Raw genomic sequence first — 108,156 nt, 5'->3', positions numbered from 1 at the left:
TGAATGGTGGTCTTACACCAGGGCGATACTGGTAGTATCTTCCACTCTGAAACGTGCCGCAAATATACTTTATATTATTTTAATTAATTAATTTTTAATTAATTAATTGTGAAATAACACAAATCAATCAAATAAAATTTATTTGCGCACGCCGGGTTCGAACCCGCGACCTTCGGATCTGTAGTCAAAAGCGTATACCACTAGACCACGCCGGCCGTCGATTGTTTACCAGTGTTGACGTATTTTGACAGCTGCTTCAATTGACCTAGCTTTAACAATCATAATACTAGAAAATCAAACTAAAAAAGTGGTTAACTCGTCTAATCAGGAGAGTGCGCGTTGGGACAGTGAATTTTTTATCCCACAAATTATCTCGCTAAGGCGGAATACTCGTCATTATTCTGGTGTTTGTACCACAAAATACAACTCAGTGCAAAAGTGACTCGATCATTATATAAACACAAAAAACCTATCCCAAAGGCGTTTTTAGCGTCACAAAGGCTCTGCCATCTCTCATACAAGAAACAAGCATTGTGTCGTTTTTTTCTCTTGTGTGAAACTTTGAAATCAACTACCTTAATGAATACACTATGCTCCATCTGTAAAAAAAACATTGACACCCCGTCAGACTTCATCTCATGTTGTATCTGCGACGATAACTACCACTTCATTTGTGCCGATTTTTTTAATTTTTTTTTATAGTGAATACCTCACAAGAGTCCCAACTGCTCCCGTCTGGAGCCAGTGAGACTAGGGCATCCCCAATTGGGGGATGTTGTGAGGCTGAAGGTAAGTGGGAAGGGAAAGAGGAAGGTGGGGAAGTACCTGGCTATTCAGATCTAGTCACTAAACACGGCTAAAGCCATTGGGAGCAACGTTTCAATTCTGAATGGTGGTCTTACACCAGGGCGATACTGGTAGTATCTTCCACTCTGGAACGTGCCACAAATATACTACATATTATTTTAATTAATTAATTGTGAAATAACACAAATTAATCAAATAAAATATCCGATATCGCAGAGACCTCACGGCGAGGAACTAAGATTTTACAGTGGCGCTGCAAACTTTGCACAAAAACACAAAAAAACTCAAAAAAAAATACGTCTGAAAAAAATCTAGAACTGACATCTATCGAGAAACCTAATAAACAACCATCATCAACACCAAAATCTACAATTGCCGCCTCATCATACGCCAGTGTGAACTTACCACCAACAACCACAGATGGCTCTAGTAAACTGACAATCGATCTATTTTTAACTGAATTCGCAAATTTCAAAGACTCAGTTAATGAATCTGTTGGAAAAAAATACGATGCAATCCTGCTCCAAAATAATGAAATATTAAAAACCATTCAAAACATATCTCAACAGCAAGAAGATTTAAAATATCGAATAAATAATTTGGAAAAACTACATGAACAAGTAAACTCAGCCTTAAATTCAAGACTTGAGGACTTAGAAAAAAAAAGCGAAAAAAATAAAGAAAATGAAATAAAAATTTGTCTCTTGATAGAACGAAATGAAGACCTAGAAAAAAGAATAATAGCGATCGAGATTGACCAAGAAAACAGGAACAGACGATTTAACAATACTTGTTTGGAACTTCGAGGGCTTCCAGAATTCAAAGAGGAAACATCACAAACCTTAAAAGACATTATATTCAACACCAGTAAAATAGTAGACTGCCAACTAAATACAAATGATATTTACAATATATATAGAGTATCACAAAGAAACAAAAATATTCCTCCAACAGTTAAACCTAGGTCAGTGGTAATTAATTTTAATTCAATACCGTTAAAAGAGGAGCTCCTTAATGCTATAAAAAAATATAACAGGTCTTGCGAAAAGATTGGGGACAAACTAAACACGGGAACAATCGGATTGTCTGGCCCCATTACACCCATATACGTCTCAGAACTCCTCACGTCTAAAGGCAAACGGCTTTGGTATCTAGCTCGCCAACGTGCGACTGAATGTAAATATAGGTACGTCTGGACAAAAGCAGGTCTAATCTACATGAAAAAAGATGACTCTTCTCGACCTATATTAATAGACTCAGAACAAGCTATACCGAAGCTCTGACTACCTGCTCTTTATTCTAATTATCGTGATAAAACTACTGACTACCGCTTTATATCGCCATTTCATACTCTATTACATAACAGCACTATATTATATGAACACCTAGGTTTTTGCATAACTCCAATTTGTACTGGAATAATTTTAATCCTAATTTTAATTTTAACTTTAATTTTAATCTTTATTCTCTCTAGAATGGTAACTACACTTATTATAAGATTATTATTTGATTTATTAGTAATATTACTAATAATTCGGCAAAAGAAAACTCTAATCAACATATTTTATATAACCCAGATATTACTTATTGTTCATACTTATACTACTTTTTACTGTCTTTTGAAAGAGAAAATGCCACACACTAACTACAAACGTTATTTATTTCCTGGATTTTATTTCAGATATTATTTCTTACTCAGATATATTTTATTTTTCCTAACTACATCATTTTGTTTACAGTTTTGTCGGTACATATTTCGTACTACAAGTATTTATATGATAATAAAATACTGTTTTAAAACTTTACCCAGAAAACAACAATTAATTTTTGAATTCTAATGGTAATAAACGATCTTCAACATGAAATCGATAGTATCTTAGTTCCAAATACTGAAATAATTTTTGAAAACATTAACGAAATTGTGCAATTTAATTGGGAATCCAATAGGATTAATATTGTTCATCAAAATATTCGAACGATGGAAAACTTGGATGATTTTCTTATATTTTTGGAAGAAATAAAAGCTGTGGTAAAGTTCCATGTACTAATTCTCACTGAATGCAGGTTAAATGATTCATACATAGCCAAACAAATTTCAGGCTATAACGAATACCATACAACATCGCATATTAACCAAAATAGCGGAGTAGTAGTATATATCGACAACACATTACATTCCTTAGTACAAGAAATAAACATAAATCAGTGTAATTGTTTAAAAATCAACATTAATCAGAATTTAGGTATCCTAGCTTTCTACCGATCACCATCGTTCAATGACATCCAAGATTTCCTGGAAAATCTTATTGGTGAGTTAAAAAAAACTAAGGATTATGCACAATATGTACTGATCGGGGACATGAATATTAATACTATAGGAGAAGTATTGCATAGGCAGTCCGACGACTACTTATGTGCTATGGCTGAAAGTAACTTTATTTCCAATATTAATTCTCCAACGAGGGTACAAGGTAGCTCAAGCTCATGTTTGGATCATACATATACCAGAAATATATCAAATTCAAATGCATTTGTAATACATAATACAATCACTGATCATTACACCACTGCAATCAGTATCCCAAACTCAACACCAAAAAAACATAAAATTAATCACAAACAGATTATCGATTATGAGGCTTTATTAAATGATCTTAATAATAAAAATTGGGAATATGTTTATAAAGAGACTGAAGTTAACAATGCTCTAAACTATTTTATTAATGAAATCAATACATTCATAACAAAACACACAATAACTAAACGCATACCATATAGTAAAATACATCTCACACCATGGATTACCAACGGCATTGTTAAATCTATACACAAAATAAATCACCTTCATAAAATAGCTAAACGAGACCCATTGAACGATACTAAACAGCAAAACTATTACCGATACCGTAATATTTGCAAAACCGTTATTCGCAAATGCAAAGAGCGTTATCATAAATTCTTACTTGATAAGGATAATTCCAGCAAAAACATGTGGAATGTTGTCAGAGACATAACTAAAAGTAAAAGAAATACCAATGCATCTGTAACTGAATAAAATACCGGAAATTTGATTAAAACTGACAATCAATCAATTGCATGTCATACTAATCAATATTTTGCATCCGTTGGATCAAATCTAGCAAAAAAAAAATTATTAGAAACCCAGAAAACGGAAGACTCTTTAGCATCGACAATTGAAACAAAGGAACAATCTTTTTCATTTAATATTAAACCAACTACTGTAGAAGAGGTCTTAAAAATAATCAACAGCCTTAATACTACACATGCAAAGGGTCCAGATAGTCTAAATACACAAATACTAAAAAAAAATAAAAATCAGATTTCTGCTCCGCTATCATATATTTAAAACTTAAGTTTTGCATCAGGAATATTTCCTGATCACTTCAAAAAATCAATAATTGTCCCAATTCACAAAAGTGGACCTAAATCTCTTGTAGAAAACTATAGGCCAATATCACTATTAAGCGCGATATCCAAAGTCATTGAAAAGCTTTTCAAAACTAGGTTAAACGAATATGTGGAGAAACATAACATTCTAAGTCCTAACCAATACGGCTTTCGGTCGGGTAAGGGAACGGATGATGCCATCGCATGTCTCACTGAAACTTTTGCAGGGAATATGAACCGTGGCAAGAAAACTATTGCCCTTTTCCTGGACCTGGCCAAGGCATTTAACACAATATCTCATAAAATTCTTTTACAGAGACTTAGAAATATAGGAATAAAGGGAAAAGCTTTTCAATGGATAGAAAGTTATATATCTAATGGATTTCAACAAACCAGAATTAACAAGGCTATTAGCACTTCACTAAAATACACTTTTGGGGTACCACAAGGAAGTACACTTGGGCCCCTTCTCTTTATTATATACATAAACGAACTTTGTAACCAACACATTGGTGGTAAAATTATCACGTTCGCTGACGATACAGTTATTTTGTTTGAAGGAGATGATTGGAAAGAAACACACCACCTTGCGAACACAGGTATAAACAGAGTAAAACAGTGGCTGGACAGTAATTTGCTTACACTAAACATACAAAAAACAAAATATCTCACATTTAGCGCTACCCTTGCAGGTCAACCCAAAACACCTCATCACCTCACAATACATAATATTAAGTGTAGCCTTGGAAATAATAACCATACTTGTAAATGCGAAACCCTTTAATGTGTTAAATCTATTAAATATTTAGGTAAAATAGTGGATAACCATCTTAAATGGAAACAACAAATCGAAAACACAGCTAATAAAGTGCGCAAACTTATTTATATATTTATAGCATTGCGGGAAATTATAAAAACTCAAGACATTAAAAAATATACTACGGGCTCTGTAACTCCGTCATAACCTACGGTTGCATTGGATGGGGTGGAACAGGATTTATTTATTTATTTATTATTGGATAATTTGTATAGCGCCGCTTTTGTGAGATATCACCTCAGGGGCGCTTTACATTTGATGCAGGTATTACAGAAAATATAAATATTACAAAAATAGAGTGAAGTTAAGTTAAGTAAAATGAAGTAAAGGAACAGGTGACACGAAGATAGAAGATGGAGATTAACAATATTATACCCGCTACTGATGGCACAGAAATCCATTCTACGCGTCATTATGAAGAAACCCTTCAGATACTCGAGCGACGCTTTCTTCAAGGAGTTTAATGTGCTTGATGTTCGACAGTGTCACATAAAAAATAACAATCTGCGTCCACAAAAATAAAAACAAAACGATAACAGTCGATCATAATCATCAAACCAGAAGTAAGAGCAGAAACGACCTTTCTATTCCAACTAGCAATACTGCGGCTTATCAAAAATTTTTCTCATACCTGGGACCAAAAATATACAACAAAATCCCCTCTCAATTTAAACTGTGTGAATTATCAGCCTTCGGTACTAAAATAACAAAATGGTTATTAGACTTAGGTAGGACAGATTCAGAAAAATTATTAAAAAACGTAGTCTGAGTTGATTTCTTCGATTTTGTATTTTGTATTTACCTAAAAAATATTTTTTTTATTTTTCTTTCTTACATTGATATATTATATTTTAATTTTATATTGTACATGTACCTTTCTGGATTTTATTGTTTATTACTGCTAAATTGTATTTTCCTAAAAAAATATTTTCTTTCTATTTTTCTTTCTTACATTTATATGTTATATTTTAATTTTATTTTATATTTTACATGTACCTACCTGGAATTATGTACACGCAACCTGCCAATTTGACTGTCCAAAAACGGGAAACTTCCTAGTTGGACAGTCAAAGCTTCCTTTTATATTTGTATATCTTGTATGTAATAAATGTAATAATAATAAATAAATAAAAATAAAATAAATAAATAAATATGTGGCTATGGAAGATTATACTACAGCTACTGCCGGCTACATTCCAGAGTGGAAGACGTGACTGGTAACCCCATGGGGAAAGGCGAACATTCAGGAAAGTATCTTCTAATCTATTTACAATTTGGTACTGCCACCCCGGAAACCATTTATTGGATAACTACACCTCTGCCATAGGTCACCCCAAGTGGTTTGGTGACTTAGCGTGGGTTCATGGGGTGAGGTTTGCTCGGGTCTTGGCGGTGGATGTGTCCTCCAGCTACGTGGAAGGCCGGAGAGACAGGTTGAGGGAAACCTTGTGACCTTTCCGGCAGAACTCTTTTGGAACATCGTCTTGCACCGCAGTGGGAGGGATGGATTCATACGTCCGTCACTCCTGGACCCACAGACCTCGGTTTCCTACCCACCCCTCAAACCTTATCCTTCCCAAAACTTCCTCTCCTTCCCTTCCTTTAAAAGACCCTCCACACAGCATCTTCAAAGATGACATAGGTCTGAGGGAAAATATTTTCCTCGGGGCTTCCTGTGTGGAGCTATTGTTAAACAAACAAAAAAAAATGGCTCAGTAACATAACTAGTTCTGAATATTTCAAATAATTGAGGTTAATGAGGGCGTACTGTATAGGGCCCGCAAATACTTTAATAGTACACAACTGCTAACCCTGTACAAATCACAAGTGCGCCCCACGGTTGGATTTGGCAGCCCGAAAATACCTGAAAAAACCCTCGACTCTGTGCAGAAAATCTGTGCAGGTCTGTTTGATAGATTCTCCCATCTTAAAAAAACGGATTGCAATCTTTAGAGCATATGCTTGTTCTACCGGTATTTCTATGGAAGATGCTCCGAGGAACTAGCATCATTAATCCGTTCAGCACCGGAGCATAGTCGGGAAACACGCCAAATGCATACCCAACATATGTACACGGTTAACATTACTCGCATGAGAACGGGTCGTTTCTACGGCTCGTTTCTGTGTTCAACGGCTCGGCTGTGGATATCTTATCTATCTGTCTATATTATGATAATTTTGTATCCTGATCATTTGTTATCCTGACTAAGAAACCATTGGTTTCGAAACATGTCAATCCTATTTGATTTAAATAGTTGTGTATACAAAGTATTTTAATTATTTTTTAACTGATTCTCAATATACGGGCCCATGTAAAGTGGGATTATTTTCACAATGTCTACATTTCTGTCGGTAGAGTGTCCGACTCCTGATTGTACGATACAAAATTTCAGCCCTTTGACTTTTAATTAATCGCTCAGATGGCTCAGTCTGTTTTGGGAGTTCCGCGCGTTCGTAGCGGCGCTGCAAGCAACTATTTTTTAAAACTTTTCGCGCTGCTAACATTGAATTTTACGACCATGTATCCCCAAGAAACAGAAGACAGCGTATTGCAAAACATAGTGAAAATAGTTTATTATTCCGGGTACAAATTAATACAAAGGAATAGACAGAGACATTATGGACCTCCTCCAAATTGGATCGGCCCGCCTCCGACGGGCTGCGAAGTCTTCATGGGAAAACTTCCCAGAGACCTTTATGAAGACGAACTTATTCCGGTTTTCGAGGAAGTTGGAACGATCTACGAGCTGCGACGGATGATGGATTTTTCTGGATTTAACAGGGGATTTGGATTCGTGCGTTACACCAACGAACAGGACGCCTGGAAAGCGGTAGAAATGTTGAACAATTGCAGAATTCGACCTAGTAATGCTATCGTGGTAGCAAAATCTTTCGATAATAACCGCCTCTTCGTTAGTGGGCTGCCATTAGACGCAAGTAAAGAAGAAATCTTGAAAGAATTTAGTAAGCTTGTGTCTGGTCTAGTTGATGTGATGATGTATCCTCTCATGCATAACCCTTTACATAACCGAGGGTACGTCTTTCTGCATTTTGATAGTCATCGTTCAGCAGCTTTGGCCCGAAGGGCTCTCATACCTGGTCCTCTGACATCCTTTGGAGACAAGCTGGTGGTAGACTGGGCCGAACCGGAACCCATCGTCGGAAATAATATCATGAAGCAGGTAAGAACCAATAGGTTATATTGTATTTTTTTACATTTTTGTTGTTTTCCAATCTAAATTTTCTAGTTGTACAATCGTAAAATCCTAACTTAATATCATTTTCGTGTATGTTCGATGTAGATCTTTGGTACTTTTATTGGTAAATTTTCCGAACAATATTATAAATACGACCAAATTATCTAAATAACACTTCGTTTCAACGTAATTAGTACAATTTTGGCTTTATGTTTGAGATAGAAAATTGGTTATTATTATTCGTAGGTAGTACGAATATTTTAAAGTAAGTACCTTTGTTTTCTAATATGCACCGCCGTTTTTTTTGTTGAGTTTGTGATTGCACCTTCAGGTGAAAATCCCAAAACTGCATTGTGTCATGATCATCATTTTGATTATTATTGTGCAATACTTTTCAATTGTTCTCACTGCGTTTATATTTTAGTTCAAGTATTTATTTTTTTTATATTTTTATTTATTTTATAAAATACTGTTTTATTATTCAAATTTACATAGTAAGAACATATTTCAATAAAAATTAACATGTTTACCTTTACAAGAGTCTAAAATTCGTGTGTAAAGGGAAAAAAAACTTTTCATACATATTTATTTATTTATTATTATAACACCCCCTAATGGGCTTTTACACACTACAAAGTTTAATAGTAGAGTATCACAGTTATTATAGATTCTACAAAATTAAAACAATAAAGGAAACATAATACAACGAAAAAAGAAAAAATATTAAATGTTACAACAAAAGCATATAATAAAATAAGATACATTAGTAAAAATGATAAGAAGTCTCACATAAATAGATATTCAAAATAAAAATTTATATATTGCGGAAATTATAGATGTCTATTTGTGTATCGATCTATAAAAGAATTGAAATAAACAATATTTATATTGATTATTTTTAAGATGAAATATATCTCCAAGATCAGAGTATTTATTTCCGAGACTGTGAAGTCTTGGAATTGGGGAATTGAAGTCTTGAATTTGGGGAAAAAACACAGTGACTATTCAACACACTTTTAAAAAGTGATATAAAGTCATTAAAAACGATGAAATTTTTTCTTCACGGGTGTTGTTACTCTTGTGCAATCATAAAAAGGCGAACAGACCATAATGTTACATTGATATACTCAAATTTCCGGTCGGTGGCGTCGTTAGTGTATATTTTGTGGTTATAAAAAATTATTGACAAAAATTATAGAAAATTTTGTTTTTTAATTCCTCTTTTGGCCACCTGCAAAGTTAAGTATGTCATTCTGTGCCGTTGATAGAACTGTTGTCACCTCTCCCTCTTAAATGAATCTAATAAATAATAACAATAGAACTAGAGTATAATAGTCAGCCACACGGAGTGAATCTTGAATAAAAATGATTGATTTTGTTTCATTTCTTTGTCATTTAGGTAAAGATTTTGTTCGTCCGAAACGTATCCGCCAGAGCAACGGAAAACGACATATTGATAACTTTTAGCAGATACATCGATCCATTCACTATCGAACGAATTAAAAAGGTTGAAGATTTTGCCTTTGTTCATTTTATCACCAGACAAGATGCTGAAAAAGCATTGCGATTGTTGAAATGCTGCACTTTGGACGGGTTCAAGTTAGAACTGAAATGGGCTAGACCTGTCGACAAGATATATACTAAGAATATACGCAGAGAAAGCAAAAATGGTTGTTTTTCGGTAGAGTTAAAAAATCCTCACCAGATATATGAAAAACAGGATTTGAAGCCTGTGAATTTGAGTATCAATAATTTAGGCATAATTGGTCAAATGCCAGAAAATAGTAATAATGTTTATGCAAAATCTGCCCCCGATGTACTTGATGACTACTGCAAAAGGTTAGTTTTTTTCTAATTTATTATTTAAACATATATTTTTTTATTACATAATATAATAATTATACATGTGTCCTGGGGTAAAGTGCACAAATCTTGGGAGGTAATTCTACATTGATGGTAGAAGTAAAAAATATAAATAACTTTTATTCAATAATACTTTACTCCCAGACACCCTGAATACGAGCTGAAGTTCTCTGCTTTGTCCCGGGACTTACACAATAGTTTTTCGAAATCAGACCTTTTTCCATAGGAGAATATTTATTTTCCCATAAAAAACAATTCAACTTTTTTTAAATATTTTTTATTTACCTAAAAACTACCTTTAGATGTTGGAATTTCGAAAAAAGTAATGTCGACAAGATCTTCGTGTGATATTGACCTAGAAAGGTTTTTGATACTCTTAACAATCGGCGTCACAACACCCCGACGGGAACAACCCCTTATTTAAACCGGTAAGAATACCCAGCAAGAAAAAACCCAACAAACAGAATACAGCGTATTGCAAAACATAGTGAAAATAGTTAATAAATCCGGGTACGAATTAATACAAAGAAATGGACAGAGATATTATGGACCTCCTCCGAATTGGATCGGCCGATGTAAGTTCCCGGCGACGTGGAATTATCAGCGTTTTCTGGAGTTGGCATGTAACTTGAGACCTTACGTGTCACATTTTCGTGACTAGATTCCAATTACTCGTTTATACGATTGAATCCCATGTGATTTAAATTCTAAATGTTTACACGTGCTTTAATATTTTGTGTGCTTAGTTCTTAGAAAAAATATAGGCATAACCAAAGCTAAAGCGGTGAATAAAATGTTTTTTGTAAAATTTTTATATTTGAAATTAAATATATACATTCTATTATTTTAATTCATAAAAGTTTTTATGTGTTAGTTTATAAAAGTTTTGCTAAATACACAAATGTAATATTTAACTATTTTATGATAATTTTATTATATAGGTTTATAATACGGCACTTTGTACCTCTTAGCGTCTGCAAATAACCGGAACTATTGGATCATTTCGAGTTACTAGATCATTTAACACTTACTCAATCATCGACAAATCGAGATTTATATACCATTTTAATCGTCTCGGCGAGACGAGATCAGTGGCATTTTCAACTCAATTTGATTTGACAAGTACGATTATCGTGAGCAATAGATATGATCCTATATGCGATTTTATCCCAGATATTCAACGTCACTTTGTTAATTGTTTCTATCGTGTATTAAACTAACTCCATTGATATCAACAAGCGACGTTGCCGTCGTTATTTGTGTCAAACGCAGGTGTACAAATAATTTTATAAAGTAATGAAATATTTTAACAATTGTATGCCAAAATAGCCTCTAAAGTAATATTATTTAGAGCTCATTATCGTACGACATTGCGTATTAGTCTAAACAATATTCGAAAGGAACTATAAGGCTCAAGAATTGTGTGCAAAATCTAAAGTAATATTATTAAGAGCCCATTATCGAATGATGTTGTGTGCTAGCCAAAGCTGGTTTGTTTGTATTGGTACATCTGAAGCTAGCTTCAGTTTAGTTTACGGGAATACATGAATGACTTGCTACTGGCTAATTTATAATATTAAATATTACCGTTATTCATGTGTAAAACTCGGTTGACTGGTTGGTTTGTTCTTGCTTTTTGTCAGATAGTATATTTACTTACAATATGTCACAGAGGAGAGTTGATAAAATCTTTCAGCTTTGCGAAATGGATTTTAAATACGGTAAGCTATTACATATTTCTAAATAATAACCTAAATTGTAAAATATAGAAATTAACAATTTTAATCTATGCTTATCAAATGAGTACAGAATAATTACCGTATTTTATTATATAGGTCATGATTTTTTTCTTTCTTTTTTGAGAACCCAAGCAGTAAAATTATTACTCTGCCTACCCCTGCGCGGAAACGGCGTGATGGTTAGTTAGTTAGTTAGATAATAATCTGAAATATTACAGAGCTACCTTAGCTTGTAGTAAATTGTTATAGGTAATATCAGAAATGCTGCTAATTAATATTCCCTTGCAAATGCGTAATAAGTCTGTTATTTTGTCATTATATTAGGATAGGTTTCACAATCAATACGTAACATATAATTTGATTATTATATGGTCAGAGGTGCGGCCCAGGAAGCCGAAGGTCCTAGGTGCGAGTCCCAGATGTGACCGTATCTTTTCTGTTTCAGATTTTAGATTGAGTGATGCTAATATTGTCTTCATTTAATTAAATAATTTAATTTAATTATAATTATTTTACAAGCAATAATTATTCGCCTGAAACACTCATCCGAATTGAAAAAAACTCCTGATAAAAGATACATGATGCCAACGGGACTCGAACCCGTGTCCCCTCGATTTCCGGTCGACAGCTCTGACCACTGATCTATGGCGGCTTATCGCTTATCCGCGAAATAATTCAATATATACTAGTGTTTCATTAAAAATTACTGCTTGTTTATATTTTGAGGTTTTACTAATTAAGTTTAAAGAAAGCTTATAAATGTATTGTTCTTTTTTAGATATGAAAATTTCCAACGCCGATGATGAGCAACATCATTTAGAGAAGCAGGAGGCAATCGAAGTGTCATCGACTACAACTCGAAGCACTATTTCTACTAGTAAAGGAGCACGAGTGCATGACCGTAAAAACTCATGTCCTTATTGTACTAAACTGGTAACGAACTTCACACGTCACTTCACGTTCACTTGAGACCATGATTCCTATCACTATTGTATTAGCACCCAACATCCCTTAGAGGCAGAAGTTATTGAATACAATAAAATTTTGGATACTGATCTGCGAGAAAGAAAAAGAAAGCGAGAATTGATTTCAAGGCAAATAAGAAACATAGTTAATTATCTTTATAATCAGAACGTTATTAGTAAACCAGATGGAATATTTATACCGTATCGCCGTCCAAGGAAGACTGTGGATGCTAAAATCATCTTCTATATTACTATGCCCAGACAATTCTGAAATTTGAGAATCTTTGAGAACTCAAATATTTCCTGTATTTCAAAATGATAATATTGCAAAAATAGCAATGTCTGACCCATTAATATGTTTATATGGGTCTTTATTATTAAGTAATCACACGGAACACCATTTGAAGACACATATAACATCGAAGATGAGAGATTTAGCCAAGCTGTATATAGTTATTATAGAACAGAAACCTTCAATTTCAACCTTTAATTTAGCGTTTGACCCTGTGCATTTTGATGTTTTTATTAAAACCGTACAGATAAATAGTGGTTACGATGAAATTACAGGTTCTGTAAAAATTCCTAGCATGCCTCAACGACTTTGTACGGCTATAAAAGATTGTGCTGATATCTTTATTCGTCGAACAATACAGAATTCTACGCTAACCACTTCATCGAAAGAAATTTAAAAAAATAAATTGTCTGATTTTAAAACGGTCTTAAATCATTCTTGGAAGTTAGAAATATCTACCAATGCTGAAAAATCAAGAAAAAAACAAATAAGTTTGAAATCTGATGTTATGCCTTCAACTATCGATCTTAAAAAAAATGTGCGACGAAGTTATGAAACTAGAACTGAATATAGCACAACGATTTGAAAATGAAAAATCTTATGCGGTCTATGAAGAACTTTGTAAAACAAAAATTGCTCATATTATAATATTTAATAGGAGAATAGCTGGTGAGGTAGCGAGAGCACCGTTGGAAAATTATATAGCCGGCCAACATGAAAAACAAGATATTCCTAAAGAAATTATGGAAATCATGAGTTCTGAGGAAAAAAATGCTATAAATGCTTTAAACTGCTTCCATATTCCAGGAAAAAGAGGAAGAACAGTTGCAATTCTTCTTCGAGATCAAATGAAAAAAAATATAGACACTCTATTTGCATACCGACATTTAGTTGGAATTTCAAATGAAAACAAATACTTATTTCCAAAAGCAGCAGGTGAACCTTATTTCTGTGGTACGCAAATTCTAAGAGACCTAAGAAGTAAGTTTTCCCTCATAAATCCGGATCATATGACTTCAACTGGGCAACCATGAGCCAAGTAGCTGGAAAAAATAATGCATATGTGAATGCATTGTCCCATTTCTTAGGGCATACACCAGGTACAAATAAGGGCAATTATATGATACCCCACCTGGCCCTCGAGAAAGGTAAAGTTGGCTTGAATTTACTACAATTAGCTGAAGGAAAAAAAGGTTTTTTTTGAAAACTTTGAAAATTACTTTGTCGAAGGAAGAGATCCAGGCGCTGGAAAAATTAACGAAATTAAAAGAGAAAGGGGAATCTTATCAACACGATCGTGGAAACTGATAAATACATTAATAAATAATCATCGTGTGAAGAAATTGCACTTACCTAAAGAACTGCAGAGAAAAAGAGATTTCTACTTGCAAGATGCTTAACGAATGCTCGAACGACTCCAGTAACATACGTTATGAGCCAACGTCATGAAACGTAAAGTCATGCGATTCAGTTGGTGCCAAGTAAAGTAGCTATTGACTCGTTACTCGTTGTATCTATGAGTTTTTTTTCAGTCTGATAAAGATTTGGTATGCATATTATTTTAAATAATTAATTAGTTGAAAATGAATGCAATTTTTTTTTTTAATATGATTTATTTCTATAATTTGTTAAACTCTGATAATGTCAGTTTTGTATAACGTATTGTATATAATTTTAAACTGCAATTATGTAAAAATCATTACTTAATTAGTTTTTAAGTTTGTTTTAGTTCTGTAGAATTTCCTAATGAAAGTTTTTTAGAATGTCTGAAAATAAATAAATGAAAATGTGAATTTTTCCAAATTTGTTTTTTATTTTACCAAACAATGAATTTGTGCAAAATTTTATTAAAACACAAGACTTGTGCAATATTCATGGCAACATATTGTTTTTTTTTTTTTTTACAGTATTACCGCACAAGAGTCCCAACTGCTCCCGTCTGGAGCCAGTGAGACTATGGCATCCCCAATTGGGGTATGTTGTGAGGCTGAGGGTATTGGGGAGGGAAGGGAGATGGGGAAGAGGAAGGTGGGGAAGTACCTGGCTATTCAGATCTGGTCACCAAACACGGCTAAAGCCATTTCAAGCAACGTTTCAATTCTGAATGGTGGTCTTACACCAGGGCGATACTGGTAGTATCTTCCACTCTGGAACGTGCCGCAAATATACTTTATATTATTTTAATTAATTAATTGTGAAATAACACAAATCAATCAAATAAAATTTATTTGCGCACGCCGGGTTCGAACCCGCGACCTTCGGATCTGTAGTCAAAAGCGTATACCACTAGACCACGCCGGCCGTCGATTGTTTACCAGTGTTGACGTATTTTGACAGCTGCTTCAATTGACCTAGCTTTAACAATCATAATACTAGAAAATCAAACTAAAAAAGTGGTTAACTCGTCTAATCAGGAGAGTGCGCGTTGGGACAGTGAATTTTTTATCCCACAAATTATCTCGCTAAGGCGGAATACTCGTCATTATTCTGGTGTTTGTACCACAAAATACAACTCAGTGCAAAAGTGACTCGATCATTATATAAACACAAAAAACCTATCCCAAAGGCGTTTTTAGCGTCACAAAGGCTCTGCCATCTCTCATACAAGAAACAAGCATTGTGTCGTTTTTTTCTCTTGTGTGAAACTTTGAAATCAACTACCTTAATGAATACACTATGCTCCATCTGTAAAAAAAACATTGACACCCCGTCAGACTTCATCTCATGTTGTATCTGCGACGATAACTACCACTTTATTTGTGCCGATTTTTTTATTTTTTTTTTATAGTGAATACCTCACAAGAGTCCCAACTGCTCCCGTCTGGAGCCAGTGAGACTAGGGCATCCCCAATTGGGGGATGTTGTGAGGCTGAAGGTAAGTGGGAAGGGAAAGAGGAAGGTGGGGAAGTACCTGTCTATTCAGATCTAGTCACTAAACACGGCTAAAGCCATTGGGAGCAACGTTTCAATTCTGAATGGTGGTCTTACACCAGGGCGATACTGGTAGTATCTTCCACTCTGGAACGTGCCACAAATATACTACATATTATTTTAATTAATTAATTGTGAAATAACACAAATTAATCAAATAAAATATCCGATATCGCAGAGACCTCACGGCGAGGAACTAAGATTTTACAGTGGCGCTGCAAACTTTGCACAAAAACACAAAAAAACTCAAAAAAAAATACGTCTGAAAAAAATCTAGAACTGACATCTATCGAGAAACCTAATAAACAACCATCATCAACACCAAAATCTACAATTGCCGCCTCATCATACGCCAGTGTGAACTTACCACCAACAACCACAGATGGCTCTAGTAAACTGACAATCGATCTATTTTTAACTGAATTCGCAAATTTCAAAGACTCAGTTAATGAATCTGTTGGAAAAAAATACGATGCAATCCTGCTCCAAAATAATGAAATATTAAAAACCATTCAAAACATATCTCAACAGCAAGAAGATTTAAAATATCGAATAAATAATTTGGAAAAACTACATGAACAAATAAACTCAGCCTTAAATTCAAGACTTGAGGACTTAGAAAAAAAAAGCGAAAAAAATAAAGAAAATGAAATAAAAATTTGTCTCTTGATAGAACGAAATGAAGACCTAGAAAAAAGAATAATAGCGATCGAGATTGACCAAGAAAACAGGAACAGACGATTTAACAATACTTGTTTGGAACTTCGAGGGCTTCCAGAATTCAAAGAGGAAACATCACAAACCTTAAAAGACATTATATTCAACACCAGTAAAATAGTAGACTGCCAACTAAATACAAATGATATTTACAATATATATAGAGTATCACAAAGAAACAAAAATATTCCTCCAACAGTTAAACCTAGGTCAGTGGTAATTAATTTTAATTCAATACCGTTAAAAGAGGAGCTCCTTAATGCTATAAAAAAATATAACAGGTCTTGCGAAAAGATTGGGGACAAACTAAACACGGGAACAATCGGATTGTCTGGCCCCATTACACCCATATACGTCTCAGAACTCCTCACGTCTAAAGGCAAACGGCTTTGGTATCTAGCTCGCCAACGTGCGACTGAATGTAAATATAGGTACGTCTGGACAAAAGCAGGTCTAATCTACATGAAAAAAGATGACTCTTCTCGACCTATATTAATAGACTCAGAACAAGCTATACCGAAGCTCTGACTACCTGCTCTTTATTCTAATTATCGTGATAAAACTACTGACTACCGCTTTATATCGCCATTTCATACTCTATTACATAACAGCACTATATTATATGAACACCTAGGTTTTTGCATAACTCCAATTTGTACTGGAATAATTTTAATCCTAATTTTAATTTTAACTTTAATTTTAATCTTTATTATCTCTAGAATGGTAACTACACTTATTATAAGATTATTATTTGATTTATTAGTAATATTACTAATAATTCGGCAAAAGAAAACTCTAATCAACATATTTTATATAACCCAGATATTACTTATTGTTCATACTTATACTACTTTTTACTGTCTTTTGAAAGAGAAAATGCCACACACTAACTACATACGTTATTTATTTCCTGGATTTTATTTCAGATATTATTTCTTACTCAGATATATTTTATTTTTCCTAACTACATCATTTTGTTTACAGTTTTGTCGCTACATATTTCGTACTACAAGTATTTATATGATAATAAAATACTGTTTTAAAACTTTACCCAGAAAACAACAATTAATTTTTGAATTCTAATGGTAATAAACGATCTTCAACATGAAATCGATAGTATCTTAGTTCCAAATACTGAAATAATTTTTGAAAACATTAACGAAATTGTGCAATTTAATTGGGAATCCAATAGGATTAATATTGTTCATCAAAATATTCGAACGATGGAAAACTTGGATGATTTTCTTATATTTTTGGAAGAAATAAAAGCTGTGGTAAAGTTCCATGTACTAATTCTCACTGAATGCAGGTTAAATGATTCATACATAGCCAAACAAATTTCAGGCTATAACGAATACCATACAACATCGCATATTAACCAAAATAGCGGAGTAGTAGTATATATCGACAACACATTAAATTCCTTAGTACAAGAAATAAACATAAATCAGTGTAATTGTTTAAAAATCAACATTAATCAGAATTTAGGTATCCTAGCTTTCTACCGATCACCATCGTTCAATGACATCCAAGATTTCCTGGAAAATCTTATTGGTGAGTTAAAAAAAACTAAGGATTATGCACAATATGTACTGATCGGGGACATGAATATTAATACTATAGGAGAAGTATTGCATAGGCAGTCCGACGACTACTTATGTGCTATGGCTGAAAGTAACTTTATTTCCAATATTAATTCTCCAACGAGGGTACAAGGTAGCTCAAGCTCATGTTTGGATCATACATATACCAGAAATATATCAAATTCAAATGCATTTGTAATACATAATACAATCACTGATCATTACACCACTGCAATCAGTATCCCAAACTCAACACCAAAAAAACATAAAATTAATCACAAACAGATTATCGATTATGAGGCTTTATTAAATGATCTTAATAATAAAAATTGGGAATATGTTTATAAAGAGACTGAAGTTAACAATGCTCTAAACTATTTTATTAATGAAATCAATACATTCATAACAAAACACACAATAACTAAACGCATTCCATATAGTAATCTCACACCATGGATTACCAACGGCATTGTTAAATCTATACACAAAAGAAATCACCTTCATAAAATAGCTAAACGAGACCCATTGAACGATACTAAACAGCAAAACTATTACCGATACCGTAATATTTGCAAAACCGTTATTCGCAAATGCAAAGAGCGTTATCATAAATTCTTACTTGATAAGGATAATTCCAGCAAAAACATGTGGAATGTTGTCAGAGACATAACTAAAAGTAAAAGAAATACCAATGCATCTGTAACTGAATAAAATACCGGAAATTTGATTAAAACTGACAATCAATCAATTGCATGTCATACTAATCAATATTTTGCATCCGTTGGATCAAATCTAGCAAAAAAAAAATTATTAGAAACCCAGAAAACGGAAGACTCTTTAGCATCGACAATTGAAACAAAGGAACAATCTTTTTCATTTAATATTAAACCAACTACTGTAGAAGAGGTCTTAAAAATAATCAACAGCCTTAATACTACACATGCAAAGGGTCCAGATAGTCTAAATACACAAATACTAAAAAAAAATAAAAATCAGATTTCTGCTCCGCTATCATATATTTAAAACTTAAGTTTTGCATCAGGAATATTTCCTGATCACTTCAAAAAATCAATAATTGTCCCAATTCACAAAAGTGGACCTAAATCTCTTGTAGAAAACTATAGGCCAATATCACTATTAAGCGCGATATCCAAAGTCATTGAAAAGCTTTTCAAAACTAGGTTAAACGAATATGTGGAGAAACATAACATTCTAAGTCCTAACCAATACGGCTTTCGGTCGGGTAAGGGAACGGATGATGCCATCGCATGTCTCACTGAAACTATTGCAGGGAATATGAACCGTGGCAAGAAAACTATTGCCCTTTTCCTGGACCTGGCCAAGGCATTTAACACAATATCTCATAAAATTCTTTTACAGAGACTTAGAAATATAGGAATAAAGGGAAAAGCTTTTCAATGGATAGAAAGTTATATATCTAATGGATTTCAACAAACCAGAATTAACAAGGCTATTAGCACTTCACTAAAATACACTTTTGGGGTACCAAAAGGAAGTACACTTGGGCCCCTTCTCTTTATTATATACATAAACGAACTTTGTAACCAACACATTGGTGGTAAAATTATCACGTTCGCTGACGATACAGTTATTTTGTTTGAAGGAGATGATTGGAAAGAAACACACCACCTTGCGAACACAGGTATAAACAGAGTAAAACAGTGGCTGGACAGTAATTTGCTTACACTAAACATACAAAAAACAAAATATCTCACATTTAGCGCTACCCTTGCAGGTCAACCCAAAACACCTCATCACCTCACAATACATAATATTAAGTGTAGCCTTGGAAATAATAACCATACTTGTAAATGCGAAACCCTTGAATGTGTTAAATCTATTAAATATTTAGGTATAATAGTGGATAACCATCTTAAATGGAAACAACAAATCGAAAACACAGCTAATAAAGTGCGCAAACTTATTTATATATTTATAGCATTGCGGGAAATTATAAAAACTCAAGACATTAAAAAAATATACTACGGGCTCTGTAACTCCGTCATAACCTACGGTTGCATTGGATGGGGTGGAACAGGATTTATTTATTTATTTATTTATTTATTATTGGATAATTTGTATAGCGCCGCTTTTGTGAGATATCACCTCAGGGGCGCTTTACATTTGATGCAGGTATTACAGAAAATATAAATATTACAAAAATAGAGTGAAGTTAAGTTAAGTAAAATGAAGTAAAGGAACAGGTGACACGAAGATAGAAGATGGAGATTAACAATATTATACCCGCTACTGATGGCACAGAAATCCATTCTACGCGTCATTATGAAGAAACCCTTCAGATACTCGAGCGACGCTTTCTTCAAGGAGTTTAATGTGCTTGATGTTCGACAGTGTCACATAAAAAATAACAATCTGCGTCCACAAAAATAAAAACAAAACGATAACAGTCGATCATAATCATCAAACCAGAAGTAAGAGCAGAAACGACCTTTCTATTCCAACTAGCAATACTGCGGCTTATCAAAAATTTTTCTCATACCTGGGACCAAAAATATACAACAAAATCCCCTCTCAATTTAAACTGTGTGAATTATCAGCCTTCGGTACTAAAATAACAAAATGGTTATTAGACTTAGGTAGGACAGATTCAGAAAAATTATTAAAAAACGTAGTCTGAGTTGATTTCTTCGATTTTGTATTTTGTATTTACCTAAAAAATATTTTTTTTATTTTTCTTTCTTACATTGATATATTATATTTTAATTTTATATTGTACATGTACCTTTCTGGATTTTATTGTTTATTACTGCTAAATTGTATTTTCCTAAAAAAATATTTTCTTTCTATTTTTCTTTCTTACATTTATATGTTATATTTTAATTTTATTTTATATTTTACATGTACCTACCTGGAATTATGTACACGCAACCTGCCAATTTGACTGTCCAAAAACGGGAAACTTCCTAGTTGGACAGTCAAAGCTTCCTTTTATATTTGTATATCTTGTATGTAATAAATGTAATAATAATAAATAAATAAAAATAAAATAAATAAATAAATATGTGGCTATGGAAGATTATACTACAGCTACTGCCGGCTACATTCCAGAGTGGAAGACGTGACTGGTAACCCCATGGGGAAAGGCGAACATTCAGGAAAGTATCTTCTAATCTATTTACAATTTGGTACTGCCACCCCGGGAACCATTTATTGGATAACTACACCTCTGCCATAGGTCACCCCAAGTGGTTTGGTGACTTAGCGTGGGTTCATGGGGTGAGGTTTGCTCGGGTTTTGGCGGTGGATGTGTCCTCCAGCTACGTGGAAGGCCGGAGAGACAGGTTGAGGGAAACCTTGTGACCTTTCCGGCAGAACTCTTTTGGAACATCGTCTTGCACCGCAGTGGGAGGGATGGATTCATACGTCCGTCACTCCTGGACCCACAGACCTCGGTTTCCTACCCACCCCTCAAACCTTATCCTTCCCAAAACTTCCTCTCCTTCCCTTCCTTTAAAAGACCCTCCACACAGCATCTTCAAAGATGACATAGGTCTGAGGGAAAATATTTTCCTCGGGGCTTCCTGTGTGGAGCTATTGTTAAACAAACAAAAAAAAATGGCTCAGTAACATAACTAGTTCTGAATATTTCAAATAATTGAGGTTAATGAGGGCGTACTGTATAGGGCCCGCAAATACTTTAATAGTACACAACTGCTAACCCTGTACAAATCACAAGTGCGCCCCACGGTTGGATTTGGCAGCCCGAAAATACCTGAAAAAACCCTCGACTCTGTGCAGAAAATCTGTGCAGGTCTGTTTGATAGATTCTCCCATCTTAAAAAAACGGATTGCAATCTTTAGAGCATATGCTTGTTCTACCGGTATTTCTATGGAAGATGCTCCGAGGAACTAGCATCATTAATCCGTTCAGCACCGGAGCATAGTCGGGAAACACGCCAAATGCATACCCAACATATGTACACGGTTAACATTACTCGCATGAGAACGGGTCGTTTCTACGGCTCGTTTCTGTGTTCAACGGCTCGGCTGTGGATATCTTATCTATCTGTCTATATTATGATAATTTTGTATCCTGATCATTTGTTATCCTGACTAAGAAACCATTGGTTTCGAAACATGTCAATCCTATTTGATTTAAATAGTTGTGTATACAAAGTATTTTAATTATTTTTTAACTGATTCTCAATATACGGGCCCATGTAAAGTGGGATTATTTTCACAATGTCTACATTTCTGTCGGTAGAGTGTCCGACTCCTGATTGTACGATACAAAATTTCAGCCCTTTGACTTTTAATTAATCGCTCAGATGGCTCAGTCTGTTTTGGGAGTTCCGCGCGTTCGTAGCGGCGCTGCAAGCAACTATTTTTTAAAACTTTTCGCGCTGCTAACATTGAATTTTACGACCATGTATCCCCAAGAAACAGAAGACAGCGTATTGCAAAACATAGTGAAAATAGTTTATTATTCCGGGTACAAATTAATACAAAGGAATAGACAGAGACATTATGGACCTCCTCCAAATTGGATCGGCCCGCCTCCGACGGGCTGCGAAGTCTTCATGGGAAAACTTCCCAGAGACCTTTATGAAGACGAACTTATTCCGGTTTTCGAGGAAGTTGGAACGATCTACGAGCTGCGACGGATGATGGATTTTTCTGGATTTAACAGGGGATTTGGATTCGTGCGTTACACCAACGAACAGGACGCCTGGAAAGCGGTAGAAATGTTGAACAATTGCAGAATTCGACCTAGTAATGCTATCGTGGTAGCAAAATCTTTCGATAATAACCGCCTCTTCGTTAGTGGGCTGCCATTAGACGCAAGTAAAGAAGAAATCTTGAAAGAATTTAGTAAGCTTGTGTCTGGTCTAGTTGATGTGATGATGTATCCTCTCATGCATAACCCTTTACATAACCGAGGGTACGTCTTTCTGCATTTTGATAGTCATCGTTCAGCAGCTTTGGCCCGAAGGGCTCTCATACCTGGTCCTCTGACATCCTTTGGAGACAAGCTGGTGGTAGACTGGGCCGAACCGGAACCCATCGTCGGAAATAATATCATGAAGCAGGTAAGAACCAATAGGTTATATTGTATTTTTTTACATTTTTGTTGTTTTCCAATCTAAATTTTCTAGTTGTACAATCGTAAAATCCTAACTTAATATCATTTTCGTGTATGTTCGATGTAGATCTTTGGTACTTTTATTGGTAAATTTTCCGAACAATATTATAAATACGACCAAATTATCTAAATAACACTTCGTTTCAACGTAATTAGTACAATTTTGGCTTTATGTTTGAGATAGAAAATTGGTTATTATTATTCGTAGGTAGTACGAATATTTTAAAGTAAGTACCTTTGTTTTCTAATATGCACCGCCGTTTTTTTTGTTGAGTTTGTGATTGCACCTTCAGGTGAAAATCCCAAAACTGCATTGTGTCATGATCATCATTTTGATTATTATTGTGCAATACTTTTCAATTGTTCTCACTGCGTTTATATTTTAGTTCAAGTATTTATTTTTTTTATATTTTTATTTATTTTATAAAATACTGTTTTATTATTCAAATTTACATAGTAAGAACATATTTCAATAAAAATTAACATGTTTACCTTTACAAGAGTCTAAAATTCGTGTGTAAAGGGAAAAAAAACTTTTCATACATATTTATTTATTTATTATTATAACACCCCCTAATGGGCTTTTACACACTACAAAGTTTAATAGTAGAGTATCACAGTTATTATAGATTCTACAAAATTAAAACAATAAAGGAAACATAATACAACGAAAAAAGAAAAAATATTAAATGTTACAACAAAAGCATATAATAAAATAAGATACATTAGTAAAAATGATAAGAAGTCTCACATAAATATATATTCAAAATAAAAATATATATATTGCGGAAATTATAGATGTCTATTTGTGTATCGATCTATAAAAGAATTGAAATAAACAATATTTATATTGATTATTTTTAAGATGAAATATATCTCCAAGATCAGAGTATTTATTTCCGAGACTGTGAAGTCTTGGAATTGGGGAATTGAAGTCTTGAATTTGGGGAAAAAACACAGTGACTATTCAACACACTTTTAAAAAGTGATATAAAGTCATTAAAAACGATGAAATTTTTTCTTCACGGGTGTTGTTACTCTTGTGCAATCATAAAAAGGCGAACAGACCATAATGTTACATTGATATACTCAAATTTCCGGTCGGTGGCGTCTGTGATGTTTTGGACACTCACATAAAATAAACGAAACGAACGTGCTCAAAAAAAATTTTTGTTTAGACAACGACGGGAGATTTATGGACAGACAGGCCTGGAGTAAACACATTCACACGGGACAGGGCGCAGGGACGGGCAGTCGAGGCTTGAACTTGGGTGCATTGACAGCCCCGAGAAATGGATACAAATCAGAAGTGTTGTTTGAAATTACAGTTAATTATTGAATTCAAATGGTATTAGAGAATATAGTGGAATTTTGAACTAAAGTGAAATATTATTGAACCGGTTTTTGTGTGAAGTGAAAGTGGTTGGACTCAGTGAGAAAACAATTAATAATAATGACAATAAGGAACAATCGGATAATTTGTAGAGCGCCGTTTTGTAAAAACCCACCTCAGGGGCGCCAGGTGTTGTGCAATCGCGATTGTGTTATAAAGTTGTGTTGATTTAAACGTGATTTCGTATACAGTTCGAACTAGATTGCTTGTCTTAAAAACATGAAAATAATAAAAATAATGATCGCGTTTTTAAAACAGAGTGAATGTACTTAAAGGCAGGAAGTGTTTAATCGGGCTAAGTTATTGATTTGGCGAGATGGCATTCTATCCACGGAGACCGAAAACCAGAGAATCAAATAGATTATTAACTGTGGGTTCGAATCCTAACAGATTAGGGAGGTACAATTTTATTTACAGGAATATTTAATTACCCTTTTATAAGCGTAGGGAGGAGGTCGAAAATTAAAGTGATTTAGCTATATAGTGTAACCAGGTAAGCTTCACGCTGAGAATGAGAGGTGGCTAACTGGGTGAGTTTTTATATTATTTATTAAATTTCAGAGGACCTTTTTAAAAGACGGATACAACCGAGGTACAGGAACTAAGTTTACGACACCTGCCGCCCAAATAATGTTATCATTAACAGGGATGTGCTAGGCGAACCGTCGATCAGCTGTGAGCGAGAGACGAGTCAACGACCTTTTCATATATAGGACAAGACGCAGGTACAGTCAGTCAAAGGGGAAGTTTTGCTAGCGTATGCCGTCCCGAATTGAAAGCGATCGGATGCAACCAGACGGAACAAAATGAAAACTTTTCTTCTGTTATTTGACTTTCTAATTTAATACTTTTCATCTATTGTTTGACTTTCTAAGTTACGAATTGGGATGCACGAAAACAAATCTAAAGTCGAAAGAGGGAGATGGTAATCTCCGAAATAAAACTACCAACCGAACAACTTTTCTCAACAGGTATCTTTCGAGAGGTAGGCAGCCTCTTTAAATTAAATGCAAAACATCAAACCAATTATCCGTTTATACCTTACCTGAGAGGATAGGTATTCAGTAGAAGTTACCCATACCTAATACACGAGGATGCTAGTAACCTCATAAAATAAATACTGGAACCAAATATTAAAATACAGACAGTCCTCATCCTAAATTTGGCATTTCGAGTAGACCTTACATATATCTCACATGATAATTGGCTGAATGGGTAGGCACACAACCTATCGTTAATAAGCAGGCAAAATGTCGATAAGATCGTCGTGTGTTACCTATGTATTGACCTAGAAAGGGATGTAAATCCCCGACGACGTGGGAGTTACAACGTTTTCTAGAGGTGGCACGTAACTTAGGACCTTACGTGTCACATTTTCGCGACTAGATTCGTGATAAAGGGATGTTATGGTTTTCCCCTTCTACACTCAGTAAAGTAGTTTATCCTGGAGGTGTTTGAGATTGGGGCAATTCTGAAATTGGTGAAGAGACCTGGTTTTCTTTATTCTGGCGTGAAGGTTGCCGATTTGGAACAAGGGGAGACCCGACCGGTTGTGATATCCAGACACGCAGATATCGATTGCCTTGTTCGAATTATCATCCATCAGTTTTGTTTGGTAAGAGGAGGAGTCAATCTTAGCTTGAAAAAAAATTCATTTCCTTTCCTCTCCTTCCCCTCCCAAAATATATACATGGATGGCGCCGACAACTAACACTATAAACTTATCGTATGTCTATCACATATATAAAATCTAACACTTTATTATATTCACATTACCCTACGATAGGTAGAATCGAGTAGCTAGTGGGGGGGGGAGCAGGCGACTTAGAAGATAAGGTTTATAAAATGGTTTTAAAACACAGCGGTAATGGATTCAACTCACTCTATCTCAAAAGAACCAAGGGATACCACACATACATAAATAACTAGGTTTCTAAACCGAGAAACAAAAACCCAACACAACGTTCGGTGAAGCCTTTTTATACTGAACCGTCACGTGAAATGAGTGCGTTCAAGGTCGTACGTCACGTAGACAAACTAGGATGTACACACTTGAAGGGGTGTGAAATAAAGAAAAGACGGCAGGGAGGACCTTCCTACCCCGGATATATATATAACCAAAGCCTTAAGGAAAAGTTTGAAGTAGAAAGGGCAGATCATGACACGTCGTTAGTGTATATTTTGTGGTTATAAAAAATTATTGACAAAAATTATAGAAAATTTTGTTTTTTAATTCCTCTTTTGGCCACCTGCAAAGTTAAGTATGTCATTCTGTGCCGTTGATAGAACTGTTGTCACCTCTCCCTCTTGAATGAATCTAATAAATAATAACAATAGAACTAGAGTACAATAGTCAGCCACACGGAGTGAATCTTGAATAAAAATGATTGATTTTGTTTCATTTCTTTGTCATTTAGGTAAAGATTTTGTTCGTCCGAAACGTATCCGCCAGAGCAACGGAAAACGACATATTGATAACTTTTAGCAGATACATCGATCCATTCACTATCGAACGAATTAAAAAGGTTGAAGATTTTGCCTTTGTTCATTTTATCACCAGACAAGATGCTGAAAAAGCATTGCGATTGTTGAAATGCTGCACTTTGGACGGGTTCAAGTTAGAACTGAAATGGGCTAGACCTGTCGACAAGATATATACTAAGAATATACGCAGAGAAAACAAAAATGGTTGTTTTCGGTAGAGTTAAAAAATCCTCACCAGATATATGAAAAACAGGATTTGAAGCCTGTGAATTTGAGTATCAATAATTTAGGCATAATTGGTCAAATGCCAGAAAATAGTAATAATGTTTATGCAAAATCTGCCCCCGATGTACTTGATGACTACTGCAAAAGGTTAGTTTTTTTCTAATTTATTATTTAAACATATATTTTTTTATTACATAATATAATAATTATACATGTGTCCTGGGGTAAAGTGCACAAATCTTGGGAGGTAATTCTACATTGATGGTAGAAGTAAAAAATATAAATAACTTTTATTCAATAATACTTTACTCCCAGACACCCTGAATACGAGCTGAAGTTCTCTGCTTTGTCCCGGGACTTACACAATAGTTTTTCGAAATCAGACCTTTTTCCATAGGAGAATATTTATTTTTCCATAAAAAACAATTCAACTTTTTTTAAATATTTTTTATTTACCTAAAAACTACCTTCAGATGTTGGAATTTCGAAAAAAGTAATGTCGACAAGATTTTCGTGTGATATTGACCTAGAAAGGTTTTTGATACTCTTAACAATCGGCGTCACAACACCCCGACGGGAACAACCCCTTATTTAAACCGGTAAGAATACCCAGCAAGAAAAAACCCAACAAACAGAATACAGCGTATTGCAAAACATAGTGAAAATAGTTAATAAATCCGGGTACGAATTAATACAAAGAAATGGACAGAGATATTATGGACCTCCTCCGAATTGGATCGGCCGATGTAAGTTCCCGGCGACGTGGAATTTACAGCGTTTTCTGGAGTTGGCATGTAACTTGAGACCTTACGTGTCACATTTTCGTGACTAGATTCCAATTACTCGTTTAAACGATTGAATCCCATGTGATTTAAATTCTAAATGTTTACACGTGCTTTAATATTTTGTGTGCTTAGTTCTTAGAAAAAATATAGGCATAACCAAAGCTAAAGCGGTGAATAAAATGTTTTTTGTAAAATTTTTATATTTGAAATTAAATATATACATTCTATTATTTTAATTCATAAAAGTTTTTATGTGTTAGTTTATAAAAGTTTTGCTAAATACACAAATGTAATATTTAACTATTTTATGATAATTTTATTATATAGGTTTATAATACGGCACTTTGTACCTCTTAGCGTCTGCAAATAACCGGAACTATTGGATCATTTCGAGTTACTAGATCATTTAACACTTACTCAATCATCGACAAATCGAGATTTATATACCATTTTAATCGTCTCGGCGAGACGAGATCAGTGGCATTTTCAACTCAATTTGATTTGACAAGTACGATTATCGTGAGCAATAGATATGATCCTATATGCGATTTTATCCCAGATATTCAACGTCACTTTGTTAATTGTTTCTATCGTGTATTAAACTAACTCCATTGATATCAACAAGCGACGTTGCCGTCGTTATTTGTGTCAAACGCAGGTGTACAAATAATTTTATAAAGTAATGAAATATTTTAACAATTGTATGCCAAAATAGCCTCTAAAGTAATATTATTTAGAGCTCATTATCGTACGACATTGCGTATTAGTCTAAACAATATTCAAAAGGAACTATAAGGCTCAAGAATTGTGTGCAAAATCTAAAGTAATATTATTAAGAGCCCATTATCGAATGATGTTGTGTGCTAGCCAAAGCTGGTTTGTTTGTATTGGTACATCTGAAGCTAGTTTCAGTTTAGTTTACGGGAATACATGAATGACTTGCTACTGGCTAATTTATAATATTAAATATTACCGTTATTCATGTGTAAAACTCGGTTGACTGGTTGGTTTGTTCTTGCTTTTTGTCTCAAGGATTCTACTGTATGGATACTTTAATGGATACTTTCACGGGACGTTGTGTTCAAGTGGATTTTAAAATCTAAAAAAATGGCGTCTACGCTTTTCCAAATTCGGTTAAAAATACACCTAGGCGATTTCATCGATGGTTTTTGGGAGCGTTTCTTGGACAGGTATGTACACGTATGATAATTGGGAACTTTTCAGAATGTTTTAGCGGCAGTGTTATAAATGATTATTAGTATTATGACATAAGACGACTGCATATTACGTGTAGTTTTTTCTGGCTGCTATTTGACATACATTTTAAAACTTTGACATAGTTGTCCACTCATTCGTTGCGGACGTGTTTTAACCGCTCCGGTTTGTTTGATCCTTTCAGAAGGTTTCCCTTGCTAAGAGATCGCTGAAAATTGTTCAGCATCCGTGTTTTATATAGTGCTTACCTTCTTATTTCACGAAATGTGCGTAACTTCTACCGTTTAGCCGGAATTTGCAATTATTATAGCATTTTAAACCGATTAATTTTTAAAAGTGAAGCTAGAACGAAGATTTCTCAATGCAGTCGAAGATTTTATACCTGACTCAAGTGTCAAGTGGTGTTGGGATTTACGGGACCTTTTCAACCGAGGATGTCTGCATGGAGGACAGATAAGCCATATTTTGTTTAAAGTTTTTGTCTTTGTTTTTATTTTCTGTTTTTGTTTATGTATTTTGTTACAGATGACACTCATAAACTTCACTTTGACTTTGGTTCAAGATTTTGCTTATGATAGCCTGCGATAAGCGAGCCCTAAGAGTCTGAGACAGAGGTGTGAAATCGTCGGATCACGACAATAGAAAGAACGTATTGGAGCCAGGAAGGAGTCTGAAAGGGTCGAGAGGATGCACTAGGTGGCATGAAAGGCTGGGAGGTGACTGGAGAGACTAAGGTAAACTAGGATGAGGTGATTTTGCACAGCGGTGCTGCCAAGGTCTGTTATCTATGTGAGGATATTGTGTCGGCGCTCTTTATTGGCAGCAGACACATGTCAGCGCTATATTAGCGGCGGACACATGCCTGAACGGATAACGAGCCTCGTGCTGGCACAGTTGGTGGACGGAGTAGTCTCTCTCCCTGCAGCAGCTGGTACAGTTCCTTCGCTACCTAGGACTCTTGCAGCAGAGTCTCCATCTTCTGTCTTCGTCGAGCGTCACAGCGGTGCTGCCAAGGTTTGTTGTCTATGTGAGGATGTTGTGTCAGCGCTCTTTATTGGCAGCAGATACATGTCAGCGCTATATTGGCGGCAGACACATGCCTGAACGGATGACGAACCTCGTGCTGGCACAGTTGGTCTAAATAACAAATGTAGATCCTAGGAAATAAATTGTACAGCGCCCTTGAGGTGATTTTTCACAAAAACGGCGCTATACAAATTATCCAATTATTATTATTATTATTATTATTATTATTAGTATATTTACTTACAATATGTCACAGAGGAGAGTTGATAAAATCTTTCAGCTTTGCGAAATGGATTTTAAATACGGTAAGCTATTTCATATTTCTAAATAATAACCTAAATTGTAAAATATAGAAATTAACAATTTTAATCTATGCTTATCAAATGAGTACAGAATAATTACCGTATTTTATTATATAGGTCATGATTTTTTTCTTTCTTTTTTGAGAACCCAAGCAGTAAAATTATTACTCTGCCTACCCCTGCGCGGAAACGGCGTGATGGTTAGTTAGTTAGTTAGATAATAATCTGAAATATTACAGAGCTACCTTAGCTTGTAGTAAATTGTTATAGGTAATATCAGAAATGCTGCTAATTAATATTCCCTTGCAAATGCGTAATAAGTCTGTTATTTTGTCATTATATTAGGATAGGTTTCACATTTGTTTGACTTACTTACTACATTGAGCTATTATTATTAGATAAATATATAATATATTATGCTTTATTTTAGAAACCAAAACTGAAGTAATGTTAGAAAGGGGTCCGTCGATGTCCGACGATGATGATTCACTATACAAACCGAACAACGTTACTTCTTCGACTGAATCAGGTATCTACAGAAAACATGTTTAATACTCTTGAAACAATCAATACGTAACATATAATTTGATTATTATATGGTCAGAGGTGCGGCCCAGAAAGCCGAAGGTCCTAGGTGCGAGTCCCAGATGTGACCGTATCTTTTCTGTTTCAGATTTTAGATTGAGTGATGCTAATATTGTCTTCATTTAATTAAATAATTTAATTTAATTATAATTATTTTACAAGCAATAATTATTCGCCTGAAACACTCATCCGAATTGAAAAAAACTCCTGATAAAAGATACATGACGCCAACGGGACTCGAACCCGTGTCCCCTCGATTTCCGGTCGACAGCTCTGACCACTGATCTATGGCGGCTTATCGCTTATCCGCGAAATAATTCAATATATACTAGTGTTTCATTAAAAATTACTGCTTGTTTATAATTTGAGGTTTTACTAATTAAGTTTAAAGAAAGCTAATTAATGTATTGTTCTTTTTTAGATATGAAAATTTCCAACGCCGATGATGAGCAACATCATTTAGAGAAGCAGGAGGCAATCGAAGTGTCATCGACTACAACTCGAAGCACTATTTCTACTAGTAAAGGAGCACGAGTGCATGACCGTAAAAACTCATGTCCTTATTGTACTAAACTGGTAACGAACTTCACACGTCACTTCACGTTCACTTGAGACCATGATTCCTATCACTATTGTATTAGCACCCAACATCCCTTAGAGGCAGAAGTTATTGAATACAATAAAATTTTGGATACTGATCTGCGAGAAAGAAAAAGAAAGCGAGAATTGATTTCAAGGCAAATAAGAAACATAGGTAATTATCTTTATAATCAGAACGTTATCAGTAAACCAGATGGAATAATGATACCGTATCGCCGTCCAAGGAAGACTGTGGATGCTAAAATCATCTTCTATATTACTATGCCCAGACAATTCTGAAATTTGAGAATCTTTGAGAACTCAAATATTTCCTGTATTTCAAAATGATAATATTGCAAAAATAGCAATGTCTGACCCATTAATATGTTTATATGGGTCTTTATTATTAAGTAATCACACGGAACACCATTTGAAGACACATATAACATCGAAGATGAGGGATTTAGCCAAGCTGTATATAGTTATTATAGAACCGAAACCTTCAATTTCAACCTTTGATTTAGCGTTTGACCCTGTGCATTTTGATGTTTTTATTAAAACCGTACAGATAAATAGTGGTTACGATGAAATTACAGGTTCTGTAAAAATTCCTAGCATGCCTCAACGACTTTGTACGGCTATAAAAGATTGTGCTGATATCTTTATTCGTCGAACAATACAGAATTCTACGCTAACCACTTCATCGAAAGAAATTTAAAAAAATAAATTGTCTGATTTTAAAACGGTCTTAAATCATTCTTGGAAGTTAGAAATATCTACCAATGCTGAAAAATCAAGAAAAAAACAAAAAATGTTGAAATCTGATGCTATGCCTTCAACTATCGATCTTAAAAAAATGTGCGACGAAGTTATGAAACTAGAACTGAATATAGCACAACGATTTGAAAATGAAAAATCTTATGCGGTCTATGAGGAACTTTGTAAAACAACAATTGCTCATATTATAATATTTAATAGGAGAAGAGCTGGTGAGGTAGCGAGAGCACCTTTGGAAAATTATATAGCCGGCCAACATGAAAAACAAGATATTCCTAAAGAAATTATGGAAATCATGAGTTCTGAGGAACAAAATGCTATAAATGCTTTAAACTGCTTCCATATTCCAGGAAAAAGAGGAAGAACAGTTCCAATTCTTCTTCGAGATCAAATGAAAAAAAATATAGACACTCTATTTGCATACCGACATTTAGTTGGAATTTCAAATGAAAACAAATACTTATTTCCAAAGGCAGCAGGTGAACCTTATTTCTGTGGTACGCAAATTCTAAGAGACCTAAGAAGTAAGTTTTCCCTCATAAATCCGGATCATATGACTTCAACTGGGCTACGACACCATGTTGCAACCATGAGCCAAGTAGCTGGAAAAAATAATGCATATGTGAATGCATTGTCCCATTTCTTAGGGCATACACCAGGTACAAATAAGGGCAATTATATAATACCCCACCCGGCCCTCGAGAAAGGTAAAGTTGGCTTGAATTTACTACAATTAGCTGAAGAAAAAAAAGGTTCCTTAAGAAAATCTGATAAAACGAACATTACTTGTCAAAACGAAATAGACAATTCTGACCCTCTACCTACTGAACCAAATTTGTTGACTGAAGAAACAGTAAAAGAGAATGTGAATTCTAATATGGATACATCGGATAATTGTTTAGAGGAGGCTGAAAGTAATACATTACCGACTCATTCACTTGCAAAAAGAAAGGGTAACATAATTAGAAGGAGATGGGATGAGAAAGAAAAAGATGCGCTTTATAAAAACTTTGAAAATTACTTTGTCGAAGGAAGAGATCCAGGCGCTGGAAAAATCAACGAAATTAAAAGAGAAAGGGGAATCTTATCAACACGATCGTGGAAACAGATAAATACATTTATAAATAATCATCGTGTGAAGAAATTGCCCTTACCTAAAGAACTGCAGAGAAAAAGAGATTTCTCCTTGCAAGATGCTTAACGAATGCTCGAACGACTCCAGTAACATACGTTATGAGCCAACGTCATGAAACGTAAAGTCATGCGATTCAGTTGGTGCCAAGTAAAGTAGCTATTGACTCGTTACTCGTTGTATCTATGAGTTTTTTTTTCAGTCTGATAAAGATTTGGTATGCATATTATTTTAAATAATTAATTAGTTGAAAATGAATGCAATTTTTTTTTTAATATGATTTATTTCTCTATTTTGTTAAACTCTGATAATGTCAGTTTTGTATAACGTATTGTATATAATTTTAAACTGCAATTATGTAAAAATCATTACTTAAATAGTTTTTAAGTTTGTTTTAGTTCTGTAGAATTTCCTAATGAAAGTTTTTAAGAATGTCTGAAAATAAATAAATGAAAATGTGAATTTTTTCAAATTTGTTTTTTATTTTACCAAACAATGAATTTGTGCAAAATTTTATTAAAACACAAGACTTGTGCAATATTCATGGCAACATATTGTCTACCAGTGTTGACGTATTTTGACAGCTGCTTCAATTGATCTAGCTTTAACAATCATAATACTAGAAAATCAAACTAAAAAAGTGGTTAACTCGTCTAATCAGTAGAGTGCGCGTTGGGACAGTGAATTTTTTATCCCACAAATTATCTCGCTAAGGCGGAATACTCGTCATTATTCTGGTGTTTGTACCACAAAATACAAATCAGTGCAAAAGTGACTCGATCATTATATAAACACAAAAAACCTATCCCAAAGGCGTTTTTAGCGTCACAAAGGCTCTGCCATCTCTCATACAAGAAACAAGCAATGTGTCGTTTTTTTCTTTTGTGTGAAACTTTGAAATCAACTACCTTAATGAATACACTATGCTCCATCTGTAAAAAAAACATTGACACCCCGTCAGACTTCATCTCATGTTGTATCTGCGACGATAACTACCACTTCATTTGTGCCGATTTTTTTTTTTTTTTTTTTACAGTGAATACCTCACAAGAGTCCCAACTGCTCCCGTCTGGAGCCAGTGAGACTATGGCATCCCCAATTGGGGGATGTTGTGAGGCTGAAGGTAAGTGGGGAAGGGAAAGAGGAAGGTGGGGAAGTACCTGGCTATTCAGATCTAGTCACTAAACACGGCTAAAGCCATTTGGAGCAACGTTTCAATTCTGAATGGTGGTCTTACACCAGGGCGATCCTGGTAGTATCTTCCACTCTGGAACGTGCCGCAAATATACTATATATTATTTTAATTAATTAATTGTGAAATAACACAAATTAATCAAATAAAATATCCGATATCGCAGAGACCTCACGGCGAGGAACTAAGATTTTACAGTGGCGCTGCAAACTTTGCACAAAAACACAAAAAAACTCCAAAAAAAATACGTCTGAAAAAAATCTAGAACTGACATCTATCGAGAAACCTAATAAACAACCATCATCAACACCAAAATCTACAATTGCCGCCTCATCATACGCCAGTGTGAACTTACCACCAACAACCACAGATGGCTCTAGTAATCTGACAATCGATCTATTTTTAACTGAATTCGCAAATTTCAAAGACTCAGTTAATGAATCTGTTGGAAAAAAATACGATGCAATCCTGCTCCAAAATAATGAAATATTAAAAACCATTCAAAACATATCTCAACAGCAAGAAGATTTAAAATATCGAATAAATAATTTGGAAAAACTACATGAACAAGTAAACTCAGCCTTAAATTCAAGACTTGGGGACAAACTAAACACGGGAACAATCGGATTGTCTGGCCCCATTTCATTACTCAGCTTGCAATTACTCAATTTAGCTGATTACTTTAAATTGACAAGGTTTAATGACATTTTAAAGACACTCGATAAAACGGAACTAGAATTACGTTATCAAAAGGTCGAAAAATTGTTAGATGACTTTGAAAAAATTCAATCTCAAATCGAAGAACTTTCGGATGACGAGGCAGAACACGTAAGTCAACGTGAATCCTTTGAAAATCAATATTTCTCTGTACTTGCATTAGCAAAAGGTTTATTGAATTCAGTAAATCATGAAAAATGTGAAATTAAATTACCAACTTTGAAACTTATTGAATTTCATGGTGAAATTACTGAGTATGCTAAATTCGCTGAGACTTTTAAAGCATTGGTTCATCAAAATAATATGTTAAACAATTCTCAAAAATTCTTTTATTTACAATCGTGCCTTAAAAAAGACGCAGCTAAATTGATTGCCTCCTTGACCATATCGCACGACAATTACGAATCTGCGTGGCAGATACTGCAGGAACGTTACGCGAATAAAAAAATAATAGTTCATAGGCATGTTGCATCTTTATTTCAGTTAAAAGATATGAAACAAGAATGTCCAGTCGCGTTAAGGCATATTATTGATCAGGCTAATATAAATTTAGAAGCGTTAAAAAATCTAGGATTACATGTTGATTCCTGGGACGCGATTATGATTTATTTAATATCTAATAAATTAGATGGATCAACTCGTAGATTTTGGGAAGAGCAGCCAATAGATGGTGCACTCCCAACTTTGAAAGAATTTATTACATGTCTAACCAAACGTGTTGAGGTACTGGAGTTCACAAATTTGCAAGAAAAAAGGCCTACCTACAAGAATGTTACAACACGTGATGATCGCAAGAAAGATTTGTCTGTCTCATTGATAGCAACCAAACACGGATGCATCCTATGTAAAGAAAATCATCCAGTGTATTATTGTAAAAAATTTCTCAAATTAAATATCCAAGGAAGATTAGAATTTTTAAAAAAGGCCCGAGCCTGTTTCAAATGTTTGAGGGTAGGACATTTTACACAAGATTGCAAAAATAAATTCAAATGTAAAATCTGTGCAAGTGATCAACATAATACTTTGATACATGTTAATGAATTAAATAGTGAAAACACAAATGAAGAGGCACACAGCTCGACATCAGTGGCAAATCATACGGTGTTAAATAAAAATGAAAAGATAATTTTATTATCTACAGCGATCGTGAATATCGTAGGTAGCGACAACCGTTTACACAAAGCGAGGGTATTATTGGATTCAGGCGCCCAATCGAATTTCATAAGAGAGAGTTTTGCAAAAAAATTAAAATTAAAAACAGAAAAAATAAATATGCCGGTGTCTGGAATACAAAATCGCATCACACATATCAATCGAAGAGTTACAATTGACATGTTAGCAGTGAATAGTGATTATAATAAGAAAATTTCTTGTTTAGTATTGCAGGCTATAACAACCGACCTACCCCAAATGACCTTCAGGAAACAAGAGTTGAAGATCCCATCTGGCTTGCAACTAGCGGATAAGGATTTCAATGTCACGTCTCCAATTGACATCCTGTTGGGTGCGGAAGTTTTTTGGGAAATAATGAATAATGATCGAATACGCTTAACGGAGGGCGGGCCAACTATTCAAAGGACTGAACTCGGTTGGATTGTTTCCGGAGCGATCGACATCATCACTAAAACAAGGCCAGTATCAATTAATTGTAATCTAGCCATTAATAAAATAGGTAACCAGATGGAAAGATTCTGGAAACTAGAAGAGGTGGATGCCATGAAACCTCAGAATTTTGAAGAAAAGGCTTGCGAAGTCAACTTTACAGAGTGTCATAGTAGAGACACGGAGGGCAGATTTACGGTAGCCTTACCAACCCGCCCTTGTATAGACCAACTAGGGAGTTCTTTGTCAATGGCTGAAAAAAGGTTTCATACATTGGAAAGAAAATTTTCCACCAATAAAGAATTGAAATGTCAATATAGCATGTTTATGAGAGAATATTTACAATTGGGTCATATGGAAGAGTGCCAAAAATCCGAATGCGATGCGAGATCATATTTTTTACCACATCATGCGGTGATGAAGGAGTCAAGCACCACTACTAAAGTTCGCGTGGTGTTCGATGGATCGGCAAAAACATCTTCTGGTATTTCCCTTAATGATGCTCTGATGGTCGGACCTAACATACAAAAGGATTTAAATATGCAAATTTTACATTTCAGAAAACATCCTGTAGTCATAACTGCGGACATAGAGAAAATGTACCGTCAGATAAACGTGCAGGAAAGCGACCGCAATCTACAGAAAATTGTTTGGCGCTTTTCACAGGATGAGGATTTGAAGCATTACAAGCTAAGGACAGTGACTTATGGATTAGGACCGTCATCTTTCCTGGCGACAAGATGCCTGAAGCAAATAGGTATTGAAAATAGACTTTCATTTCCTATAGCAAGCAATGTCATTGAAAATGACTTTTACATGGACGACCTATTAACGGGAGGAAATGACGTTGAATCGTGCCACCTTCTAAAACAACAGGTAATCAGTTTACTAAAATCTGCAGGGATGAATCTAAGAAAATGGAGATCGAACGTGGCAGAATTATCTTCCGAACCAGGTCAAGATATGCAAGGATTGATATCTAAAGAACCCCAAGAAGAAAAAATACTAGGATTAATCTGGAACAGTGAGTTTGATTACTTTTCATATGTAGTGAAAAAACCAGTATGTACCGTACAAAGCAAACGGCGGATATTGTCAAGTATCGCCTCAACGTTCGATCCTTTAGGACTGCTAGGACCAGTAACGGTTGTAGCAAAACTAATTATGCAGAGATTATGGATATCTAAGACTTCCTGGGACGAAGAAATACCCGAGGGAATATTAAAAGATTGGGAAAATTACATGAAAAATTTATCTCAAATAAACCTGTTGAAAATAAAGAGAAGAATCTTGTGGGGTCAAAACAGCCTACAAATCCATGGTTTTTGCGACGCATCAGAAAAGGCCTACGGAGCCTGTGCGTATCTAGTATCCAGGGACGCCGAGGGTAAGATGCACTCTCAGTTAATATCTTCCAGGTCCAGGATAGCGCCATTAAAAAACATATCCCTGCCAAAATTGGAACTTTGTGGTGCGGTGCTGTTAACGAAATTATTAAAAAACATCAAAGAAGCGCTCAACATGGTTGAGGTGGATACATACTACTGGTGTGACTCTACCATCGCACTATGCTGGATAAGAGGACAGCCAGCTAGATGGAATACCTTTGTGGCCAACAGGGTTGCCGAGATACAAGAGGCCGGCGATCCCGCCCATTGGCGACATGTTTCATCGCAGGAAAACGCCGCTGATATTTTATCAAGAGGAGTTACAGCAAACAAACTATTACAAGCAGATATTTGGTGGAAGGGTCCGGATTGGCTAATAAGAGAGGCCGATCACTGGCCGAAGCCAGAAAATTCCTGTATAAATCCTCCAGAGATAAAAACCAAGGCGGTATGCGTGTCTACTAATGTCACGGAGTGGGACATCTTTTCAAAATTTTCCTCTCTCAACAAGCTAAAGAGAGTAACTGCATATATATTGCGTTTCTTTAATAATTGTAACACAAAAAACTGTAAATTAACCGGGAGGTTAAGCGTGCCGGAGCTGGACAATACATTGCATCGTCTAATAGCAATAATTCAACGCTACCATTTTAAGGATGAGTTCAGGGCTTTGAGTAATAAATGTTCACTGGATAAACGTAGCGTTATTTTGTCGCTTAATCCATTTATAAATAATGGATTAATTTGTGTCGGGGGCAGGCTAACAAAGGCGAAACATTTATCATACCAGCAACGACACCCAATAATTTTACCAAAAAATAATAAGTTAACAGAATTAATTATTCGACATCTTCATTATGTACATTTACATGCAGGGACACAAACTTTGTTATCTCTAGTGAGATTACAGTTCTGGCCGATTGCCGGAAAAACCACTGTTAAGCAAATATTACATAAATGTATAGTATGTTTCAGAAAAAATCCAGTAACCAGTCAAGTTATCATGGGTGACTTGCCGGAAAACAGAATAACACCTAGCAGGCCGTTCGAGGTTACCGGGATTGATTACGCAGGTCCTATCATGATGAAAAGCGGTATCACCAGGAAGGCTCCATTGGTGAAATCTTATTTATGCATTTTTGTTTGTTTCTCAACGAAAGCTGTGCATTTGGAACTGGTAACAGACCTCACCACTGACAACTTTTTAAATTGTTTAAAACGTTTCATTGCGCGGAGGGGCAAACCCTTTAAAATATATTCAGATAATGCGACCAATTTTAAGGGAGCATATAATCAACTGAGAGAATTGTATGATAAGTTAAAGAAATCTGATGACAAGATTCAAAAATATTTAGCTGATTTGTCAATACTGTGGGGATTTATTCCACCACGGTCACCGAATTTCGCTGGACTCTGGGAAGCAGCAGTGAAATCCGCCAAATATCATTTAAAAAGAATAACCGATAATTCAAGTTTAACCTTTGAACAATTATATACTTTATTGTGTCAGGTAGAATGCTGTTTAAATTCACGTCCGCTCACTCCTCTGTCCAACGATCCGACTGACCTGAATCCAAATCATTTCCTGATTGGCGGAGGGATAGCTTCTATCTCTGAGAAGGATGTTCGGGAGATACAATATAATCGATTGAATCAATATCAAAAATTAAATGCACTGATTCAAACATTTTGGTGCAGGTGGAAACTGGAATATCTTGCAGAATTACAAAGACGTACCAAATGGAAGGAAGACAAGGGCCTCAGGACTGTTGAAAGGGACGACATGGTCATACTAAAGGAGGACAACCTGCCGCCTAATATGTGGAAACTAGCCAGGATCCTAGCTACTCACCCTGGAGCTGACGGGAAAGTGCGGGTGGTTACCCTCAAAACCGCACAAGGAACATTTAAGAGACCTATCAGCAAAATATGTTTATTACCCATGGAAAGGGATTCAAGCATTGCTACAGGGACGCCCGATGTACCCCCCGGACTGAATAAATAAGCTCCTGCAGTCATAAACAAGAGAAAAATCAACAACCTACCTGAAGGATGACCTTGGACCATCAAATTTTTGCTAGCAGTCATAAAAAGGAGAAGAATTAGCAACCTACCTGAAGGATGACCTTGGACCATCAAAATTTTGCTAGCAGTCATAAGACGGAGAAGAATTAGCAACCTACCTGAAGGATGACCTAGGAACATCGAATTAACTTGTTCATAATATTATGATTCTCTTATTTTAGAACTTTTTGTTCATATTCATCTCATGATTGTTTTTCAAATTAATTTGTCCATATTTATATTATGTTTATTTTTCAAATTATTTTTGTTTATATTATGGTATTTTTAAAAAATTATTTTTTGTTTATGTGTAAAAAAAATAAATTCTTCCGTCCCCTGGCAGCATGTTCAGACTTTAGCCAAGAATCAAACCAACATGCCACATGTATCTGTATTGAGTAATTGAAATATCCGACAGATGTCTCCCCTAAATAATTGGGCAATAATTGTGATTATATATACACCAATACATTCAAATGAATTAGTTTATAAATAGGTTTGCAAGCCCATTCTCTTCCTCTTCTCTCTCTAAATAACGGATCAATAACAACCATGAAATAATTAAGGAATTCGAGGGTCGTCATTTTTTGTTACCAGTGATGTGTGTTTTAAAGAATAAAACTTATCAACTATATTTCTTGGTATCATTAATTTAACGAGGCCATTACTGTAACAACACCCATATACGTCTCAGAACTCCTCACGTCTAAAGGCAAACGGCTTTGGTATCTAGCTCGCCAACGTGCGACTGAATGTAAATATAGGTACGTCTGGACGAAAGCAGGTCTAATCTACATGAAAAAAGATGACTCTTCTCGACCTATATTAATAGACTCAGAACAAGCTATACCGAAGCTCTGACTACCTGCTCTTTATTCTAATTATCGTGATAAAACTACTCACTACCGCTTTATATCGCCATTTCATACTCTATAACATAACAGCACTATATTATATGAACACCTAGGTTTTTGCATAACTCCAATTTGTACTGGAATAATTTTAATCCTAATTTTAATTTTAACTTTAATTTTAATCTTTATTCTCTCTAGAATGGTAACTACACTTATTATAAGATTATTATTTGATTTATTAGTAATATTACTAATAATTCGGCAAAAGAGAACTCTAATCAACATATTTTATATAACCCAGATATTACTTATTGTTCATACTTATACTACTTTTTACTGTCTTTTGAAAGAGAAAATGCCACACACTAACTACATACGTTATTTATTTCCTGGATTTTATTTCAGATATTATTTCTTACTCAGATATATTTTATTTTTCCTAACTACATCATTTTGTTTACAGTTTTGTCGCTACATATTTCGTACTACAAGTATTTATATGATAATAAAATACTGTTTTAAAACTTTACCCAGAAAACAATAATTAATTTTTGAATTCTAATGGTAATAAACGATCTTCAACATAAAATCGATAGTATCTTAGTGCCAAATACTGAAATAATTCTTGAAAACATTAACGAAATTGTGCAATTTAATTGGGAATCCAATAGGATTAATATTGTTCATCAAAATATTCGAACGATGGGAAACTTGGATGATTTTCTTATATTTTTGGAAGAATTAAAAGCTGTGGTAAAGTTCCATGTACTAATTCTCACTGAATGCAGGTTAAATGATTCATACATAGCCAAACAAATTTCAGGCTATAACGAATACCATACAACATCGCATATTAACCAAAATAGCGGAGTAGTAGTATATATCGACAACACATTAAATTCCTTAGTACAAGAAATAAACATAAATCAGTGTAATTGTTTAAAAATCAACCCAAAAAACATAAAATTAATCACAAACAGATTATCGATTATGAGGCTTTATTAAATGATCTTAATAATAAAAATTGGGAATATGTTTATAAAGAGACTGAAGTTAACAATGCTCTAAACTATTTTATTAATGAAATCAATACATTCATAACAAAACACACAATAACTAAACGCATACCATATAGTAAAATACATCTCACACCATGGATTACCAACGGCATTGTTAAATCTATACACAAAATAAATCACCTTCATAAAATAGCTAAACGAGACCCATTGAACGATACTAAACAGCAAAACTATTACCGATACTATATTATAATAAAACAAATAAAAAACTTTATTCCACTTGATTTTATTTTGACCGTAACCGGTTTCAGCTCGTCAAAGCCATCTTCAGACTGGTACTGGTACCGATACCGTAATATTTGCAAAACCGTTATTCGCAAATGCAAAGAGCGTTATTATAAATTCTTACTTGATAAGGATAATTCCAGCAAAAACATGTGGAATGTTGTCAGAGACATAACTAAAAGTAAAAGAAATACCAATGCATCTGTAACTGAATTAAATACCGGAAATTTGATTATAACTGACAATCAATCAATTGCATGTCATACTAATCAATATTTTGCATCCGTTGGATCAAATCTAGCAAAAAAAAATTATTAGAAACCCAGAAAACGGAAGACTCTTTAGCATCGACAATTGAAACAAAGGAACAATCTTTTTCATTTAATATTAAACCAACTACTGTAGAAGAGGTCTTAAAAATAATCAACAGCCTTAATACTACACATGCAAAGGGTCCAGATAGTCTAAATACACAAATACTAAAAAAAAAAAAAAATCAGATTTCTGCTCCGCTATCATATATTTACAACTTAAGTTTTGCATCAGGAATATTTCCTGATCACTTCAAAAAATCAATAATTGTCCCAATTCACAAAAGTGGACCTAAATCTCTTGTAGAAAACTATAGGCCAATATCACTATTAAGCGCGATATCCAAAGTCATTGAAAAGCTTTTCAAAACTAGGTAAAACGAATATGTGGAGAAACATAACATTCTAAGTCCTAACCAATACGGCTTTCGGTCGGGTAAGGGAACGGATGATGCCATCGCATGTCTCACTGAAACTTCTACAGGGAATATGAACCGTGGCAAGAAAACTATTGCCCTTTTCCTGGACCTGGCCAAGGCATTTGACACAATATCTCATAAAATTCTTTTACAGAGACTTAGAAATATAGGAATAAAGGGAAAAGCTTTTCAATGGATAGAAAGTTATATATCTAATAGATTTCAACAAACCAGAATTAACAAGGCTATTAGCACTTCACTAAAATACACTTTTGGGGTACCACAAGGAAGTACACTTGGGCCCCTTCTCTTTATTATATACATAAACGAACTTTGTAACCAACACATTGGTGGTAAAATTATCACGTTCGCTGACGATACAGTTATTTTGTTTGAAGGAGATGATTGGAAAGAAACACACCACCTTGCGAACTTAGGTATAAACAGAGTAAAACAGTGGCTGGACAGTAATTTGCTTACACTAAACATACAAAAAACAAAATATCTCACATTTAGCGCTACCCTTGCAGGTCAACCCAAAACACCTCATCACCTCACAATACATAATATTAAGTGTAGCCTTGGAAATAATAACCATACTTGTAAATCCGAAACCCTTAAATGTGTTAAATCTATTAAATATTTAGGTATAATAGTGGATAACCATCTTAAATGGAAACAACAAATTGAAAACACAGCTAATAAAGTGCGCAAACTTATTTATATATTTATAGCATTGCGGGAAATTATAAAAACTCAAGACATTAAAAAAATATACTACGGGCTCTGCAACTCCGTCATAACCTACGGTTGCATTGGATGGGGTGGAACAGGATTAACAATATTATACCCGCTACTGATGGCACAGAAATCCATTCTACGCGTCATTATGAAGAAACCCTTCAGATACTCGAGCGACGCTCTCTTCAAGGAGTTTAATGTGCTTGATGTTCGACAGTGTCACATAAAAAATAACAATCTGCGTCCACAAAAATAAAAACAAAACGATAACAGTCGATCATAATCATCAAACCAGAAGTAAGAGCAGAAACGACCTTTCTATTCCAACTAGCAATACTGCGGCTTATCAAAAAGTTTTCTCATACCTGGGACCAAAAATATACAACAAAATCCCCTCTCAATTTAAACTGTGTGAATTATCAGCCTTCGGTACTAAAATAACAAAATGGTTATTAGACTTAGGTAGGACAGATTCAGAAAAATTATTAAAAAACGTAGTCTGAGTTGATTTCTTCGATTTTGTATTTTGTATTTACCTAAAAAATATTTTTTTTATTTTTCTTTCTTACATTGATATATTATATTTTAATTTTATATTGTACATGTACCTTTCTGGATTTTATTGTTTATTACTGCTAAATTGTATTTTCCTAAAAAAATATTTTCTTTCTATTTTTCTTTCTTACATTTATATGTTATATTTTAATTTTATTTTATATTTTACATGTACCTACCTGGAATTATGTACACGCAACCTGCCAATTTGACTGTCCAAAAACGGGAAACTTCCTAGTTGGACAGTCAAAGCTTCCTTTTATATTTGTATATCTTGTATGTAATAAATGTAATAATAATAAATAAATAAAAATAAAATAAATAAATAAATATGTGGCTATGGAAGATTATACTACAGCTACTGCCGGCTACATTCCAGAGTGGAAGACGTGACTGGTAACCCCATGGGGAAAGGCGAACATTCAGGAAAGTATCTTCTAATCTATTTACAATTTGGTACTGCCACCCCGGGAACCATTTATTGGATAACTACACCTCTGCCATAGGTCACCCCAAGTGGTTTGGTGACTTAGCGTGGGTTCATGGGGTGAGGTTTGCTCGGGTCTTGGCGGTGGATGTGTCCTCCAGCTACGTGGAAGGCCGGAGAGACAGGTTGAGGGAAACCTTGTGACCTTTCCGGCAGAACTCTTTTGGAACATCGTCTTGCACCGCAGTGGGAGGGATGGATTCATACGTCCGTCACTCCTGGACCCACAGACCTCGGTTTCCTACCCACCCCTCAAACCTTATCCTTCCCAAAACTTCCTCTCCTTCCCTTCCTTTAAAAGACCCTCCACACAGCATCTTCAAAGATGACATAGGTCTGAGGGAAAATATTTTCCTCGGGGCTTCCTGTGTGGAGCTATTGTTAAACAAACAAAAAAAAATGGCTCAGTAACATAACTAGTTCTGAATATTTCAAATAATTGAGGTTAATGAGGGCGTACTGTATAGGGCCCGCAAATACTTTAATAGTACACAACTGCTAACCCTGTACAAATCACAAGTGCGCCCCACGGTTGGATTTGGCAGCCCGAAAATACCTGAAAAAACCCTTATTTTAATTATTTTTTAACTGATTCTCAATATACGGGCCCATGTAAAGTGGGATTATTTTCACAATGTCTACATTTCTGTCGGTAGAGTGTCCGACTCCTGATTGTACGATACAAAATTTCAGCCCTTTGACTTTTAATTAATCGCTCAGATGGCTCAGTCTGTTTTCGGAGTTCCGCGCGTTCGTAGCGGCGCTGCAAGCAACTATTTTTTAAAACTTTTCGCGCTGCTAACATTGAATTTTACGACCATGTATCCCCAAGAAACAGAAGACAGCGTATTGCAAAACATAGTGAAAATAGTTTATTATTCCGGGTACAAATTAATACAAAGGAATAGACAGAGACATTATGGACCTCCTCCAAATTGGATCGGCCCGCCTCCGACGGGCTGCGAAGTCTTCATGGGAAAACTTCCCAGAGACCTTTATGAAGACGAACTTATTCCGGTTTTCGAGGAAGTTGGAACGATCTACGAGCTGCGACGGATGATGGATTTTTCTGGATTTAACAGGGGATTTGGATTCGTGCGTTACACCAACGAACAGGACGCCTGGAAAGCGGTAGAAATGTTGAACAATTGCAGAATTCGACCTAGTAATGCTATCGTGGTAGCAAAATCTTTCGATAATAACCGCCTCTTCGTTAGTGGGCTGCCATTAGACGCAAGTAAAGAAGAAATCTTGAAAGAATTTAGTAAGCTTGTGTCTGGTCTAGTTGATGTGATGATGTATCCTCTCATGCATAACCCTTTACATAACCGAGGGTACGTCTTTCTGCATTTTGATAGTCATCGTTCAGCAGCTTTGGCCCGAAGGGCTCTCATACCTGGTCCTCTGACATCCTTTGGAGACAAGCTGGTGGTAGACTGGGCCGAACCGGAACCCATCGTCGGAAATAATATCATGAAGCAGGTAAGAACCAATAGGTTATATTGTATTTTTTACATTTTTGTTGTTTTCCAATCTAAATTTTCTAGTTGTACAATCGTAAAATCCTAACTTAATATCATTTTCGTGTATGTTCGATGTAGATCTTTGGTACTTTTATTGGTAAATTTTCCGAACAATATTATAAATACGACCAAATTATCTAAATAACACTTCGTTTCAACGTAATTAGTACAATTTTGGCTTTATGTTTGAGATAGAAAATTGGTTATTATTTTTCGTAGGTAGTACGAATATTTTATAGTAAGTACCTTTGTTTTCTAATATGCACCGCCGTTTTTTTTGTTGAGTTTGTGATTGCACCTTCAGGTGAAAATCCCAAAACTGCATTGTGTCATGATCATCATTTTGATTATTATTGTGCAATACTTTTCAATTGTTCTCACTGCGTTTATATTTTAGTTCAAGTATTTATTTTTTTAATATTTTTATTTATTTTGTAAAATACTGTTTTATTATTCAAATTTACATAGTAAGAACATATTTCAATAAAAATTAACATGTTTACCTTTACAAGAGTCTAAAATTCGTGTGTAAAGGGAAAAAAAACTTTTCATACATATTTATTTATTTATTATTATAACACCCCCTAATGGGCTTTTACACACTACAAAGTTTAATAGTAGAGTATCACAGTTATTATAGATTCTACAAAATTAAAACAATAAAGGAAACATAATACAACGAAAAAAGAAAAAATATTAAATGTTACAACAAAAGCATATAATAAAATAAGATACATTAGTAAAAATGATAAGAAGTCTCACATAAATAGATATTCAAAATAAAAATTTATATATTGCGGAAATTATAGATGTCTATTTGTGTATCGATCTATAAAAGAATTGAAATAAACAATATTTATATTGATTATTTTTAAGATGAAATATATCTCCAAGATCAGAGTATTTATTTCCGAGACTGTGAAGTCTTGGAATTGGGGAATTGAAGTCTTGAATTTGGGGAAAAAACACAGTGACTATTCAACACACTTTTAAAAAGTGATATAAAGTCATTAAAAACGATGAAATTTTTTCTTCACGGGTGTTGTTACTCTTGTGCAATCATAAAAAGGCGAACAGACCATAATGTTACATTGATATACTCAAATTTCCGGTCGGTGGCGTCGTTAGTGTATATTTTGTGGTTATAAAAAATTATTGACAAAAATTATAGAAAATTTTGTTTTTTAATTCCTCTTTTGGCCACCTGCAAAGTTAAGTATGTCATTCTGTGCCGTTGATAGAACTGTTGTCACCTCTCCCTCTTAAATGAATCTAATAAATAATAACAATAGAACTAGAGTACAATAGTCAGCCACACGGAGTGAATCTTGAATAAAAATGATTGATTTTGTTTCATTTCTTTGTCATTTAGGTAAAGATTTTGTTCGTCCGAAACGTATCCGCCAGAGCAACGGAAAACGACATATTGATAACTTTTAGCAGATACATCGATCCATTCACTATCGAACGAATTAAAAAGGTTGAAGATTTTGCCTTTGTTCATTTTATCACCAGACAAGATGCTGAAAAAGCATTGCGATTGTTGAAATGCTGCACTTTGGACGGGTTCAAGTTAGAACTGAAATGGGCTAGACCTGTCGACAAGATATATACTAAGAATATACGCAGAGAAAGCAAAAATGGTTGTTTTTCGGTAGAGTTAAAAAATCCTCACCAGATATATGAAAAACAGGATTTGAAGCCTGTGAATTTGAGTATCAATAATTTAGGCATAATTGGTCAAATGCCAGAAAAAAGTAATAATGTTTATGCAAAATCTGCCCCCGATGTACTTGATGACTACTGCAAAAGGTTAGTTTTTTTCTATTTTATTATTTAAACATATATTTTTGTATTACAAAATATAATAATTATACATGTGTCCTGGGGTAAAGTGCACAAATCTTGGGAGGTAATTCTACATTGATGGTAGAAGTAAAAAATATATATAACTTTTATTCAATAATACTTTACTCCCAGACACCCTGAATACGAGCTGAAGTTCTCTGCTTTGTCCCGGGACTAACACAATAGTTTTTCGAAATCAGACCTTTTTCCATAGGAGAATATTTATTTTCCCATAAAAAACAATTCAACTTTTTTTAAATATTTTTTATTTACCTAAAAACTACCTTCAGATGTTGGAATTTCGAAAAAAGTAATGTCGACAAGATCTTCGTGTGATATTGACCTAGAAAGGTTTTTGATACTCTTAACAATCGGCGTCACAACACCCCGACGGGAACAACCCCTTATTTACACCGGTAAGAATACCCAGCAAGAAAAAACCCAACAAACAGAATACAGCGTATTGCAAAACATAGTGAAAATAGTTAATAAATCCGGGTACGAATTAATACAAAGAAATGGACAGAGATATTATGGACCTCCTCCGAATTGGATCGGCCGATGTAAGTTCCCGGCGACGTGGAATTTACAGCGTTTTCTGGAGTTGGCATGTAACTTGAGACCTTACGTGTCACATTTTCGTGACTAGATTCCAATTACTCGTTTATACGATTGAATCCCATGTGATTTAAATTCTAAACGTTTACACGTGCTTTAATATTTTGTGTGCTTAGTTCTTAGAAAAAATATAGGCATAACCAAAGCTAAAGCGGTGAATAAAATGTTTTTTGTAAAATTTTTATATTTGAAATTAAATATATACATTCTATTATTTTAATTCATAAAAGTTTTTATGTGTTAGTTTATAAAAGTTTTGCTAAATACACAAATGTAATATTTAACTATTTTATGATAATTTTATTATAAAGGTTTATAATACGGCACTTTGTACCTCTTAGCGTCTGCAAATAACCGGAACTATTGGATCATTTCGAGTTACTAGATCATTTAACACTTACTCAATCATCGACAAATCGAGATTTATATACCATTTTAATCGTCTCGGCGAGACGAGATCAGTGGCATTTTCAACTCAATTTGATTTGACAAGTACGATTATCGTGAGCAATAGATATGATCCTATATGCGATTTTATCCCAGATATTCAACGTCACTTTGTTAATTGTTTCTATCGTGTATTAAACTAACTCCATTGATATCAACAAGCGACGTTGCCGTCGTTATTTGTGTCAAACGCAGGTGTACAAATAATTTTATAAAGTAATGAAATATTTTAACAATTGTATGCCAAAATAGCCTCTAAAGTAATATTATTTAGAGCTCATTATCGTACGACATTGCGTATTAGTCTAAACAATATTCGAAAGGAACTATAAGGCTCAAGAATTGTGTGCAAAATCTAAAGTAATATTATTAAGAGCCCATTATCGAATGATGTTGTGTGCTAGCCAAAGCTGGTTTGTTTGTATTGGTACATCTGAAGCTAGCTTCAGTTTAGTTTACGGGAATACATGAATGACTTGCTACTGGCTAATTTATAATATTAAATATTACCGTTATTCATGTGTAAAACTCGGTTGACTGGTTGGTTTGTTCTTGCTTTTTGTCAGATAGTATATTTACTTACAATATGTCACAGAGGAGAGTTGATAAAATCTTTCAGCTTTGCGAAATGGATTTTAAATACGGTAAGCTATTACATATTTCTAAATAATAACCTAAATTGTAAAATATAGAAATTAACAATTTTAATCTATGCTTATCAAATGAGTACAGAATAATTACCGTATTTTATTATATAGGTCATGATTTTTTTCTTTCTTTTTTGAGAACCCAAGCAGTAAAATTATTACTCTGCCTACTTCTGCGCGGAAACGGCGTGATGGTTAGCTAGTTAGTTAGTTAGTTAGATAATAATCTGAAATATTACAGAGCTACCTTAGCTTGTAGTAAATTGTTATAGGTAATATCAGAAATGCTGCTAATTAATATTCCCTTGCAAATGCGTAATAAGTCTGTTATTTTGTCATTATATTAGGATAGGTTTCACATTTGTTTGACTTACTTACTACATTGAGCTATTATTATTAGATAAATATATAATATATTATGCTTTATTTTAGAAACCAAAACTGAAGTAATGTTAGAAAGGGGTCCGTCGATGTCCGACGATGATGATTCACTATACAAACCGAACAACGTTACTTCTTCGACTGAATCAGGTATCTACAGAAAACATGTTTAATACTCTTGAAACAATCAATACGTAACATATAATTTGATTATTATATGGTCAGAGGTGCGGCCCAGAAAGCCGAAGGTCCTAGGTGCGATTCCCAGATGTGACCGTATCTTTTCTGTTTCAGATTTTAGATTGAGTGATGCTAATATTGTCTTCATTTAATTAAATAATTTAATTTAATTATAATTATTTTACAAGCAATAATTATTCGCCTGAAACACTCATCCGAATTGAAAAAAACTCCTGATAAAAGATACATGACGCCAACGGGACTCGAACCCGTGTCCCCTCGATTTCCGGTCGACAGCTCTGACCACTGATCTATGGCGGCTTATCGCTTATCCGCGAAATAATTCAATATATACTAGTGTTTCATTAAAAATTACTGCTTGTTTATAATTTGAGGTTTTACTAATTAAGTTTAAAGAAAGCTAATTAATGTATTGTTCTTTTTTAGATATGAAAATTTCCAACGCCGATGATGAGCAACATCATTTAGAGAAGCAGGAGGCAATCGAAGTGTCATCGACTACAACTCGAAGCACTATTTCTACTAGTAAAGGAGCACGAGTGCATGACCGTAAAAACTCATGTCCTTATTGTACTAAACTGGTAACGAACTTCACACGTCACTTCACGTTCACTTGAGACCATGATTCCTATCACTATTGTATTAGCACCCAACATCCCTTAGAGGCAGAAGTTATTGAACACAATAAAATTTTGGATACTGATCTGCGAGAAAGAAAAAGAAAGCGAGAATTGATTTCAAGGCAAATAAGAAACATAGGTAATTATCTTTATAATCAGAACGTTATCAGTAAACCAGATGGAATAATGATACCGTATCGCCGTCCAAGGAAGACTGTGGATGCTAAAATCATCTTCTATATTACTATGCCCAGACAATTCTGAAATTTGAGAATCTTTGAGAACTCAAATATTTCCTGTATTTCAAAATGATAATATTGCAAAAATAGCAATGTCTGACCCATTAATATGTTTATATGGGTCTTTATTATTAAGTAATCACACGGAACACCATTTGAAGACACATATAACATCGAAGATGAGGGATTTAGCCAAGCTGTATATAGTTATTATAGAACCGAAACCTTCAATTTCAACCTTTGATTTAGCGTTTGACCCTGTGCATTTTGATGTTTTTATTAAAACCGTACAGATAAATAGTGGTTACGATGAAATTACAGGTTCTGTAAAAATTCCTAGCATGCCTCAACGACTTTGTACGGCTATAAAAGATTGTGCTGATATCTTTATTCGTCGAACAATACAGAATTCTACGCTAACCACTTCATCGAAAGAAATTTAAAAAAATAAATTGTCTGATTTTAAAACGGTCTTAAATCATTCTTGGAAGTTAGAAATATCTACCAATGCTGAAAAATCAAGAAAAAAACAAAAAATGTTGAAATCTGATGCTATGCCTTCAACTATCGATCTTAAAAAAATGTGCGACGAAGTTATGAAACTAGAACTGAATATAGCACAACGATTTGAAAATGAAAAATCTTATGCGGTCTATGAGGAACTTTGTAAAACAACAATTGCTCATATTATAATATTTAATAGGAGAAGAGCTGGTGAGGTAGCGAGAGCACCTTTGGAAAATTATATAGCCGGCCAACATGAAAAACAAGATATTCCTAAAGAAATTATGGAAATCATGAGTTCTGAGGAGCAAAATGCTATAAATGCTTTAAACTGCTTCCATATTCCAGGAAAAAGAGGAAGAACAGTTCCAATTCTTCTTCGAGATCAAATGAAAAAAAATATAGACACTCTATTTGCATACCGACATTTAGTTGGAATTTCAAATGAAAACAAATACTTATTTCCAAAGGCAGCAGGTGAACCTTATTTCTGTGGTACGCAAATTCTAAGAGACCTAAGAAGTAAGTTTTCCCTCATAAATCCGGATCATATGACTTCAACTGGGCTACGACACCATGTTGCAACCATGAGCCAAGTAGCTGGAAAAAATAATGCATATGTGAATGCATTGTCCCATTTCTTAGGGCATACACCAGGTACAAATAAGGGCAATTATATAATACCCCACCCGGCCCTCGAGAAAGGTAAAGTTGGCTTGAATTTACTACAATTAGCTGAAGAAAAAAAAGGTTCCTTAAGAAAATCTGATAAAACGAACATTACTTGTCAAAACGAAATAGACAATTCTGACCCTCTACCTACTGAACCACATTTGTTGACTGAAGAAACAGTAAAAGAGAATGTGAATTCTAATATGGATACATCGGATAATTGTTTAGAGGAGGCTGAAAGTAATACATTACCGACTCATTCACTTGCAAAAAGAAAGGGTAACATAATTAGAAGGAGATGGGATGAGAAAGAAAAAGATGCGCTTTATAAAAACTTTGAAAATTACTTTGTCGAAGGAAGAGATCCAGGCGCTGGAAAAATCAACGAAATTAAAAGAGAAAGGGGAATCTTATCAACACGATCGTGGAAACAGATAAATACATTTATAAATAATCATCGTGTGAAGAAATTGCCCTTACCTAAAGAACTGCAGAGAAAAAGAGATTTCTCCTTGCAAGATGCTTAACGAATGCTCGAACGACTCCAGTAACATACGTTATGAGCCAACGTCATGAAACGTAAAGTCATGCGATTCAGTTGGTGCCAAGTAAAGTAGCTATTGACTCGTTACTCGTTGTATCTATGAGTTTTTTTTTCAGTCTGATAAAGATTTGGTATGCATATTATTTTAAATAATTAATTAGTTGAAAATGAATGCAATTTTTTTTTTAATATGATTTATTTCTCTATTTTGTTAAACTCTGATAATGTCAGTTTTGTATAACGTATTGTATATAATTTTAAACTGCAATTATGTAAAAATCATTACTTAAATAGTTTTTAAGTTTGTTTTAGTTCTGTAGAATTTCCTAATGAAAGTTTTTAAGAATGTCTGAAAATAAATAAATGAAAATGTGAATTTTTTCAAATTTGTTTTTTATTTTACCAAACAATGAATTTGTGCAAAATTTTATTAAAACACAAGACTTGTGCAATATTCATGGCAACATATTGTCTACCAGTGTTGACGTATTTTGACAGCTGCTTCAATTGATCTAGCTTTAACAATCATAATACTAGAAAATCAAACTAAAAAAGTGGTTAACTCGTCTAATCAGTAGAGTGCGCGTTGGGACAGTGAATTTTTTATCCCACAAATTATCTCGCTAAGGCGGAATACTCGTCATTATTCTGGTGTTTGTACCACAAAATACAACTCAGTGCAAAAGTGACTCGATCATTATATAAACACAAAAAACCTATCCCAAAGGCGTTTTTAGCGTCACAAAGGCTCTGCCATCTCTCATACAAGAAACAAGCAATGTGTCGTTTTTTTCTTTTGTGTGAAACTTTGAAATCAACTACCTTAATGAATACACTATGCTCCATCTGTAAAAAAAACATTGACACCCCGTCAGACTTCATCTCATGTTGTATCTGCGACGATAACTACCACTTCATTTGTGCCGATTTTTTTTTTTTTTTTTACAGTGAATACCTCACAAGAGTCCCAACTGCTCCCGTCTGGAGCCAGTGAGACTATGGCATCCCCAATTGGGGGATGTTGTGAGGCTGAAGGTAAGTGGGGAAGGGAAAGAGGAAGGTGGGGAAGTACCTGGCTATTCAGATCTAGTCACTAAACACGGCTAAAGCCATTTGGAGCAACGTTTCAATTCTGAATGGTGGTCTTACACCAGGGCGATACTGGTACTATCTTCCACTCTGGAACGTGCCGCAAATATACTATATATTATTTTAATTAATTAATTGTGAAATAACACAAATTAATCAAATAAAATATCCGATATCGCAGAGACCTCACGGCGAGGAACTAAGATTTTACAGTGGCGCTGCAAACTTTGCACAAAAACACAAAAAAACTCAAAAAAAAATACGTCTGAAAAAAATCTAGAACTGACATCTATCGAGAAACCTAATAAACAACCATCATCAACACCAAAATCTACAATTGCCGCCTCATCATACGCCAGTGTGAACTTACCACCAACAACCACAGATGGCTCTAGTAATCTGACAATCGATCTATTTTTAACTGAATTCGCAAATTTCAAAGACTCAGTTAATGAATCTGTTGGAAAAAAATACGATGCAATCCTGCTCCAAAATAATGAAATATTAAAAACCATTCAAAACATATCTCAACAGCAAGAAGATTTAAAATATCGAATAAATAATTTGGAAAAACTACATGAACAAGTAAACTCAGCCTTAAATTCAAGACTTGAGGACTTAGAAAAAAAAAGCGAAAAAAATAAAGAAAATGAAATAAAAATTTGTCTCTTGATAGAACGAAATGAAGACCTAGAAAAAAGAATAATAGCGATCGAGATTGACCAAGAAAACAGGAACAGACGAATTAACAATACTTGTTTGGAACTTCGAGGGCTTCCAGAATTCAAAGAGGAAACATCACAAACCTTAAAAGACATTATATTCAACACCAGTAAAATAGTAGACTGCCAACTAAATACAAATGATATTTATAATATATATAGAGTATCACAAAGAAACAAAAATATTCCTCCAACAGTTAAACCTAGGTCAGTGGTAATTAATTTTAATTCAATACCGTTAAAAGAGGAGCTCCTTAATGCTATAAAAAAATATAACAGGTCTTGCTAAAAGATTGGGGACAAACTAAACACGGGAACAATCGGATTGTCTGGCCCCATTACACCCATATACGTTGTGACGAATCAAATTTCGTCACAAATAAATTTGAGTTATAAACTGAGAGTGTCCCTAAGTGGGCGCTCAAAGACAAGTGTTGACAGACGGGGGTTGTAAAGAAAGAAGGAGAAGTGCGGGTAGTAGAAGTAGGGCGAAGTAGGGCGTAGAAGTAGGGCGACAGGTCCTACGAGCTCAGGAACGAGGACATTCAAGATCGAGAGGGGAGAGAGAGGAGACCGAGACAGGAGTGGTGGTGAAGTACGCGCTCCCCGCCCAGCGGTGTGATGCTGGGCGGCGGATGAAGAAGTTACAGTCGAGTCAGAGAAAGTGATTTTCAAGTGTTATCCTCCGCCCGGCGACGTAATGTTGGGCGGGAGACGAAGAAAGTGCGGTGATCAGACGCGGCCGGGAGGGCCTGAGCTGCAGAACTGCAGAAGCTGCCACCTAGGACTTCGGCCTTACTAAGGCCATCGAACAGAATCAACTCAGTGACAACAGTGTAGCTACAGTGAACAATGACAATGCGAATAGTGAAGAAGTGATCCGAACCATATGACAACTAGTTAAGTTATAGATGTAAGTAGATCTAAGTATAATTTAGATTTAGTATTAACACTTGACAAACCTAATTATAATAGAGACTCATTATTAATAGATGTTCATAATTAAATTCACCTCCCTAGTCTCCACCCAAGCAACCCGAATTGGTGAGAAGGCAGAGTATACGGCTGAAGAGGTAAGTATAAAACAGCAATATATTTAAATATTATTCTGAGCTAGATGCCGGAGGAGAAGTTAACGTGATTTTGTCACAACGTCTCAGAACTCCTCACGTCTAAAGGCAAACGGCTTTGGTATCTAGCTCGCCAACGTGCGACTGAATGTAAATATAGGTACGTCTGGACGAAAGCAGGTCTAATCTACATGAAAAAAGATGACTCTTCTCGACCTATATTAATAGACTCAGAACAAGCTATACCGAAGCTCTGACTACCTGCTCTTTATTCTAATTATCGTGATAAAACTACTCACTACCGCTTTATATCGCCATTTCATACTCTATTACATAACAGCACTATATTATATGAACACCTAGGTTTTTGCATAACTCCAATTTGTACTGGAATAATTTTAATCCTAATTTTAATTTTAACTTTAATTTTAATCTTTATTCTCTCTAGAATGGTAACTACACTTTTTTTAAACTTCCGATTTAGTTGTCCGGGTTAAGTCTTCCCCAAAGGAAAAACTTAACCCTTCCACTCACTTTTCCACAAATGATCAGCTAGTCAATCAACACTATGTAAGTGCATTATATAAGTAAAATAAATACAAAACAATACAAGAACAACAACACGTCAAATCACCAGATATCAAATGGGAAAAAAAATTCACCGTCTCCAGATATTTTCATATCAGAGGGTTCGGCTCGGTAGAACTTCTAACAGGGCCTATAAATCCTACTGATCCCTCAACATAAATATTTCAAAAATCTTTTGTTATCCTACATGTATTCAAAATGACCGACTTTTGCATCTTTATATATAAATTTTTTGATAGATCTAATACGCCTAAATTTTTAATTAGAGAGCTAGGTATAATGCCAGTAGCCGAAATAACGAATGGTAATATTTTTATAGTCTGAGAATGCCAAATTCTTTTTATTTCATTTCCTAAATCTGTGTATTTTCTTATTTTTTCACTAACAGATTTTTGAATATTACAGGAATTTGGAATAGCAACATCAATGATATAAGTTATTTTTTTTATTTTGTCATGTAAAACTATATCGGGTCTATTATGACTAATCGCTCGGTCTGTTAGTATAGTTTTATCATAATATATTTTATAAAATTCGTTTTCTAAAAATTTATTAGTAATATTACTAATAATTCGGCAAAAGAGAACTCTAATCAACATATTTTATATAACCCAGATATTACTTATTGTTCATACTTATACTACTTTTTACTGTCTTTTGAAAGAGAAAATGCCTCACACTAACTACATACGTTATTTATTTCCTGGATTTTATTTCAGATATTATTTCTTACTCAGATATATTTTATTTTTCCTAACTACATCATTTTGTTTACAGTTTTGTCGCTACATATTTCGTACTACAAGTATTTATATGATAATAAAATACTGTTTTAAAACTTTACCCAGAAAACAACAATTAATTTTTGAATTCTAATGGTAATAAACGATCTTCAACATGAAATCGATAGTATCTTAGTGCCAAATACTGAAATAATTCTTGAAAACATTAACGAAATTGTGCAATTTAATTGGGAATCCAATAGGATTAATATTGTTCATCAAAATATTCGAACGATGGGAAACTTGGATGATTTTCTTATATTTTTGGAAGAATTAAAAGCTCTGGTAAAGTTCCATGTACTAATTCTCACTGAATGCAGGTTAAATGATTCATACATAGCCAAACAAATTTCAGGCTATAACGAATACCATACAACATCGCATATTAACCAAAATAGCGGAGTAGTAGTATATATCGACAACACATTAAATTCCTTAGTACAAGAAATAAACATAAATCAGTGTAATTGTTTAAAAATCAACATTAATCAGAATTTAGGTATCCTAGCTATCTACCGATCACCATCGTTCAATGACATCCAAGATTTCCTGGAAAATCTTATTGGTGAGTTAAAAAAAACTAAGGATTATGCACAATATGTACTGATCGGGGACATGAATATAAATACTATAGGAGAAGTATTGCATAGGCAGTCCGACGACTACTTATGTGCTATGGCTGAAAGTTACTTTATTTCCAATATTAATTCTCCAACTAGGGTACAAGGTAGCTCAAGCTCATGTTTGGATCATACATATACCAGAAATATAACAAATTCAAATGCATTTGTAATAAATAATACAATCACTGATCATTACACCACTGCAATCAGTATCCCAAACTCAACACCCAAAAAACATAAAATTAATCACAAACAGATTATCGATTATGAGGCTTTATTAAATGATCTTAATAATAAAAATTGTGAATATGTTTATAAAGAGACTGAAGTTAACAATGCTCTAAACTATTTTATTAATGAAATCAATACATTCATAACAAAACACACAATAACTAAACGCATTCCATATAGTAAAATACATCTCACACCATGGATTACCAACGGCATTGTTAAATCTATACACAAAAGAAATCACCTTCATAAAATAGCTAAACGAGACCCATTGAACGATACTAAACAGCAAAACTATTACCGATACCGTAATATTTGCAAAACCGTTATTCGCAAATGCAAAGAGCGTTATTATAAATTCTAACTTGATAAGGATAATTCCAGCAAAAACATGTGGAATGTTGTCAGAGACATAACTAAAAGTAAAAGAAATACCAATGCATCTGTAACTGAATTAAATACCTAAAATTTGATTATAACTGACAATCAATTAATTGCATGTCATACTAATCAATATTTTGCATCCGTTGGATCAAATCTAGCAAAAAAAAATTATTAGAAACCCAGAAAACGGAAGACTCTTTAGCATCGACAATTGAAACAAAGGAACAATCTTTTTCATTTAATATTAAACCAACTACTGTAGAAGAGGTCTTAAAAATAATCAACAGCCTTAATACTACACATGCAAAGGGTCCAGATAGTCTAAATACACAAATACTAAAAAAAATAAAAATCAGATTTCTGCTCCGCTATCATATATTTACAACTTAAGTTTTGCATCAGGAATATTTCCTGATCACTTCAAAAAATCAATAATTGTCCCAATTCACAAAAGTGGACCTAAATCTCTTGTAGAAAACTATAGGCCAATATCACTATTAAGCGCGATATCCAAAGTCATTCAAAAGCTTTTCAAAACTAGGTTAAACGAATATGTGGAGAAACATAACATTCTAAGTCCTAACCAATACGGCTTTCGGTCGGGTAAGGGAACGGATGATGCCATCGCATGTCTCACTGAAACTATTGCAGGGAATATGAACCGTGGCAAGAAAACTATTGCCCTTTTCCTGGACCTGGCCAAGGCATTTGACACAATATCTCATAAAATTCTTTTACAGAGACTTAGAAATATAGGAATAAAGGGAAAAGCTTTTCAATGGATAGAAAGTTATATATCTAATAGATTTCAACAAACCAGAATTAACGAGGCTATTAGCACTTCACTAAAATACACTTTTTGGGTACCACAAGGAAGTACACTTGGGCCCCTTCTCTTTATTATATACATAAACGAACTTTGTAACCAACACATTGGTGGTAAAATTATCACGTTCGCTGACGATACAGTTATTTTGTTTGAAGGAGATGATTGGAAAGAAACACACCACCTTGCGAACACAGGTATAAACAGAGTAAAACAGTGGCTGGACAGTAATTTGCTTACACTAAACATACAAAAAACAAAATATCTCACATTTAGCGCTACCCTTGCAGGTCAACCCAAAACACCTCATCACCTCACAATACATAATATTAAGTGTAGCCTTGGAAATAATAACCATACTTGTAAATGCGAAACCCTTGAATGTGTTAAATCTATTAAATATTTAGGTATAATAGTGGATAACCATCTTAAATGGAAACAACAAATCGAAAACACAGCTAATAAAGTGCGCAAACTTATTTATATATTTATAGCATTGCGGGAAATTATAAAAACTCAAGACATTAAAAAAATATACTACGGGCTCTGTAACTCCGTCATAACCTACGGTTGCATTGGATGGGGTGGAACAGGATTAACAATATTATACCCGCTACTGATGGCACAGAAATCCATTCTACGCGTCATTATGAAGAAACCCTTCAGATACTCGAGCGACGCTTTAAAAAATATTTTTTTTATTTTTCTTTCTTACATTGATATATTATATTTTTATTTTATATTGTACATGTACCTATCTGGATTTTATTGTTTATTACTGCTAAATTGTATTTTCCTAAAAAAATATTTTCTTTCTATTTTTCTTTCTTACATTTATATGTTATATTTTAATTTTATTTTATATTTTTCATGTACCTACCTACCTGGAATTATGTACACGCAACCTGCCAATTTGACTGTCCAAAAACGGGAAACTTCCTAGTTGGGCAGTCAAAGCTTCCTTTTATATTTGTATATCTTGTATGTAATAAATGTAATAATAATAAATAAATAAAAATAAAATAAATAAATAAATATGTGGCTATGGAAGATTATACTACAGCTACTGCCGGCTACATTCCAGAGTGGAAGACGTGACTGATAACCCCATGGGGAAAGGCGAACATTCAGGAAAGTATCTTCTAATCTATTTACAATTTGGTACTGCCACCCCGGGAACCATTTATTGGATAACTACACCTCTGCCATAGGTCACCCCAAGTGGTTTGGTGACTTAGCGTGGGTTCATGGGGTGAGGTTTGCTCGGGTCTTGGCGGTGGATGTGTCCTCCAGCTACGTGGAAGGCCGGAGAGACAGGTTGAGGGAAACCTTGTGACCTTTCCGGCAGAACTCTTTTGGAACATCGTCTTGCACCGCAGTGGGAGGGATGGATTCATACGTCCGTCACCCCTGGACCCACAGACCTCGGTTTCCTACCCACCCCTCAAACCTTATCCTTCCCAAAACTTCCTCTCCTTCCCTTCCTTTAAAAGACCCTCCACACAGCATCTTCAAAGATGACATAGGTCTGAGGGAAAATATTTTCCTCAGGGCTTCCTGTGTGGAGCTATTGTTAAACAAACAAAAAAAAATGGCTCAGTAACATAACTAGTTCTGAATATTTCAAATAATTGAGGTTAATGAGGGCGTACTGTATAGGGCCCGCAAATACTTTAATAGTACACAACTGCTAACCCTGTACAAATCACAAGTGCGCCCCACGGTTGGATTTGGCAGCCCGAAAATACCTGAAAAAACCCTTATTTTAATTATTTTTTAACTGATTCTCAATATACGGGCCCATGTAAAGTGGGATTATTTTCACAATGTCTACATTTCTGTCGGTAGAGTGTCCGACTCCTGATTGTACGATACAAAATTTCAGCCCTTTGACTTTTAATTAATCGCTCAGATGGCTCAGTCTGTTTTGGGAGTTCCGCGCGTTCGTAGCGGCGCTGCAAGCAACTATTTTTTAAAACTTTTCGCGCTGCTAACATTGAATTTTACGACCATGTATCCCCAAGAAACAGAAGACAGCGTATTGCAAAACATAGTGAAAATAGTTTATTATTCCGGGTACAAATTAATACAAAGGAATAGACAGAGACATTATGGACCTCCTCCAAAATGGATCGGCCCGCCTCCGACGGGCTGCGAAGTCTTCATGGGAAAACTTCCCAGAGACCTTTATGAAGACGAACTTATTCCGGTTTTCGAGGAAGTTGGAACGATCTACGAGCTGCGACGGATGATGGATTTTTCTGGATTTAACAGGGGATTTGGATTCGTGCGTTACACCAACGAACAGGACGCCTGGAAAGCGGTAGAAATGTTGAACAATTGCAGAATTCGACCTAGTAATGCTATCGTGGTAGCAAAATCTTTCGATAATAACCGCCTCTTCGTTAGTGGGCTGCCATTAGACGCAAGTAAAGAAGAAATCTTGAAAGAATTTAGTAAGCTTGTGTCTGGTCTAGTTGATGTGATGATGTATCCTCTCATGCATAACCCTTTACATAACCGAGGGTACGTCTTTCTGCATTTTGATAGTCATCGTTCAGCAGCTTTGGCCCGAAGGGCTCTCATACCTGGTCCTCTGACATCCTTTGGAGACAAGCTGGTGGTAGACTGGGCCGAACCGGAACCCATCGTCGGAAATAATATCATGAAGCAGGTAAGAACCAATAGGTTATATTGTATTTTTTACATTTTTGTTGTTTTCCAATCTAAATTTTCTAGTTGTACAATCGTAAAATCCTAACTTAATATCATTTTCGTGTATGTTCGATGTAGATCTTTGGTACTTTTATTGGTAAAATTTCCGAACAATATTATAAATACGACCAAATTATCTAAATAACACTTCGTTTCAACGTAATTAGTACAATTTTGGCTTTATGTTTGAGATAGAAAATTGGTTATTATTATTCGTAGGTAGTACGAATATTTTATAGTAAGTACCTTTGTTTTCTAATATGCACCGCCGTTTTTTTTGTTGAGTTTGTGATTGCACCTTCAGGTGAAAATCCCAAAACTGCATTGTGTCATGATCATCATTTTGATTATTATTGTGCAATACTTTTCAATTGTTCTCACTGCGTTTATATTTTAGTTCAAGTATTTATTTTTTTTATATTTTTATTTATTTTATAAAATACTGTTTTATTATTCAAATTTACATAGTAAGAACATATTTCAATAAAAATTAACATGTTTACCTTTACAAGAGTCTAAAATTCGTGTGTAAAGGGAAAAAAAACTTTTCATACATATTTATTTATTTATTATTATAACACCCCCTAATGGGCTTTTACACACTACAAAGTTTAATAGTAGAGTATCACAGTTATTATAGATTCTACAAAATTAAAACAATAAAGGAAACATAATACAACGAAAAAAGAAAAAATATTAAATGTTACAACAAAAGCATATAATAAAATAAGATACATTAGTAAAAATGATAAGAAGTCTCACATAAATAGATATTCAAAATAAAAATTTATATATTGCGGAAATTATAGATGTCTATTTGTGTATCGATCTATAAAAGAATTGAAATAAACAATATTTATATTGATTATTTTTAAGATGAAATATATCTCCAAGATCAGAGTATTTATTTCCGAGACTGTGAAGTCTTGGAATTGGGGAATTGAAGTCTTGAATTTGGGGAAAAAACACAGTGACTATTCAACACACTTTTAAAAAGTGATATAAAGTCATTAAAAACGATGAAATTTTTTCTTCACGGGTGTTGTTACTCTTGTGCAATCATAAAAAGGCGAACAGACCATAATGTTACATTGATATACTCAAATTTCCGGTCGGTGGCGTCGTTAGTGTATATTTTGTGGTTATAAAAAATTATTGACAAAAATTATAGAAAATTTTGTTTTTTAATTCCTCTTTTGGCCACCTGCAAAGTTAAGTATGTCATTCTGTGCCGTTGATAGAACTGTTGTCACCTCTCCCTCTTAAATGAATCTAATAAATAATAACAATAGAACTAGAGTACAATAGTCAGCCACACGGAGTGAATCTTGAATAAAAATGATTTATTTTGTTTCATTTCTTTGTCATTTAGGTAAAGATTTTGTTCGTCCGAAACGTATCCGCCAGAGCAACGGAAAACGACATATTGATAACTTTTAGCAGATACATCGATCCATTCACTATCGAACGAATTAAAAAGGTTGAAGATTTTGCCTTTGTTCATTTTATCACCAGACAAGATGCTGAAAAAGCATTGCGATTGTTGAAATGCTGCACTTTGGACGGGTTCAAGTTAGAACTGAAATGGGCTAGACCTGTCGACAAGATATATACTAAGAATATACGCAGAGAAAGCAAAAATGGTTGTTTTTCGGTAGAGTTAAAAAATCCTCACCAGATATATGAAAAACAGGATTTGAAGCCTGTGAATTTGAGTATCAATAATTTAGGCATAATTGGTCAAATGCCAGAAAATAGTAATAATGTTTATGCAAAATCTGCCCCCGATGTACTTGATGACTACTGCAAAAGGTTAGTTTTTTTCTAATTTATTATTTAAACATATATTTTTTTATTACATAATATAATAATTATACATGTGTCCTGGGGTAAAGTGCACAAATCTTGGGAGGTAATTCTACATTGATGGTAGAAGTAAAAAATATAAATAACTTTTATTCAATAATACTTTACTCCCAGACACCCTGAATACGAGCTGAAGTTCTCTGCTTTGTCCCGGGACTAACACAATAGTTTTTCGAAATCAGACCTTTTTCCATAGGAGAATATTTATTTTCCCATAAAAAACAATTCAACTTTTTTTAAATATTTTTTATTTACCTAAAAACTACCTTCAGATGTTGGAATTTCGAAAAAAGTAATGTCGACAAGATCTTCGTGTGATATTGACCTAGAAAGGTTTTTGATACTCTTAACAATCGGCGTCACAACACCCCGACGGGAACAACCCCTTATTTAAACCGGTAAGAATACCCAGCAAGAAAAAACCCAACAAACAGAATACAGCGTATTGCAAAACATAGTGAAAATAGTTAATAAATCCGGGTACGAATTAATACAAAGAAATGGACAGAGATATTATGGACCTCCTCCGAATTGGATCGGCCGATGTAAGTTCCCGGCGACGTGGAATTTACAGCGTTTTCTGGAGTTGGCATGTAACTTGAGACCTTACGTGTCACATTTTCGTGACTAGATTCCAATTACTCGTTTATACGATTGAATCCCATGTGATTTAAATTCTAAATGTTTACACGTGCTTTAATATTTTGTGTGCTTAGTTCTTAGAAAAAATATAGGCATAACCAAAGCTAAAGCGGTGAATAAAATGTTTTTTGTAAAATTTTTATATTTGAAATTAAAAATATACATTCTATTATTTTAATTCATAAAAGTTTTTATGTGTTAGTTTATAAAAGTTTTGCTAAATACACAAATGTAATATTTAACTATTTTATGATAATTTTATTTTATAGGTTTATAATACGGCACTTTGTACCTCTTAGCGTCTGCAAATAACCGGAACTATTGGATCATTTCGAGTTACTAGATCATTTAACACTTACTCAATCATCGACAAATCGAGATTTATATACCATTTTAATCGTCTCGGCGAGACGAGATCAGTGGCATTTTCAACTCAATTTGATTTGACAAGTACGATTATCGTGAGCAATAGATATGATCCTATATGCGATTTTATCCCAGATATTCAACGTCACTTTGTTAATTGTTTCTATCGTGTATTAAACTAACTCCATTGATATCAACAAGCGACGTTGCCGTCGTTATTTGTGTCAAACGCAGGTGTACAAATAATTTTATAAAGTAATGAAATATTTTAACAATTGTATGCCAAAATAGCCTCTAAAGTAATATTATTTAGAGCTCATTATCGTACGACATTGCGTATTAGTCTAAACAATATTCGAAAGGAACTATAAGGCTCAAGAATTGTGTGCAAAATCTAAAGTCATATTATTAAGAGCCCATTATCGAATGATGTTGTGTGCTAGCCAAAGCTGGTTTGTTTGTATTGGTACATCTGAAGCTAGCTTCAGTTTAGTTTACGGGAATACATAAATGACTTGCTACTGGCTAATTTATAATATTAAATATTACCGTTATTCATGTGTAAAACTCGGTTGACTGGTTGGTTTGTTCTTGCTTTTTGTCAGATAGTATATTTACTTACAATATGTCACAGAGGAGAGTTGATAAAATCTTTCAGCTTTGCGAAATGGATTTTAAATACGGTAAGCTATTACATATTTCTAAATAATAACCTAAATTGTAAAATATAGAAAATAACAATTTTAATCTATGCTTATCAAATGAGTACAGAATAATTACCGTATTTTATTATATAGGTCATGATTTTTTTCTTTCTTTTTTGAGAACCCAAGCAGTAAAATTATTACTCTGCCTACCCCTGCGCGGAAACGGCGTGATGGTTAGTTAGTTAGTTAGATAATAATCTGAAATATTACAGAGCTACCTTAGCTTGTAGTAAATTGTTATAGGTAATATCAGAAATGCTGCTAATTAATATTCCCTTGCAAATGCGTAATAAGTCTGTTATTTTGTCATTATATTAGGATAGGTTTCACATTTGTTTGACTTACTTACTACATTGAGCTATTATTATTAGATAAATATATAATATATTATGCTTTATTTTAGAAACCAAAACTGAAGTAATGTTAGAAAGGGGTCCGTCGATGTCCGACGATGATGATTCACTATACAAACCGAACAACGTTACTTCTTCGACTGAATCAGGTATCTACAGAAAACATGTTTAATACTCTTGAAACAATCAATACGTAACATATAATTTGATTATTATATGGTCAGAGGTGCGGCCCAGAAAGCCGAAGGTCCTAGGTGCGAGTCCCAGATGTGACCGTATCTTTTCTGTTTCAGATTTTAGATTGAGTGATGCTAATATTGTCTTCATTTAATTAAATAATTTAATTTAATTATAATTATTTTACAAGCAATAATTATTCGCCTGAAACACTCATCCGAATTGAAAAAAACTCCTGATAAAAGATACATGACGCCAACGGGACTCGAACCCGTGTCCCCTCGATTTCCGGTCGACAGCTCTGACCACTGATCTATGGCGGCTTATCGCTTATCCGCGAAATAATTCAATATATACTAGTGTTTCATTAAAAATTACTGCTTGTTTATAATTTGAGGTTTTACTAATTAAGTTTAAAGAAAGCTAATTAATGTATTGTTCTTTTTTAGATATGAAAATTTCCAACGCCGATGATGAGCAACATCATTTAGAGAAGCAGGAGGCAATCGAAGTGTCATCGACTACAACTCGAAGCACTATTTCTACTAGTAAAGGAGCACGAGTGCATGACCGTAAAAACTCATGTCCTTATTGTACTAAACTGGTAACGAACTTCACACGTCACTTCACGTTCACTTGAGACCATGATTCCTATCACTATTGTATTAGCACCCAACATCCCTTAGAGGCAGAAGTTATTGAAAACAATAAAATTTTGGATACTGATCTGCGAGAAAGAAAAAGAAAGCGAGAATTGATTTCAAGGCAAATAAGAAACATAGTTAATTATCTTTATAATCAGAACGTTATTAGTAAACCAGATGGAATATTTATACCTTATCGCCGTCCAAGGAAGACTGTGGATGCTAAAATCATCTTCTATATTACTATGCCCAGACAATTCTGAAATTTGAGAATCTTTGAGAACTCAAATATTTCCTGTATTTCAAAATGATAATATTGCAAAAATAGCAATGTCTGACCCATTAATATGTTTATATGGGTCTTTATTATTAAGTAATCACACGGAACACCATTTGAAGACACATATAACATCGAAGATGAGGGATTTAGCCAAGCTGTATATAGTTATTATAGAACAGAAACCTTCAATTTCAACCTTTAATTTAGCGTTTGACCCTGTGCATTTTGATGTTTTTATTAAAACCGTACAGATAAATAGTGGTTACGATGAAATTACAGGTTCTGTAAAAATTCCTATCATGCCTCAACGACTTTGTACGGCTATAAAAGATTGTGCTGATATCTTTATTCGTCGAACAATACAGAATTCTACGCTAACCACTTCATCGAAAGAAATTTAAAAAAATAAATTGTCTGATTTTAAAACGGTCTTAAATCATTCTTGGAAGTTAGAAATATCTACCAATGCTGAAAAATCAAGAAAAAAACAAATAAGTTTGAAATCTGATGTTATGCCTTCAACTATCGATCTTAAAAAAAATGTGCGACGAAGTTATGAAACTAGAACTGAATATAGCACAACGATTTGAAAATGAAAAATCTTATGCGGTCTATGAGGAACTTTGTAAAACAAAAATTGCTCATATTATAATATTTAATAGGAGAATAGCTGGTGAGGTAGCGAGAGCACCGTTGGAAAATTATATAGCCGGCTAACATGAAAAACAAGATATTCCTAAAGAAATTATGGAAATCATGAGTTCTGAGGAAAAAAATGCTATAAATGCTTTAAACTGCTTCCATATTCCAGGAAAAAGAGGAAGAACAGTTGCAATTCTTCTTCGAGATCAAATGAAAAAAAATATAGACACTCTATTTGCATACCGACATTTAGTTGGAATTTCAAATGAAAACAAATACTTATTTCCAAAAGCAGCAGGTGAACCTTATTTCTGTGGTACGCAAATTCTAAGAGACCTAAGAAGTAAGTTTTCCCTCATAAATCCGGATCATATGACTTCAACTGGGCAACCATGAGCCAAGTAGCTGGAAAAAATAATGCATATGTGAATGCATTGTCCCATTTCTTAGGGCATACACCAGGTACAAATAAGGGCAATTATATGATACCCCACCTGGCCCTCGAGAAAGGTAAAGTTGGCTTGAATTTACTACAATTAGCTGAAGGAAAAAAAGGTTTTTTTTGAAAACTTTGAAAATTACTTTGTCGAAGGAAGAGATCCAGGCGCTGGAAAAATTAACGAAATTAAAAGAGATAGGGGAATCTTATCAACACGATCGTGGAAACTGATAAATACATTAATAAATAATCATCGTGTGAAGAAATTGCACTTACCTAAAGAACTGCAGAGAAAAAGAGATTTCTACTTGCAAGATGCTTAACGAATGCTCGAACGACTCCAGTAACATACGTTATGAGCCAACGTCATGAAACGTAAAGTCATGCGATTCAGTTGGTGCCAAGTAAAGTAGCTATTGACTCGTTACTCGTTGTATCTATGAGTTTTTTTTCAGTCTGATAAAGATTTGGTATGCATATTATTTTAAATAATTAATTAGTTGAAAATGAATGCAATTTTTTTTTTAATATGATTTATTTCTATATTTTGTTAAACTCTGATAATGTCAGTTTTGTATAACGTATTGTATATAATTTTAAACTGCAATTATGTAAAAATCATTACTTAATTAGTTTTTAAGTTTGTTTTAGTTCTGTAGAATTTCCTAATGAAAGTTTTTAAGAATGTCTGAAAATAAATAAATGAAAATGTGAATTTTTCCAAATTTGTTTTTTATTTTACCAAACAATGAATTTGTGCAAAATTTTATTAAAACACAAGACTTGTGCAATATTCATGGCAACATATTGTTTTTTTTTTTTTTTTTTTTTTTTACAGTATTACCGCACAAGAGTCCCAACTGCTCCCGTCTGGAGCCAGTGAGACTATGGCATCCCCAATTGGGGTATGTTGTGAGGCTGAGGGTATTGGGGAGGGAAGGGAGATGGGGAAGAGGAAGGTGGGGAAGTACCTGGCTATTCAGATCTGGTCACCAAACACGGCTAAAGCCATTTCAAGCAACGTTTCAATTCTGAATGGTGGTCTTACACCAGGGCGATACTGGTAGTATCTTCCACTCTGGAACGTGCCGCAAATATACTATATATTATTTTAATTAATTAATTGTGAAATAACACAAATCAATCAAATAAAATTTATTTGCGCACGCCGGGTTCGAACCCGCGACCTTCGGATCTGTAGTCAAAAGCGTATACCACTAGACCACGCCGGCCGTCGATTGTCTACCAGTGTTGACGTATTTTGACAGCTGCTTCAATTGACCTAGCTTTAACAATCATAATACTAGAAAATCAAACTAAAAAAGTGGTTAACTCGTCTAATCAGGAGAGTGCGCGTTGGGACAGTGAATTTTTTATCCCACAAATTATCTCGCTAAGGCGGAATACTCGTCATTATTCTGGTGTTTGTACCACAAAATACAACTCAGTGCAAAAGTGACTCGATCATTATATAAACACAAAAAACCTATCCCAAAGGCGTTTTTAGCGTCACAAAGGCTCTGCCATCTCTCATACAAGAAACAAGCATTGTGTCGTTTTTTTCTCTTGTGTGAAACTTTGAAATCAACTACCTTAATGAATACACTATGCTCCATCTGTAAAAAAAACATTGACACCCCGTCAGACTTCATCTCATGTTGTATCTGCGACGATAACTACCACTTCATTTGTGCCGATTTTTTTATTTTTTTTTTATAGTGAATACCTCACAAGAGTCCCAACTGCTCCCGTCTGGAGCCAGTGAGACTAGGGCATCCCCAATTGGGGGATGTTGTGAGGCTGAAGGTAAGTGGGAAGGGAAAGAGGAAGGTGGGGAAGTACCTGGCTATTCAGATCTAGTCACTAAACACGGCTAAAGCCATTGGGAGCAACGTTTCAATTCTGAATGGTGGTCTTACACCAGGGCGATACTGGTAGTATCTTCCACTCTGGAACGTGCCACAAATATACTACATATTATTTTAATTAATTAATTGTGAAATAACACAAATTAATCAAATAAAATATCCGATATCGCAGAGACCTCACGGCGAGGAACTAAGATTTTACAGTGGCGCTGCAAACTTTGCACAAAAACACAAAAAAACTCAAAAAAAAATACGTCTGAAAAAAATCTAGAACTGACATCTATCGAGAAACCTAATAAACAACCATCATCAACACCAAAATCTACAATTGCCGCCTCATCATACGCCAGTGTGAACTTACCACCAACAACCACAGATGGCTCTAGTAAACTGACAATCGATCTATTTTTAACTGAATTCGCAAATTTCAAAGACTCAGTTAATGAATCTGTTGGAAAAAAATACGATGCAATCCTGCTCCAAAATAATGAAATATTAAAAACCATTCAAAACATATCTCAACAGCAAGAAGATTTAAAATATCGAATAAATAATTTGGAAAAACTACATGAACAAGTAAACTCAGCCTTAAATTCAAGACTTGAGGACTTAGAAAAAAAAAGCGAAAAAAATAAAGAAAATGAAATAAAAATTTGTCTCTTGATAGAACGAAATGAAGACCTAGAAAAAAGAATAATAGCGATCGAGATTGACCAAGAAAACAGGAACAGACGATTTAACAATACTTGTTTGGAACTTCGAGGGCTTCCAGAATTCAAAGAGGAAACATCACAAACCTTAAAAGACATTATATTCAACACCAGTAAAATAGTAGACTGCCAACTAAATACAAATGATATTTACAATATATATAGAGTATCACAAAGAAACAAAAATATTCCTCCAACAGTTAAACCTAGGTCAGTGGTAATTAATTTTAATTCAATACCGTTAAAAGAGGAGCTCCTTAATGCTATAAAAAAATATAACAGGTCTTGCGAAAAGATTGGGGACAAACTAAACACGGGAACAATCGGATTGTCTGGCCCCATTACACCCATATACGTCTCAGAACTCCTCACGTCTAAAGGCAAACGGCTTTGGTATCTAGCTCGCCAACGTGCGACTGAATGTAAATATAGGTACGTCTGGACGAAAGCAGGTCTAATCTACATGAAAAAAGATGACTCTTCTCGACCTATATTAATAGACTCAGAACAAGCTATACCGAAGCTCTGACTACCTGCTCTTTATTCTAATTATCGTGATAAAACTACTGACTACCGCTTTATATCGCCATTTCATACTCTATTACATAACAGCACTATATTATATGAACACCTAGGTTTTTGCATAACTCCAATTTGTACTGGAATAATTTTAATCCTAATTTTAATTTTAACTTTAATTTTAATCTTTATTCTCTCTAGAATGGTAACTACACTTATTATAAGATTATTATTTGATTTATTAGTAATATTACTAATAATTCGGCAAAAGAAAACTCTAATCAACATATTTTATATAACCCAGATATTACTTATTGTTCATACTTATACTACTTTTTACTGTCTTTTGAAAGAGAAAATGCCACACACTAACTACATACGTTATTTATTTCCTGGATTTTATTTCAGATATTATTTCTTACTCAGATATATTTTATTTTTCCTAACTACATCATTTTGTTTACAGTTTTGTCGGTACATATTTCGTACTACAAGTATTTATATGAAAATAAAATACTGTTTTAAAACTTTACCCAGAAAACAACAATTAATTTTTGAATTCTAATGGTAATAAACGATCTTCAACATGAAATCGATAGTACCGTAATATTTGCAAAACCGTTATTCGCAAATGCAAAGAGCGTTATTATAAATTCTTACTTGATAAGGATAACTCCAGCAAAAACATGTGGAATGTTGTCAGAGACATAACTAAAAGTAAAAGAAATACCAATGCATCTGTAACTGAATAAAATACCGGAAATTTGATTAAAACTGACAATCAATCAATTGCATGTCATACTAATCAATATTTTGCATCCGTTGGATCAAATCTAGCAAAAAAAAAATTATTAGAAACCCAGAAAACGGAAGACTCTTTAGCATCGACAATTGAAACAAAGGAACAATCTTTTTCATTTAATATTAAACCAACTACTGTAGAAGAGGTCTTAAAAATAATCAACAGCCTTAATACTACACATGCAAAGGGTCCAGATAGTCTAAATACACAAATACTAAAAAAAAATAAAAATCAGATTTCTGCTCCGCTATCATATATTTAAAACTTAAGTTTTGCATCAGGAATATTTCCTGATCACTTCAAAAAATCAATAATTGTCCCAATTCACAAAAGTGGACCTAAATCTCTTGTAGAAAACTATAGGCCAATATCACTATTAAGCGCGATATCCAAAGTCATTGAAAAGCTTTTCAAAACTAGGTTAAACGAATATGTGGAGAAACATAACATTCTAAGTCCTAACCAATACGGCTTTCGGTCGGGTAAGGGAACGGATGATGCCATCGCATGTCTCACTGAAACTATTGCAGGGAATATGAACCGTGGCAAGAAAACTATTGCCCTTTTCCTGGACCTGGCCAAGGCATTTAACACAATATCTCATAAAATTCTTTTACAGAGACTTAGAAATATAGGAATAAAGGGAAAAGCTTTTCAATGGATAGAAAGTTATATATCTAATGGATTTCAACAAACCAGAATTAACGAGGCTATTAGCACATCACTAAAATACACTTTTGGGGTACCACAAGGAAGTACACTTGGGCCCCTTCTCTTTATTATATACATAAACGAACTTTGTAACCAACACATTGGTGGTAAAATTATCACGTTCGCTGACGATACAGTTATTTTGTTTGAAGGAGATGATTGGAAAGAAACACACCACCTTGCGAACACAGGTATAAACAGAGTAAAACAGTGGCTGGACAGTAATTTGCTTACACTAAACATACAAAAAACAAAATATCTCACATTTAGCGCTACCCTTGCAGGTCAACCCAAAACACCTCATCACCTCACAATACATAATATTAAGTGTAGCCTTGGAAATAATAACCATACTTGTAAATGCGAAACCCTTGAATGTGTTAAATCTATTAAATATTTAGGTATAATAGTGGATAACCATCTTAAATGGAAACAACAAATCGAAAACACAGCTAATAAAGTGCGCAAACTTATTTATATATTTATAGCATTGCGGGAAATTATAAAAACTCAAGACATTAAAAAAATATACTACGGGCTCTGTAACTCCGTCATAACCTACGGTTGCATTGGATGGGGTGGAACAGGATTTATTTATTTATTTATTTATTTATTATTGGATAATTTGTATAGCGCCGCTTTTGTGAGATATCACCTCAGGGGCACTTTACATTTGATGCAGGTATTACAGAAAATATAAATATTACAAAAATAGAGTGAAGTTAAGTTAAGTAAAATGAAGTAAAGGAACAGGTGACACGAAGATAGAAGATGGAGATTAACAATATTATACCCGCTACTGATGGCACAGAAATCCATTCTACGCGTCATTATGAAGAAACCCTTCAGATACTCGAGCGACGCTTTCTTCAAGGAGTTTAATGTGCTTGATGTTCGACAGTGTCACATAAAAAATAACAATCTGCGTCCACAAAAATAAAAACAAAACGATAACAGTCGATCATAATCATCAAACCAGAAGTAAGAGCAGAAACGACCTTTCTATTCCAACTAGCAATACTGCGGCTTATCAAAAAGTTTTCTCATACCTGGGACCAAAAATATACAACAAAATCCCCTCTCAATTTAAACTCTGTGAATTATCAGCCTTCGGTACTAAAATAACAAAATGGTTATTAGACTTAGGTAGGACAGATTCAGAAAAATTATTAAAAAACGTAGTCTGAGTTGATTTCTTCGATTTTGTATTTTGTATTTACCTAAAAAATATTTTTTTTATTTTTCTTTCTTACATTGATATATTATATTTTAATTTTATATTGTACATGTACCTATCTGGATTTTATTGTTTATTACTGCTAAATTGTATTTTCCTAAAAAAATATTTTCTTTCTATTTTTCTTTCTTACATTTATATGTTATATTTTAATTTTATTTTATATTTTACATGTACCTACCTGGAATTATGTACACGCAACCTGCCAATTTGACTGTCCAAAAACGGGAAACTTCCTAGTTGGACAGTCAAAGCTTCCTTTTATATTTGTATATCTTGTATGTAATAAATGTAATAATAATAAATAAATAAAAATAAAATAAATAAATAAATATGTGGCTATGGAAGATTATACTACAGCTACTGCCGGCTACATTCCAGAGTGGAAGACGTGACTGGTAACCCCATGGGGAAAGGCGAACATTCAGGAAAGTATCTTCTAATCTATTTACAATTTGGTACTGCCACCCCGGGAACCATTTATTGGATAACTACACCTCTGCCATAGGTCACCCCAAGTGGTTTGGTGACTTAGCGTGGGTTCATGGGGTGAGGTTTGCTCGGGTCTTGGCGGTGGATGTGTCCTCCAGCTACGTGGAAGGCCGGAGAGACAGGTTGAGGGAAACCTTGTGACCTTTCCGGCAGAACTCTTTTGGAACATCGTCTTGCACCGCAGTGGGAGGGATGGATTCATACGTCCGTCACTCCTGGACCCACAGACCTCGGTTTCCTACCCACCCCTCAAACCTTATCCTTCCCAAAACTTCCTCTCCTTCCCTTCCTTTAAAAGACCCTCCACACAGCATCTTCAAAGATGACATAGGTCTGAGGGAAAATATTTTCCTCAGGGCTTCCTGTGTGGAGCTATTGTTAAACAAACAAAAAAAATGGCTCAGTAACATAACTAGTTCTGAATATTTCAAATAATTGAGGTTAATGAGGGCGTACTGTATAGGGCCCGCAAATACTTTAATAGTACACAACTGCTAACCCTGTACAAATCACAAGTGCGCCCCACGGTTGGATTTGGCAGCCCGAAAATACCTGAAAAAACCCTCGACTCTGTGCAGAAAATCTGTGCAGGTCTGTTTGATAGATTCTCCCATCTTAAAAAAACGGATTGCAATCTTTAGAGCATATGCTTGTTCTACCGGTATTTCTATGGAAGATGCTCCGAGGAACTAGCATCATTAATCCGTTCAGCACCGGAGCATAGTCGGGAAACACGCCAAATGCATACCCAACATATGTACACGGTTAACATTACTCGCATGAGAACGGGTCGTTTCTACGGCTCGTTTCTGTGTTCAACGGCTCGGCTGTGGATATCTTATCTATCTGTCTATATTATGATAATTTTGTATCCTGATCATTTGTTATCCTGACTAAGAAACCATTGGTTTCGAAACATGTCAATCCTATTTGATTTAAATAGTTGTGTATACAAAGTATTTTAATTATTTTTTAACTGATTCTCAATATACGGGCCCATGTAAAGTGGGATTATTTTCACAATGTCTACATTTCTGTCGGTAGAGTGTCCGACTCCTGATTGTACGATACAAAATTTCAGCCCTTTGACTTTTAATTAATCGCTCAGATGGCTCAGTCTGTTTTGGGAGTTCCGCGCGTTCGTAGCGGCGCTGCAAGCAACTATTTTTTAAAACTTTTCGCGCTGCTAACATTGAATTTTACGACCATGTATCCCCAAGAAACAGAAGACAGCGTATTGCAAAACATAGTGAAAATAGTTTATTATTCCGGGTACAAATTAATACAAAGGAATAGACAGAGACATTATGGACCTCCTCCAAATTGGATCGGCCCGCCTCCGACGGGCTGCGAAGTCTTCATGGGAAAACTTCCCAGAGACCTTTATGAAGACGAACTTATTCCGGTTTTCGAGGAAGTTGGAACGATCTACGAGCTGCGACGGATGATGGATTTTTCTGGATTTAACAGGGGATTTGGATTCGTGCGTTACACCAACGAACAGGACGCCTGGAAAGCGGTAGAAATGTTGAACAATTGCAGAATTCGACCTAGTAATGCTATCGTGGTAGCAAAATCTTTCGATAATAACCGCCTCTTCGTTAGTGGGCTGCCATTAGACGCAAGTAAAGAAGAAATCTTGAAAGAATTTAGTAAGCTTGTGTCTGGTCTAGTTGATGTGATGATGTATCCTCTCATGCATAACCCTTTACATAACCGAGGGTACGTCTTTCTGCATTTTGATAGTCATCGTTCAGCAGCTTTGGCCCGAAGGGCTCTCATACCTGGTCCTCTGACATCCTTTGGAGACAAGCTGGTGGTAGACTGGGCCGAACCGGAACCCATCGTCGGAAATAATATCATGAAGCAGGTAAGAACCAATAAGTTATATTGTATTTTATACATTTTTGTTGTTTTCCTATCTAAATTTTCTAGTTGTACAATCGTAAAATCCTAACTTAATATCATTTCCGTGTATGTTAGATGTAGATCTTTGGTACTTTTATTGGTAAAATTTCCGAACAATATTATAAATACGACCAAATTATCTAAATAACACTTCGTTTCAACGTAATTAGTACAATTTTGGCTTTATGTTTGAGATAGAAAATTGGTTATTATTATTCGTAGGTAGTACGAATATTTTAAAGTAAGTACCTTTGTTTTCTAATATGCACCGCCGTTTTTTTTGTTGAGTTTGTGATTGCACCTTCAGGTGAAAATCCCAAAACTGCATTGTGTCATGATCATCATTTTGATTATTATTGTGCAATACTTTTCAATTGTTCTCACTGCGTTTATATTTTAGTTCAAGTATTTATTTTTTTTATATTTTTATTTATTTTATAAAATACTGTTTTATTATTCAAATTTACATAGTAAGAACATATTTCAATAAAAATTAACATGTTTACCTTTACAAGAGTCTAAAATTCGTGTGTAAAGGGAAAAAAAACTTTTCATACATATTTATTTATTTATTATTATAACACCCCCTAATGGGCTTTTACACACTACAAAGTTTAATAGTAGAGTATCACAGTTATTATAGATTCTACAAAATTAAAACAATAAAGGAAACATAATACAACGAAAAAAGAAAAAATATTAAATGTTACAACAAAAGCATATAATAAAATAAGATTAGTAAAAATGATAAGAAGTCTCACATAAATAGATATTCAAAATAAAAATATATATATTGCGGAAATTATAGATGTCTATTTGTGTATCGATCTATAAAAGAATTGAAATAAACAATATTTATATTGATTATTTTTAAGATGAAATATATCTCCAAGATCAGAGTATTTATTTCCGAGACTGTGAAGTCTTGGAATTGGGGAATTGAAGTCTTGAATTTGGGGAAAAAACACAGTGACTATTCAACACACTTTTAAAAAGTGATATAAAGTCATTAAAAACGATGAAATTTTTTCTTCACGGGTGTTGTTACTCTTGTGCAATCATAAAAAGGCGAACAGACCATAATGTTACATTGATATACTCAAATTTCCGGTCGGTGGCGTCGTTAGTGTATATTTTGTGGTTATAAAAAATTATTGACAAAAATTATAGAAAATTTTGTTTTTTAATTCCTCTTTTGGCCACCTGCAAAGTTAAGTATGTCATTCTGTGCCGTTGATAGAACTGTTGTCACCTCTCCCTCTTAAATGAATCTAATAAATAATAACAATAGAACTAGAGTACAATAGTCAGCCACACGGAGTGAATCTTGAATAAAAATGATTGATTTTGTTTCATTTCTTTGTCATTTAGGTAAAGATTTTGTTCGTCCGAAACGTATCCGCCAGAGCAACGGAAAACGACATATTGATAACTTTTAGCAGATACATCGATCCATTCACTATCGAACGAATTAAAAAGGTTGAAGATTTTGCCTTTGTTCATTTTATCACCAGACAAGATGCTGAAAAAGCATTGCGATTGTTGAAATGCTGCACTTTGGACGGGTTCAAGTTAGAACTGAAATGGGCTAGACCTGTCGACAAGATATATACTAAGAATATACGCAGAGAAAGCAAAAATGGTTGTTTTTCGGTAGAGTTAAAAAATCCTCACCAGATATATGAAAAACAGGATTTGAAGCCTGTGAATTTGAGTATCAATAATTTAGGCATAATTGGTCAAATGCCAGAAAAAAGTAATAATGTTTATGCAAAATCTGCCCCCGATGTACTTGATGACTACTGCAAAAGGTTAGTTTTTTTCTATTTTATTATTTAAACATATATTTTTGTATTACAAAATATAATAATTATACATGTGTCCTGGGGTAGAGTGCACAAATCTTGGGAGGTAATTCTACATTGATGGTAGAAGTAAAAAATATATATAACTTTTATTCAATAATACTTTACTCCCAGACACCCTGAATACGAGCTGAAGTTCTCTGCTTTGTCCCGGGACTAACACAATAGTTTTTCGAAATCAGACCTTTTTCCATAGGAGAATATTTATTTTCCCATAAAAAACAATTCAACTTTTTTTAAATATTTTTTATTTACCTAAAAACTACCTTCAGATGTTGGAATTTCGAAAAAAGTAATGTCGACAAGATCTTCGTGTGATATTGACCTAGAAAGGTTTTTGATACTCTTAACAATCGGCGTCACAACACCCCGACGGGAACAACCCCTTATTTAAACCGGTAAGAATACCCAGCAAGAAAAAACCCAACAAACAGAATACAGCGTATTGCAAAACATAGTGAAAATAGTTAATAAATCCGGGTACGAATTAATACAAAGAAATGGACAGAGATATTATGGACCTCCTCCGAATTGGATCGGCCGATGTAAGTTCCCGGCGACGTGGAATTTACAGCGTTTTCTGGAGTTGGCATGTAACTTGAGACCTTACGTGTCACATTTTCGTGACTAGATTCCAACTACTCGTTTATACGATTGAATCCCATGTGATTTAAATTCTAAACGTTTACACGTGCTTTAATATTTTGTGTGCTTAGTTCTTAGAAAAAATATAGGCATAACCAAAGCTAAAGCGGTGAATAAAATGTTTTTTGTAAAATTTTTATATTTGAAATTAAATATATACATTCTATTATTTTAATTCATAAAAGTTTTTATGTGTTAGTTTATAAAAGTTTTGCTAAATACACAAATGTAATATTTAACTATTTTATGATAATTTTATTATAAAGGTTTATAATACGGCACTTTGTACCTCTTAGCGTCTGCAAATAACCGGAACTATTGGATCTTTTCGAGTTACTAGATAATTTAACACTTACTCAATCATCGACAAATCGAGATTTATATACCATTTTAATCGTCTCGGCGAGACGAGATCAGTGGCATTTTCAACTCAATTTGATTTGACAAGTACGATTATCGTGAGCAATAGATATGATCCTATATGCGATTTTATCCCAGATATTCAACGTCACTTTGTTAATTGTTTCTATCGTGTATTAAACTAACTCCATTGATATCAACAAGCGACGTTGCCGTCGTTATTTGTGTCAAACGCAGGTGTACTAATAATTTTATAAAGTAATGTAATATTTTAACAATTGTATGCCAAAATAGCCTCTAAAGTAATATTATTTAGAGCTCATTATCGTACGACATTGCGTATTAGTCTAAACAATATTCGAAAGGAACTATAAGGCTCAAGAATTGTGTGCAAAATCTAAAGTAATATTATTAAGAGCCCATTATCGAATGATGTTGTGTGCTAGCCAAAGCTGGTTTGTTTGTATTGGTACATCTGAAGCTAGCTTCAGTTTAGTTTACGGGAATACATGAATGACTTGCTACTGGCTAATTTATAATATTAAATATTACCGTTATTCATGTGTAAAACTCGGTTGACTGGTTGGTTTGTTCTTGCTTTTTGTCAGATAGTATATTTACTTACAATATGTCACAGAGGAGAGTTGATAAAATCTTTCAGCTTTGCGAAATGGATTTTAAATACGGTAAGCTATTTCATATTTCTAAATAATAACCTAAATTGTAAAATATAGAAATTAACAATTTTAATCTATGCTTATCAAATGAGTACAGAATAATTACCGTATTTTATTATATAGGTCATGATTTTTTTCTTTCTTTTTTGAGAACCCAAGCAGTAAAATTATTACTCTGCCTACCCCTGCGCGGAAACGGCGTGATGGTTAGTTAGTTAGTTAGATAATAATCTGAAATATTACAGAGCTACCTTAGCTTGTAGTAAATTGTTATAGGTAATATCAGAAATGCTGCTAATTAATATTCCCTTGCAAATGCGTAATAAGTCTGTTATTTTGTCATTATATTAGGATAGGTTTCACATTTGTTTGACTTACTTACTACATTGAGCTATTATTATTAGATAAATATATAATATATTATGCTTTATTTTAGAAACCAAAACTGAAGTAATGTTAGAAAGGGGTCCGTCGATGTCCGACGATGATGATTCACTATACAAACCGAACAACGTTACTTCTTCGACTGAATCAGGTATCTACAGAAAACATGTTTAATACTCATGAAACAATCAATACGTAACATATAATTTGATTATTATATGGTCAGAGGTGCGGCCCAGAAAGCCGAAGGTCCTAGGTGCGATTCCCAGATGTGACCGTATCTTTTCTGTTTCAGATTTTAGATTGAGTGATGCTAATATTGTCTTCATTTAATTAAATAATTTAATTTAATTATAATTATTTTACAAGCAATAATTATTCGCCTGAAACACTCATCCGAATTGAAAAAAACTCCTGATAAAAGATACATGACGCCAACGGGACTCGAACCCGTGTCCCCTCGATTTCCGGTCGACAGCTCTGACCACTGATCTATGGCGGCTTATCGCTTATCCGCGAAATAATTCAATATATACTAGTGTTTCATTAAAAATTACTGCTTGTTTATAATTTGAGGTTTTACTAATTAAGTTTAAAGAAAGCTAATTAATGTATTGTTCTTTTTTAGATATGAAAATTTCCAACGCCGATGATGAGCAACATCATTTAGAGAAGCAGGAGGCAATCGAAGTGTCATCGACTACAACTCGAAGCACTATTTCTACTAGTAAAGGAGCACGAGTGCATGACCGTAAAAACTCATGTCCTTATTGTACTAAACTGGTAACGAACTTCACACGTCACTTCACGTTCACTTGAGACCATGATTCCTATCACTATTGTATTAGCACCCAACATCCCTTAGAGGCAGAAGTTATTGAACACAATAAAATTTTGGATACTGATCTGCGAGAAAGAAAAAGAAAGCGAGAATTGATTTCAAGGCAAATAAGAAACATAGGTAATTATCTTTATAATCAGAACGTTATCAGTAAACCAGATGGAATAATGATACCGTATCGCCGTCCAAGGAAGACTGTGGATGCTAAAATCATCTTCTATATTACTATGCCCAGACAATTCTGAAATTTGAGAATCTTTGAGAACTCAAATATTTCCTGTATTTCAAAATGATAATATTGCAAAAATAGCAATGTCTGACCCATTAATATGTTTATATGGGTCTTTATTATTAAGTAATCACACGGAACACCATTTGAAGACACATATAACATCGAAGATGAGGGATTTAGCCAAGCTGTATATAGTTATTATAGAACCGAAACCTTCAATTTCAACCTTTGATTTAGCGTTTGACCCTGTGCATTTTGATGTTTTTATTAAAACCGTACAGATAAATAGTGGTTACGATGAAATTACAGGTTCTGTAAAAATTCCTAGCATGCCTCAACGACTTTGTACGGCTATAAAAGATTGTGCTGATATCTTTATTCGTCGAACAATACAGAATTCTACGCTAACCACTTCATCGAAAGAAATTTAAAAAAATAAATTGTCTGATTTTAAAACGGTCTTAAATCATTCTTGGAAGTTAGAAATATCTACCAATGCTGAAAAATCAAGAAAAAAACAAAAAATGTTGAAATCTGATGCTATGCCTTCAACTATCGATCTTAAAAAAATGTGCGACGAAGTTATGAAACTAGAACTGAATATAGCACAACGATTTGAAAATGAAAAATCTTATGCGGTCTATGAGGAACTTTGTAAAACAACAATTGCTCATATTATAATATTTAATAGGAGAAGAGCTGGTGAGGTAGCGAGAGCACCTTTGGAAAATTATATAGCCGGCCAACATGAAAAACAAGATATTCCTAAAGAAATTATGGAAATCATGAGTTCTGAGGAACAAAATGCTATAAATGCTTTAAACTGCTTCCATATTCCAGGAAAAAGAGGAAGAACAGTTCCAATTCTTCTTCGAGATCAAATGAAAAAAAATATAGACACTCTATTTGCATACCGACATTTAGTTGGAATTTCAAATGAAAACAAATACTTATTTCCAAAAGCAGCAGGTGAACCTTATTTCTGTGGTACGCAAATTCTAAGAGACCTAAGAAGTAAGTTTTCCCTCATAAATCCGGATCATATGACTTCAACTGGGCTACGACACCATGTTGCAACCATGAGCCAAGTAGCTGGAAAAAATAATGCATATGTGAATGCATTGTCCCATTTCTTAGGGCATACACCAGGTACAAATAAGGGCAATTATATAATACCCCACCCGGCCCTCGAGAAAGGTAAAGTTGGCTTGAATTTACTACAATTAGCTGAAGAAAAAAAAGGTTCCTTAAGAAAATCTGATAAAACGAACATTACTTGTCAAAACGAAATAGACAATTCTGACCCTCTACCTACTGAACCAAATTTGTTGACTGAAGAAACAGTAAAAGAGAATGTGAATTCTAATATGGATACATCGGATAATTGTTTAGAGGAGGCTGAAAGTAATACATTACCGACTCATTCACTTGCAAAAAGAAAGGGTAACATAATTAGAAGGAGATGGGATGAGAAAGAAAAAGATGCGCTTTATAAAAACTTTGAAAATTACTTTGTCGAAGGAAGAGATCCAGGCGCTGGAAAAATCAACGAAATTAAAAGAGAAAGGGGAATCTTATCAACACGATCGTGGAAACAGATAAATACATTTATAAATAATCATCGTGTGAAGAAATTGCCCTTACCTAAAGAACTGCAGAGAAAAAGAGATTTCTCCTTGCAAGATGCTTAACGAATGCTCGAACGACTCCAGTAACATACGTTATGAGCCAACGTCATGAAACGTAAAGTCATGCGATTCAGTTGGTGCCAAGTAAAGTAGCTATTGACTCGTTACTCGTTGTATCTATGAGTTTTTTTTTCAGTCTGATAAAGATTTGGTATGCATATTATTTTAAATAATTAATTAGTTGAAAATGAATGCAATTTTTTTTTTAATATGATTTATTTCTCTATTTTGTTAAACTCTGATAATGTCAGTTTTGTATAACGTATTGTATATAATTTTAAACTGCAATTATGTAAAAATCATTACTTAAATAGTTTTTAAGTTTGTTTTAGTTCTGTAGAATTTCCTAATGAAAGTTTTTAAGAATGTCTGAAAATAAAAAAATGAAAATGTGAATTTTTTCAAATTTGTTTTTTATTTTACCAAACAATGAATTTGTGCAAAATTTTATTAAAACACAAGACTTGTGCAATATTCATGGCAACATATTGTCTACCAGTGTTGACGTATTTTGACAGCTGCTTCAATTGATCTAGCTTTAACAATCATAATACTAGAAAATCAAACTAAAAAAGTGGTTAACTCGTCTAATCAGTAGAGTGCGCGTTGGGACAGTGAATTTTTTATCCCACAAATTATCTCGCTAAGGCGGAATACTCGTCATTATTCTGGTGTTTGTACCACAAAATACAACTCAGTGCAAAAGTGACTCGATCATTATATAAACACAAAAAACCTATCCCAAAGGCGTTTTTAGCGTCACAAAGGCTCTGCCATCTCTCATACAAGAAACAAGCAATGTGTCGTTTTTTTCTTTTGTGTGAAACTTTGAAATCAACTACCTTAATGAATACACTATGCTCCATCTGTAAAAAAAACATTGACACCCCGTCAGACTTCATCTCATGTTGTATCTGCGACGATAACTACCACTTCATTTGTGCCGATTTTTTTTTTTTTTTTTTTACAGTGAATACCTCACAAGGGTCCCAACTGCTCCCGTCTGGAGCCAGTGAGACTATGGCATCCCCAATTGGGGGATGTTGTGAGGCTGAAGGTAAGTGGGGAAGGGAAAGAGGAAGGTGGGGAAGTACCTGGCTATTCAGATCTAGTCACTAAACACGGCTAAAGCCATTTGGAGCAACGTTTCAATTCTGAATGGTGGTCTTACACCAGGGCGATCCTGGTAGTATCTTCCACTCTGGAACGTGCCGCAAATATACTATATATTATTTTAATTAATTAATTGTGAAATAACACAAATTAATCAAATAAAATATCCGATATCGCAGAGACCTCACGGCGAGGAACTAAGATTTTACAGTGGCGCTGCAAACTTTGCACAAAAACACAAAAAAACTCAAAAAAAAATACGTCTGAAAAAAATCTAGAACTGACATCTATCGAGAAACCTAATAAACAACCATCATCAACACCAAAATCTACAATTGCCGCCTCATCATACGCCAGTGTGAACTTACCACCAACAACCACAGATGGCTCTAGTAATCTGACAATCGATCTATTTTTAACTGAATTCGCAAATTTCAAAGACTCAGTTAATGAATCTGTTGGAAAAAAATACGATGCAATCCTGCTCCAAAATAATGAAATATTAAAAACCATTCAAAACATATCTCAACAGCAAGAAGATTTAAAATATCGAATAAATAATTTGGAAAAACTACATGAACAAGTAAACTCAGCCTTAAATTCAAGACTTGGGGACAAACTAAACACGGGAACAATCGGATTGTCTGGCCCCATTACACCCATATACGTCTCAGAACTCCTCACGTCTAAAGGCAAACGGCTTTGGTATCTAGCTCGCCAACGTGCGACTGAATGTAAATATAGGTACGTCTGGACGAAAGCAGGTCTAATCTACATGAAAAAAGATGACTCTTCTCGACCTATATTAATAGACTCAGAACAAGCTATACCGAAGCTCTGACTACCTGCTCTTTATTCTAATTATCGTTATAAAACTACTCACTACCGCTTTATATCGCCATTTCATACTCTATAACATAACAGCACTATATTATATGAACACCTAGGTTTTTGCATAACTCCAATTTGTACTGGAATAATTTTAATCCTAATTTTAATTTTAACTTTAATTTTAATCTTTATTCTCTCTAGAATGGTAACTACACTTATTATAAGATTATTATTTGATTTATTAGTAATATTACTAATAATTCGGCAAAAGAGAACTCTAATCAACATATTTTATATTACCCAGATATTACTTATTGTTCATACTTATACTACTTTTTACTGTCTTTTGAAAGAGAAAATGCCACACACTAACTACATACGTTATTTATTTCCTGGATTTTATTTCAGATATTATTTCTTACTCAGATATATTTTATTTTTCCTAACTACATCATTTTGTTTACAGTTTTGTCGCTACATATTTCGTACTACAAGTATTTATATGATAATAAAATACTGTTTTAAAACTTTACCCAGAAAACAATAATTAATTTTTGAATTCTAATGGTAATAAACGATCTTCAACATAAAATCGATAGTATCTTAGTGCCAAATACTGAAATAATTCTTGAAAACATTAACGAAATTGTGCAATTTAATTGGGAATCCAATAGGATTAATATTGTTCATCAAAATATTCGAACGATGGGAAACTTGGATGATTTTCTTATATTTTTGGAAGAATTAAAAGCTGTGGTAAAGTTCCATGTACTAATTCTCACTGAATGCAGGTTAAATGATTCATACATAGCCAAACAAATTTCAGGCTATAACGAATACCATACAACATCGCATATTAACCAAAATAGCGGAGTAGTAGTATATATCGACAACACATTAAATTCCTTAGTACAAGAAATAAACATAAATCAGTGTAATTGTTTAAAAATCAACCCAAAAAACATAAAATTAATCACAAACAGATTATCGATTATGAGGCTTTATTAAATGATCTTAATAATAAAAATTGGGAATATGTTTATAAAGAGACTGAAGTTAACAATGCTCTAAACTATTTTATTAATGAAATCAATACATTCATAACAAAACACACAATAACTAAACGCATACCATATAGTAAAATACATCTCACACCATGGATTACCAACGGCATTGTTAAATCTATACACAAAATAAATCACCTTCATAAAATAGCTAAACGAGACCCATTGAACGATACTAAACAGCAAAACTATTACCGATACTATATTATAATAAAACAAATAAAAAACTTTATTCCACTTGATTTTATTTTGACCGTAACCGGTTTCAGCTCGTCAAAGCCATCTTCAGACTGGTACTGGTACCGATACCGTAATATTTGCAAAACCGTTATTCGCAAATGCAAAGAGCGTTATTATAAATTCTTACTTGATAAGGATAATTCCAGCAAAAACATGTGGAATGTTGGCATCGACAATTGAAACAAAGGAACAATCTTTTTCATTTAATATTAAACCAACTACTGTAGAAGAGGTCTTAAAAATAATCAACAGCCTTAATACTACACATGCAAAGGGTCCAGATAGTCTAAATACACAAATACTAAAAAAAAAAAAAAATCAGATTTCTGCTCCGCTATCATATATTTACAACTTAAGTTTTGCATCAGGAATATTTCCTGATCACTTCAAAAAATCAATAATTGTCCCAATTCACAAAAGTGGACCTAAATCTCTTGTAGAAAACTATAGGCCAATATCACTATTAAGCGCGATATCCAAAGTCATTGAAAAGCTTTTCAAAACTAGGTTAAACGAATATGTGGAGAAACATAACATTCTAAGTCCTAACCAATACGGCTTTCGGTCGGGTAAGGGAACGGATGATGCCATCGCATGTCTCACTGAAACTTCTACAGGGAATATGAACCGTGGCAAGAAAACTATTGCCCTTTTCCTGGACCTGGCCAAGGCATTTGACACAATATCTTATAAAATTCTTTTACAGAGACTTAGAAATATAGGAATAAAGGGAAAAGCTTTTCAATGGATAGAAAGTTATATATCTAATAGATTTCAACAAACCAGAATTAACAAGGCTATTAGCACTTCACTAAAATACACTTTTGGGGTACCACAAGGAAGTACACTTGGGCCCCTTCTCTTTATTATATACATAAACGAACTTTGTAACCAACACATTGGTGGTAAAATTATCACGTTCGCTGACGATACAGTTATTTTGTTTGAAGGAGATGATTGGAAAGAAACACACCACCTTGCGAACTTAGGTATAAACAGAGTAAAACAGTGGCTGGACAGTAATTTGCTTACACTAAACATACAAAAAACAAAATATCTCACATTTAGCGCTACCCTTGCAGGTCAACCCAAAACACCTCATCACCTCACAATACATAATATTAAGTGTAGCCTTGGAAATAATAACCATACTTGTAAATCCGAAACCCTTAAATGTGTTAAATCTATTAAATATTTAGGTATAATAGTGGATAACCATCTTAAATGGAAACAACAAATTGAAAACACAGCTAATAAAGTGCGCAAACTTATTTATATATTTATAGCATTGCGGGAAATTATAAAAACTCAAGACATTAAAAAAATATACTACGGGCTCTGCAACTCCGTCATAACCTACGGTTGCATTGGATGGGGTGGAACAGGATTAACAATATTATACCCGCTACTGATGGCACAGAAATCCATTCTACGCGTCATTATGAAGAAACCCTTCAGATACTCGAGCGACGCTCTCTTCAAGGAGTTTAATGTGCTTGATGTTCGACAGTGTCACATAAAAAATAACAATCTGCGTCCACAAAAATAAAAACAAAACGATAACAGTCGATCATAATCATCAAACCAGAAGTAAGAGCAGAAACGACCTTTCTATTCCAACTAGCAATACTGCGGCTTATCAAAAAGTTTTCTCATACCTGGGACCAAAAATATACAACAAAATCCCCTCTCAATTTAAACTGTGTGAATTATCAGCCTTCGGTACTAAAATAACAAAATGGTTATTAGACTTAAGTAGGACAGATTCAGAAAAATTATTAAAAAACGTAGTCTGAGTTGATTTCTTCGATTTTGTATTTTGTATTTACATAAAAAATATTTTTTTTATTTTTCTTTCATACATTGATATATTATATTTTTATTTTATATTGTACATGTACCTATCTGGATTTTATTGTTTATTACTGCTCAATTGTATTTTCCTAAAAAAATATTTTCTTTCTATTTTTCTTTCTTACATTTATATGTTATATTTTAATTTTATTTTATATTTTACATGTACCTACCTGGAATTATGTACACGCAACCTGCCAATTTGACTGTCCAAAAACGGGAAACTTCCTAGTTGGACAGTCAAAGCTTCCTTTTATATTTGTATATCTTGTATGTAATAAATGTAATAATAATAAATAAATAAAAATAAAATAAATAAATAAATATGTGGCTATGGAAGATTATACTACAGCTACTGCCGGCTACATCCCAGAGTGGAAGACGTGACTGGTAACCCCATGGGGAAAGGCGAACATTCAGGAAAGTATCTTCTAATCTATTTACAATTTGGTACTGCCACCCCGGGAACCATTTATTGGATAACTACACCTCTGCCATAGGTCACCCCAAGTGGTTTGGTGACTTAGCGTGGGTTCATGGGGTGAGGTTTGCTCGGGTCTTGGCGGTGGATGTGTCCTCCAGCTACGTGGAAGGCCGGAGAGACAGGTTGAGGGAAACCTTGTGACCTTTCCGGCAGAACTCTTTTGGAACATCGTCTTGCACCGCAGTGGGAGGGATGGATTCATACGTCCGTCACTCCTGGACCCACAGACCTCGGTTTCCTACCCACCCCTCAAACCTTATCCTTCCCAAAACTTCCTCTCCTTCCCTTCCTTTAAAAGACCCTCCACACAGCATCTTCAAAGATGACATAGGTCTGAGGAAAAATATTTTCCTCAGGGCTTCCTGTGTGGAGCTATTGTTAAACAAACAAAAAAAAATGGCTCAGTAACATAACTAGTTCTGAATATTTCAAATAATTGAGGTTAATGAGGGCGTACTGTATAGGGCCCGCAAATACTTTAATAGTACACAACTGCTAACCCTGTACAAATCACAAGTGCGCCCCACGGTTGGATTTGGCAGCCCGAAAATACCTGAAAAAACCCTTATTTTAATTATTTTTTAACTGATTCTCAATATACGGGCCCATGTAAAGTGGGATTATTTTCACAATGTCTACATTTCTGTCGGTAGAGTGTCCGACTCCTGATTGTACGATACAAAATTTCAGCCCTTTGACTTTTAATTAATCGCTCAGATGGCTCAGTCTGTTTTGGGAGTTCCGCGCGTTCGTAGCGGCGCTGCAAGCAACTATTTTTTAAAACTTTTCGCGCTGCTAACATTGAATTTTACGACCATAGACAACATAGATAAACAGAAGACAGCGTATTGCAAAACATAGTGAAAATAGTTTATTATTCCGGGTACAAATTAATACAAAGGAATAGACAGAGACATTATGGACCTCCTCCAAATTGGATCGGCCCGCCTCCGACGGGCTGCGAAGTCTTCATGGGAAAACTTCCCAGAGACCTTTATGAAGACGAACTTATTCCGGTTTTCGAGGAAGTTGGAACGATCTACGAGCTGCGACGGATGATGGATTTTTCTGGATTTAACAGGGGATTTGGATTCGTGCGTTACACCAACGAACAGGACGCCTGGAAAGCGGTAGAAATGTTGAACAATTGCAGAATTCGACCTAGTAATGCTATCGTGGTAGCAAAATCTTTCGATAATAACCGCCTCTTCGTTAGTGGGCTGCCATTAGACGCAAGTAAAGAAGAAATCTTGAAAGAATTTAGTAAGCTTGTGTCTGGTCTAGTTGATGTGATGATGTATCCTCTCATGCATAACCCTTTACATAACCGAGGGTACGTCTTTCTGCATTTTGATAGTCATCGTTCAGCAGCTTTGGCCCGAAGGGCTCTCATACCTGGTCCTCTGACATCCTTTGGAGACAAGCTGGTGGTAGACTGGGCCGAACCGGAACCCATCGTCGGAAATAATATCATGAAGCAGGTAAGAACCAATAGGTTATATTGTATTTTTTACATTTTTGTTGTTTTCCAATCTAAATTTTCTAGTTGTACAATCGTAAAATCCTAACTTAATATCATTTTCGTGTATGTTCGATGTAGATCTTTGGTACTTTTATTGGTAAATTTTCCGAACAATATTATAAATACGACCAAATTATCTAAATAACACTTCGTTTCAACGTAATTAGTACAATTTTGGCTTTATGTTTGAGATAGAAAATTGGTTATTATTTTTCGTAGGTAGTACGAATATTTTATAGTAAGTACCTTTGTTTTCTAATATGCACCGCCGTTTTTTTTGTTGAGTTTGTGATTGCACCTTCAGGTGAAAATCCCAAAACTGCATTGTGTCATGATCATCATTTTGATTATTATTGTGCAATACTTTTCAATTGTTCTCACTGCGTTTATATTTTAGTTCAAGTATTTATTTTTTTAATATTTTTATTTATTTTATAAAATACTGTTTTATTATTCAAATTTACATAGTAAGAACATATTTCAATAAAAATTAACATGTTTACCTTTACAAGAGTCTAAAATTCGTGTGTAAAGGGAAAAAAAACTTTTCATACATATTTATTTATTTATTATTATAACACCCCCTAATGGGCTTTTACACACTACAAAGTTTAATAGTAGAGTATCACAGTTATTATAGATTCTACAAAATTAAAACAATAAAGGAAACATAATACAACGAAAAAAGAAAAAATATTAAATGTTACAACAAAAGCATATAATAAAATAAGATACATTAGTAAAAATGATAAGAAGTCTCACATAAATAGATATTCAAAATAAAAATTTATATATTGCGGAAATTATAGATGTCTATTTGTGTATCGATCTATAAAAGAATTGAAATAAACAATATTTATATTGATTATTTTTAAGATGAAATATATCTCCAAGATCAGAGTATTTATTTCCGAGACTGTGAAGTCTTGGAATTGGGGAATTGAAGTCTTGAATTTGGGGAAAAAACACAGTGACTATTCAACACACTTTTAAAAAGTGATATAAAGTCATTAAAAACGATGAAATTTTTTCTTCACGGGTGTTGTTACTCTTGTGCAATCATAAAAAGGCGAACAGACCATAATGTTACATTGATATACTCAAATTTCCGGTCGGTGGCGTCGTTAGTGTATATTTTGTGGTTATAAAAAATTATTGACAAAAATTATAGAAAATTTTGTTTTTTAATTCCTCTTTTGGCCACCTGCAAAGTTAAGTATGTCATTCTGTGCCGTTGATAGAACTGTTGTCACCTCTCCCTCTTAAATGAATCTAATAAATAATAACAATAGAACTAGAGTACAATAGTCAGCCACACGGAGTGAATCTTGAATAAAAATGATTGATTTTGTTTCATTTCTTTGTCATTTAGGTAAAGATTTTGTTCGTCCGAAACGTATCCGCCAGAGCAACGGAAAACGACATATTGATAACTTTTAGCAGATACATCGATCCATTCACTATCGAACGAATTAAAAAGGTTGAAGATTTTGCCTTTGTTCATTTTATCACCAGACAAGATGCTGAAAAAGCATTGCGATTGTTGAAATGCTGCACTTTGGACGGGTTCAAGTTAGAACTGAAATGGGCTAGACCTGTCGACAAGATATATACTAAGAATATACGCAGAGAAAGCAAAAATGGTTGTTTTTCGGTAGAGTTAAAAAATCCTCACCAGATATATGAAAAACAGGATTTGAAGCCTGTGAATTTGAGTATCAATAATTTAGGCATAATTGGTCAAATGCCAGAAAATAGTAATAATGTTTATGCAAAATCTGCCCCCGATGTACTTGATGACTACTGCAAAAGGTTAGTTTTTTTCTAATTTATTATTTAAACATATATTTTTTTATTACATAATATAATAATTATACATGTGTCCTGGGGTAAAGTGCACAAATCTTGGGAGGTAATTCTACATTGATGGTAGAAGTAAAAAATATAAATAACTTTTATTCAATAATACTTTACTCCCAGACACCCTGAATACGAGCTGAAGTTCTCTGCTTTGTCCCGGGACTTACACAATAGTTTTTCGAAATCAGACCTTTTTCCATAGGAGAATATTTATTTTCCCATAAAAAACAATTCAACTTTTTTTAAATATTTTTTATTTACCTAAAAACTACCTTTAGATGTTGGAATTTCGAAAAAAGTAATGTCGACAAGATCTTCGTGTGATATTGACCTAGAAAGGTTTTTGATACTCTTAACAATCGGCGTCACAACACCCCGACGGGAACAACCCCTTATTTAAACCGGTAAGAATACCCAGCAAGAAAAAACCCAACAAACAGAATACAGCGTATTGCAAAACATAGTGAAAATAGTTAATAAATCCGGGTACGAATTAATACAAAGAAATGGACAGAGATATTATGGACCTCCTCCGAATTGGATCGGCCGATGTAAGTTCCCGGCGACGTGGAATTATCAGCGTTTTCTGGAGTTGGCATGTAACTTGAGACCTTACGTGTCACATTTTCGTGACTAGATTCCAATTACTCGTTTATACGATTGAATCCCATGTGATTTAAATTCTAAATGTTTACACGTGCTTTAATATTTTGTGTGCTTAGTTCTTAGAAAAAATATAGGCATAACCAAAGCTAAAGCGGTGAATAAAATGTTTTTTGTAAAATTTTTATATTTGAAATTAAATATATACATTCTATTATTTTAATTCATAAAAGTTTTTATGTGTTAGTTTATAAAAGTTTTGCTAAATACACAAATGTAATATTTAACTATTTTATGATAATTTTATTATATAGGTTTATAATACGGCACTTTGTACCTCTTAGCGTCTGCAAATAACCGGAACTATTGGATCATTTCGAGTTACTAGATCATTTAACACTTACTCAATCATCGACAAATCGAGATTTATATACCATTTTAATCGTCTCGGCGAGACGAGATCAGTGGCATTTTCAACTCAATTTGATTTGACAAGTACGATTATCGTGAGCAATAGATATGATCCTATATGCGATTTTATCCCAGATATTCAACGTCACTTTGTTAATTGTTTCTATCGTGTATTAAACTAACTCCATTGATATCAACAAGCGACGTTGCCGTCGTTATTTGTGTCAAACGCAGGTGTACAAATAATTTTATAAAGTAATGAAATATTTTAACAATTGTATGCCAAAATAGCCTCTAAAGTAATATTATTTAGAGCTCATTATCGTACGACATTGCGTATTAGTCTAAACAATATTCGAAAGGAACTATAAGGCTCAAGAATTGTGTGCAAAATCTAAAGTAATATTATTAAGAGCCCATTATCGAATGATGTTGTGTGCTAGCCAAAGCTGGTTTGTTTGTATTGGTACATCTGAAGCTAGCTTCAGTTTAGTTTACGGGAATACATGAATGACTTGCTACTGGCTAATTTAAAATATTAAATATTACCGTTATTCATGTGTAAAACTCGGTTGACTGGTTGGTTTGTTCTTGCTTTTTGTCAGATAGTATATTTACTTACAATATGTCACAGAGGAGAGTTGATAAAATCTTTCAGCTTTGCGAAATGGATTTTAAATACGGTAAGCTATTACATATTTCTAAATAATAACCTAAATTGTAAAATATAGAAATTAACAATTTTAATCTATGCTTATCAAATGAGTACAGAATAATTACCGTATTTTATTATATAGGTCATGATTTTTTTCTTTCTTTTTTGAGAACCCAAGCAGTAAAATTATTACTCTGCCTACTTCTGCGCGGAAACGGCGTGATGGTTAGCTAGTTAGTTAGTTTGTTAGATAATTATCTGAAATATTACAGAGCTACCTTAGCTTGTAGTAAATTGTTATAGGTAATATCAGAAATGCTGCTAATTAATATTCCCTTGCAAATGCGTAATAAGTCTGTTATTTTGTCATTATATTAGGATAGGTTTCACAATCAATACGTAACATATAATTTGATTATTATATGGTCAGAGGTGCGGCCCAGGAAGCCGAAGGTCCTAGGTGCGAGTCCCAGATGTGACCGTATCTTTTCTGTTTCAGATTTTAGATTGAGTGATGCTAATATTGTCTTCATTTAATTAAATAATTTAATTTAATTATAATTATTTTACAAGCAATAATTATTCGCCTGAAACACTCATCCGAATTGAAAAAAACTCCTGATAAAAGATACATGATGCCAACGGGACTCGAACCCGTGTCCCCTCGATTTCCGGTCGACAGCTCTGACCACTGATCTATGGCGGCTTATCGCTTATCCGCGAAATAATTCAATATATACTAGTGTTTCATTAAAAATTACTGCTTGTTTATAATTTGAGGTTTTACTAATTAAGTTTAAAGAAAGCTTATAAATGTATTGTTCTTTTTTAGATATGAAAATTTCCAACGCCGATGATGAGCAACATCATTTAGAGAAGCAGGAGGCAATCGAAGTGTCATCGACTACAACTCGAAGCACTATTTCTACTAGTAAAGGAGCACGAGTGCATGACCGTAAAAACTCATGTCCTTATTGTACTAAACTGGTAACGAACTTCACACGTCACTTCACGTTCACTTGAGACCATGATTCCTATCACTATTGTATTAGCACCCAACATCCCTTAGAGGCAGAAGTTATTGAATACAATAAAATTTTGGATACTGATCTGCGAGAAAGAAAAAGAAAGCGAGAATTGATTTCAAGGCAAATAAGAAACATAGTTAATTATCTTTATAATCAGAACGTTATTAGTAAACCAGATGGAATATTTATACCGTATCGCCGTCCAAGGAAGACTGTGGATGCTAAAATCATCTTCTATATTACTATGCCCAGACAATTCTGAAATTTGAGAATCTTTGAGAACTCAAATATTTCCTGTATTTCAAAATGATAATATTGCAAAAATAGCAATGTCTGACCCATTAATATGTTTATATGGGTCTTTATTATTAAGTAATCACACGGAACACCATTTGAAGACACATATAACATCGAAGATGAGAGATTTAGCCAAGCTGTATATAGTTATTATAGAACAGAAACCTTCAATTTCAACCTTTAATTTAGCGTTTGACCCTGTGCATTTTGATGTTTTTATTAAAACCGTACAGATAAATAGTGGTTACGATGAAATTACAGGTTCTGTAAAAATTCCTAGCATGCCTCAACGACTTTGTACGGCTATAAAAGATTGTGCTGATATCTTTATTCGTCGAACAATACAGAATTCTACGCTAACCACTTCATCGAAAGAAATTTAAAAAAATAAATTGTCTGATTTTAAAACGGTCTTAAATCATTCTTGGAAGTTAGAAATATCTACCAATGCTGAAAAATCAAGAAAAAAACAAATAAGTTTGAAATCTGATGTTATGCCTTCAACTATCGATCTTAAAAAAAATGTGCGACGAAGTTATGAAACTAGAACTGAATATAGCACAACGATTTGAAAATGAAAAATCTTATGCGGTCTATGAGGAACTTTGTAAAACAAAAATTGCTCATATTATAATATTTAATAGGAGAATAGCTGGTGAGGTAGCGAGAGCACCGTTGGAAAATTATATAGCCGGCCAACATGAAAAACAAGATATTCCTAAAGAAATTATGGAAATCATGAGTTCTGAGGAACAAAATGCTATAAATGCTTTAAACTGCTTCCATATTCCAGGAAAAAGAGGAAGAACAGTTGCAATTCTTCTTCGAGATCAAATGAAAAAAAATATAGACACTCTATTTGCATACCGACATTTAGTTGGAATTTCAAATGAAAACAAATACTTATTTCCAAAAGCAGCAGGTGAACCTTATTTCTGTGGTACGCAAATTCTAAGAGACCTAAGAAGTAAGTTTTCCCTCATAAATCCGGATCATATGACTTCAACTGGGCAACCATGAGCCAAGTAGCTGGAAAAAATAATGCATATGTGAATGCATTGTCCCATTTCTTAGGGCATACACCAGGTACAAATAAGGGCAATTATATGATACCCCACCTGGCCCTCGAGAAAGGTAAAGTTGGCTTGAATTTACTACAATTAGCTGAAGGAAAAAAAGGTTTTTTTTGAAAACTTTGAAAATTACTTTGTCGAAGGAAGAGATCCAGGCGCTGGAAAAATTAACGAAATTAAAAGAGATAGGGGAATCTTATCAACACGATCGTGGAAACTGATAAATACATTAATAAATAATCATCGTGTGAAGAAATTGCACTTACCTAAAGAACTGCAGAGAAAAAGAGATTTCTACTTGCAAGATGCTTAACGAATGCTCGAACGACTCCAGTAACATACGTTATGAGCCAACGTCATGAAACGTAAAGTCATGCGATTCAGTTGGTGCCAAGTAAAGTAGCTATTGACTCGTTACTCGTTGTATCTATGAGTTTTTTTTCAGTCTGATAAAGATTTGGTATGCATATTATTTTAAATAATTAATTAGTTGAAAATGAATGCAATTTTTTTTTTTAATATGATTTATTTCTATAATTTGTTAAACTCTGATAATGTCAGTTTTGTATAACGTATTGTATATAATTTTAAACTGCAATTATGTAAAAATCATTACTTAATTAGTTTTTAAGTTTGTTTTAGTTCTGTAGAATTTCCTAATGAAAGTTTTTTAGAATGTCTGAAAATAAATAAATGAAAATGTGAATTTTTCCAAATTTGTTTTTTATTTTACCAAACAATGAATTTGTGCAAAATTTTATTAAAACACAAGACTTGTGCAATATTCATGGCAACATATTGTTTTTTTTTTTTTTTACAGTATTACCGCACAAGAGTCCCAACTGCTCCCGTCTGGAGCCAGTGAGACTATGGCATCCCCAATTGGGGTATGTTGTGAGGCTGAGGGTATTGGGGAGGGAAGGGAGATGGGGAAGAGGAAGGTGGGGAAGTACCTGGCTATTCAGATCTGGTCACCAAACACGGCTAAAGCCATTTCAAGCAACGTTTCAATTCTGAATGGTGGTCTTACACCAGGGCGATACTGGTAGTATCTTCCACTCTGAAACGTGCCGCAAATATACTTTATATTATTTTAATTAATTAATTGTGAAATAACACAAATCAATCAAATAAAATTTATTTGCGCACGCCGGGTTCGAACCCGCGACCTTCGGATCTGTAGTCAAAAGCGTATACCACTAGACCACGCCGGCCGTCGATTGTTTACCAGTGTTGACGTATTTTGACAGCTGCTTCAATTGACCTAGCTTTAACAATCATAATACTAGAAAATCAAACTAAAAAAGTGGTTAACTCGTCTAATCAGGAGAGTGCGCGTTGGGACAGTGAATTTTTTATCCCACAAATTATCTCGCTAAGGCGGAATACTCGTCATTATTCTGGTGTTTGTACCACAAAATACAACTCAGTGCAAAAGTGACTCGATCATTATATAAACACAAAAAACCTATCCCAAAGGCGTTTTTAGCGTCACAAAGGCTCTGCCATCTCTCATACAAGAAACAAGCATTGTGTCGTTTTTTTCTCTTGTGTGAAACTTTGAAATCAACTACCTTAATGAATACACTATGCTCCATCTGTAAAAAAAACATTGACACCCCGTCAGACTTCATCTCATGTTGTATCTGCGACGATAACTACCACTTTATTTGTGCCGATTTTTTTATTTTTTTTTTATAGTGAATACCTCACAAGAGTCCCAACTGCTCCCGTCTGGAGCCAGTGAGACTAGGGCATCCCCAATTGGGGGATGTTGTGAGGCTGAAGGTAAGTGGGAAGGGAAAGAGGAAGGTGGGGAAGTACCTGGCTATTCAGATCTAGTCACTAAACACGGCTAAAGCCATTGGGAGCAACGTTTCAATTCTGAATGGTGGTCTTACACCAGGGCGATACTGGTAGTATCTTCCACTCTGGAACGTGCCACAAATATACTACATATTATTTTAATTAATTAATTGTGAAATAACACAAATTAATAAAATAAAATATCCGATATCGCAGAGACCTCACGGCGAGGAACTAAGATTTTACAGTGGCGCTGCAAACTTTGCACAAAAACACAAAAAAACTCAAAAAAAAATACGTCTGAAAAAAATCTAGAACTGACATCTATCGAGAAACCTAATAAACAACCATCATCAACACCAAAATCTACAATTGCCGCCTCATCATACGCCAGTGTGAACTTACCACCAACAACCACAGATGGCTCTAGTAAACTGACAATCGATCTATTTTTAACTGAATTCGCAAATTTCAAAGACTCAGTTAATGAATCTGTTGGAAAAAAATACGATGCAATCCTGCTCCAAAATAATGAAATATTAAAAACCATTCAAAACATATCTCAACAGCAAGAAGATTTAAAATATCGAATAAATAATTTGGAAAAACTACATGAACAAGTAAACTCAGCCTTAAATTCAAGACTTGAGGACTTAGAAAAAAAAAGCGAAAAAAATAAAGAAAATGAAATAAAAATTTGTCTCTTGATAGAACGAAATGAAGACCTAGAAAAAAGAATAATAGCGATCGAGATTGACCAAGAAAACAGGAACAGACGATTTAACAATACTTGTTTGGAACTTCGAGGGCTTCCAGAATTCAAAGAGGAAACATCACAAACCTTAAAAGACATTATATTCAACACCAGTAAAATAGTAGACTGCCAACTAAATACAAATGATATTTACAATATATATAGAGTATCACAAAGAAACAAAAATATTCCTCCAACAGTTAAACCTAGGTCAGTGGTAATTAATTTTAATTCAATACCGTTAAAAGAGGAGCTCCTTAATGCTATAAAAAAATATAACAGGTCTTGCGAAAAGATTGGGGACAAACTAAACACGGGAACAATCGGATTGTCTGGCCCCATTACACCCATATACGTCTCAGAACTCCTCACGTCTAAAGGCAAACGGCTTTGGTATCTAGCTCGCCAACGTGCGACTGAATGTAAATATAGGTACGTCTGGACAAAAGCAGGTCTAATCTACATGAAAAAAGATGACTCTTCTCGACCTATATTAATAGACTCAGAACAAGCTATACCGAAGCTCTGACTACCTGCTCTTTATTCTAATTATCGTGATAAAACTACTGACTACCGCTTTATATCGCCATTTCATACTCTATTACATAACAGCACTATATTATATGAACACCTAGGTTTTTGCATAACTCCAATTTGTACTGGAATAATTTTAATCCTAATTTTAATTTTAACTTTAATTTTAATCTTTATTATCTCTAGAATGGTAACTACACTTATTATAAGATTATTATTTGATTTATTAGTAATATTACTAATAATTCGGCAAAAGAAAACTCTAATCAACATATTTTATATAACCCAGATATTACTTATTGTTCATACTTATACTACTTTTTACTGTCTTTTGAAAGAGAAAATGCCACACACTAACTACAAACGTTATTTATTTCCTGGATTTTATTTCAGATATTATTTCTTACTCAGATATATTTTATTTTTCCTAACTACATCATTTTGTTTACAGTTTTGTCGGTACATATTTCGTACTACAAGTATTTATATGATAATAAAATACTGTTTTAAAACTTTACCCAGAAAACAACAATTAATTTTTGAATTCTAATGGTAATAAACGATCTTCAACATGAAATCGATAGTATCTTAGTTCCAAATACTGAAATAATTTTTGAAAACATTAACGAAATTGTGCAATTTAATTGGGAATCCAATAGGATTAATATTGTTCATCAAAATATTCGAACGATGGAAAACTTGGATGATTTTCTTATATTTTTGGAAGAAATAAAAGCTGTGGTAAAGTTCCATGTACTAATTCTCACTGAATGCAGGTTAAATGATTCATACATAGCCAAACAAATTTCAGGCTATAACGAATACCATACAACATCGCATATTAACCAAAATAGCGGAGTAGTAGTATATATCGACAACACATTAAATTCCTTAGTACAAGAAATAAACATAAATCAGTGTAATTGTTTAAAAATCAACATTAATCAGAATTTAGGTATCCTAGCTTTCTACCGATCACCATCGTTCAATGACATCCAAGATTTCCTGGAAAATCTTATTGGTGAGTTAAAAAAAACTAAGGATTATGCACAATATGTACTGATCGGGGACATGAATATTAATACTATAGGAGAAGTATTGCATAGGCAGTCCGACGACTACTTATGTGCTATGGCTGAAAGTAACTTTATTTCCAATATTAATTCTCCAACGAGGGTACAAGGTAGCTCAAGCTCATGTTTGGATCATACATATACCAGAAATATATCAAATTCAAATGCATTTGTAATACATAATACAATCACTGATCATTACACCACTGCAATCAGTATCCCAAACTCAACACCAAAAAAACATAAAATTAATCACAAACAGATTATCGATTATGAGGCTTTATTAAATGATCTTAATAATAAAAATTGGGAATATGTTTATAAAGAGACTGAAGTTAACAATGCTCTAAACTATTTTATTAATGAAATCAATACATTCATAACAAAACACACAATAACTAAACGCATACCATATAGTAAAATACATCTCACACCATGGATTACCAACGGCATTGTTAAATCTATACACAAAATAAATCACCTTCATAAAATAGCTAAACGAGACCCATTGAACGATACTAAACAGCAAAACTATTACCGATACCGTAATATTTGCAAAACCGTTATTCGCAAATGCAAAGAGCGTTATCATAAATTCTTACTTGATAAGGATAATTCCAGCAAAAACATGTGGAATGTTGTCAGAGACATAACTAAAAGTAAAAGAAATACCAATGCATCTGTAACTGAATAAAATACCGGAAATTTGATTAAAACTGACAATCAATCAATTGCATGTCATACTAATCAATATTTTGCATCCGTTGGATCAAATCTAGCAAAAAAAAAATTATTAGAAACCCAGAAAACGGAAGACTCTTTAGCATCGACAATTGAAACAAAGGAACAATCTTTTTCATTTAATATTAAACCAACTACTGTAGAAGAGGTCTTAAAAATAATCAACAGCCTTAATACTACACATGCAAAGGGTCCAGATAGTCTAAATACACAAATACTAAAAAAAAATAAAAATCAGATTTCTGCTCCGCTATCATATATTTAAAACTTAAGTTTTGCATCAGGAATATTTCCTGATCACTTCAAAAAATCAATAATTGTCCCAATTCACAAAAGTGGACCTAAATCTCTTGTAGAAAACTATAGGCCAATATCACTATTAAGCGCGATATCCAAAGTCATTGAAAAGCTTTTCAAAACTAGGTTAAACGAATATGTGGAGAAACATAACATTCTAAGTCCTAACCAATACGGCTTTCGGTCGGGTAAGGGAACGGATGATGCCATCGCATGTCTCACTGAAACTATTGCAGGGAATATGAACCGTGGCAAGAAAACTATTGCCCTTTTCCTGGACCTGGCCAAGGCATTTAACACAATATCTCATAAAATTCTTTTACAGAGACTTAGAAATATAGGAATAAAGGGAAAAGCTTTTCAATGGATAGAAAGTTATATATCTAATGGATTTCAACAAACCAGAATTAACAAGGCTATTAGCACTTCACTAAAATACACTTTTGGGGTACCACAAGGAAGTACACTTGGGCCCCTTCTCTTTATTATATACATAAACGAACTTTGTAACCAACACATTGGTGGTAAAATTATCACGTTCGCTGACGATACAGTTATTTTGTTTGAAGGAGATGATTGGAAAGAAACACACCACCTTGCGAACACAGGTATAAACAGAGTAAAATAGTGGCTGGACAGTAATTTGCTTACACTAAACATACAAAAAACAAAATATCTCACATTTAGCGCTACCCTTGCAGGCCAACCCAAAACACCTCATCACCTCACAATACATAATATTAAGTGTAGCCTTGGAAATAATAACCATACTTGTAAATGCGAAACCCTTTAATGTGTTAAATCTATTAAATATTTAGGTAAAATAGTGGATAACCATCTTAAATGGAAACAACAAATCGAAAACACAGCTAATAAAGTGCGCAAACTTATTTATATATTTATAGCATTGCGGGAAATTATAAAAACTCAAGACATTAAAAAAATATACTACGGGCTCTGTAACTCCGTCATAACCTACGGTTGCATTGGATGGGGTGGAACAGGATTTATTTATTTATTTATTATTGGATAATTTGTATAGCGCCGCTTTTGTGAGATATCACCTCAGGGGCGCTTTACATTTGATGCAGGTATTACAGAAAATATAAATATTACAAAAATAGAGTGAAGTTAAGTTAAGTAAAATGAAGTAAAGGAACAGGTGACACGAAGATAGAAGATGGAGATTAACAATATTATACCCGCTACTGATGGCACAGAAATCCATTCTACGCGTCATTATGAAGAAACCCTTCAGATACTCGAGCGACGCTTTCTTCAAGGAGTTTAATGTGCTTGATGTTCGACAGTGTCACATAAAAAATAACAATCTGCGTCCACAAAAATAAAAACAAAACGATAACAGTCGATCATAATCATCAAACCAGAAGTAAGAGCAGAAACGACCTTTCAATTCCAACTAGCAATACTGCGGCTTATCAAAAATTTTTCTCATACCTGGGACCAAAAATATACAACAAAATCCCCTCTCAATTTAAACTGTGTGAATTATCAGCCTTCGGTACTAAAATAACAAAATGGTTATTAGACTTAGGTAGGACAGATTCAGAAAAATTATTAAAAAACGTAGTCTGAGTTGATTTCTTCGATTTTGTATTTTGTATTTACCTAAAAAATATTTTTTTTATTTTTCTTTCTTACATTGATATATTATATTTTAATTTTATATTGTACATGTACCTTTCTGGATTTTATTGTTTATTACTGCTAAATTGTATTTTCCTAAAAAAATATTTTCTTTCTATTTTTCTTTCTTACATTTATATGTTATATTTTAATTTTATTTTATATTTTACATGTACCTACCTGGAATTATGTACACGCAACCTGCCAATTTGACTGTCCAAAAACGGGAAACTTCCTAGTTGGACAGTCAAAGCTTCCTTTTATATTTGTATATCTTGTATGTAATAAATGTAATAATAATAAATAAATAAAAATAAAATAAATAAATAAATATGTGGCTATGGAAGATTATACTACAGCTACTGCCGGCTACATTCCAGAGTGGAAGACGTGACTGGTAACCCCATGGGGAAAGGCGAACATTCAGGAAAGTATCTTCTAATCTATTTACAATTTGGTACTGCCACCCCGGGAACCATTTATTGGATAACTACACCTCTGCCATAGGTCACCCCAAGTGGTTTGGTGACTTAGCGTGGGTTCATGGGGTGAGGTTTGCTCGGGTTTTGGCGGTGGATGTGTCCTCCAGCTACGTGGAAGGCCGGAGAGACAGGTTGAGGGAAACCTTGTGACCTTTCCGGCAGAACTCTTTTGGAACATCGTCTTGCACCGCAGTGGGAGGGATGGATTCATACGTCCGTCACTCCTGGACCCACAGACCTCGGTTTCCTACCCACCCCTCAAACCTTATCCTTCCCAAAACTTCCTCTCCTTCCCTTCCTTTAAAAGACCCTCCACACAGCATCTTCAAAGATGACATAGGTCTGAGGGAAAATATTTTCCTCGGGGCTTCCTGTGTGGAGCTATTGTTAAACAAACAAAAAAAAATGGCTCAGTAACATAACTAGTTCTGAATATTTCAAATAATTGAGGTTAATGAGGGCGTACTGTATAGGGCCCGCAAATACTTTAATAGTACACAACTGCTAACCCTGTACAAATCACAAGTGCGCCCCACGGTTGGATTTGGCAGCCCGAAAATACCTGAAAAAACCCTCGACTCTGTGCAGAAAATCTGTGCAGGTCTGTTTGATAGATTCTCCCATCTTAAAAAAACGGATTGCAATCTTTAGAGCATATGCTTGTTCTACCGGTATTTCTATGGAAGATGCTCCGAGGAACTAGCATCATTAATCCGTTCAGCACCGGAGCATAGTCGGGAAACACGCCAAATGCATACCCAACATATGTACACGGTTAACATTACTCGCATGAGAACGGGTCGTTTCTACGGCTCGTTTCTGTGTTCAACGGCTCGGCTGTGGATATCTTATCTATCTGTCTATATTATGATAATTTTGTATCCTGATCATTTGTTATCCTGACTAAGAAACCATTGGTTTCGAAACATGTCAATCCTATTTGATTTAAATAGTTGTGTATACAAAGTATTTTAATTATTTTTTAACTGATTCTCAATATACGGGCCCATGTAAAGTGGGATTATTTTCACAATGTCTACATTTCTGTCGGTAGAGTGTCCGACTCCTGATTGTACGATACAAAATTTCAGCCCTTTGACTTTTAATTAATCGCTCAGATGGCTCAGTCTGTTTTGGGAGTTCCGCGCGTTCGTAGCGGCGCTGCAAGCAACTATTTTTTAAAACTTTTCGCGCTGCTAACATTGAATTTTACGACCATGTATCCCCAAGAAACAGAAGACAGCGTATTGCAAAACATAGTGAAAATAGTTTATTATTCCGGGTACAAATTAATACAAAGGAATAGACAGAGACATTATGGACCTCCTCCAAATTGGATCGGCCCGCCTCCGACGGGCTGCGAAGTCTTCATGGGAAAACTTCCCAGAGACCTTTATGAAGACGAACTTATTCCGGTTTTCGAGGAAGTTGGAACGATCTACGAGCTGCGACGGATGATGGATTTTTCTGGATTTAACAGGGGATTTGGATTCGTGCGTTACACCAACGAACAGGACGCCTGGAAAGCGGTAGAAATGTTGAACAATTGCAGAATTCGACCTAGTAATGCTATCGTGGTAGCAAAATCTTTCGATAATAACCGCATCTTCGTTAGTGGGCTGCCATTAGACGCAAGTAAAGAAGAAATCTTGAAAGAATTTAGTAAGCTTGTGTCTGGTCTAGTTGATGTGATGATGTATCCTCTCATGCATAACCCTTTACATAACCGAGGGTACGTCTTTCTGCATTTTGATAGTCATCGTTCAGCAGCTTTGGCCCGAAGGGCTCTCATACCTGGTCCTCTGACATCCTTTGGAGACAAGCTGGTGGTAGACTGGGCCGAACCGGAACCCATCGTCGGAAATAATATCATGAAGCAGGTAAGAACCAATAGGTTATATTGTATTTTTTTACATTTTTGTTGTTTTCCAATCTAAATTTTCTAGTTGTACAATCGTAAAATCCTAACTTAATATCATTTTCGTGTATGTTCGATGTAGATCTTTGGTACTTTTATTGGTAAATTTTCCGAACAATATTATAAATACGACCAAATTATCTAAATAACACTTCGTTTCAACGTAATTAGTACAATTTTGGCTTTATGTTTGAGATAGAAAATTGGTTATTATTATTCGTAGGTAGTACGAATATTTTAAAGTAAGTACCTTTGTTTTCTAATATGCACCGCCGTTTTTTTTGTTGAGTTTGTGATTGCACCTTCAGGTGAAAATCCCAAAACTGCATTGTGTCATGATCATCATTTTGATTATTATTGTGCAATACTTTTCAATTGTTCTCACTGCGTTTATATTTTAGTTCAAGTATTTATTTTTTTTATATTTTTATTTATTTTATAAAATACTGTTTTATTATTCAAATTTACATAGTAAGAACATATTTCAATAAAAATTAACATGTTTACCTTTACAAGAGTCTAAAATTCGTGTGTAAAGGGAAAAAAAACTTTTCATACATATTTATTTATTTATTATTATAACACCCCCTAATGGGCTTTTACACACTACAAAGTTTAATAGTAGAGTATCACAGTTATTATAGATTCTACAAAATTAAAACAATAAAGGAAACATAATACAACGAAAAAAGAAAAAATATTAAATGTTACAACAAAAGCATATAATAAAATAAGATACATTAGTAAAAATGATAAGAAGTCTCACATAAATATATATTCAAAATAAAAATATATATATTGCGGAAATTATAGATGTCTATTTGTGTATCGATCTATAAAAGAATTGAAATAAACAATATTTATATTGATTATTTTTAAGATGAAATATATCTCCAAGATCAGAGTATTTATTTCCGAGACTGTGAAGTCTTGGAATTGGGGAATTGAAGTCTTGAATTTGGGGAAAAAACACAGTGACTATTCAACACACTTTTAAAAAGTGATATAAAGTCATTAAAAACGATGAAATTTTTTCTTCACGGGTGTTGTTACTCTTGTGCAATCATAAAAAGGCGAACAGACCATAATGTTACATTGATATACTCAAATTTCCGGTCGGTGGCGTCTGTGATGTTTTGGGCACTCACATAAAATAAACGAAACGAACGTGCTCAAAAAAAATTTTTGTTTAGACAACGACGGGAGATTTATGGACAGACAGGCCTGGAGTAAACACATTCACACGGGACAGGGCGCAGGGACGGGCAGTCGAGGCTTGAACTTGGGTGCATTGACAGCCCCGAGAAATGGATACAAATCAGAAGTGTTGTTTGAAATTACAGTTAATTATTGAATTCAAATGGTATTAGAGAATATAGTGGAATTTTGAACTAAAGTGAAATATTATTGAACCGGTTTTTGTGTGAAGTGAAAGTGGTTGGACTCAGTGAGAAAACAATTAATAATAATGACAATAAGGAACAATCGGATAATTTGTAGAGCGCCGTTTTGTAAAAACCCACCTCAGGGGCGCCAGGTGTTGTGCAATCGCGATTGTGTTATAAAGTTGTGTTGATTTAAACGTGATTTCGTATACAGTTCGAACTAGATTGCTTGTCTTAAAAACATGAAAATAATAAAAATAATGATCGCGTTTTTAAAACAGAGTGAATGTACTTAAAGGCAGGAAGTGTTTAATCGGGCTAAGTTATTGATTTGGCGAGATGGCATTCTATCCACGGAGACCGAAAACCAGAGAATCAAATAGATTATTAACTGTGGGTTCGAATCCTAACAGATTAGGGAGGTACAATTTTATTTACAGGAATATTTAATTACCCTTTTATAAGCGTAGGGAGGAGGTCGAAAATTAAAGTGATTTAGCTATATAGTGTAACCAGGTAAGCTTCACGCTGAGAATGAGAGGTGGCTAACTGGGTGAGTTTTTATATTATTTAT

At 34.2% G+C, this 108,156-nt stretch overlaps 1 protein-coding gene and 5 pseudogenes across 4 annotated transcripts; all 6 read left to right on the top strand.

The window, feature by feature from the left end:
* Positions 1-7,551: 7,551 nt before the first annotated feature.
* LOC149408955 (RNA-binding protein 47 pseudogene) lies at positions 7,552-13,940 on the top strand (annotated as a pseudogene).
* Positions 13,941-35,828: 21,888 nt separating this feature from the next.
* LOC149408954 (uncharacterized) lies at positions 35,829-41,038 on the top strand. Of its 4 annotated transcripts, none has more exons than XR_016305326.1 (2): positions 35,829-35,967; positions 37,235-37,364. XR_016305326.1 is itself a non-coding variant. In XM_089650279.1 (2 exons), the coding sequence occupies exons 1-2, from the start codon at positions 35,951-35,953 to the stop codon at positions 40,849-40,851; spliced, it is 324 nt and encodes a 107-aa protein (XP_089506405.1). In that variant the 5' UTR covers positions 35,933-35,950; the 3' UTR covers positions 40,852-41,038. The 4 variants fall into 4 exon arrangements, 1 of the variants encoding a protein (XP_089506405.1); XR_016305327.1 differs by adding an exon at positions 40,545-40,677 and having other exon boundaries at positions 35,834-39,963; XR_016305328.1 differs by lacking the exon at positions 37,235-37,364 and adding an exon at positions 39,812-39,931 and having other exon boundaries at positions 35,851-35,967.
* Positions 41,039-46,400: 5,362 nt separating this feature from the next.
* Positions 46,401-53,002, top strand: LOC149408953 (RNA-binding protein 47 pseudogene; annotated as a pseudogene).
* Positions 53,003-62,151: 9,149 nt separating this feature from the next.
* Positions 62,152-68,746, top strand: LOC149408952 (RNA-binding protein 47 pseudogene; annotated as a pseudogene).
* A 7,771-nt stretch (positions 68,747-76,517) lies between these two features.
* LOC149408951 (RNA-binding protein 47 pseudogene) lies at positions 76,518-83,107 on the top strand (annotated as a pseudogene).
* A 7,360-nt stretch (positions 83,108-90,467) lies between these two features.
* Positions 90,468-96,710, top strand: LOC149408950 (putative RNA-binding protein 46 pseudogene; annotated as a pseudogene).
* Positions 96,711-108,156: the final 11,446 nt, after the last annotated feature.

Source organism: Hesperophylax consimilis, unplaced genomic scaffold, assembly GCF_061612785.1.
Source record: "Hesperophylax consimilis isolate HC1 unplaced genomic scaffold, BYU_Hcon_1.0 scaffold_40, whole genome shotgun sequence".
Classification (NCBI taxonomy): Eukaryota; Metazoa; Arthropoda; class Insecta; order Trichoptera; family Limnephilidae; genus Hesperophylax; species Hesperophylax consimilis.
This window is presented reverse-complemented; position numbering and strand designations above follow the sequence as displayed.